The 139,298-nt window shown below is 57.0% G+C and overlaps 6 protein-coding genes and 1 long non-coding RNA gene across 10 annotated transcripts; 3 read left to right on the forward strand and 4 right to left on the reverse strand.

Annotated features, from left to right (window-relative positions):
- Positions 1-3,967: 3,967 nt before the first annotated feature.
- MTMR4 (myotubularin related protein 4) lies at positions 3,968-47,314 on the reverse strand. Of its 3 annotated transcripts, none has more exons than XM_039563086.1 (8): positions 47,240-47,314; positions 26,322-26,395; positions 15,971-16,060; positions 13,061-13,177; positions 12,329-12,411; positions 11,990-12,156; positions 10,109-10,205; positions 3,970-4,598 (listed from the first exon to the last, which is right to left on the reverse strand). In XM_039563086.1, the coding sequence occupies exons 2-8, from the start codon at positions 26,322-26,324 to the stop codon at positions 4,481-4,483; spliced, it is 675 nt and encodes a 224-aa protein (XP_039419020.1). In that variant the 5' UTR covers positions 26,325-26,395; positions 47,240-47,314; the 3' UTR covers positions 3,970-4,480. The 3 variants fall into 3 exon arrangements, with proteins under 3 accessions (XP_039419019.1, XP_039419020.1, XP_039419021.1); XM_039563087.1 differs by lacking the exon at positions 47,240-47,314 and adding an exon at positions 46,663-46,827; XM_039563085.1 differs by lacking the exons at positions 26,322-26,395; positions 47,240-47,314 and adding an exon at positions 18,368-18,769 and having other exon boundaries at positions 3,968-4,598.
- Positions 47,315-47,669: 355 nt separating this feature from the next.
- On the forward strand, positions 47,670-50,785 carry LOC109146007. The gene is made up of 3 exons (XR_002047760.3): positions 47,670-48,941; positions 49,208-49,305; positions 50,437-50,785. It is a non-coding gene; the product is annotated as an uncharacterized LOC109146007 (long non-coding RNA).
- A 1,131-nt stretch (positions 50,786-51,916) lies between these two features.
- ABHD11 (abhydrolase domain containing 11) lies at positions 51,917-54,169 on the reverse strand. Its single transcript, XM_039563118.1, is given in 7 exon segments — positions 51,917-52,419; positions 52,701-52,882; positions 52,988-53,158; positions 53,585-53,758; positions 53,857-54,003; positions 54,006-54,034; positions 54,037-54,169. Coding segments are annotated over 7 exon segments (885 nt in total). The 5' UTR covers positions 54,080-54,169; the 3' UTR covers positions 51,917-52,280.
- A 1,850-nt stretch (positions 54,170-56,019) lies between these two features.
- CLDN3 (claudin 3) lies at positions 56,020-57,141 on the reverse strand. Its single transcript, XM_039563119.1, is given in 2 exon segments — positions 56,020-56,179; positions 56,182-57,141. Coding segments are annotated over 2 exon segments (642 nt in total). The 5' UTR covers positions 56,753-57,141; the 3' UTR covers positions 56,020-56,108.
- A 5,167-nt stretch (positions 57,142-62,308) lies between these two features.
- LOC104695780 (claudin-3-like) lies at positions 62,309-70,106 on the forward strand. The gene is made up of 2 exons (XM_039562977.1): positions 62,309-62,414; positions 69,274-70,106. The coding sequence occupies exon 2, from the start codon at positions 69,283-69,285 to the stop codon at positions 69,925-69,927; it is 645 nt and encodes a 214-aa protein (XP_039418911.1). The 5' UTR covers positions 62,309-62,414; positions 69,274-69,282; the 3' UTR covers positions 69,928-70,106.
- On the forward strand, positions 65,126-67,343 carry LOC120411019 (claudin-4-like). The gene has a single exon (XM_039562976.1). The coding sequence runs from the start codon at positions 65,872-65,874 to the stop codon at positions 66,658-66,660; it is 789 nt and encodes a 262-aa protein (XP_039418910.1). The 5' UTR covers positions 65,126-65,871; the 3' UTR covers positions 66,661-67,343.
- A 330-nt stretch (positions 70,107-70,436) lies between the features above and the next one.
- On the reverse strand, positions 70,437-73,156 carry METTL27 (methyltransferase like 27). 2 transcript variants are annotated; one of them, XM_039562975.1, is made up of 6 exons: positions 72,905-73,156; positions 72,704-72,832; positions 72,493-72,628; positions 72,276-72,368; positions 71,536-71,799; positions 70,437-71,312 (listed from the first exon to the last, which is right to left on the reverse strand). In XM_039562975.1, exons 1-5 carry the CDS (start codon positions 73,139-73,141, stop codon positions 71,561-71,563), a joined length of 834 nt encoding a protein of 277 aa, XP_039418909.1. In that variant the 5' UTR covers positions 73,142-73,156; the 3' UTR covers positions 70,437-71,312; positions 71,536-71,560. The 2 variants fall into 2 exon arrangements, with proteins under 2 accessions (XP_039418909.1, XP_039418908.1); XM_039562974.1 differs by having other exon boundaries at positions 70,437-71,799.
- Between the last annotated feature and the right edge of the window lie 66,142 nt (positions 73,157-139,298).

Here is a 139,298-nt window from a genome sequence, read left to right on the forward strand (position 1 = left end):
GTGCATTTCTCACACGAACACACACAGTCATTCCCAATTGGCCTGGAGAGGGAAGGGACTGTGAGGTGACAAAGCTGCTGGTGATAGAGAATGACCCAGAGAGTGTGAAATTTAGTACTAATAAGTGAAGAGTATTTACAGACAATCAGAACATAACCCCAGCTGTGATATGGAGCCGTTTTGGTGCAGATCAGCAGCCACATCCCAAAGGCTCTGAAGTCTCTGGGGAGCTCTCAAAAGCCTCAGCTCTGTGCTCAAGAGAAGCATGAAGGTTAAGGACGTGCTAACAGTTATTGGGAAAGGAGTAAGACAGAAAATATTACGGCTTCACATCTTAGCCACCCTAAAATGACACAAACTCCCCAACAATCCATCTCAAAAAGGATCATGTTGTAGTCAAACCAGGCTTCAGAGATGGGTGGCACAGACACAAGCAAGCACTGGAATGGTTATGCCATATGTTTCAGAAGCACAAGTGTTTCTTCAACAACAAGCAAAACAAAGAGTGGACTCACTGCCACGGTGCAATGTGGAACCACTAACTGGTTCCAAAGCACTCAGTGGCAGGTTCACCAAGTGACCATGAGACACAGTCACCCATTCCCCCAGATGGGTGTAGGAAACCTAAGATAGCAGATGCTCCAAAGATACACCAGGAAAGAGTATCTGCATCCCCATCCCATTTGTCACATTTCCCTGAGGTGCTGCTCCTGGTGCCTGGTCCTTCTTGGAGATGGGAAAAGGAACTGGACAGCCCTGAACCAGACTCACACACCAACCATGCTGAACCAGCCCACCACCCCTCTTGCAGCATTTCTCTGCAGATCACAGAGTTGAGGAATGGTTTGGGTCAGAAGGGACCTTAAAGCCCATCTCGTTCCAGCCCCTGCCATGGGCAGGGACACCTTCCCCTGTCCCAGGCTGCTCCCAGCCCCAATGTCCAACCTGGCCTTGGACACTGCCAGGGATCCAGGGGCAGCCACAGCTGCTCTGGGCACCCTGTGCCAGGGCCTGCCCACCCTCCCAGGGAACAATTCCTTCCCAATATCCCATCCATCCCTGCCCTCTGGCTGTTTATGTAGTGTCCTTAATGACATCTCACAGATAGTAACAACGAAGACTTTAAACTGAAGCCTTCCAAAGAAATAATGTTCATGTTTGGCCAAGTCAAAACACCGTAGGGACCCTTTACTTTCAGTGCTGCTCTGTTTTGCAAGGTGACTTGCAAAGCAGTCACTCCCAGGAGATCCGTTCCTGCCTTCAGGATCACTCAAGGATGGATAACAGAGAGCAGCAAAGGCTTTGTTTATAGTAGTAAATGAAACAGAGCCAAGGTGTGGACTTAAGCACCAGCCTGTGATCATCCAAGCCTGTTTGTGAGCCACCCACAGCTCCTGGCCTGTGCCAAGCAGCACTTTCCCAGACAGCGCCTGAGCACGTTTTTGGGAAAGGCAGGTGCTGTGCCAGGGACTGCTCCCAGCAGGCAGCTTGGGGGGCACGGCAGCTGCTCCCTGCAAAGCCGCCCGCGTCGCCAGGGTCATGCTGAACTCACAAAACTCTTGGTAACACAAACCTCTGAGCACTGAACAACTGCCGGGAACCTTCAAGGGACACGCTGACCTGCCAGTGAACGAGGAAATGTGGCAGCACCAATGAGTGTGAAGCCACCAGCAAGTAGAAAGTACAGCAGGTGCCAGCAGAGGAACCAAAACCACAGCTGAGCTTGCCAGGAGCTTCCCAGGGCAGGGGAGCACCAGAGCCTCACTTTGCCTTCCCTGCACATCCCCAGCACGAGCACAGGAACTATTTAAGGCCTTTTCCTACCTGGAAGTTTTGGGGAGGTTTTCCTCAAAGGAAAAAGTTGCATTCTTGAGACTGGAATGGCAGAAAGTGCCGGAGTGTTTTAATTTACGTGGAGCAAATTATTCTTTAGGGATCCTCAGTTTAGTTTCAATCACTCAAGACCCTTTCATGATCCAAAGCTGCAATATGAGGTGCCTCTGTAGTTCATCAGTTGAGTTTTTCCTCACAGATTCCTTCTGAGCACAAGGCTAGAGCACATCTGATACTGTCAGCACATGCCATTTAACCCCCAACAATCCTCCACAATGGATTCATTAATATCTGGTTTAGTGGAAGGTAGCAGGGGGGTTGGAAGTAGATGATTCTCAAGGTCCCTTCCAACCCAAACCATTCCGTGACTCTGTGATCTCCCAGGTCTCCTCTCTGTTATTTCCTGGACATGGATGAGCACTTGGAAGTCAAGGAGCTTGGCTTAAAGCACAAGAAAGAGCTTGGAGAGGGTTTACTGAGCAGAGCCCAAAGGTTCCCAACTGAGATGTGTGAGTGTATAAGTGCCTCCATTTCCCAAATGTTTGGGATAAACTCCCGTCTCACTGCGGCACGACGTGAGAGCCCCAGAGCGAGCGCTCAGCCGTGGGGCTGGAGCAGTGCCCGCTGTCCCCCGCTGCTCCCCTGGCAGGTGATGGAGGAGCATTCCTGCTGCCACAGCCCCAAGGTCTCCTCAAGGTGGCTGAGCAGACAGAGCCAGAACTGCCAGGCCCTGCCCATCTGCCTCTGTACTCAGCTAAATAATTGATTGCATCCTTTGCCTTGTTTTAGAAGTGCCTGGATTGTGCTGGAGGCTCCTGCATCTCTCCCATGCATCTCCACCGAGAACTGAGATGGAGACCTGAATTTCTGCTTTGCTTAATAGCTAAATTATACTTTTTTAAAGAAATCTGATAACGTGGTACCTTTGGTGTCATGTTTTACAGCTCTGACTGTGACCCGGTGAGATGAGCCTTATCCAAAAGCTCTGAGGTCTATCAAACAGAGTCCCTGGGATGCAGGCACCCATCCACTCTCTCCTGAACTCTGAGTGGGGAGGAGGAGCTGAGTGTGAGGTTTTTCAGTTCCACACAGCACGAGGCACTGCACAAGCAGCCACGACCCTCAAGGACCCTCTTGCCCCAAAGACTTCAGTCTTGAGGACAAAGGCTAAAAAAAGTGCATGAAAATCAGAGACACACGGGCAAGCACTTGCCCCACCCTGTAACATCACTTGTCAGCGTCTTCTAATCTGATCCCAGGCTGCAAAGGGTTGCACTCAGCTTGTAAATTACTGGGTACCATTACAGAGATATAAAGCAAGGAACAAAATAATTGCTGGAGTAGGAAAGACATGGCTTTGCCCTCAGGTGGGGAGGCACAGTGGGACAGGCTCCAGCACCAGGCCATTTTTAGCAAAAGGAATCACAAATACAATTAACTTCTTAGCTGAGCTGGCTACAAGGAGGGAAAGGCTCCATCCGATAAGCTGTGCTCATTCCCACTCTGCTGCAGAACTGAGTTCTAGCAGGAACAGTGTTTTGCCACACCCAACAGCAAGCTGTGAAATGTGAAGATGCAGAGTAAGGTACCTGTAAATTCACTGGTGTTGCTTCCTGACTTTTGTATTTTCCAATACAGCTCTGAAATTTTAAGGTTTTTTATATTTGGATTTGGTAACTGCTAACACAGAGTCTAAGGCTACAAACCATGATGTACATTTTACAACAGCACAGCTGCCTGGGTGCCCCTTTCCATCAGCCTCCTGTTGGTTTCAAACACGTCACTCTCCCGGGAGACACATTTAATGAGGAACCAGCCCCTACCCTGCAGAGCCCTGCTCCACTGGCTGCCTGGCCTCCTACATCCCCCTCTAGATTATTTCTGGAAGGCTGGTCAGGGAATATTTCATAGAATTACAGATTATCCTAAATTGGAAGGGACCCCCAGGGATCAGCCAGTGCAGCCCCTGGCCCTGCACAGACACCCCAACAACCCCACCCTGGGCATCCCTGGCAGCGCTGTCCCAACGCTCCTGGAGCTCTGGCAGCCTCGGGGCCGTGCCCATTCCCTGGGGAGCCTGGGCAGTGCCCAGCACCCTCTGGGGGAAGAACCTTTTCCTAAAATCCAACCTAAACCTCCCTGACACAGCTGCAGCAGTTCCCTCGGGTCCTGTCCCTGGTCACAGAGAGCAGAGATCAGAGCTGCCCCTCCACTGCCCCTCATGAGAAGCTGCAGGTTTGGGCATTCCCAGGTCTGTCCAGGCCTGCACACCCTGCTGAGCACAGGGCACCCAGCAGGCTCCTCTTGGCTCAGATTTCTTTTCAAAGTAGCAGCCAGACAAGGACCAATGTGTGGAAAGATTTTGAAACTCTGAGAGAACTTTAATTTGACCTTATTTTGCAACATCTCCCATAGGAAGAAAGTCACCCACACCTTCCAATCTAACTGGAAGCAGGAAAGGACAGTTCTGGAGCACTGCTTCTCTCTTCTGGAAAACACCCTGCTGCAGACAGTGCTGGGAGAAGGAGCCCTGGGAGCACCACGTTTACAGGCAGGAGGCAAAAGGATGAACAGCTCTCCTGCCATCCCTGTCCCACAGCCCCTGCAGGACTGTCATGGGTTTGGGGGAGGGAATTTGGGTTTACATTTACCTGTACACCACCACAGGGATCCTTTTCCATGACCTGAACGAAGCCACATTCTCCAGCTCCTTGTCAGTGATCCAGACAGGGACCAGCAGCTTCTGGGGATAACTGGAACAAAGCCTGGCGAAGAGAAAGTACGAAAGGCAAGATGAGGACTGAGCAATCAAAAATCTGCCTCAGAGCAGCTCACATTTCCCCAAACTCAACATGCAGGACTTTGGCTCTTCCTCCTCATATCTGTCTCAGTGCAGCCTCAACAAGTGACCCAAAAAGTGCTGTCAGGAACGAGCTGAGAGAAGACAACCTCCTTTCACCTCAGGCCTCACCTCTGGGCTCATACTAAGTATCCTAGTACCTCCCAGGATGCCTTCGGAACAGCCTCTGGATTTAAGAATTCATGAGGGTTTAGGGGAACAGTCAATAATTTACGTGGAGTTTTTGTTTTCTTGTAGCAGGACACAGAGCTTCTGGTAAAGAATGGCCTGCCCCTGTCTGCGCTGCAGAACACGGGTACCACTGCTCAACTCCACACATTGTTCGGTAAGGAAGACACAAATCTGCCCAGAAATTTAGCAGTGGGGATTTGGGGTATGCAAATAAAGTGACAGGAGTGAGATCTAAATCATATCTTGCTTGGTGGGGTGTTGGAAATCAAATTCTTATAGATACCTCAACATGTACCAGCAGTGAGAAGAGAACACTGAGAGCAGAGAGCACTGCCAGAGGGCAGCGTTAGACGGGATATGGGGAAGGAATCCTTCCCTGTGACGGTGGGGAGGCCCTGGCCCAGAGCAGCTGAGGGTGCCCCATCCCTGGCAGTGCCCAAGGCCAGGCTGGATGGGGCTTGGAGCAGCCTGGGACAGTGGGAGGTGTCCCTGCCCATGGCAGGGGCTGGAATGGGATGGGCTTTAAGGTCCCTTCGACCCAAACCATTTTGGGATGGCATGAAGCACACACAAAATTCCAGGAGTGCAGGGTGGGTTTCTGACTCCTGCAGCTCTTCCCCTGCCCCTGCTGCTCCCAGCACACGCCGAGGGCAGGCTCAGGCACAGCAGTGCTGGGAGCTGGACCAGCTGAGCCCCCACAGCCCGGGCAGGCACAGGTGGGTACGTGGCAGGGAACATCAAAGAGCAGCTCTGGCCCAAGGCTATCCCACATCATTTAGCAGGAATGTTTCAGGGCAGATAGGGAGCAAAGTGAGGGGGGTGAAAGGATGCAGACAGTACGCTCCAGAGGGTGGTCTGGTGTTCCTGAGCCCAGGCTATTCCAGCTGATGGCAACAGGCACAATCCAGTATTAGTTTATGGTGCTAGTGAGGAACTTCCAGCCACGTTGGAAAAGGGCACTTCAGTGTCTAGACAGCTCCACGGAGAGCCCCAGGCAGCAAGCAAGGGTGGCTAAGGGATAAAAACAACTGGGTGAGGATGAGGAATTCAGGAAGCAAAATTAAAGCTGTCAGTTAAGAAGGTGAAGACCAGGTTGTCTGTGGGAGGATGTCTGGGCTTGGACACCTCTGAAATGCCTCAGATTCCATGAGTAAAGGTGGTCAGGAAATTAGAGAAGCAGCGAAGTGTGACTGAGGATGCAGGAATGTGGGAGAGGGTTAGCACCTGTTCAGGTCTGGAGGAACTTCTGGAATAGCTGAGTCTATACATGAACAGGCTTCCCTGAAGTGCAAAGAGTTCCCTGGCACCTCAGCTGAAACATGGGTGATGTCTTAAAGTACAAACTGGGGAGAGGTAGTCCAGGAGAGGCTCAGGATTGTATCTTCCAAGAGTTAAATCACTAAAACTCTGTAGACTTAGGAAAACAGTAAGATAGAAATCAATGAAATTCAGGTAGGAAATGGGACATCTTTAAGAAGCTAAGCCAAATTCAAGCAGGGTGCATAGACACAGGCAATGAGGTCAAGACAAAGAGACATGTCTTTCTATGCTAGAATTCCAGAGGAATACAGTAGAGGAAATGAAAACCCAGGATGAGGAACTCTGTTGGCCTAACAGTATCTTATAAACTGATACAAGGAAAAATATTTGTGGCACCCTAAATTTCAGAGCACAAGCTTTCTAAGAAGGCTGAAATAGGCCAAGCTTGTGAACTAAGTGTGGGCAACTTCCAGGGGAAGGTGGAGGTAAAAGTGTGATGCTCAGAGTGACCAGCATCCACCAGAATGAGCAGGGATCAAATCCCAGGCCTAAAGAGAAACAGGACAGCGTTGAGGCTACACTACCAAGCCCTGGAGTGACAGGAATGACATCCACAGCCACTGGAAGAGATGCAGAAAGGCTGCGAGGGCAGAAACTCCCATGGGAGACTTGTGTTGCTTCCACACAGAACGCACCGGTGTCTGAACCAAAGGTGACATTTTCAGACACATCCAGGTGTTTCTTGGTGCTACCAGCAAAACTATACAGAAGTCCCTGACTCTTCCTTTGGGCCTAAGCTGCTCCAAAGTAGAATAACTGAAAAATCCCTTTCTTACAGCATTTATCACTCAGCAGATTCAACAATGTTTCCAGAGGGGATAAGGCTCCCACAACAGCAACAACAAAAAAAGTCTACGTTCAGTGCACTTGGGAAGAGTGAACGTGGCTTTTGGGAGGGAGGTCACCCTCATGTGTGAGAGCTACCTGAAACATCAGTGAACGAGCAGATAGGGCAGACTCCAATTTTCAGAAGGGGGTTAAATTTTTGAAATTTTTTGTGTGCCTGTGTTTTTTAGCAGGTGTCTCCCCACAGAGCTGAAGGATGCTTCTCTTAGGAAACAGCTGCTCTTGAGAAGACAAGAAATAGTTCAGAACCTCAACGATCATTTTTCACCACAACGGGAGCTCTAAAGGGAACCACCTGCAGTGGGGTGGCCTGGAAAGCCCTGGGACCAGGCTGAGCCAGACCACCAAGGGAAACAGCCTTGAACTGTGAGGGCTGATGGCAGGAAAGGGTGGCTGGAACACAGACACAGGAATGAGCACCTGTGAACAAGGATCGATGGACAACCTTCTTCCCACAAAGCTAACAGTGAGAGAGATTGTGGAATCAGGGAATATCCTGATTTGGAAGGGACCCAAGAGGATCGAGTCCACCTCCTGGCCCCGCACAGGACACCCCAACAATCCCATCCTGTCCCCAGGAGCCTTGTCCAAGCTCCTCCTGCACAGAAGGCAAACACATGTACCACTAACAGTCCTCACAGACTTATTGTCCACATGTTCCTGTGGCAAATCCGAGCAAGGACACTAATTATCACTTCCCAAGGGTATGGATAGTATTAAAATGTATAGAGAAGCGTAAAAAAGACAAAATGTGAATTAAGAGCAGTCCCAGAAACCAGTAGGAAACACCATCTGGCTAAAGCAGTAACAGAACTCCAAGCAACTTCTTCCTCATAAACTCAAAGTTAAATAAAACCACAACCATAAAAAGATGAAACCTGAAAATGAGCATCAACACTGGAGGAAAAGTGGGTTTTTTTTCCTTTATCTGAAGGAACTACACGTGTACCAAACCCACCAGCACCAAGGCTGATATGAAACAACTCCCACCTCGGATGGCCTGTGTGCACCAGATGGGAAATGCTGGAGTGATCCCATTTCCCTGGGTATAAGATCCCTGAAGATGTGAGAGCCAGGGAGAGACTGTGTAATAATTTTATTATCACTGTATACTTTTATCAAGACTCAAGGAGTGGTTATTATAAGCTTGTATTGCTCTCATTTTATGATGGCTGTCGCCAGAAAGAAGATAATAGTTCCCAGATAAGGACATCTCGGAACAGACTTGAAAGACAAGCAACAAAGCCATTACCTTGGAGTATCCTGTCTTTAACAACACTGTTTTGCAAATGCAGGGAAATAAAAGATAAAAGGACTATAAACAGTTAAAAAGTAACCTGATCCCTGTGAATAGAGGCAGGTGGTTATGATCAAAAGCCAAAGCAGGATTTAAAGCCACACTCCCCCAGCAGCAAGAGAGAACTGGTTTGAGTTGCACAAGGCAATTACACCACCCCTGAGATCCCGGGATGTCTGCAGGAAGCTGGGACCTGCGAGGAACCCCAGGGAGGAACTCGGCAGGTGGAGGGAAGCAAAGCCAGGCCCACACCCAGCTGGCTGAGGTTTGTTTTAAGTCCTTTCTTCCCTGGTTTGCTTGGAAATCAAACTCCTGTCTTCAGAGAAGGTGGGTAATGGCTGTGGATTACTGGCCAGGAAGCAAAGCACAGATGGTCAATGGAAGCTGAACTTCCTGAAATAGTCAGAGGGAACCACACCCCAAGATCCAGCAGGGAAGAAAGCCTGACATGCTGAGGGCAGGGACCTCAGGCTGTGCACTCCAAAACTGAGCAGTTCAGAACAACTTTTACTTGGCATCCTTGGAGAAACTGTGAAAATGCCAGAAAAGTCACGTGAACAGTCCCAAAGCAACAACATGGTCAGTAGGGCAGAGGGAAAATGGAAACCACCCCCCAAATTTAGTGCTTGTGGCCTGGATTCTTCAGGTAGAGAAAACAGGCAGCAAGCTCCCAAACTGGGATTTCCCCAGTCCAGTGTGTCCGAGGTTTCTCATAGTCTCCACAGGAAACCAGTGACCTGGAACTGTCCAATCCATAGGTGATGGGGATGCCTGGACTGGCTGGGACAGAGAGGAAAGGCTGAGGGATACCAGTAGTTTCAAGAACAGGATTATAGGGAATGCACAAATGAGTATGTCCATCAAACCCCAGTGACTTAATGCCACCTACTGCAACACAGTGCAGCTGCCCTTCTCCGAGAGTCCTGTGCTCCTGCAGGAATAGAGGACAGGCTGGAAACACTGACTGGTGCAAAAAGGTCTCTTCCACTGTGATAGTGGCAAAACCTTGTGGAGATCTCCACTCCAATGCCCTGCTCACAGGGACCACCTCCAACACTGGCTCACCTGAAATGTGACACCACAAAGATGGAGAACCCCCCCGCTCTGCTGGGGATGTGCCCAGCACACCACCACGTTCCCAGGGAATGCTCTTTTCCCTTCCATATTGTGAACCTCCCAAGCTGCACTTTGGGGCCGTCACCTCTTGTTCTCTCACGTGCCACTGCCAGGAGTTTTACTCCATCCCTTTGTGAATGCCCTGCCAGCAGCTGGAGGCAGATCACCCTTTAGCTTCTCCTGCTCTGACTGAATGAGCCTCACGCATTCCCAGGCTCCTGAGCATCCTCACAGCTCTCCACTGGCTCACCCCCAGCTCATCACAGAGCTGAACAGCTGCCTGAGTGTATGAAAACTGTGGTTGTTATGTCAAACGGAGCATTCTACGGAGAAGGACTGACCAGAAAGACAAACCCACAATGGGTGGACCTCCAGACTTCCAAATGTCTTCCATGAGGAATTAGAGCCACCACATTATAAACTACCTGAGTCAGCATTTACAATTCCTGCTAGCTCTGATGTTTGGGCTGTATTCCCTCTCCAATTCCACGATGTGAAAGGCAGAAAGAAAAGGGATCTGGCTCGTCTTCTGATCTGCCTGGGGGCTGTCAAGGCCAGGAAGGGGGATTAGCTGGAGTCTGACTCACCCACTGCTCTGCATGGGGATCACCAAGGGAAAGGCAAGGCAAGAGGAGAGTGGGAAGAGCCCGGCCATGAACACTCACTTGTAGTTGTTGTTGATGTCAGAGACGCGCCAGACGTTCTGCAGGTCGAAGCCCATCCTCACCAGCTCCATCTCAAACCGGAACCTCACGTGGTCCCCTGAGGAGCAGAGCACAGGAGTTACTGACAGCACTGAGGAAACCCGAACATGTTTGTGGAGCTCCACAGCAACTGACACAGGCTGGAGAGAGTCACAAAACCACAGAAACCTTTGGGTCAGAAGGGGCCTTAGAGGTCATCCCGTTCCACCCCCTGCCATGGGCAGGGACACCTCCCACTGTCCCAGGCTGCTCCCAGCCCCAATGTCCAACCTGGCCTTGGCCACTGCCAGGGATCCAGGGGCAGCCCCAGCTGCTCTGGGCACCCTGTGCCAGGGCCTCTCCATCCTCATTAAAGAAACATCCCATCAAACCCTGCCCTCTGTCACTTTAGCACTGTTCCCCCTTGTCCTGTCACTATCCACCCATACAAAAAATCTCTCCCTCTTTTTAATAAGCTCCTTTAGGCACTGGAAGGGGCTCTAAGGTCTCTCCCTGGAGCCTTCTCTTCTCCAGGAGAACACCCCCAGCTCTCTCAGCCTGGCTCCAGAGCAGAGGGGCTCCAGCCCTCAGAGCATCTTTTTGGCAAAGGAGAAACTCCTGGGCAGCTGGGTGGCACCAGGGATTGTGCTTCAGGAGCCAGAAAGATTGTCCCTCACAGGGGTTCCTCTGCTTGTTTTATCAAGTCAGAACTCATCTCAGGGCACAGAAACAGCCTCTCCATGTCAAGGGGGGTGTGGGGGTTAATTTAACCCACTTCTGCCCTTCTGGCAGAGACAGCTTCCAAAGTGGATGTCAGGAACCCCATGGCAAGGAGCACTGAGCACCCACCCCAGGCAGTTCCTTCCTCCAGACTGCTCTCAGATGCTGACTCAGGGTTTCCTCTCTCATGGTTTAAGCCTTGCCTCACAAATTCCGGAGGCCTTTGTTGCTCCAGTGTCAAATCTTGTTAATAAATAAATACTGCAAAGCTCTTCGCCTCAGTCCTATCCTGCAGCAACAACTTGCACAGGTGAGTTTATTTATACTAGAGAATAATACTTTCCCTAAAGGAAACACAGCAAATATCTCTGACTGCTGGGGTTTGGGGCGTGGTAAGGACACAGAGCTTACCTTTCCCCTATCAGCTTCTCCTGGGATAGCTGTACTGTTGAACCCCATCCCTCCACCCAGCCTGTCTTTGGACATTCCATTCAGGCTACTGCTGCTCTCCTCTAGGCTCAGCACATTTTTCAGTCCAAAGCCAGGTTTCTCACTCATTTTAATTCCTTTTTTAAACAGCTTCATCATGGATAAGACAAAGCAACTGGAAGCAAACTTTGTGCTCCCAGGGAAGGGAAACTCCCAGTCCACACGAGGGCACCAGCACAGCTCTGGTTTTCTCTTCATGGATGATTTGTGCCTGTGTAAGGATGAGCCAGAGCTCTCCACAGACCTGATCCTGGGAGTGTCACAGCATTTTTGGGTGTTGGAGAAGAGATGCAGATGGGCTCATATTAATTAGGCTGCCTCAAAACTGATGCTGTTTGCCACTCCAGGACAGGACTGCCTGGGGTCTCCATCACCTTGATGAGGGAACTTAAGTATGGGATGTTTTCTCATGAGGAGAAAGGGAAAAGCTGCTTCTGTGCTGCTGGCTCTGAAAGTTTCTTGTTGTGTTTATAACTAAATCCTTTCACTGTGCTTCTTATCCAGCACCATCTGGCCATCAGCTGGATCTCTAGGCCAGGCTCAGGATGACCTAGCCAGGCGAATTTGAAATCAGACAGGGTTTATGAACAAGAGCTCAATTGCACTGCAGTGCTGCTGGCCAGAGGAGCAGGAGGAGCCAGGCCAGGAGCTCACCGGGACGGCAGAGATGTGCATGTTGATCCTCCTCATCCACACACACCCCCAGGCACCAGGCGTGGTAGGCGAACGCAAAGAGGTCCTCGGGCTTGGCGGGGCGGGCGATGGCTCGAGTCAGCCTCTTCAGCCACTCCTGGCACTGCTTGAAGGTGGAGAAATGGCACCTGCAAACCCAAAGGCAAGCCACCCTCAGTGGGGACACTCATCCAGCCAGGACTGAGCCAGGAAAAGGAACACGGCCCCAGACCTTAGAACCCTGACCACGGACAGCATACAGGGAGCCACCAGAGCTGGTCACAGCCTGCAGCAGCTGCAGCACAGCAATAAACCAGATACCTGATCACTTTGGAGTCCTTGCAGACAATGTGAAGCTGGAACATATCCCGACACTCCACACTTTCCATCATCCTCAAAGGCACCTGCGAGGGAGGGACAGATGTAGGGCATGACAAGGCACACCACAGGCCAGAGCAGCCCCAGCAGCCATGCCCGCAGGCTCCTCACGCTCCAGCACAGCTCCACCAGGCATGAGCTGCTTCTGTGAACTACAAACCCACTCCCAGGGTTAGGGAGCTCCGTGAGTCAGCACAGAGCTCCTTCCATGATTACTATTCTGATTTCTGTCCTCTCCCTCGGTAATCTCCCACTTGGGGCCAGTTCCTGACTCAATCACATCCAGCCAAGCACAGGTAACTGAGCCAAGCAACAGCTGCAGGAAGAGATGGCAAGTTAAGGCAGTGAGGGAAAGCCTCAGGCTCCCACTGCCTGACTCTGTGTTGGTGAGAAATCTCACTAAAACTGGTCTGCAAGAGACCTCAACAGCCTTAAAACCACCCAAGGGTAATGGCTGAATTTAAAGAAAACAGCAAAGGAAAAACCTAATTACTGTCCAAAGGAAAACGCCATCCTCACACCTAAATGCAGCAGCAAAACAGCAACCGCACGCCCAGGCCTGGCATCCTCCAAGAGGCACCTTCCTGTGCCACAGCCCCCAGGAACGGGGTATTCCCACCCCTCCCTGCTCCGAGACCCTGCGAGAGCTGATGGGGCAGGCAGGGCCAGACTCACATTGATCACAGAGTCCTTGAATTTGATGTGCAGGCGGTAGTTAGAGATGGCGATCACGGCGTCGTTGGCATGGCCCAGGTACTCCACCCCCTCGCCCTGCAACACAGTGAATGGCACCTGGAAGGGAGACAGCACCAGGTCAGGTCACACAGCCACTTTGTGCACTGCAACTCCCAGAGCCACTCTCCCATTGCCTCCTCCTCTCCCAAGGAACCGTTCCCAGCAACGTGCTCCTCGTGCCCGTGCCCCGAGAGCAGCACAGACAGCAGCCACTGCCCAGCCCCACACACTGAGCTCTTCCCAAGGACACCTCCGGAGCCAGCGAGCAGCTCCTGCAGGATCACGTGTGTGCCATGCACACCTGGCAGCGAGGGCTGGCCTGGGGACAGAGGGGCTGACGGGCCCTGCTCTTCAGACAGGGGAAACCAGCCCTGGCACAAGAGGCATGGAGAGGGACGTGACTGCAGGACAGCTCAGAGAGAGGATGGGGAGCGCTCAGCACAGCTCCTGAAAGAGCCCAACACCATGGGGAAGCACTGGAAGGGGCTGCCCAGGGAGGTGGTGGTGTCACCATCCCTGGAGGTGTCCAAGGAACAACTGGATGGAGCACTCAGTGCTCTGGGCTGGGTGACAAGGTGGGGATCAGGCACAGGTTGGGCTCAATGGTCTCGGGGGTCTTTTTCAACCTCAGTGATTCTGGGATTCTGGGACTGATCAGAAGCCTCTGCCCCAGGGCAGTGTCACCTACGTGATCCTGCTGTGCTATTTAAACATGGGGGGCCCTCAGCAGCACTGTGAGACTCAGCAGTACCATCCAGGTAAGCAAATGAACCAAAGATGTGCCCAGTTTCTGCTAACAAAGCTCTCAGGGATTCTCTCTGTACAGTGATTTATATGACTGAGGAAGCTTGTCCTGATTAAACTGCAAGAAAGCTTCATTAAAGTTACCTGTATTCCATTTTTTAAAATATCTAGATAATCAAGTGTCTGTTTTTCCCCATCAGTCTGGACATGCCATAGTTATTTTTGGAACAGGGGATCCTGGCAGACAGTCAAGTTTGACTTTTCTTATATTAAAAAAAAGAAGGCAGAACAGCCTAAAATTCACCAGGCCCCTTTGTCCTTAGCTAATCAGGCTCCTCCTGTTCTCTGAATGCCACCTACACCAGGTGATGTCGGTAACCCATTATGTAAAAAGTGTCACGACACAGCTGAAACCTGCCAGACAGGGCAGCTGATGACACAATTCATTACACTGTAATTAGTACAAGTCAGACCACCTTCTCTTTATTTCGAAGTTGTCTCTATGGGTTGGGTATAAAAACCTGAATTTCCTGGATTTCAAGTGACAACTGTACTAACAACTTCTCCTTTCTTTGTACAAAAATAACCAGCTTAGACTGGCATATGTCTGAACACTCTTGAAAAATATTAATTATTTGCCTAAGAGAATATCCTCTTTTTATTTCTGCAGTTGATTTCTGCACGCTTGCCAGAGCTGTTTTTATCTGGCATGTGTTTCTCCTGCTTACGTGGCTCTTTCACACAGCAACAGAAGGGAGACAGAACAGAAAGGGGCTGGTAAGGCTGCAAGAACGGACACAGGGAAATCCTGGAATAAACCAGCAGGTGCCTGAATACAGCTTGTTATCAACTGATGGCAGCCTTCTAGAGTCACAGGATCCTGGAATGGTTTGGGCTGGGAGTGATATCCCAACCCAAGCTCATCCAGTTCCACCCCTGCCATTGGCAGACACCTTCCACTAGGCCAGGCTGCTCCAAGCCCCATCCAACCTGGCCTTGAACACTCCGCTTTACAATGAATTAACGATTTACTGAAGGCAAATTACGCTTGGGAGGGTTGAACTTTACTTCTCCACGCAGCAAACTAAGGCAGAGTCTGCTCTTCTCCAGGAGCCTCGGCTCAGAGTCACCTCAGCAGCTTCACCCCCCAAAGCCACAGCCCTGCAGCCCTGACCCTGCACAAGTCCCCAGCCTGTGGCTGTTCCTTCAAGCCAACAGCTCCCAGCCCTTGCTTTCCCCAGCACCATTTGCCAAGGCAGTGACAGCCCCAGAACAAACTCAGACACTGCAGCAGCAGCAAGAACAAGGTGAGCCTGGCTCCAGCCCCAGAGGAGGATGATGAGCACTGGATGATGTTAAAGGAAGCACCAATCCCCAGGAGGGAATGCTGCCCTTGCTGCACAGCAGCAACAGCACGCGGGGCTCTTCCCAGGGCTTTCTGCAGCAGGAGGCTGGCACCATATGGAGGCTCCTTCTTCCAGCCACCGTGCAGCAGGAAACGGCAGGAGCAACATGTCCAGGGGGAGAGCAGGCAGAGCAGCCGCACGCTGTGGCTGCAGAGCACAGCCCCGCGCTCCCGTCCCGGGGAGGCTCCCTGCTGCAGGCTGCCGGGCTGGGCAGGCAGCGGCACATTCCCACAGGGAATGTCCGGGCTGGCCAAGCACTGCACCAGCTCCGGCTGCACTGGCAGTGGCACATTCCAACAGGGAATGTCCGGGCTGGCCAAGCACTGCACCAGCTCCGGCTGCACTGGCAGTGGCACATTCCGACAGGGAATGTCCGGGCTGGCCGAGCACTGCACCAGCTCCGGCTGCACTGGCAGTGGCACATTCCGACAGGGAATGCCCGGGCTGGCTGAGCACTGCACCAGCTCCGGCCGTGCTGGCAGCAGCTGGTGATGCCGGACACATCCTGCCAGGGCTGGGCAGGCGGGGACAGGGCTGTGGGAACAGCCGGCCTGGCCCCCACGCACAAGGACCTGCTGCTCTGACTGTGCCCCTGGCACCGGCCAGCCCATGGCCTCCAGGACGTGCTGGCCTGGAGAGCTGCTCTGCAGAGCCCAGCCTGACACATCCCAGAGCTGTTTGGGTGTTTTTACTTCCTTACCTGCAGTGACTCCTCCTCCTTTATGAGCTCCTTCGGGGGGAACAAGTCCTTGGCCTGGATGTACTCCAAACTGGGAGGGCCTTCCTCACCCTGCATTGCAAACAGAGCACACAGTCAGACAGCCTCAGCCAGCACGTGCTGTGAAAGCCAAAAATTGAAGCTGATGGATACTCTTGGCACCCCAGGAGCTTGGGGGTACCTGTGCATGGAAATGCCTGTTCTGCCTGCAGACCCCAGCAGTTCCTCTGGCTGTTGCAGAATGCCCCCAGCACCGTGAAATGCTGAAGCCTCCAAGTCCCACCTCTTCCAGCTGAGTGGTGTTTGGAAAGCCCAGCAGAAACACCTTGGCCACAGGGGACTGATGTGACAGTAACTTGTCACGTCAGCTGTTCCCGTTACCTGCTCCATGGCACCAGGGCAGACACCCTGTGACACAGAGGGTTTCCATCTACAGTCCAACGTCAGCCTACTCTTCCTCCTCTTAAGGACCGCTTTTTTTTGGGAGTTTTTGTTTTCACTCTCAGACCAAAGAAATCTGGGAAGATCCTGAATCTTTTGGAGGAGAAGATACAACTGTGAAACATAACCCTACAACAACTGCACCCCAGTGCACCCAACTCACAATAGGCACTACTGACTGGTGCCAGCACCGAGCCCAGGGCAGCTGGACATGTCCAGCCTGCTCAGGTGGACTTCCCAGAAAACCCAGAGGCCTCAGAATGGTCTGAGAGGTCACATGGAACCTGCACATGCCATCCTTGACAAGTGGAGTGTATGCCTCAGTTTGGAACACGGGAATCTTCATTCACTCATACAATCAGAGTATCCTGAGCTGGAAGGGATAAGGATCATAAAGTCCCACTCCTGGCCCTGCACAGAACACCCCAAATCCCATCATGTGTCTCAGTGCATTGTCCCAATGGTCCTTGAGCTCTGGCACGAACTCTTGGTGCCAATTTTCACCAGCCTTCACCCAGGCCCTGTCACATCACTGAGCTGCTGACCGAAGGAGTGGCACCCGGACACTCAGCTGCAGATGCTCACTGCTGGGAGTCCAGGATGGTGCTAATTCCACATATATTTGGTGTGGGAATGTTTTCTTCAGAATGCTGCTTGCTCTCTAACTCTAGCACTAGGCTCTAGCATTTACCAGGAAACACCGTGTTCTGTAAGCACTGAGTAATATTTTAAAATGACATATCTTTCTGGATATGTCACCCAAGCCAGAATCCCAATTTCAACCTGAAGAAAGGAGATCCCAATCCTTCTGGCTCAGGAATATTTAAAATGCTGCTGAATCCTCTTGTGTTACTGACGGGAGCTGAAGCCTCAGCGCCCACGGGAACAGGCTGGCCTGAGGTGATCCCTGGACCTCAGACAGGGGCAGCCAGACCCCTCCCACCCCATATCCAAGGAACCTGCACGCATGTAACATGCTGTTAGAGCCTTCATAAAACTCAGCATCAGCTCCAGCTGGAGGCAAAGGCACTGGCCCTGTCATCATGCTGTGAGGGACACAGGGCACAGCACCTGCTCCAGCAGCAGCCGATGCTGACTGCAGACCACGGGGGGCCTGGGGCCCCTCCTGCCAGTGGCTCACTCCGAGTGAGGCACCAGCCCAGGGGAGCACAAAGGGAAGGTGTGTGCCCGCGTGCCGGTGTAGCAGCTAGGGAACAGAGATCCTCTCCCATCGTCACTTTGCAGTTCACAGAGAAATCCCAGGGAGCAGCAGGAACTGGAACAAGGCAGCCTAAGCTCTCCATCAGCCTGGGTGTCCTTGAGTCCCTCCTCGCCTGCAGCACAGGGCGGGCAGAGGCTGAGCATCCCCTCCTGCCACAGCCCCATCCTGGGTACCGGCAGGGCGGGGGTCAGCACCCTGCTCTCTTCACAAGTCTCCTGAAGCCCTCGGAGCCCATTCGGCCAGGAGTGCCCTGGGGGGCCGAGGGTGGGTCTGCAGGAAACCCCCTCTCCCGGAAGGTATGAAAGGCGAGGAGCGCAGGACCCCCTCTCAGCAGCAGCAGCAGCAGCAGCAGCAGCGGAGGGTCCTGCCCAGCCCCAGGCAGGGAGGGGTGTGCAGCTCCCCGGGGGTCGGCTGCTCTCGCACGGTAATTTTCCAGCTCCGGGCAAGGCGCGGAGCCTGCGGGGCCCAGCTCAGTGACCGGGGCCTGCCGGGCTCGGCCCGCGGCGCCGGGCACTGCTGTGCCCTTGGGCCCGGCCCGGGCAGCAGGGACGGGCCGCGGTGTCCTCCGGCGGCATGTGGGAGCGAGGAGAAGGAGATCCCCCTTCTCCCTGGGCAGATCCAGAGGATGCCTCCACCGGCATGTGAGCTGGAGAGCGCAGCTGGCGTACGGCCCCGCTTCCATGGAGGAGAGAAGGGGAATAAAAAGCAGCACTTACAAAGCAGTTGAGCATGGAGCAGGAGACGCGGCCTGGCAGACTCATGTTCATTTCCCGAGGCGGCAGCAGGGCCGGGCAGGCACAAGCAGCATTTCCTCCCTCCGGCTGCGAGCTGCGGCCGCGGCCCCGGCACTGCGGCAGCGTCCCCGCTCCGCCGGGAAGGGCAGGAGCATCCCGGCCGCCGGCGGCCCGAGCAGGTGCCGCCGCCGCCGCCGCTGACAATGGAGGGAGGGCGGGCGGAGGACGGGCAGACTCCACCTCCCTCCCAGGGCCGCCGAGCGCGGCTCTGCCATCTGAGCGTCTCCGTGACGGGCGAGACAGAAAATGGAGCGGGCGGCGGGACCGCGGGGCCGCGGCCACGGCCCCTTCCTCGCCCGGGAGCGGCATTCCCGGCCCATGGCGCTGCTGGCACCGGCCTCGTGCCGCAGGATGGCGGCAGTGGGAGCGCCGGGAACAATAGCGGGAAGGCGGCTTCGTGCCCCGGCACCGAGCCCTCTGCCCCGAGTCCTGCGCTCCGGCACCGAGTCCTCTGCTCCGAGCCCCTCACCGACCCCTCCACCCCGGCACGGAGCCTTCTGCCACGAGCCCATTGACCCTACACCAACACCTCCGCACCAGCAGCGAGCCCTCTGCTCCAAGACCCCTGCCCCAGCTCCACGCCCTCTGCTCCAAGCCCTCCACCCTGGCATTGAGCCCTGTCCCTGAGCTCTTCCACCCTGTGCCGACCCCTCCACCCCAGCATCAAGCCGTTTGCCCCGAGGCCTCTGCACCAGCACTGGCCCCTCTGTCCCCAGCCCTCCACTCCCATGCCGAGCCCCCAGCCCTGCTCCCAGCAGCTCAGCCAGGATCTGCCACTGCACCCCTGAGGCCGCTATCCTCCCGCAGTCCTCTGTGCCTGGCCAGGGAGATGAGGATAAAGGGACTGCCCTGCTGCATCTCTCCACTCAACACTCCCGAGACTTCAAGCCCTCCTTCCCAGGAGCTTCATGTGTGCAGGGAGTAGCTGGATGTCCCTGGCTCCCACCAGCACCTGTGTGCTGGAGCCTGGGTCCTGGAGAGGACAAGGCTCCTCTCGCTGACTGCTTGGACACTTAGCTCCCGTGGGAAGTTTCCCCAGCTCCTGTTGGCAATGCTCGCAGACACAGGGTAAGGCCACGGGTGCAGGAAATGCTGTGGTTGAGCACCCACCTCCCCACCCCAGCCCCCTATGAGCTCACCTTTACAACCTGCTGTTCATCAAGCCCAGGAGCAAACAGCTCCCAGGTCACAGCCTATCCCGGGAACCACAGGAGCAGCAGCAAAGCCATCCCCATTTCCACCATCAGCAGATGCTCTGCCCCCACCACTGAGCCAGAGGGAGAATCTCTTTGTTACAATGCAAAATTAAAACCTGACCCTTCATCAATCCTCAAAGGCCCCACTACTTTGCTCAAACCACACCAGTTTTTTGCTCCCGAAACACAAACCCAAACAGAGCACAGCCTGTAGCCATTGAGTTCCTCTTAGATGTGGCTGCCCCGAAGACACCACAGACAGCTCTCCCCAGCAATACCAACAGGATCTCAAAGGGTTTTTCTTGAGTCAGATAAAATACTTTGGCATTTCTCTGCAAAATTGTTCAGGGTTAGATTATTCAGAGCTGCCTCAGCTAAAGGGACAGCTTTGTGACACCCAGACATGCTGCCCACTGTCACTGCAGGGCAAAATTCAGTTCCATGAACTCCCCTGCTGACAAAACAATCCCACAGACTCCCATAGTTACACCAGCTTCACCACTTAGGAAAGAAGACTTAGAAGAACACACAGCCACACCTGGAGATAAGCCATGAAATCCCATTTCAGCCCCGCTCTGTCCCACTCCACCATTTACATGGAGCACAGTGGGTGAATGTCAGGCATTGCCCATCCTTGGGGCAACTGACTCCAGCTGGCACCCAAAAACCAAAACACAAGGAGAACAGAGGGTTATGGACACGAACAGAGGGTTACAGATAAGGACAGGGTTATGGATGAGGTGACTGATTTGTCTTGGCCAAAAGTGAGTGGCAGGAGAGGTGCTCTGCTCGCTGCAGGTTCCCCTCTGGAGGGAATGCTGAGAAACCAGAGCAGCTAAAGCTGAAGGAACCTTTTATACTGGAGAGAGAGTGTGGCCATAAACACTGTAAAGCCAATATTTATTCTTTTTCCTGACATGTGTCAGGGGAAAAGCAACACAGCACGTCTGGGGAACAGCTGAAGGCTGGGAGTCTCTTGGGCAGGGTGTGAGCACACACTGCTGTTAAGTGCACACAGCGCAAGACCGGAGTTTATAACACACAAAACCACAGACAAGGTAGGTAAGAGGTTTGCTCCAACCCACAGTGAGGTTTTTAGGGCCAAGGCTCAGTTCAGGGCCTGGCACAGGGATTGTTTGCAGAAGGACCTTTGTAACCCCCCTAAGCTGCAGCTGTGCAGAGTTAAAGGGCTGCTCGTCAGATCAGTACTTTGAATTTCCAACCTAAGCTGACCTGAACAGCCACAAATAGAACTTCTTCTGCTTTCACTGAAATATTCTTGCACTTTTGGTATCATAAAAAGACTCATACATGACTTAGAAACTTCTGCCCAAACACTGAGCCTGGTGCAGAGCAGAAACCTTGCTCGGAAGTTCAGTGGCTTCACGGACTTTCAAGAGGAACTTGATTCAGACTCTGCTTTCACTTCCTTCAAGAGTTCCCAAAATACCTGCCCTCCTTTCCCTCCAGTGACCCAGGCAAGGGCAGGAGTGGTCCAGCATAGGACTGCAGAGTGCTCCACACTCCTTAGCTGGCTTAGCCAGAGGGATCTCCCAACTGCCACCTCAGGCGCCTCCCCAGCTGGGGTCTGCTCCACTGTCACAGACCACTGAGGAAGAGAAGGTTATTTCACAGAACTGGGCTTCTGAGTGTTCTCAGTGTGTGTGTTCATGTGGGCAGAGAGAGAAATCTCCCTCATCATCTCCCAACCAAAATCCAAAGTGTTTCCCAATTCTGAGGAAGAGGAGCTGAATACAACACGGGCAGCATGTTCTTAAGGGCAGCCCCTTTTCCCTCCCACTAGCACTGCCCACTGTTCTGTGCTGCTCCTCCCACCCCTCCAGACATCCCTGGGTCCACACTGCAGGCAAACACCTTGCAGCCTTCTCCTGAAGGTCCCAAAAGGGATTTGGAGGCTTGGCAAAGATAGGACTGGCACTCAAGGGGCCATCCTGCAGCCTCCAAAGGAGATGATGTTCCCTGTGGAGACACACCTGCATGCACCAGGAGCCCAGCCTGCAGCACAGGCTTCCCAGGGAACATTTGGTCCCACTTGCCCAATGAATCTGCATTGGGAGCACGGGACAGGCATCAGGATGCTGAAAGCTCTCTCACAGTCTGGAGCCAGTCAGCATCCTGAAATGAACCATTTTGCCAGTGGCTGGTCCAGCATTCTGCAAGTTTGGGAAAGTGCGGGCCAGGGAGCAGCTAATTCCCACCTGGCTGGGTCCCTTCCAACCCAAACCATTCCATGATTCCAGGAGAAAAACTGGTCCCATTCACTGCAGGGAGCTGCCAGCACACCTGACTCAGCCGTCCACAGACACGTTCACCCTTCCCAACCCTGACATAGCTTTATCCTCTATTTCTCTTTGGCACCACAAATAAAATTACGCTCTCCTGAGGCAGAAGGCACCGCACCCATCCCTTCTATAGATTAAGGGTGAGCTTTTCATCACCCCAGCACAGGGCATCACCCCACAGATGGAGGGGAGGGAAGGCAGAAATCCGAATGTGCAGCCCTGTCCCTGGTAGCACATCCACTGCACAGACTGCCCTGATCCGCCTCCAGCTGGAGAAAACCAACAGAAAAATTGGCAGGAGGAGGTGATTGCCCTGGGAAGGGAATTCCAGGACATGAGAAGCAAGTCAGCAGGAGCCAGGGCAGCTCTGTCTGACAGCCAGGGGCTCCAGCAGCAGAGGGGCCATCAGGATACTCTACTTTAGATCCTTCCAGGTCTGAATATTTCTTTTCAGTGAATATCAAGCTAGGAACTGGTTATCTAGATTTTTTTTTTCCAGGTAAGGAGGGGAAGGGAGAGACTTGTATCATTTATCTCATTCTAAAAGTTAAAATTTATTCTCCTTCTGCCTGGCAGATGCCTACAATGGGTGAGATGAGCTGCACTCAGACACGTATTTCTCTCTCTCTCTCCATAAGCTGATGCTGGGACTGACGAGCTGTGGCCAAAGGCACTTCTTGTTCTGCCTCCCCTACTTCTGTTGCACAAAGGGCGTCTTTGTTTCAGGTCCCCCTACATAAATAGTTCATTTCCTCAAAGCCTAGGGATGTTTGTGGGTGAACCGGCAGGCTGCTGAGCCTGAGGTGGAAATAAAACCCTAAACCTGTGCGAAGAGAAGTTACTGCTTATATACCCTGTAAGTCAGGACTGGGATGGTGAGTGTCATCTTTTAATCGGGATAGGACGATAGAAGAGCTTACAGATCTGTAATAGTGCATTCGGTGTTTGTTCAGAAAGGTGCCCAGAGGTGAGCATGGAACTGAATATGCAGCAAGAAACCTTTGAGGACAGGGACAAAAGGGCCCAAGTCACGGGCTGTCAACTCCATGCCCCAACAGGAGGGGACGAGGGCTGGCTGCAAATCCCCACCTGGGATAAATCATGGCCTCCCCGGGGTAAGAACCAGATGCCTACAGAGCCAGCATCCCAGCAGTCAGGAGAGGGAAGGCTGCTGTGGGAGCTGAGCACTGAGCTGCCAGCACAGCACCTGCACCACCCCACCTGCCAGTTTTAAGTAATGTATTAAGGTACCAAGGTGCTCGTTAGGGCTCCATTAGTTAAGGATTAAACCAGCACTAGTGCTGTCTTCAAGGTCATTCCCATCAGTGGCTGTTTTGGGGAAAAATGGGAAGAGTAGTGCAATCCAAGCTGCTGACACTTGACCAAGCACCTGGAGCAGCAGGAAGGGGAGAGCAGCTGGTGAGGCACATCTGGGGTGCTGCTGAGTAGAGGCAAAGCTTTCGGGGGTGCCCTTGCTAACCAGAGGGCATGGGGGCTGTGGCCTCAGCCTGCAGGGAACGCAGGGTGTTAAGGAAGCACTGAGCATGCCTGCAGGGAACAGGGATTCCAGCCAGCCCCGAAGCAGCCCTTAACCCACAGCCCACCTCCAGCCCTCCCTGTGTCTAACTCGGGAGCCACAGCCCTCCAGAGAGGTCACAGAAGGACTCCAAGGAGGCTGCAGGAGCTTCCAGCAGCTCTCTGCCTTCAGCTGCTGACAGAAGCTCAGGTAAGGAGGTGGAGGTAAGTGCTTATTTCTACAGCTTGCAATTACAAGTCACTTTCTCTCCCTTGTCATGGGAGACAAAAAGCCCAGTGTCTCTTCCCAAAATAGTGGGTGAAATTGGGGACGGGGCACTTTTGTTGGTTGCTTTATTTTTTCCAAAATGAAAAAATAATTTTCAAAAAATCACAGGAGCATTTTAATAAAATATAAAACAACCTTTTCAGAAGGTCCTGTGAAACAGTAAAAGTAATCTTTGGGTACTCATAAGGAGCAGGAAACCCTCTCATGTAGAAGAATCCGAACAATGATTACACGTAAGGGTGGGCAGGGCCATGGCAGGGTAAGGTCTGTCCAGACACAGGAAAGGAGTACAGGGAAAAGCTTCTATGTTTTAGTAAATCCAAAATTCCAGTCTGTGCACTCAAACAAAACCCAAAACAGGTCCAGGGAGGGGTGATGAGAACTAAAGGTGGCTTCGCTGCAGAGAATTTAAAAGACTAGTGCTCTTCAGATGTCCAAGGGGAATGTGTGGAGATTTACAAAGTCCTGAAGGGCAGGAGATGCTCACAGGCAGCACCACACCTTACTGTTATTCCCAATACAAGAACCACCCAAAACAACATTGGGCTGGTTCCAAAACAAAGCAAGAGGTGCTCGGCAGCACAGCTCTGACACAACTGCAAATCTTCACCTGGTTTTTGAAAGCCTGAGGAATTCATGGAAGGAAAACCTACCAAAGACTCATAAAACATCAGTAAATAGTTTCGCAATACCAAGTCCCTGAGCTGTAGGTCCTGCCAGGTGAGGGCACACACTTGAGCCACGCTCCCCTGCAGCATTCACTGGGCCCTGTCATTTCAATGTCTGACCAGCCGTGTCCTCAGGGGGCCCAGCCTGGCCTTCTCTGTGTTTCCTGCAGGGATTTTTGATGCATTTTCCATGAGTTTGCTCCCTTTTTTTCATTCATATCTGGGTACATCTGCATCCCTCTCAACTCAGTCCCACCCAGAGAAGCTGTTGGGTTTTACACCTCCAATGGGGCACCAGGGCAGCTCCAAGCTGAAGTGTGAGATCCTTTATCAGGTTATGACAGGCAAGGACGTTCACCTCTCCACCCCAGAGCAAGTTCTTCACCCTTCACGTGGAGATCAGCTCTTCCAGTGGGAAGCACAGGAGATCTTGAGGCAGCACCAGGAGCACAAGGACAGGGACTACAGCAAAAATGCTGTGTGTGTAACTACTCGAGCTGAGAGTTCAGCTAATGCAGAGAGCACGTTTCCTTTCCTATTCCAGTTGTTAACAAAACACATCGGGGACAATCCCTCAGGGGACGTCACCATTTCCTCGAGCACTCTGCCAGATTTTTATCTTTTACTTTTTCTAACATGGTTAACCTAAATTTTCATGTCCTCGATCTGAATTTCCAGCCCTTTGTGTGTCTCTGCTGTTCTCCTCAGCACTCTGTCCCCCACAACAACATGGAGCTGGTGCTGATCCATGTCACTGCAGCAAGTTCAGGCTCTGCCCACCCACAGCCCACATGCAGATCACCCCTCTTCAAACTACCCCCCTCAGGACACTCTCAGCATATCTTTCAACATTCCCAGTCTCCAGCTTTTTTCCTCCCAGCAGATCCCTTGTATTTTGGGTTATTTCTTGCCGGAGGCATTAGAGGCCCTTTATCCGAGTTTATCAGCAATCTGGCTGCTTTGGCTGTGGTTCAGATTCTTTTCTACCACATTTTTCTGTGACTAATTCTTGTGAAATTTCTGCTCCTTTGGTGGCACCAGAGCTGTTATTAACATGGTGTGAAATCCTTCACTGAGAGGCGACAGAGGAACACAATGAGAAACCCCAGCAGTAAGATTTAAAGAAAAAATAAATCAGTAAGCTACAAAAACTGGATGACTATGTCAGTAGTCCAGGGAGACAGAAGGGGGTTCCAGTCTTATTAACTTTTTTTCCCCATATATTCCAATAAGAGGTTTAGGGGTAAATGTATCCTATTAACAGCATCTCGATGACAGTGATAAATCCTCTCTGTTACATTATTGCATATAATACACAATACTGTTCCACCCTTCTTGCTCATTCTTGTATTTCTTCTACGTTTAGCTGCAGTACAAGATTTGGACACACAAAGAACAAGACCACCCACAGAGGACAGAGGCAGACCAGAATCATGGAATCATTTGGGTTGGAAAAGCCCTCTGAGATCATTGAGTCCAACCATCCCCAAAGCACTGCCAAGGCCACCACTGTCCCCAAATGCCACATCCACAGGGCTGTTAAACCCCTGCAGGGACGGGGACTTCACCCCTGCCCTGGGCAGCAGTGCCAGGGCTGGGCACCCTTTCAGTGAAGAAATTCCTGCTGCTGTCCACCCTGAGCCTCCCCTGGCCCAGCCTGAGGCCGTTCCCTCTCCTCCTGGCCCTGTTCCCTGGCAGCAGAGCCCGACCCCCCCGGCTGCCCCCTCCTGTCAGGGACTTGTGCAGAGCCACAAGGTCCCCCCTGAGCCTCCTTTGCTCCAGCCTGAGCCCCTTTCCAGCTCCCTCAGCCGCTCCTGGGACTCCAGCCCCTTCCCAGCTCCATTCCCTGCCCTGGACACGCTCCAGCCCCTCAGGGTCCATCCTGTAGAGAGGACATGGACTCACCATCCTCAGGCACCGTCCAAAGCCTTCTGGTTCAATCACAGCTCAGTCTCTTCTTGTTCCTCCACAAGTCTCACCTGCAGCAAAGAGGAGACAACCCAGAGCAGAAGTTTAACCTACAGGAATTTAGTTTAGAAGTTTAATTTACAGGAATGGTACTCCAGTGTGAACATAGAGGGGAAAAAATCAAAAGCCCTGAGGCCAGTGCCCTGTCTGTACCTATCCCTGCCAACCTCTGCTTCGTGCCCTTTCCAGGAGCTGCTGGAAATCAGATTCAGCATCATGGGGAGACACCAAATCCTTTCAGTCACTCACTAACACAGCACCCAGGACTTGTCACATAAGCACACAGCATCCACTGCCCCACAGGTACAAAGCCCACAGGAGGGAGCTGAAGGAAGACAGACTTGGTCATTGTGGTTCAAGGACCTGTGGAAGATGCTTCACAGGGAACTTGAGCGTTTGGAGAAAATTGCTGTGGTGGTGGGAGGAAAACACCTCTAAAATCCAATCTGGTCATGCCTGGGAGGTGGGGCAGGATGCAAACACTCCAAGTACCAGGAAAAACCAGCAGTTCCCCGCTCGAGGGAGGTCACAGGAGGTATTTGTAGGAAGGGAAAAGCCAAGCAGCAAGACTTGAACAAGGTCCTGCTCCAAGAAGATCTTTCCCAACAGGACCAGATGGTCCCACAGGTGATCCTGGGAGCTCCATGGAGGAAGAGACCCTTCCTCAAGGTTTTCAGGTGTCTCCAATACAAAATCAGTTGATCACCAACATCTCTCTCATCTGCCCACATTTTGCCTCTGCTTTGCTCTTCCAGCCCCACATAGGGGATGGAATTATCCACAATTAAACACTGGGACCAGGGATGGGCTGAGCCCTGGGCACTCCTGTCCTGGTACCACTGACCTGCCTGAACAGCCTCTCACTGGCCTGGCAGTGCCCAAGGCCAGGCTGGACACTGGGGCTTGGAGCAGCCTGGGACAGTGGGAGGTGTCCCTGCCCATGGCAGGGTGGCACTGGATGGCCTTTAAGGGCCCTTCTGACCCAAACCATTCTGGAATTCTGTGAAGCAGCACAGAAATCTGCACATGTGTGTCCCAATGTTTTTTAAATACAATATTTTAAGCAGGGATCTTCAGTATTTTGGTGTAGCTCAAGGATGGCTCAGAGCTCACCAACCAAGCCTGATTTCTGCCAGTCCCCTGTAGCACATCAGAGCTCTGGGAATGCTCAAGGTCTTCCATAAATTTTGCCACCATTAATTTTAACCTTTTTCCTCCTCAGATGAAATACAAATGCCAACAAATGTGCAACTGAAGATTATCTAAACATCTCACACAACGCAACCCAGCTGGGAATCCCCCTCCTTCCGCCACTCAGGAATTTTGTTGGCTACAGAGGAGCTTTGAATACCTGCCCAAGGCTTTCCTTCGCTCAGGGATTTCCTTCCCAGCCCAGAATTAAGTCAGGTTTGACACCCACATGTCAGAAGGCCAAGCTGAATGCCAGCACTGAGGAGTCATTGTTGAGATGTGATTCCCACCGTGACACAGCTGCTCCCACCCTGCTGCTGCCGTGCCCAGGTTGGAATCCTTATCCTTGGCCTTTCAGTTCATCTCTCACATCCCACCATGCACTCAACAGGAAAGGACAGGAGAAAGGAATGGGAAGCCAGAAAGGACTCCAGACTTGTGCAATATATCTTTGTATTTAATTCTTATCTTTATGGGGCCATGGAGATGCTCCCAGGGCTGGAGCGCCTCTTCTCTGGAGCCAGACTGGGAGAGCTGGGGGTGCTCACCTGGAGAGGAGAAGGCTCCAGGGAGAGCTCAGAGCCCCTTGCAGGGCCTGAAGGGGCTCCAGGAGAGCTGGAGAGGGACTGGGGACAAGGCATGGAGGGACAGGACCCAGGGAATGGCTTCCCAGTGCCAGAGGGCAGGGCTGGATGGGATATTGGGAAGGAATTGTTCCCTGGGAGGGTGGGCAGGCCCTGGCACAGGGTGCCCAGAGCAGCTGGGGCTGCCCCTGGATCCCTGGAAGTGTTCCAGGCCAGGCTGGACATTGGGGCTTGGAGCAGCCTGGGACAGTGGGAGGTGTCCCTGCCCATGGCAGGGGGGTGGAATGAGATGGTCTGGAAGGTCCCTTCCAACCCAAACCATTCTGTCATATTTAAAAGCAGACCACCAAGTTCCAGGAAACTATGAAAAAAACCCCCACACTGGGAATCAAATTTTCTATGAAAACAGAAAAAGCCAAATACTGCACTATCACCCTTCAAACCCAGATCAGTCTGGCCCTTTTGAACTGTAAAAGCCTTTTTCCCACTACTTAGCAAAAGATCTCACATATCAGCCTTCACAGAGGAGAGCCTCCAGCAGGAGCCACCAGGAGAGTCACTGCTAACCAGTGACTTGCAAGTGACATGAGAAGCACAATTAGTTTGTGGGGAAGAAAAATGTTAAATATGCTTTTGTCACTGAATCTGAAGATACTTGAGTTATTGACAACTCTCAACAACAGGAGTACAGTTCCTGCAGTGTGCTTTGTGCCAATGCATCCAATCACTGCTACTGGCCAGTGCAGCTCCTCAGTTCCTTCCTTGTACAAGTCAGTAATGACCAGAAACTGAAACTCTGCGGCTTCATCATGGGTGAGGAGGTTCTTCCTCGCTCCCATCCCCCAGCTCCTCTGGACAGCCAGTTGCCCGAGAGGAAGGCAAGGGGCTCCGGCCCCATGAGCTCAGCCTGCTGGAATGCTGCTGCTCCTGTGTCCCCAGGGCCGCCTTCCTCCTGTGGGAGCAGGGGCAAAGCTGAAGGGGTTCCTGAGGATTTATGGGGTGAGAAAAAGCCAGGAGATACCACAAACCCCCAAGTGTTGCTTGTACCTCTGAGGACCTGCAGCCTTACCCCAAGGAGGCAGCCTTGCTCGAGCACTAGTGCAGTTCCATGTGCTCCTGTGCTGGCACCTCAGATGCACCCCCCTGTTCCAGGGCTGGCCATGGCCCTCCTCTTTGCAAAGGCTGCCATGTCCCACTGGCTGCTGGCTCTGCCCCTGTGGCTTCCAGCCCAGGGTCTCTAGCCCTTGGGAAAGAGGTGGCAGCTGCCCACAGCAATGCTGTCCAGCACCTCTCTGGGCTGGAACCAACAACTTCTCCTGTGGAAGTCAGGTTTGGCAGCTGCTCAAAGAGCTGCTTCCCATGCAGGAGGCTGGATTACCCCAAAATCCAGGTCAGAAGCTCCCCTTAAAATCTTGGTCACAGGGGATGGGCTGGGGCTGGCCACCTGCTATGCCAAGGTGGAGGCTGATGCTACAGAATTAAATGAAGAGGGGACCAGGGACAGAGAATGCGAAGACAAAAAGGATGGCACTGGAAAGAAGATAAAAGAGAACAATTGCCTTTCACACACAGATGGAATCACTGAATCACAAAATGCTTTGGGTTACAAGGGACTTTAAAGCTCATCTTGTTCCAGCCCCTACCATGGGCAAGACCAGGTTGCTCCAAGTCCAGCCTGGCCCTGGACACTTGCAGGGATCCACGGGCAGGCACAGCTTCTCTGGGCACCCTGTGCCAGGGCCTCCCCACCCTCACAGAGAAGAATTCCTTCCCAATATATCCAACCTAAATTTCCTCTCTCGGTTTGACCCCATTCCCCCTTGTCCCGTCACTGGTTTCTGGGTGCCAGTGCACACTGACAGCTCATGTTGAGTTTTCTCAGCCCCAAGTCACCCCAAAGCCCAGAGCTTCAGGCTGTTCTGCTGCTGCACAGTCATGGGCAGAGCGTGGGGCCAGCAGCTGCCTGCCCTCCCCATCGCTCGCTGGAGGGAGACACAGGACAGCACTGGTGCTGCTGGTGGGGCTGGTGAGGTGGTGCCACCTGACACACCTGGGCTGGGGGAAGTACAGAAAATAACTCACTCCTCTTGAGCATTTTTATAGCTTGTAGCCTCCTCTGGAACTCTCGGTCTGGGAGCCAAGCCCTCAGATAATAAAGCTGTGTCAGAGTTGAGAACACTCGTAAAACCCTTCATTTGCTCTCCCATAGCCTCCTGCTCATGTGACTCACACCACACTTCCTTATGCAACCACGATACTGCCTGCAGGGATCTTTGCCCCTCCTGGTGTGGAACAGTGGCAGGGACTGGAGCAGTGTCTGCAAACCCCTGTCCCCATTTCCTGCAGATGGCAGAAGAGGCTGCTGGAACAACCTGGCCAGGACCAAGCTCTGCCTGCATCCTCCAGGATGCTCAGCCTTGGCCCCAGCCAGACTGTCACAAACACCACGAAAGGACTGCTCCTCTTCCGAACTGCAGCTCTGGACTGCAACACCCAGGTCCCCTCTCAGCTGCAACTGCAGCCAGGATGCAACAGGAACCGGGAATCCCAGCAATCCACACAAACAACCGGGCTCTCAAAACCCAGGAGAATCACTTCCTCCACCTCCCCAGCTCTCATGGAGGTGCCATGAAAGCACAGGGCTGCGGATTTACGGGAACCTCTGAAAAAAGCTGGGAGTCCTGCCTCCAGCACAGTGGGATTAACAACGGTGAGCTGGGCACAGGGAACACAGAATAACGAGGAATGGTGAGCCGGGAGCAGGGAACACGGAATAATGAGGAACAGCACCCGCTCCTGCCAGCACAACACGGAGCAGAGATCCTGTGGGAAGGAGGGAGGATGCCCATCGGGGCACATTCACACATGGAGCTTTGGAAAGCTGGGAAAGGGAGCAAGAGCTGGCTGAGGCTTCCCGGCTGCAGGGGTGTCGTGGGTGCCCCAGGCGAGGTGGGTGGCCCCTGGCACCTCCTCGCTCCCTGCTAGGAGACTCGATTTTAATTGCTCATAAAACTCCAGCAATTGTTTGCAGTTGGAGCGGAGCTCTCTGCGCTCAGCATCTGCCCCAGGCAGAGATTTTTGCTTTAACTTCAGCTAAAATTGTGGAGTTGGTCCTGATGCACTTAAAGGGGAAGAACAAGTCCAATATTATACAGGGGATGTTAGAAGGAAAAAAACAGGAAACCTATTAGCCTTACTGTGATCCCAAACGAAACAGAAACAGCCATCTCAAGCCTCCCGACTAATTAGAGGCTAAAAATATAATTGTCAGACCCCACAGTTACATGCAAAGCAAATTGTATGGGCCGGTCTTTGTTATTTTAAACAAAATTACAGCTCAGAGGGCTGTTTCTAATGAAGGCCACGACCAGCTGCTCTTCAACAACAAAACTCCTTTGCTGCTGAATAACCATTAAAAAGAAAAGATCGGGCTACCAGAGCCCAGGAATGTCACAGCAATACCAGATGATGGTGACGAGTTGCCAAAGTATTCAGATTGCTCTGCAGCATGAAGGGATCATAATTTATGGTCTAACCAGGGGGAAGGGCTGAATTCCAAGATGCAGAATTACCCACGGATGAAGGGCTGCTGAAAGTGCAGCTTAGAGGATCTCACAGGCACCTCCACATGAGCTGCTCAACAGAGACTGGCAAAAGTCTACTGCAAAAATATATCAGCAGTGATGGCAGAGGCGACAGATTGGTGGCACTTCTGTCCCCAGCACTGCTGGGACCATGGCTACAACTGCCAGAGCTCAGCCAGCACATTTGGAGCAGGAAGACCAATCCCATGTACTGATCCAAAGCAAAACCAGCTCACCTATGTAGCTTAAAAACCCGAAGATAATAAAAGAATTCTTCAATATACTGCACTATTTATGCAAAGTATCAGTCCCTGAAAAGGACAGATCTCAAACCAATTACTGGTAGATGAAGTTTCAGAATGGAATAAATTCCATCAAGCTTATGGGAAAAGTTGTCCTTTTTGTTGCTTGGAGTATTTAAAACTTCATTAAATGGTTGTTTTTAGTCCAGGTCTGAATACATGAATCTCCACAGGCTCTGGGTGAGCAGAGCTGCCCTCGGTGCCCTCGGCACACCCCAACCTCCAGCTGCTCTTCCCAGGACCAGGGGCTCAGGGTCACAGACTGAGTCTCATGTTCAAAGTTATCCTACCTGGGAGATGTGGGGAGGGCAAGAGGAGTTACCCCAGGGGAGGGGGCCACCTGCCATCGCACTGCATGGCCCGTCCTGAGTCCCAGGGGATGGTCCCAGGCCAACACAGAGCAAGGCACGGCCATGGCCTCGCTCAGCCCTGGCACAGAACCACATCCCACCCCGCCTCACCCACAGCCACCAGGAGAAGGTCACAGCTTGCAAACCCTTCCTGGTCATCCAACTGAAGAGTCAGGTCATGATTAAAGTATCTTGAAAGCATTTCATATTTAAAAGCAATCGTGACCTCTTTGAAGGCTGATGAGGCTCCAGTTGCATTCCAGGTGGGAACAGCTAGGTTTCAAATGTGGGATTGTTCCCAAGAGCTCAGGCCAGGACACATCAATCAGCTCTCTGCAGGACTGCAGGGTTCAGGGAAAGCTGCCATAGCCAGGAATGCTCCTGACTGCACCATTCTACAGGAGAAAAGCCCTCAAAAACACACCCACATGCGGCCAGTGCTGGGCTGGTCCTCATGCCCATTCCCAGGGCAAGCCCATACAGCTGTACAGGGAGGATGCTGGAGGCTGGGATCAGCCACGGAGGGACACAGGGAACACAGGGACAGATTATCCAGGCCTGTGACTGACAGCCAGGCACAGGGGGAGAGGGACAGAATATGCCTGTGCCAGCTGCAAAGGAGAGCTGGGGATGCATGTGAGGATAAGGTTACACAGAGCAACAGGACAGAAACCAGAGCCCTGCTGGGACAGCAAATGCCCAAGGAAATGCAGGAGGAGCAGCAGAGCAAAGGAGAGAATGGGCAGAGTGAGTTCAGGGTTTCAGGAGCACAACTGCCACGGAGTCAAACCTTCCAAATGGTGAAGGAGGGGAGAATAACATGGAGATTTTGCCAAGCTCAGGGTTTTTGCAGCAGCAGTTCCAGGCTGAGGAGATGAGGGACTTCACTTTGACTGGGCTGTGTCCAAGGGACTTATCCTGGAAGTGGGGAAAAAAAATTAGGCACAGGAGGTGAGTAGGAGCAGAGGTGAGCTTTGCTTTTAACAGGGCGGAAAGTACATGGCACGGGGAAAGACTGAGAGGCAGGTGAGAAACTGAGCAAGGGGGGAAGAGGAATAGTGCAACAGGGAGGAACAGACAGCACAGAGGCAGAGAGGAGAGGACAAACCAGAGGAGAACTTGTGCCTGGTACAGGGAAAGGAGCAGAGTGCCAGAAGGAATGCAGAGAGGCAGGAGGGGATGCTGACACTGTATTTTGTCCTTTCCCCTCTAAAGAAACAAGGTCCTCTGCAGTAAAAAAAGAAGAGGAAAGAAGGCTGGAGAAATCAGAGGTGTGCCTGGAGCAGCCACAGGCTTAATACCCAATACAAGCAAAGCTCTGGTTTGGCAAAGTCCAGAGTAGCTCTGCCACAAGCCCTGAGCCCGCACGGCTGTGGGCAGGCCCAGACCCCAGAGCTGCCCTGGATGCACCACTGCCAAAAGGGAGAGCAAACAGGAGAAATTTTGGAAAAGGAAATATGTGAGAGGAGAGACGGGCTGGGGATCACAGAGCTTGGGAAGAGCAGTACAGACCTGGGGCAGAGCTGCTGGTGGGAACAGGGGCCACTGAGCTGAGCAGGGGTCACCGGGGCAGGAGTAGCACTGGGGTACAGGCAGCTTGGGGGTTCGTGCTGCTGAACAGTGTAGAAATGAGGCCTGCTGCGGGTGGAAGGAACAGTGGAAGCCACGGACGGAAGGATGCAGGAATGTAGAATAGGGTGTGGAGAGAGCTGGGGGTGGGGGGAAACAGGCAAACAAGACCTGAGCCTGGGGGAGGAAAACACCACCAGAATTCAAAAAATGCTGAACTCGATAGGCTGGGCCAGGGATGCACCTGGAGCCAAGACCTGCCAGCCACCTCTGTGTCGGGCTCAGGGGACAGCTTAGCCTGGGGACTAAAAAAGCAGTCTAATGACAACTTGTTTTGCAGAAGAGTGAAGAAACAGGGGAGGGGGAGATCCTTATGGTGCATCCAAGCTGCAGGACCATGTCCCCAACAGCATTTTGTCTGTCCCATCCTTTCCTCTGCCACATCTTGCTCAGCCAGGAGTCAGGAGAGATGGATCCACAGAGGAGCCAGAAAACAGCTTATATCACTTGCAAGATGGAACAAAATGATCTTTAAGGTCTCTTTCAACTCAGGCATTCTGTGATTCTGTGAGATGGGGGTACACAGGCAGATTCTGACAGACCCCAGCTGGAGGGTCCAGCAGTGTCACCCAGATGCCATCAAGGTGTACGGGATAATGAGGGAAGAGAGCAGAGCTCCGCCCTTTGCCAGACCCCTAACGAGCACTGCTATCCATCTCTGCAATGATTTTAAGCATAATTAATTTCAGCTGCCTGCCTGCCTGCCAGCTGACTCTGCTCTTTCCATTAATGACAGTGAAATCGGAGTTTCAAGGGGAACACAGTGACGGTGAAGGAAGCAGAGCTCAGACCAGGCGGGAGTTTCCCAGCTCATCTCCCCTCTCCTCCCAGGGCTGTGGCTCTGGTGGCACGGGGCTGGGGCAGCCGGTGGAACCAGGTGGCAGCAGCACCCCGGGGATGGTCCCCTGCCAGGTCAGCGTCTGCCTCCTCTCCTCCTCCATGTTCCGAAACCGACAACAGGAGCGGGGACAGGAGCGGGGCCTGGCGGAGGCGCTGCCATCGTTCCCCATCCCTGCCAGCCCGAGGCAGCCGCAGAGAGGGACATGGAGGATCCACGGACCGAGAGAGCCCTGCTGCCCCCGTGCCATGCCCACCCTCCAGGTCTTTCATCCCAAGCTGGCAGAGAAGGAATTCAAAGCAAGGCTCCAAGCTGAACTCCATAACCATCGGACTGACACAGACAGGAAGCACAGCTTTGGCAAACATTTCCAAAGTTCCCTGTAACTCCAGCCTGTTGTTCTCCAGCTTTGTTTGCTTTTCTTTAAAAAGGCAGTTGGGACATTTCAAGTCACAATTAAGCCTTTATTCAAGTACACACAATTGCCTGGTCCCTACCCAAAGCAGTGCAGATGGACCCATCCCAGCTGCAGTCCAGGCTCCTGCCGGTTCCTGGGGGCCCTGCAGCTCCGGAGGGAGGGATGTGTGGGCGCTGGGCTCCCTCTCATGCTGCCCTGGCAGCCCTGGTGCCTCCCTCTGCACCGTGCACTGACTTCAACTCAGTCTCAGGAAGGCAGCAGCTTCAAGGAAACAGTGCTTGCACTGCTGAGGTCACATCCCAAGTCTCCAGGCCGGAGAAGTGCTGTCTAAACTGGTCTCTGTGCAAACACTCCATTCTCGTTATGCACCAGGAGAACTCACCTTTAACTCCCATCAACTCGGGGAGTCTCTGACGCCAGTTTTTTCTGAAAGGCAATCTTTGTGACTGCAGAAAAAACCTGAGAGATGTGACCTAAATGCACCAGAAGGCCCTGAAATCCAAAGATAAAGTCCTGAAGTGTGCCACTTCCCCTCTCCACCCCACTACAGCTTTTCCCAGCCAAGCTCAGGGCTTTCCCAAGCACCCATGTCCTGGCACTCAACATGTGGGTATTTTAAAATAATTTCAACCAAACAGCAGCAACACAACTTCAGCCCTGTTGTTATTACAAATATAACTATTATTCTTTTACACAGGTGCATAAACATACCCATGTGGTATTACTTTAGGAGTCCTAAGGTTTCTGAGGCATGTTCCTGTAGCCAGAGGACAGGGTGGATGGGGGGAACTATAGCCCTTGGTAAAGGGCAGCCAGGACACCTTGGGCATCTAAAGTGGTGCCTGCCTGCAAGGATCTGGAATCTCTCCTGGGGCAGACAGTCAATAGAAACAGTGTCTGAAAGCAAAAAATACTGCTGTTATTCCAGGTGATCACATGCCCTGTAACTGTCCTGTAACACTACTGGGGTTCACAGCCCTGCGACAGCGACAGTTCCAGCTCCGGCTGAGGCTCCTCACCTCTGGAACCACGTGCTGCTGGCTGGAGGCAGACCCCAGGCCAGAGCTCAAGTGCCACTATATTCACCACTGGCAAAATTTCTAGGAGAGCCTGTTTTCTCCAAGGGTAGTTTTCTTCCATGGGAATAAAATGAAGCGTCTTTTAGTAACCCACATAAAAGCATGCACGTGAGAAAGCTACGACCGAAACCACCAGCAGGTTTGAGAGGACAAGGAAGCACCAGGATTTATTCTCTTGACTCACCCAAACCAAGCCCAGTTTCCCCAGCAGCCTCCTCACAAGCGATGAGAAGGATCTCGTGCCAGGCCCTGCAGCACTGACCCTTCAAACGTGTCTGGGAACACACGGCTCTGCTGAACGCTCCTCCCCGCTCCTGGGGGAAAGCCAGGTCCTCTCCAAAACTTGCAATAATTGTGCCATCATCACATTAAGTTCCCAGCTCCCCCCTTCACAGGAAGAACCCCTAAAACAGAGCAATGAACATTTGCTCAGGGTTTTTACCATCAAGCTACAGAAGACCACAAGAGCAGATGAAAACCCTTGAGAGCTGTAATTAATAAGTTAAGAGCTCCCTTTCGATTGCATGTCCAACCTGAGCGTGGTCAGAGCTGTTGGCTCCCATGGAAACCCTGGGTTTGCAGGCACTGTCCTGGAGGTTTGTTATGTTGACTGCCTCGACATCCTCCTTCCCAAGGAACCCTCTCAGGGCTTTGTGTTGCCACTGCTGTTCTTCACAGCCAGGCAGCGAACGTGGAAACTTGCCCTTCATGAAACTTTTCTGGAGGTGGTATCCCTCCTAAAACCAAGCAATACCTCACCTAGTGTTTAACAAACCCCTTTTCCCACCCCAAGCCCCCAAAGCTTAAGGGGGTTAAACCAGAGCCTTTGGTCGTTTATTTCCAGATATCTGGAGCCTTCAAAACTGGTTTGCACTTCAGCAATGGAAAATCCCATGAAGGTACTGCCTCGCACACTGACCTGCTTTCATTAGTAACCTCACCTCAAAGGATGTGGGCAGGTCAGCAAGTTCAGCTGAGCTTAAGTGCTCCCATCTCGTGCTCTCCCTAAGCATGAGCTTAACTGCTTCTAAAAACAGCGCTGGCCATGCTGGCTGCTCCAAAGGCACTCTTAGAAAGGGAAATCCCCAGCCAATCGATACAAGGGAAGAGAAGGCAACTTGATATATATAGCAAGTCCCCAGCTTATCTAGCAGCAAGAGCTGCTCAAATTCACACACACTGTCCCTTCCCTGCTGGCAGCTTCCAACAGGATGAGGGATGAAGGTGGCCACATGCTGAGCTCGGTACCAAGAGGAGCCAGAGGATTTATTCTCATCTGCTGCAATTCGCACAGGGAACACAGCCTAGGATTTCTTCCGCTTAGTAACTGACCATAATAAAACTCATTAAGGATCAAATTCCTACCTCTATAAGTTTTAGGACAAGACTGCAATGCATCAGACTTACTCTAACACAAAGACAAATCTCAGGAAGCACTGGGATTTTTATCATCTTTGCCCAAACACGAGGCAGTTCCCTTCCTCCTGACAGTGCATCACTGACACACACAGATGGAACCCCAGGGTCACCGAAACCAGTGGCAGCTCTATCAGCAATTCCAGCTGACTCCAGGTTTTCCCCAGCACTGTGTTTTCACTCCAGCCCACGCTGCCATGCAGGCCAGCATCCTGGGCTCCAGCCCCCCAGCTCCGGAACAGGCAGAATGGAAAGCTGGAGTCGCAGCACTCAGTGAGACATCCCACTTCCCAGCTTCTATCACTCCAGTATCAGCCCTTTTCTGTGGGATTTTGGGGGGTGGGAGGAAGCAGGAGCGGCAGCACAAGGGCAGTGGGATCCCACCTGCTGGGCTGCTGCTCCCCAGGGAATTCCAACAGAGGAACCGGCTGCTCATTCCGGCTTCAGTTTTGAGTACTTCATCATTAGTAAAACATGCTGAAAATGTGACTTCCTGTGCCACGAGACCTATTGAACCTTTTCACAGAACTCTAAGGAACTTCCTCTTATGTTTCAATAAAAGACAAACTTACAGGAAGAACAGTTCCTCTCATACTTCTGGGAATTCCTCTAGTAAAAACAACTATTGAGGAAAGAACGATGCAGTGGAACAAAGAGAGGGAGGTGGGAGATTCGCTTGTCACTAAGTCTGTGGTTTATTATAAAACAAAACTATGAATCCACTTTACAGAACAGAACCACTTTTACTTCCTCTTTTGCCTCATTTAGCAATGGCAACAAAAGCTCTGCAGAGTTTCCTAATGAGCCAGATCTGCACAGAACCTCTGCACTCAAGAGTCTCACATTAAAAAATAATCTCAATTTGGTCTCCTTGCTGAACAAAACAGGCTCTGTCTAGGATCATCTTATCCAGCATCCAAAGGTGCTTAGCTACCCACTTTCATTTGGAAATGCAGACAAGAGGCAGCAGAGAGGGATCCATCTGCTCACTGGCATACTGGGAAGAGTGGCACTCCCTGGAGAGTCCCCATAGATTAACTTTCCAATTCCAGAAAGGGGAAAGAGCAAAGAACAGGGTAAGGAAGACAAGACCTCGTGCCAGCCCAAGGAAGTGCAAAGGACAGCAGGGAGGGGTATGAGTTGCTCGCTGGCACATCCCAGCCCTGGCAGGCACTCCCCATGGATCTGCATCCAGCCTGTGCTGGCTGCCTGCCGGTAACATGGCATTCCCTCGGGCAGCTGCCTGCAATATGTCTCCAGGCTGCCCTATAACGAGCACAGTACCTTGGATGCTGGGAGCTACCGGCTCCCTGAGGAACGCTCAGTGGTATGAGTCAGCCACAGGCAGCAGAAAGGAGGTGACCAATTCTTCAGGCCAAAGCAGGCCCGTTCATTCAGTTCTTCTGATCACATATTATCTCAAAGTCCTGCAGAGGTTTCTCTGCAGGCCCTGCTCCTCCCTACATCCATCAAACCTCAGCCTGAGGCAGCTCCACTAATTACCCCTTCCTGCACCTTCAGCAAGCAGCAAAGCTCCTCTCCAACACGGTTCTTCGGTTCTTTGTGCTCCCAGCCAGCTGTGGGACACAAACAAAGCATCTGCTCTCCAGGGCGATAATCCCCAGTATCACCACATCACAGAGAAACAGCCAGCATCCCTGTGAGTGTTTATGGCAAAGACAAACTGTGCCCAGGTCACCCCTCCAAAAGATGCTGCCCCCGAACTCCCCCCCACTGTTCTCACCAGGCACGGCGAACACCCACTCCAAGGATCCCAAGCGTCAGGAGAAGCAGAAGTGGAGCTGTCACAAAGCAAAGCTGCTGCAGCAACAGCTCTGCTCAAGGGACTGTTTCCCCTGCGGGCAGGAGCCGTTGACACGGCCCTGAGGGATGGTGCAATCCAGCAAAGCTGCAGGGAACGTCTGGGACTTGCTCTTGCGTCCGCTCGGGGATTTCTGCACTCACCTCCAGTACCGGGGAATCTCCCATCACGGCCCCTTCCCTCACCACAGCACTTCTAAAGAAAAGATCCTCTATTCTTGCCATTATGTGCCCTTTAGGATGCACCACAGCTTCAATGCCCCCCAGAAAACAGGGACTTCACAGCACAAACAAGCAGTTCTCCTTGGAAATCAAGGGACTTTCTCTTCCCGTAGGCAGCTATATCCAAACATGAAAGCTCAGGGCACAGCGATAACAAACATTCAGAGGCCAGTGCAATTTCACCTGAGATTCGCCTGAGTTAAGAGGCAGCAAGGCCCTGAGCAGGGCAGCAGTGTGGGAGCTGGAGTGGGAGCAGGAAGGATGTGGTTATCCTGGGTATGATAAAACTCCCCCAATGTAGTAACAAAATTACTTTATAAAGGCACTGCACCCTTTGAGCTGTAGCATCAACCAAGGCTGGCAGTGTCAGAGCTGGCATCAGTAGTACCAAAATTCCCAATCAGCTGGTTACCAATCAGCTCAGCTAGGCTACGACTTCTTTGGGAAGAGCCACTGCTGACCTCAGCTCTTGTCCCTCTCCCTGGACAGGGTGTTATCCCTCTTTCTGCAGAAGGGAAAGGGGCAGCAGGCAGAGCCCCTGGCACTTCATGGAAACCAGGTCTAGAAGAGACGTTTCCTTGCTGCAAGCAAGATGAGAATTCTCGTTGCCCAGACTCCCTCTCACTGTATCCACTTCCCCTGGCTAGGTTTGCACACACATCCATGGTCTTGAGATATCACCTGGCTGTCAGAGGAGGTGTGTAGACACAGGGAACTTTCTTTTCCTAGAAAAATTACCTCTTGTGAAGGGGTGGATGTGAAAAGCACAAGCCAGGATTTCCTGACAGCGAAATATTAAGCACTGGCACTTTCCAGGAGCAGCAGATCTCCCCTCCACAGCAGGCAGGCAATGAAGAGCCCTGTGCAGGTGAGACAGACATTTGCAGAGGGCTGGAAACGAGAGAACCAGGCACATTGTTTAGGAGCACAAAGGATCCAAATACACAGAAGGAAAAACTGATACCCCAGAAAGAGGTGCCAGAGTTAATCCCTCTGCAGGGCTCCCAGCCATCCCGCTATCCACTGGGACTGGAGGGAAGTGGCTGCCCCAGAGCACAGCAGACAGACACTCCTCACACCAGAAGTTAGCAGCAGATCCCCAAGTCACAAGGGCCACATCTTTTAAAAACTAAAGCAGCACTGAACTACAGCATCAAAGGAAATAAATCCCACATACAGAAGACATAAATGTCTCAGGCTGTGACAAACCCTGGAGTCATCCTGGAGGAGCACTGGAGAGGGAATGTGTGGCTGACAAGGGTCCAGACCTACCCAAGGGCACAGGAAAGCTGACAAGAGGACGCAAACCATGAACTGTACTTCATCACAGCCAGAGGAAAGTTTAACACCTGGGTCACTGGGAATGTACTGCAGACACAGCCTCCTCAGTGGTACGTAAAGGAGCTTGAAAAAAATCTCTGGTGTTTCCAGAGGAGCTCACTGACTCCCACTTTGCTGTGTTTCTTCCCACCAACCCCCCAAATACCTCACAGCTGTTCTTTCCCCATCCAAACACAGGCTCTGTCCTGGCACACACAGGCTGCTCTGTCCCACATCCAACTTCAGCCTCCCCAGGCCTCGTGCCTGAAGAGACTCATTTCCACTGCCCCAAGCTTGACCTCCAGGGCAGCACAGGCTTTTTGGCCTGTGCCCAGATGCCATGGGCTTGCTCTCAAGTTTTCAGCAAGAACAGAACATTTTAGCCTTTGGGAAGTTCAGTCTGCTATTTGGGAAGGAAGGCAGAAGTGCCTCTGACACGGGGGCAGCTGCAGCCCTGACCTGGGGGAGGTAGGAAGGGGGTGCTGTCTGGCTGGAAAGCAGAAGTGAGTATAAGCCCAAACGATGCTGACTGGGATGAGAAGCAACAACTCCAGGGCTCCTCACATCCTCTTAAAACTCCTTCTGAGCACCCTGGGTCACAAGGAGCCCGCAGGGTGATGAAGCTGCCAGGTGGTGCTGGCAGCCAAGCTGAGCTGCAGGAAGCATGGGCATGACCCAGGCTCTGGGCTGGCAGCCAGCCAGGCTCTCCCAGGGTACCCTCGGTGAGACCTTCTCCAAACTGGGTGCAGGTGCCTCATAAACGAGTTACTAAACAGGACAACGGCTGCTCTCATTCCCATTAGAACAGTGAAACAGATCCCACCTGGCTCTGTCACACTGGTGGCCCTGAGTGCTACATGCCAGTCATGCTCCTGCAATAAGGAGACTTCCGCCGAGTCCTTTGAAAGATTAAAAAAAAAAAATTTATTATGAATCCAGGCAGCACAGTTGAAACAACAGAGACAACTGAATAGATTCATGCTGGATTGCCACAAGGCACTCATCCACTCAGGGGAAGCTGTCTACTTCAACAAGTTTCTACAATAAAACAAACCAACAAAACCCTCTGAAGCTTCCAGAAGGAACAATGGAAACTGCAGCCCTCGCTCGCTCGGAGCAGTCCTCGGCTTCAGCAGGGACCATCAGAGAAAGGCTGGCAGAGCCTAAGCAACTGAACTGACTGTAGAGCAGAAATGCTTTGAGGGTCCTTACCATAAAGCTGTCACTCACAGGCAGTGCCATGTCCAAGCACGTTCTGAGAACAATTCCACAATTTCATTTTTCAGCGAAGAACTGGTCAGGTTGGAAAAGGAACAAGGACTCTGCTTCCCAGCCAGTGCTGTTCAGACAGCATGAAACGGCAGAAAGCTGAGCTCCAGAGAATACCCCACTGCAATTCTGGGCTTAAGTTCAGCTACAAGACTTTGCCCCTGAGCAGATAAATTGTGAGCCGTGTCTACCTCTGTCCCTGCTGCCAGCACAGGCTCCTCCAAAGCGGGGAGGAGCTGACAGTGGTCAGCAACCTCAGCAAGAGTCACCATACAGACTGAGGAACCCAATATGTCACCTGTACTTTGCTATCAGAACATTCCCACCGATCTTATTTTTAGCAAACCCTGTTCCAAAGGCTTAGGAAAACCTCAGTCCTAACTACCATCCTTCCTGTGAGCACTGTGCGCATCTCTGCGGTGCGATCACACCCGCACCCTTGCAAGAGACACCGCAGTGTTTCTGTCCCCCCGGAAAATAATTGTTGGCAAAAGCAAAACTCCGACCTTCCCGGGTGTGCAGGGCCTGAGATCAGCTGTAGCACACACGCTGCTGAGCAAACACTCCACCTAGAAGTTAAGCAATAGGATCCACGAGGGAAGGCAGATCAGGAATGCTCTCCATCAGAGACTGAAGGGAATAAAGCGCCTACAAATGCTCACAACATAAAAGGAAACCTCTGAGGCCAGAAACCTGATACATGCTGAAACAGAATATACTGACACATAACTCTCCTCTCTTGGGATAGGCCCTGGGCAGGCTTCTCCCTCTTGAAGAAGAAATTTGAGGGTATCTCTCAACTGAGAAAGAGCAACACAGACAAAGTAGTAAGTAACAACAAAGGCCTTACCACTGTTACGAGTGGGAACTGTCAGTTTAGTTCTGCTGATGCTCTGTCCCACTAAAGTTACCTCTGTCTGGAAAGGCCAAGGCTGCTCCCAGACCCACCACACACAAATCACTGCACAACGACGTTGCAAAACAAATCCCATGAAAACTACCCCCACAATTCGATTCCCACCCTGCTGGGAAGGGGCTCCTCCAGCTCCGAGGCAAACCCAGGTATGTCAGAGCGACCTGAGGCTGCACTTCAAACCTCAGCACGAGGAAGGCCAAGCACGAACGAAGCTCTCTTGAGAGAGCTGTGGGGAAGCTGTGTTGGAAGGAGTCCTGACAGACCCTAAACCTTGATGTGTGTCAGACTCTCTCAGCAGCCCAGGACTGACCAAAATAGAGAGAAAGGAAGGAAGGTTGGAAGGAAATAGGTAAGGGTATATTTATATATATAAAGGTATATATAAAGGTATATATAAAGGTATAGTTGCATAATAGTGCAACTCAAAGAGGACTCCAAGAGCTCAGGCTTTGAGACAAGGGTGCCCCACTATCAGCACAGGCTTCCTGGCAGGAACACAGGCTCATCTCAAACACGATTCAGCCACTGAACATGTTTCAGTTCCATTTCAGCTCACATTCCCAGAGAAAAGAGCCGGTTTCCCTGTGCCGTGCCAGCACATCTAGCAGCACAGTGCGCTGCTGCTGCCGGAGCCTCCCAGTCAATCCCCCCCTCTGAGGCTCTGGCTGCAAAGCCAAAGCACCTCGCACCAGGGCAGTTTCCTTCCGCGCAGAAATTCGCCATCTCAAGGGAAAGCATCCCCCTTTCCTTGGATTCAGCTCCGGGCCACAAGGTGCAGATGCAGTCGTACTCATTGCTTCAAACAGGACAGGGACCAAACCACCCTGGAAAGTAGGCCTGAGCAGGCATTTGCTATTTATAAGCTAATCATCTGATCCCTCTGGAGGGAAATCCTATCCTTTGGGGCTGTTGGGAGTGCCTGGAACTGCGGGAGCACCGGGGAGGAACAGACGGGAAGCGATTACATCGGCCGGGAGCATGCTCTAAGTGACCAGACAAAATTCCTCCCTGCTCCATCACAGCCCCAGCATCCTCCTGGAGAACAGTCCAGGGATTACGAGCAGGGATTAATCTGTTATGCTAATTTGCTAAGAGCAAAGTAATTTTTTAAATAGCTCTTATCTCCATTCATCATTATCTAAAAAGGGCCCTGATCTAGTTCAGCACAGAGCGACAAGTCTCATGGTAAGAGCCCACTTGATATCCAAAACCACATGGGAAATTGGTTGGCTGGAGCTGCCTCGGAAGGGGGAAGAGAAAGGTATGAGCTTTCATAACTGTTTGATAATTATTAATTCCTTGGGGGAGCATACCTGTCCTGGGAAGCTGAATGTGATGTGCAAGTATGCAACACTGATTTTTTCCCTTCTGTTCACATTTCTCTCTGATAAAAATAACCTGGGTTAGATGACACTGCTGGATTTTCCTGTGAAACAATGCTCAGTCATTTCCAAAGCCACTGCACACACTCAGTGCAACCTCACACCCCCCAAAACAATCTCAGTTCTCTCTACCCTCCTTTTTCTTCACTTACCAAAGTATTACTGAGAACAACCCTCTCCCTCCACTGACAGCAGCCTCTAAAACAGAGGACAGAGAAGAAGAATGGAAGTAGCTCTGACTCAAACAGCACAGACTAAAACTATGTCTCTTGGAGGAGAAGGCTCAATTCCCAGAGCAATCCTCACAAACAGAGCAGACTAGAGTCATCCAGGCCTGGCACCTGCCTCCAGGTGAGCAAAGCCCAGCCAGACACAGGCACCAGGCCGAGGAAAGGCTGCTCACATCATCCCTGCACTCCCCCAGCACTGGGACAAGGGAGACTTTGAGAAGCCCCACGTAAACAAAAAACAAAAGCAGGCCAGTGCATATTTGGCAGATTGAGATCACAATAAAAGCTGGCACAGCAGCATTCTCCAAAGCCTCTGTGGCAAGATCTGCCCCTAAAGCTTCCCTTGATTTGGGTTTTGGGTTTGGATTTTTTTTTCTTTCAGCTTGTTACAACTAAATCTGACAGGTAAGTGACACTGTTGTTGAGACACATGGGCTGGAAGGATCCTGCCACAAAACCCACAGCAATGACACCTCTGAGGAAATGTCCCACTAAAGGCTCTCTCAGAAAAATTAAATAACCATCACAGCCAGATAAAAAGATTCCTGAGAACACAGCAAAGGAAAGGGGAACCCAGATGTTCCAAGAAATTTATAAGCGAAACTTTTACATTTATTTCCCAGTTTACTTAGATGTCCATCTTCCAGCAAACTCCCTGAAAGTCATCACAGCCACCTCACAGACCCCCAAGCAGAGCAGACCCCCAAACTCCTGGGGCTGTGAGCCCAGCTGCTTTTATTAAAAAAAGAAAAATATGGAGCCTCCATGTAAAAGCTGGCAACCAATACAAAGTCATCACTGACTGAGGGAAGTTTCTTCTCATGCTCGCATCTCTATCACCTAAAGATACAGGTTTTGGTTTCCATGTACACATACTCTCACCAGCTAGACTGAATTCCCAGTGTCCAACCTCTGTTCTCCACAAGCAGACGCAGACTGGCCAGATCTTCTCTCAAGTTCTTGCTGGAGGAAGCAGATGGAGTTCTCTCGGCACCACATGGCAGCTTTTTTCACCTTTAATCCCACCTCATACATCTCCAAACTCTGCCCAGCTTTCCACCAGCTTTGAACCACACACAGGCACCAAACCTGGGCACAGCAGCTTTTGCACCAGTGTGGGAGCTGAGTTAACACTCCCTCTCCTCCTCCTCCTCAGTGAGGCACCAAAGACCACCTCCAGCCTGCCTGTGTTCAACATATTCATGAACCCAGGCAAAAATTCCTGGTTCCCAGGACAGAACCCACTTCTCCCTCCCCTGTTTCTCTGTTCCCATTATGGACTCTTCCTGCAGTTTGTTTTCTCTGGTAAAACATGCGTGGTCTCCCCAAAGTCCAGCACCAAACTAGCCAGGCCACAGTGTCAGATTCTCATTTCCCATTTTCTAATCAGCACTCTTGAGTTGCCCATGCAGTTCCTCAGCTTTTAGCTGTCATCTTCCTTCAAGTCATTGCCAAAATCACCATCAGGATCCTTACAAGACGGTTAACATAACGTGGCCAATAATGTTCTAGGGACCCACAATTTAACATGGATTATTTGGAGTTCATCCCGCTTCAGTTAATTCAGCAGGAGAACCAAAGGCATCAGAGCAACTGCTTTAGGGAAGCCAGTGTTTACAACAGTTAGCTGAGGGGGTTCTAAATAAATGTCAAACCTGCAACAACACCATCTCCACACCAAACTTCAGCCACCCGCCGTTGCAAACCAGCACAGAACCAGCTCCTACCCAACACGGAGGGGAGGCACCTGCTCCAAACACAGCCGTGTGTGGCCTTCGCGGGGCACCGGACAAACCCCACCGAGTGCGAAGAAGAACCAGCTCCGTGCCGCTACCCCGGCTCTCTGCGGCACAAGAATCTCCCACCCGCCAGGCGCTTCTAGGCGAGATCTGCACGGCCCCAGCGCGGGGGGACGGCAGAGGGAGGGAGGCGAGCCGCGCCCGCAGCCTCGGCCGGGGAAGGGCTCAGGCCCCGCGGCAGGGCCGGAGCGGGCAGGGCCGGCCCCAGCAGGAGCCCCGCGCTCCCCTCCTCGGTCTGACTGCGACCCCGCCTCCGCCCGCCGGTGACACCGCGGAACCTCCGGTGCAGCCCGGCCCGGGCCCGGCCCGCAGGGCCCCCTCCGCCTCAGCGCTGCCGCCACCGGGCGGTGCCGCCCCTCACGGACAGGCCCCGGGGAGGCCGCGCTCTTCGGGTGGCGGAAGAAGGAGCGGGGCCGCGGCGGGCGGCGGCCCGAGGAGCAGCGCTGGGTGCCGGGGCGGCGGGAGGGCAGCGGGGGCGGGGGGTCCCGGGCAGCCCCGGTCTCACCTGTCCCGGCGGGTCCCGCCCGGCTCCGGCCGCGCCACTCCCGCCTCTGCCGCGTGCGGCTCCCGCCCGGCCCCCCCCCGCCGGCCCGCGCGCCCCGGCCAATCAGCGCCCGGCACCGCCGGCGCCACCGACCAATCAGCGGAAGGAACGCGTCCCCGCCCAGCGCCACCGGCCGCCGGGCCACGCCCACCCGCGCTCCCGCCAGGCCTATCCCGTGACACGGGAGGGGGCGGTGCCCGGCGCCCGGCGGCCAATGAGAAATCACAGCGCGTCCCGCCGCAGCCAATCGGCGCCCGCGCAGCGCCTCCCCGCAGGAAAGGGCGGCGGGAATGGGGCGGAGGGGCACGGTGGGCTGTCCCGTCACGTGACCGCCCGGTGACGGGGACCCCTCAGCGCCGCGGGGCCGGCAGCGCCCGGCGGGTCCCGGAGCTGAGGGACGGCCGTCCCAGGCAGCGCCCAGGGACCAGCCCGCGGCCATCGGGGGGGTGGGGTCGCCTCCGGTGCCCCAGCCGGGGCAGGATGGCGCGGGGTCGCCGCTTCCGCGGCCTGCGGGGCCACCGGAATGGTAGAGAGATCGTGAGGCCTCCCCGTTCCACCGCCCCTCTCAGCCTCGGACCGCTGCTGCTTCTCACTGCCTGGATGTGTCTCCCCTGGGGCTGGATGGCCTCTGCCCCCCGCCTCGTGCCTGCGTTTCCCGGTCCGTGGCGTTACTCCTACCCCTGCCATCCTCAGCCTGCCCTGCGGCACAGCCCCGCTAGTGGAGTGAGTTAGGGGGCAATCCCAGGCTTTCTCACAGCCCGAGTTTTACATTCTGCATCACAGAATAGTTGAAGCTGGAAGGGACCTGTGGGGATCACCCAGTCCAACTCCCCTGCCAAGACAGGGTGACCCAGAGCAGGGGACAGAAACGCGTCCAGGTGGGTTTGGAATGTGCCCGGAGCGGGAGACTCCACGCCTCCCTGGGCAGCTGCTCCCGTGCTCCCAGCTGCCAGGATGAGATGCTGCTGCCCGAGGCGGTGTCTCCCTGCATCCCCTGGAAAGGATGAGCTGAGCCCAGCCCCAGACAGGTCTGGAGGGTTTGGGGGTGTGGACAAAGGGATGTTGGTCCTCGACAGAGGACAACCATCCCTGCCTGGTGCCAGCTGCGAGTGGAGCTGTCCCGGGCCTGGCTCTCAGAGGTGCAGGAGGGAGCTTCCTCCTCGTCCCGTGGATGCTGAATCTTTGCAATTGCATTGCTTCGGGCGATTTCTCTGGGAAAAATGTGTGGGAAATGGGGAGGTGGGTGATGGAAAGCCGCTGGGCTGGAAAATTAAGGAGGGGGCAACACCCTGCGTTGGCAGTAGGGCAGGGGGAGCAGGTAGAGAGGTGATGGGGAGGAGGGAGCACCTGGAGGGAGTGGTGGGGCAGCTGGAGCTATGGCATGGGGCAGATGGTGCCATCCTGAAGAGGAGCTCCTCCAGAATGTGCAGGAAGAGTTTGTGGAGCATGTGAGCAACCCTCTGATCTCTGGGATGCTGGACAGCCTGCTGACCCACTGGATTCTAAGACTCAGTGAGGTGGAAGAGGTGCAGGATCAATGCAGGATGCACGTGGATAAGCCTTGACTCCTCATAAACATTGTGCTCCAGAAGGGCACCAAGGCCAGCCAGATCTTCACTGACAGCCTCAGGATGGTGGAGCAGCTGGGTCTGAGCTGACTCAGGTGAGAGATGAAGGGCCGTGGTCTGCTCCTGGCCAGAGCCTCCACAGGGATGCTGGAGCAGGGTCCAGCCCTGGGGAGCGTCCAGGGCTCAAAGGCAAGGAGCAGTTGGGTATCACTGCTCTGAGACCCCCTTGCCACCCTGTGATGACAGAGCTTTTGGGGGTGACTGTCCCCTGTGGGGCTGAACAGGGGCCCTCAAGGGCCCTGCAACAGCTCCTCTTGCTGCAGGTGCTTCCCAGTGTAACTGAGGAGCTTTCTGCTTGCAGGGTCGTCTGCTGTGCCACTGGCCCTTCCTGACGCTGAGGTACCCCCGTTGCCCTCGTTGGTATCCAGGGCCAGCAGCGGATCCGGCAGTGCTCCCTGAGTGAGTACTGCGGCATCAGGGACAGAGAGGGAGCCCACGTGCTGTGGCAGAGTAGACGAGAGGAGGGCAGGAGCATAGCCCAGCCACCCTGATGGAGCAGGCAGGGGCGTGCTGAAGGGAGCCAGGGGCTTGCCGACCAAGGAGCAGGGCAGGAGGCCACAGAATCACAGAACCAATTAGATTGGAACAGACCTTTGAGATCATTGAGTCCAACCTTAACTGCAGGGAACCCCACCGCCGGGGTACACGGCTGTTCAGGACACCTGCAGATCCCTCTAAGCAGCACCAGGGCCAGAGCTTTGTCACCTCCTTCCCTGGAGCCTCTCTGGAGGCGGGGCTCTGCCTGCACTCCTCCTGCCAATTCTACTTCCCCCTCTAACTACCGCGGTGGAAATTGCCTTCTCCTGCTGGGTCTCAGATGGCTCCAGGCCATGCCAGCGTGGCAGCTGGGAGGAGAGCAGAGCCTTGAAGAAAATATTCGTATCACTTGTGTCTTCCCTGGGATGCCCTGTCCTTTTTCCACGCTGTTGGTCAGATGGGCCAAACAGAATGATCTTGGAGAAGGTGCCCCAGTCTCCAGGCCTGGCACCCAGCATTAATCACTGCTGCAGTGAGGGACACCAGTGAAGTCACACTTGACGTCTTCTGTCTCCCCAGATACCACATCCTGCAGGTCATCAACAGGCTCCATTTCTACCCAATGCCTGACAGAGCAGTTTTGAAACCATGCCTGCAACAGCCACATAGAGGTCTTCCTAAAGGCGGGGTTTGTGGTTAACTGCAGCTGTGCCAAGGGTCAGAAATCCTGCTTGGAGCAGAGCTCAGGCTGGGAGAGGTCATTTTTTGGCAGGCCCCTTGGGAGGGAGCAGGTTGTCAGAAAGGGGTCTGGTTTTGCCTGGGGTGTCAGCTGGATCTCTGGAGGCATCAGCACCCTGACACCACGGGCACAGAGCCCAGCGTGTTGGTGCAGCCCATGGCATCCCTCATGCCACCAGACACATGCCTGGATGTGCCCCTGGGATGTTTCTTGATTCCCTGCACCCTTCCCGTGCAGGAAACAGAGCTGCACTCATTTCTCCCTGCTGTCTCTCACCCTAGGTCTGACAGTGCTTCCCTATGTTCCCTCAGCAGATGCCATCACAAGAATGGACTACAACGTTCTGGAAGCTCTGCCTCTTCTCAGGCCACTGATGCCCTGCCATGGTGACACTCTTGACCTTGCATCTCGTGGCAGCCTTTTGTCTGTGCCCCAAACCTGGTACCTGGCCAGCAGGAAGGAGTGGGGAGAAATCCCCCGCTGATCCTGGGCTCCAGAGCTCGTGGCTCGGTCCAAAGGTCTTGTGTGCTGATAGCTGGGGCCAGACCCCACCCCCAGCTGGCTGGTGGCACCCAAGGAACTCATTTCAGTAGCCAGTGACTCTGGAGCTTATTGGTCTGATGTTCTTCACATGAAACAAATAATACACAGAGAGCAAAAGTGTGTGAATTTGAGGGTGATATAGCAGAAAGCTCAAGGCCAGTGCAGCCCAGCTCCTGAGAGATGCACTGTATCAGGAAAGGAAAGGAAAGGAAAGGAAAGGAAAGGAAAGGAAAGGAAAGGAAAGGAAAGGAAAGGAAAGGAAAGGAAAGGAAAGGAAAGGAAGGAAAGGAAAGGAAAGGAAAGGAAAGGAAAGGAAAGGAAAGGAAAGGAAAGGAAAGGAAAGGAGAAAGGAAAGGAGAGGAAAGGAAAGGAAAAAGGAAAGGAAAAAGGAAAGGAAAAAGGAAAGGAAAGGAAAGGAAAAAGGAAAGGAAAAAGGAAAGGAAAGGAAAGGAAAAAGGAAAGGAAAAAGGAAAGGAAAGGAAAGGAAAAAGGAAAGGAAAAAGGAAAGGAAAGGAAAAAGGAAAGGAAAGGACAAGGGGAAGAGACAAGAACAGCTCTGCAGAAACACAACAAATCTCCAAAGCAGTCCCTGGTGCCCACTCTGCCAGGCAACTACAGCCAGACCTAGAATAAAATATCCTGAGTCTCCTGCCCTCCCTCCCTTTTGGGGCCTCTAAATAACCCCAAATTAAGCAAACTCATCCCAGGGAGCAGCAGAAGCAGAGATGGTTAGTGTCTCTATTGTCCTCACACAAAGCGTATCCCCAGCTGTGACAGAGATGATCTGTCACCCCCCTAGTCACTTCTGCCCTGTCCCCGGATTTCCCAGTTGTCCAATAAAGGGATTTTTGCAGCAGACACCCTGCTCCTCTGCCTCCAACCCGTGGTGTGTGGGCATTATGCTGCCGCGGGAGGATGCAAAGCAGGTGGGAGGGGAGAAATTGTCAGGAGCTCAGGGACAAAGGGACACCTGTCTTTGGGACAGGCTGGGCAGACACACGCCTTGCTCAGGAGGCAGATTCCCCCACACCTCAATCCTTACACTGCCCCAGGCATAGAGCAAGGATGCAAGTCCCCCTGGGAGCCAAGAAAGATCCTCAAACCTGTGTCTCACGTGCACTGCTTCCACAGCTTGTCACCTTAGGGCCCAGTCCAGCTGTCACCTCCCACCAGCAGCCCTGCTGGCAAGTGAGAACCCCTTCCTGTGCCCCCCGCACATGCCCTGCCCTCCATGGCCACGTCCAGTTCCTGTTATGCCTTTGCATGGATTCAGCTTTATTGCACATTCTGCAGATCCATGGAAGGCTCTGGCAGCAGGAAAACGAGAGGGCTCTCCTGCCCCCTCCATGTGCCTGACTCTCCTGTGCAGGTAGGACAGTGTCCTGAGCCAGTGCCACCCCGTGTCCCTGCGAGGTGGCAGGTCCCAGCAGGATGCAGGTGCGTCTCTGCTCTGGCTGCAGGAGAACCAGGATGGGAGAAGGTCTTGCAGGCAGAATCAGACTGCAGTGAGGGCAACCAGGCCCAGCTGAGCCCATCCTCAGAACCTCAGCCCTGCGTCACTGCCCAGAGCTCCTCAGGACCCACACGGTCCTTGCTGAAACCCTGGTCCTCAGTGCTACAGCTGTGGCAGGAAATTGAGGACAGCAGTGATGAATTCTTCAAATTTATCCTGATGGACTATGTGGCCTGCACCTTTAATGTACTGGATCTCTGCCTTGGGGAAGAGGCGTTGGATCTCTGGGTAGTCTCTGGAGCTGCAGGACAAGGGAACATACCATGATCAGAGGTCCCTCCTGGTGTCTTCCCTCACCTCCCCAAGCAGAGGGTGATCCCGGGTATGGCTCCTTCCCTGCTAGGAAAGCCCAGGGGGGCCCCCAGGTTCCCCCTTGCTCCAGTGTGTGGGTGTCACTGGCGGCTGGAGGCACAGCCCTTGCTCAGGACCCTCCGCATCCCAGGGGGGGAATTCCCCTCCCACCCTTGGCAGCTGCAAAGAGCACAAGAGGTCAGACCTGGAACCACTTCTCTCCAGTCTCACCTGATATAGGGTGAGTCGGACCCTCCCAAGAAGAGTGCAGGACCAGGATATGGCTTGTGGAAGACAGGGAAGTTCATGATGTCTGCCAGGTGCCGCGAAATAGCCTCCAGGTTCACCCGCCACACGTAGCGGCCCTCCACCTCCACCAGGTTGGTGAGGAGGAACTGTCTCAGCTGTGGGATCTGTCACGGAAGGGGATCGTGCGCTCTTCAGTAAGAGCAACAAAGCAGGATGCCCTGGCACCCTCCCTCCTCCCCTCTACCCCCATCTCCCACAGGATTTCCTACCTTGACCACGGGCTGCAGCTGGTCGTCAGCCAGCTGGCGTGCTGCCGAGCGGGACAGCCCCACCGGGACCTTCACTTCCTTCATGGCCGAGATGTAGGCGGAGAATTCGGACACGGGGGCGGTTGAGCCAGGACTGATGTCTACGGAGATGAGGCGCTCCACCAGGTCTGGCTGGAGACACAAGCAGGGCAGATCAGATGCCAGGATCTCCCAAGATCTCCCCAGAGGGAGTGGGGACAGGGCTCTGCTCCCAGTCTGATTCTCTGGAGGCTCTTAGCTCCATCCTGCCTCAGCAGAGACCTCCACATGCCCTTCCCAGAGTCCTTGTGCTTGGCAGAGATCTCCAAGCTCCCCTGCAATCGGTGCTGGAGGGACAGGGCAGAGCATGGGCTGGTGGACACAGATTTACTCCTGCTCCCACAGCCTGGCTTACAGCTCTGTGTGGGACAGCACCCACCCTGATACAGACAAGTCCCTCTGGAGCTGGGGGCAAGGCTGGCACCGGTGAACAGCCTCCGAAGGTGCCACCCCCTCCCTAAAGCCCCCCCTGGAACTTCCTGAGCCTGTGACCCCACTCCCATCCCCGTGCCTGCCGACCCGCTGCAAGGCCAGCGTCATGGCCGTCTTGCCCCCCATGCTGTGTCCCACGAGGATGCACTTGTTGATTCCCAGGCGGCTCAGGAGGTGCTGCACGTCCAGGCTCATTGCTTCATATGTCATCACAGGGCTGTGGGGGCTGCTGCCATGGTTCCGGGCATCCACTGTCAGCACCTGCCTGGGCAGGGGCACCGTGTCACCCCAGGCACTGCCCACCATGACCCTGCACTGCTCCCTGGGTGCTGCTCCTCCCCACACCCCCTGGGTCTCACCTTGCCGCTACCACGGCGTACCAGTGTCTTGGCCACCGTCTGGAAGTTGCCATGGCTGCCAAAGAGCCCGTGGAGCAGGACAAGGGGTGGCCGGTCCCTGCGACCCTCCACCTCCACATGGGCCAGGGGCACTGCACTGCAGGGAGAGAGGGGCACGGGGTATGGCCAGAGGGGTGGGGGGGAAGTGAGCCCTGCCCCTCTGCCCAGCCCTGGTGAGGCACATTTGGAGTGTTGTGTGCAGTCCTGGGCTCCTCAGGAAAAGGGAGACATAGAGCTCCTGGAGCGGGCCGGGGCCGGTGCCGGCTGTGAGGATGAGGAGGGCCTGAAGCATCTCCGTGCCCAGGACAGGCTGAGGGAGCCGGGGCTGCTCAGCCTCGAGAGGAGCCCCAGCTGAGAGGGGCCCTCAGCCCTGGCTGTCCCTGGCTGCAGGGAGGGCCCAGGGCAGGGCCCAGGCTCTGCTCCGGGGCCCGGCAGTGGCACCAGAGCACCGGGCAGGGCCTGAGCCCAGCAATTGCCCTGCACAGGAGGCAGAACTGCTGCCCTGGGCAGGGCCCAGCCCTGAACAGGCTGCCCAGGGAGGGGCTGGAGTCTCCCTCAGCGGGGATATTGCAGAGCCCTCTGGGCACAATCCTGTGCCCTGTGCTCTGGGATGGCCCTGCCTGAGCAGGGAGGTGGCACCAGGGACCCTCTGGGGTCCCCTCCAGCCTGGCCCATTCCGAGGGAGCGCGGCCACGGCCGGGCCAAGGGCACGGTGGGGAACGGGGGGGGCGTGGCCACAGCCGGAGAAGGGCGTGGTCACTGGGGGCGTGGTCACAACCGCCCCGCCGCCCGCACGGGGCAGCGCGACCGGGAGGCGCGGCTTGCGGGAGGCGTGGCCAGCCTCGTGGGACGGGACACGCCCCTTCTCGCGCTATCCCCCCCGGGACCCTTCCCGGTTCCGGTACCGCTCCCGCCGCGCCCGCCCCCGCCCCGCGCAAGGCCGGGCCCTTACGTGCCCACGGAGCGGGCGGCGGCGGCGGCGGGCGGCGGGCGGGAGCGCGGGCGGGGCGGTGGGGCGGGGGCGCGGGGCAGCCGGCGGAGCATCATGGCGGCGGCGGCGGCGGCGCGCGGGCCGTGACGCGACGTGCGCGGGGGCCCCGCCCCTGCCCCGCCCCGCCCCGCCGGGCGCCCCCCCGCGGCAGCAGGGCGGCAGCGCGCGCTCCGGGAAGGTCACGGCGGGGCCGGTGCCGGCGCTTCCCCCGCGGGCAGCGGAGCGGGCGGCGGGACACGGGGGTGGGGGCCCGGCGAACGTGAGCCGGGCGGGGCGGCTGCCTGCGGGCGGGGGTTCCGCAGGGCCCTGCCGCCCGCTGCCGCCCGCAGGCACAACGGGACCGGGCGGCGCAGTCCCGCACTCGCCGCCCCCGGCCGCGCTTCCCCCAGGACCGGCCCCGCGCTCCTGCGGCCGCTCCTGCCCCTTTGTCCCTGCCCGCTGGAGCGTGGCGGCGGGCGGGAGGGAGCGGCCGAGCAGGGCGGCCTCGCCCCAGCGCGGCTCCCGGGCGGGGGAAGCGCCCCGCGGCCCCCCCGGCGGCCCCAGACTTTGGACTGCGGGCAGGGAGTGTCCCTGCGGCATCCAGCGGCTCCTCCGCTGCTTCCCGCCCCGACCGATCCCGGAGAGCTGCCCCTGGAATGCAGGGGGACAACGGGTCCGCGCCCCGAGCAGGGCCTCCCGGGGCGGGAGGGAGAGGGGCTGCGGCTGAGCCCTCTGCTGTCCTCGGCCCGGTGCCACTCGGGGGCTGCCGTAGCAGGGTGTGTAGGGTGACTTGGGGGGCTGTATCCCAGTGTCCCCCCTCCCGTGCCCACCTGGATCGTGCCCCACATCCCAACGACACTCGGGTACCAAAACAGGACACGTTTATTGACAAATGTAACCGGTACAGACCACGCGTAACAGGGACAGACGGTGCCGGGCCAGCAGCGATGGGGGGCTACAGCAGGGAGGCACCGTCCCCATCCCGTCCTCATCCTGCCCCGTCGGCGTGGCAGGCCCTCGCCGGGCGCCGCTTCTCCCGCCGACCCGAAACTGCCTCGTGTTTAACCGAAACTGTCTCTATTTACACAGCCCGGCCCTGACCCCGCGGCCGTCCCCAACCCTTCCTTCGCGCCCCCCCCCCGCCCCGGCGCTGCCGTCCCCGGGCCCCACGGAGGGCGATGAGAGTCCCAGGGTGGGTCGGTGGGGTGGGGGATGTCGGGGGTTCCGGGGGACCCTGGGGGGCTCAGACATAGTTCCTCTTGTCGTAGCTGGTGACGGCGGAGCGTGGGGCAGAGTAGGCCACCTTTCCCGTGGGTACCTGTCGTCTTTGGGGGGGCAGGAACAGCAAAGCAGGGCCCCCCCCAGCATCAGGAGTGCGGAAGCCGCCCAGCCCACGTAGAGCGAGGTGCCCAGCTCCCGCTTCTGCGCTTCGATCACCAGCGGGTTGTAGAAATCCCGGATGATGGTGTTGGCTGACCAGCAGACAGGGATGAGGGTCATGACACCAGACAGGAGGAAAATGACGCCGGAGACGATGGTGATCTTGGCTTTGGTGCTCTCGTCCTCCACGCAGCGGGTGCACTGGGCTCCCATGATGGCCACCATTAAGCCTATGACGGCCAAGATGATGGCCACCACCAGCAGGGCACGGGCGGCTTGCAGGTCCTGCGGCAACGCCAACATGGAGTCGTAGACCTTGCACTGCATCTGCCCCGTGCTCTGCACCACGCAGTTCATCCACAGCCCTTCCCAGATGATCTGGGCCGTCACGATGTTGTTCCCGATGAAGGCCGACACCCTCCACATGGGCAACGCGCAGCAGATGATGCTGCACAACCAACCCAGCACGGACAAGGCCACGCCGCCGATCTCCAGCCCCATCGACATGGTGGTGGACGGTTCAGTGACGTGCTCCAGGCGATGGCGGAGAAGAACCCACGGACCGAGACCGTCGCCGTCACCTGCCGCCGCTCGCAGCCGGGGGATCGGCTTACACCTGTGCGCAGCGCTATTTATGCAGGCTGGCCCCGGGGTGGGGTTTCAGTGCTGGCTGCTGGACGCTCCTCTCCGCTCCTCCGTCACCATCACCTGCGTCCCACACCCTCCCCTTTGTTTGCAGAGATGGAGCCAGGTAACCAGAGAAGGGCGGGAGGAGGAGAAACGCCACCTGCCACAGCCGTTCCCTGGTTTCGGCCGATGGGTATCGGGAAGCACTACCACCATGCTCGTTCCCACCAAACCCCTTCTGTGGACCTGGAAATGGCAAGGGTTCACCTTTCCCCCACAGAGGTGCTAGCAGGTCAGGGTTTGGTTGATTTCTGGAGCGTGGTATCGGTGCTCACGTTTAACTGGGGTTCAGTGACCGTTGGGCACCTTTGCATTGCCGTGCAAAGTGCAACGCCTTCACCGTGCCATGAGGTTTGTGTCACCATTCCAGGGGACCTGTGGGTGCTCCCGGCCCAGCAGGAACCCCTCCAGCCTGGCCCCTCCTGTTCCCACCCTGCTGGGCCGGGAGCACTATCAGAGATCCTCTGACTGACTGATAAATATCTTTACTCATCCTGCACAAGTCTTGTGGCCTTGAAGGAAGCAGATAATGCACGTAACCACCCCGGCAGTGTCACCCCGACAACCTGAGCTGGCACCTGGCAAAGGGAAAAATATCCCAAGGCATGAGCAATCCCTTCAGGCCGGGCAGCAAGAGTCCCATGGCTGTGGGGTGCATGTTTCCCCCCCTACCCTTGCATGCCGGGGGTAATGCCAGTGCTTTCAGTCCCCCTCCCCCAGGAATGTGGTTGCTGGACACAGGCTTGCTGCTACCTGTTCCCTGCCTGCTCCAAAAATCTCCTCTACAACTTATTAACTACTCAAGAGCGCGGTGGGATGCTGGCAGCTGGTGCCGTGCAGCTAGGATGGGGGGGAGCCCTGCAACTGCCTGGCTGTGCCCCATGCTACCCTGACACCCCACAGCCAGAGGGGTTGGAGTTGGGTGCTCCCATATTATCCCGACAGCCAACAGCCAGCGGGGTTGGATTTGGGTGCCCCAGAGTATCCCAACACCCCATAGCCAGGAGGGTTGTATTTGGGTGCCCCACAGTGCCCTGATACACGGTGTCTGGTGAGCCACCTTCTATTGCCCAGCAGCACTCTGAACCCCCATAGCCAGTGGGGTCACCCCACAGCACCTGATACCCCATGTATGGCTGGGTCAGCTGTTGTCACCCCATGTCACCGCAGCACCCCATATCCACCCAGCCTGACCTCCAGCCCCTGCAGCACCTCATGTCTGACCTGCACCATGCGGTGGCGCCCCGATAACCCCATATCCATCCTCTCTGCCAATCCACAGCATCCCCAAAATACCCTGTACTTGGCTGGGTGAGCTTCTGCCACCCCACTGTAACATGATCACCCCCCGAGGGCACCCAAAATCCCCACAGCCAGCCGGGGGGGTTGCGAGGCTGACCCTGTCTGTGCTGCTGGGGGGACCCCGTGCAAGCAGCCCCCAGGGTCCTGTGCCCTTGTTGCTGGGGGTGCTGGGGGTCCCGGCCCTCGGGGGCACCTGGGGGTGGGTGTCCATGGTCCAGTGCTGTCACAGTGATGGTGGGCACAGGGCCAGGCTCGCAGGGCTGCCAGCAGCAAACAGGGGGGTTGGGCTGCCAAGGGCCCCCACGTGTGCAGGGAGGGGAGTTCCCGCAGGCCCAGAGTGCAGAGTGCACAGGCACACAGGTGAACACGCACACCATACAGACACACACACACACACCATACAGACACACACCACACACACACACACCATACAGACACACACACACACACCATACAGACACACACCACACACACACACACCATACAGACACACACACACACACCATACAGACACACACACACACCATACAGACGCACACACACACACACCATACAGACACACACACACACACACCATACAGACACACATACACACCATACAGACGCACACACACACACACACCATACAGACGCACACACACACACACACCATACAGACACACACACACGCACACCATACAGACACACACACACACACCATACAGACACACACACACACACGCACACCATACAGACACACACACACACACCATACAGACACACACCACACACACACCCACCATACAGACACACACCACACACACACACCATACAGACACACACCACACACACACACCATACAGACACACACCACACACACACACACCATACAGACACACACACACACACCATACAGACACACACACACACACACCATACAGACACACACACACACACACACACCATACAGACACACACACACACACCATACAGACACACACCACACACACACACACCATACAGACACACACACACACACCATACAGACACACACCACACAAACACACACCATACAGACACACACCACACAAACACACACCATACAGACACACACACACACACACCATACAGACACACACCACACACACACACACCATACAGACACACACACACACACACACACACACCATACAGACACACACACACACACACCATACAGACACACAGCACAAACACCATACAGACACACACCACACACGCACACCATACAGACACACACACACACACCATACAGACACACACACACACACACCCACACCATACAGACACACACACACACACACCATCCAGACACACACCACACACACACACACCATACAGGCACACACACACACACACCATACAGGCACACACACACGCACACCATACAGGCACACACACACACACACCATACAGGCACACACACACACACACCATCCAGACACACACCACAAACACACACACCATACAGACACACACACACACACCATACAGACACACACACACACACACCATACAGACACACACACACACACACACCATACAGACACACACACACACACACCATACGGACACACACACACACACACCATACAGACACACACACACACACCATACAGACACACAGCACAAACACCATACAGACACACACCACACACACACACCATACAGACACACACACACACACACCATACAGACACACACACACACACACCATACGGACACACACACACACACCATACAGACACACAGCACAAACACCATACAGACACACACCACACACACACACCATACAGACACACACACACACACACACCATACAGACACACACACACACACACACCATACAGACACACACACACACACCATACAGACACACAGCACAAACACCATACAGACACACACCACACACACACACACCATACAGACACACACACACATACCATACAGACACACACCACAAACACCATACAGACACACACCACACACACACACCATACAGACACACACACACACACACACCATACAGACACACACACACACACACACCATCCAGACACACACCACACACACACCATACAGGCACACACACACACATACCATACAGACACACACACACCCCATACAGACACACACCACAAACACACACATACACACCACAAACACACACACACCATACAGACACACACACACCACAAACACATGCACACAAACACCACAAACACACACACACCACAAACACACACACAGAAACACACACAGGCACACACACACACAGACTCAAAGTCATACACACAGACACACACAGACACACCCACACACAGATGCACATACACAGACACACGGACACACAGCTGCACACAGACACACAGATACACACACCCCCTCTGCCGGCAGTGACGCCCTGGCATGCAGCCTCACACACAGACACACAGACTCATAGTCACATGGACAGACACACAGACACCGACAGACTCATGGACACACAGACACATGGACAGACACAGACAGACACACAGATAGTAATGCAGCCAGACGCACAGACACACAAAGACACAGGGACAGACACAGGGACAGACACAGAGACAGACACACGGACACACAGCTGCACACACAGACACACGGATGGACAGACATGCAGCCAGACACACAGACACACAGACAGACATGTGGACTGACGGACACACAGACACACACAGCCATACAGACAGTCAGACACACAGACAGATTCCCAGACACACAGACACACAGAGACTCATGGACACAGACAGACAGAGTGACAGACTTACGGACGCACACACAGACTCAGACACACACACAGTGGCAGAGGTGAGCAGGCACGCTCTGCTGGTGCAGGTGCACACCCACACCCGCACCCAGTGCACGCGTGGCTGCGGGGCTGCGGGCAGGGGTTACCCTGGCAGGGCTCTGGGGCAGGGGGGACCCCAGGCAGGGCTGTGGAGTGTGAGGATGCGCCAAGCAGGGCTTTGGGGTAGGGTTATACCCCAAACAGGGCTCTGGGGAAGAGGGGGTGGCACCCCAGACAGGGCTGTGGGGCACAGGGGTAGGGGCAGGGTTATACCCCAGGTCTGTGGGACAATGGGAATACTCAATACCAGGGCACCGGTAGGAGTGGGGGGTAGAAGGGAGGGATACCTCTGGGTAGGAATATGGGACAGGGGGGATACCCCAAGTAGGGCTGTGGGGCAGGGGAAGAGAGAGATACTCGAGGCAGGTGTATGGGGTAGGAGCTACTGGGGCAGAGCTGGGGTGGGACGGGGCAGCGAAACACCACAGCCCCCGACCCTGCAATCAGAGCTCTGCACGCGGCGTCCCCACTTCATCATCCCAAATTGCCCAAAGTACAGGCTGTGTCCAGTGTCGTGCCGGCCTGGGGCAGCTGCTGCTGCCTGACTCACGATGGAGGAAGGGGCAAATCACCGGGGTTTCGGGGTGCCAGCCACCCCCGGCAGGACACATTCTTGTGGTGAGCAAACCAGTCACTGGTGTTTACGGAGGAGTTGAGCAGGGCCGGCGTCCCTGGGGGGTTCCTGGGAGCACCCCCATCCCAGCTGCTGCATCTCCCTCCCTGGTGCGGTCCCTCTGCACTCCCTCACAGCTGGGGAGGGATGAGGAGTATCCGAGTCCCTCGGGATGGGGACAAAGTGTGGTGGCTGCAGGAACTCAGTGGTGACACGGGGACAGGTTTGCTCCACTGTGATGCAGAGACCCCAAACAAATGTCAGACCCAAAGGTCACAGGAGCATCCCCGGTTTGGAGGCCCCAAAGGAAGGATCCCTGCGCTGACACGGGGGACACCCACTGCAGCATCCCCCATCCTTGCATCCAGCACCCGGCAGCACCCCGGGGGTGAGCAGGAGGTGACGGCAGAAACCGCCCCGGGCGCCGCGGGGCCGCGTCCCACTCGCGTGTGCGGCGGGGCCGGGGTGTTCCCCGCCGGGGCTGGGTGTTCCCCGCCGGGGCTGGGGTGTTCCCCGCCGCTGCGGTCGGGAGTTCCGGCGCGTTCCCCCCCGGGGAGCGGGGCCGGGCCGGTAAATGCCGCCTCGGCTGCTTATATTTCAGGCGCGGGGCTGCTGGCTCTGCCCCGGCCAGGGCACACAGGCAGCCCATTGTTGGAGCCCCTTCGGCGCGGCGGGAGCAGGTGAGGCGGCTTCGAGCATCAATGGCAGCTCTGTCTGCCGGCGGGGCGGGGAGGGAGCTGCGGCACGCGGGGGCTGGGGGCGGCGGGGGACATGGACTAGCGGGATGTGGCAAGGGGCTGGTGGCTCGCTGGGGGATGCTGGGCCATTGCCTGGGGCATCCCCACCCCGACAGCTCTGATCGGCTTCCCCACGGCTTTGCCGTGGCATCCCGCTTCCTCCGAGCATCGCCCCTGGGAGACCCCCATTGCACCGCCCGTGACCCCCTCCCTGATCCATCATCTCCCCCATCCCTTCGCCAACCACCTTGGCAGCGCTTGGGGCTGTTGTCCCTGTTGGGAGCCACTTGTTGCTCAGAAATTGGACAGAGTTTTGACTTTCAGAGCGACTTCAGGCCGAAGGTCCCGTCTCTCCCAGCGGGGACCCCGCAGGTCCCGGCGCTCGGCTCCCCTCCCGATAAGACTTTGCTTTCCCATAGTGAGAAACAACCTGACTGTGCATATTTGAGTCGGTCGGAGGGGTTTATGTTGGTCAAGGATGTTTTTTGGGAACATTCAGTCTCTGGGCTGCCGGTAACTAATCCTCGGCCCTGGTGGGGAGAGGCTGCCCCTCTCCTCACGGGCTGAGTGGGAGGGTTGTTGGCCGTGCCTTGCTTGGCAGATGTGAAGCCAGAGATCCCAGTGGAACATCGTTTGCTGGCAAGTCTCACCTGCCTTTTTGGGACCTTGAGGTAGCCGGGTTGGTGGGTCCATGCGTGGGTCCTGGGGGATGAGGGACTCTCGGCTCAGTGACACGGGGTGTGTGAGGTGGGACTGTCACCTGTGTCCGGGGTGGGGATGTCCCCAAACCCTTTTTGGCAGGAGGTTCATGCCCCAAGCCCTCTCTCTCTGCAGGGTGTCCTCTACCCTGAGCAAGGTCAGGGTGACACAGCCTCTGCTGTGCACCCAGCAGTGCCTGGCATTGTGGTGACACTGGGTTTAATGTCACCTCCCTGCCTGGGAATGGCCTCACTGCCCAGCTGAGGGGCTGCAATGTGTCCCCATGCTGGTGAACATGGGGACACACAAGTGTCTGAAGGTGTTTCCTGATGGATATGCCAGGATGGGAGCTCTGCCCTCATCAGTCCTCGTAGTGCAGTGGAACAGGGATGGGACCCCAGGCTCCCACATGTCCTTCAAATCCCACTGGATTTGGGGGTGGGAATCCACACCTGTCTGGGTGCTGGGGCAGGTGGTGGGGGGTGAAGGCTTGGGATGGGTTGAGTGTGTTGAGTACCCCATTTTGGGGTGGAGGAGCTCCCTGCTGAGCAAGTGGGCTGTGGTCCCACCAGGACATGTGCCTGTGCCATGGCTCCTTGCAGGTGACACTGGGGCAAAGCTGGGACTGGGGTCCTGCAGGATGGACTGGGAATGAGCACTGGGATGGGGCTGTGGGGCTGGTGTCCATGAGTGGTTGGCCTGGATGGCATGTCCTGAGGTGCTCGGTGGTCCCACCCGTGCTGCAGCACCATCCTCGGGCTCCAAGGGCACTGGGGTTGGCTGATGCTCCTCTGCTCCGTGCTGAGCCGGTGCCTGTTGGCCTTGCTGGCCGGCAGTGCTGGGCACATGGGGCTGGCGGTGCTGTCCAGGCAGGTGTGGCACTGGGGAAGGGCACAGGGGCTGCCCCTGTGTGGCAGCTGCCAGTTGGAATATCTGTCACGTTCCAGCATTAATTACAGTAATTGGCTGTCAGAGGCTGTGCTGGTGCCTGCTCTGCCTCCGAGGGGGAGTATGAGCAGCTCAAGCTTTGATGCTCTGTGCGCGGGGGAGTCCCTGTCCCCACCTTGCCATTTGTCCCCAGCCCAGAGACATGTCCCCACGTGTCTGCAGGGACACGGTCCATGCGAGCCACACACACATGTGGGTGTGTGCTTCTCTCCAACCCCAAATAATGTGGTGGTTACAGCAGCTGGCTGGGAGGTGAAAGCCTCAGGCAGAGTCTGGCCCCGGCAGGGATGCTCTGGAGCCTTGTAGATTAAAGGGAGCCCTTGACCACAAGGCTCTGGCTGCAGGGTGGACACTCTGGTATGTGAGCAATGCGGGCGTTCCAGCAGGACAGAGCACAAGTCAGGCAGGCAGGACCCTGACCATCCCCTTAGGCTGGGGTCTGCTGTGAGACAGGGGTGTCCCCAGGCGTCCTCCTGGCACTGCAGTGCACGGGCCACCAGGCTTGTCCCAGCACACTGGGACGTGATGCCCAGGGACATCCTGGCACCAGCACCAGCAGCTCCAGAGTCTGTCATACCAAGCAGACCACAAGTGGTTGGATCGTGATGGTAACGCCAGTGTTTGGGAAAACTAAGATTATCTCAGTGCCTCTTATCTTTTCAGAGGCCCAGGATTAAGCTGGGGTGATGAAACAGTGCAATGTCCATCTGTCCGTCTGTGCCGTCTGTCTGGTGTTGTGCTGCACCTGTGCAGGTGCTGCAGGGGCTCGGAAGGAGCGGGGAGGGGACCTGTGTGGGAGTCATGGATTAAAGGAGGACAGGTCAGCTGCAGTATGGCATCAGTGCTGGCACTGGACTGGCCTCGGCACTGGGATCAGTGGGTACGGCACTGGGGCACTGCGAGGCCGGATCTGCCCCTCACAGCCCCAACCCACCCAACCCCACCAGGCAGGCAGTGGGACATGGGCAGAGCTGGGGCTGAGGGTGGCTGTGTGAACCCTGGCTCAGCACTGGAGCACCGGTGGGCTGGGTTTGGGGTCTGCACCCCCCATTGCCCCAGGCAGTGCTGTCTCTCCTTCATGGGCAACCGGCAGCTGCTCCAACCGGTTTGTGGGTCTGGGCGGTGACACCTCCTGCCCCAGGCCTAATGGAGGGCAGGGAAGTGCTGGTACGGACGCCAAGGAGCAAACAAGGGCTGCTTGTGTCCTGCCGGGCACAGAGCCCAGCAGCCAGGGAGGACAACGTGCTGCTCCCCCAGCACAGGGCCATGGCGGGGCCAGAGGCTGGGCTGATGTTGGAGCAGTCATCATGAGCTGGAGGGAAACTGAGGCATGAAGGCGTGAAGGAACCCCATGCAAGTGATGGAGCAGAAGGTGCTGGCAGTGATGGCAGATATATCCCGGTGCCTGGACACCGGCTCTTCCCCTCTGGCATCACGGGCTGAGCCCCAGCGCTGCCCTGGGCATGTCCTGCCTGCCCACAGCAATGGGATGCACTCCTGCACCTGGGTGGCCTGATCCCGGTCCCCTGCATCCTCCTCCGTGGGAGCAACCGGGATATTAAGTGTCATCGCTGCAGGGAGAAATACAAGTGGAAGAATCCCGGGAAACTGGTTCTACCCCTCCGTCCGGTGCCGGCGGCAGGCCGGCGGCTGCGGCGGCGCTCCTCCCTCGGCAAAGGCATATAATGCCTGCCATGGTCCCGGCAGCCGGCACTGCACGGCGGGAGGCGGGCAGGGGAGCGGGCAGCGAGCGATGGCCTCCATGGGGATGCAGGTGCTGGGCATCGCCCTCTCCGTCATCGGCTGGTTGGCCTCCATTCTCTGCTGCGCGCTGCCCATGTGGCGGGAGACGGCCTTCGTCGGGAACAACATCGTGGTGGCCCAGATCATCTGGGAAGGGCTGTGGATGAGCTGCGTGGTGCAGAGCACGGGGCAGATGCAGTGCAAGGTGTACGACTCGCTGCTGGCCCTGCCGCAGGACCTGCAAGCTGCTCGTGCCATGGTGGTGGTGGCCATCGTCCTGGCCATCCTGGGCACCCTGCTGGCCGTTGCCGGCGGCAAGTGCACCAACTGCGTGGAGGACGACACCGCCAAAGCCAAGGTCATGATCCTCTCCGGCATCATCTTCATCGTCGCCGGTATCCTCATCCTCATCCCCATCTCTTGGTCGGCCAACAGCATCGTCCAGGACTTCTACAACCCGCTGGTCTCCGACTCGCAGAAGCGGGACCTGGGCTCGTCCCTCTACGTGGGCTGGGCGGCCTCGGCGCTGCTGCTGCTGGGGGGGGGGATCCTGTGCTGCACCTGCCCCCCCCGCGGAGAGAAGCCCTACTCCGCCAAGTTCACGGCTGCTCGCTCGCTGCCAGCCAGCACTACGTGTAGGAGCCGCCGCGCCTGCCTGGACGCCCCGGCCGCTCCGGGGAGCGGGGGACCTCCCGGGACACTCAACCTCCCCGGCTGGGACTGGCCGGGCGCCGGCGCGGTGCGAGGGAGGGCAGACAGAGCCGCCTTTGTTTCACCGGGATTCAAGCCGGTTCTTTAGTCTCGGCTGAGACAGGGAACAAGGAGATCCTGTCCTGGCTGCCCGCGGTGGGAGTCCTGCTCCCCCCGGAGCATCCAGCTGAGGCATCTTCTCCGAGACATCGCCTGATCCCCTCCTCGAGCATTTCCTGGCTCCCGGTATCGGGGTGCGCCATGTGGTGACACAGCTCGCAGGAGCCCGTCCCGCGGGTGGCACAGGGCTCTGTCACCCCGCGTGGAGCTCCCCGGGACGTGTCTGTCCCTCGGGGTGGGTGGCGGTGTCGGTGCTGGCAGGGACAGCGAACCTGTCCCACGTGGTCACGGGGACGTGGTGGCTCTGCAGACCCCGGCAGGGTGTTGAGGGGTGACAGGGGCTCTCACCTGCCTGTTCCCTAAATTTTGACTATGACCTACTTTCGGGGCTCGGAGCGGCCGTACCGAGTGTGATTTCTCGCGGCAGCTCCCCAGGGCGGGGGCATCATTATCCTGGGAGTGGGAAGGCAGCGGCCGGGCTGGGAGAACCGGTCGGGGAGGCAGGACCGGAGCGGGGCTGTGCCCCCGCATGGAGGGGGCGACTCCCGGACCCGACTCTATCGCCCCAGAGTGGGGTGCCTGGGGCCGGGAGTGGGGTCTCACAGTATCCCTGGCTGTGCTGCCGTCCGTCCGCGTGTCCAGCCTTCCCGCATTAAACGGCAGCTGCTCAGACCCTGCTGTGCCTCGTGTTCTTTACCCTCTCCAACACCCGCCTGGGTGGTGGGACAGCCCGGTGCTCTATGCCCTGGGCTCCCGCCCCCCTAAGAGATCACCCAAATCTGCTCCTCGGAGCCTCGTGAGATCCCCGCCGCCTGTTCCAGCCCTGGCATCACTCGCCGCTCCCCTCCCGAGCGGCCCCGGAGGTGACAGCGGCTGCTTGCACGGCACAAAGCCTGTCCCACGCCTGACCCGCCGCGATCTTCCCACCCGAGCAGGAAGAAGGTGGCGGGCGCCCACCGGGGCGGGTCGGGGCGCGCTGGCCCCGGGGCCACCCCACAACCCCGGCTGGGAGCGCCCCGGGGCCGGCGTGGGCAGCGCCGGGTGTTTTGCCTAACTCGCTTCGGGCACGGCAAGTGCTCCTCTGGCTTGGGAGCATCCTTCCTTCCCACCTCGGGGCTCGTGGGGACGAGGGGCGACTCCGCCTGGCTCTGGGTGTCTCATCTGGATCTGAGGGCTTGAGGGCTCCCAGCTCCCCAATCCCTTCGTGGGGCACGGGAATGGTGGAAAATGTGCCTGTAGCCCTATGGTGCCGGCGGCCAGGTGGGAATGTGAGCACAATGCTCTCTCGAGGACCCCTGGGGAACCATGGAGCCACCACCTGTCCCCCTGCAGGCGGTCACACACCCTGGTTTGGGTGTCTCCTGTGGCCCAGGTCCCGCTGGCTGGGGAAGGGTGCCCGGGATGGGTCCCATCATCCCGGCCCCTGCCTGCCTGGAGCACGGGGAGAGGGACTGTGATTTTAGCCCAAAGGGTCTTTCACGGCCCAGGGGATGCAAAGTGCCAGTGCTGGGTGTCCATCAGGCTGCTGAGGGATGAAAGGTGCTGGGGAAGGAGTGGGGATACAACGGGAGAGGAGAGGCTGAAGTAACCGAAACCGGGACAGGGGAAATGATGGTGAAACCTCTGGCAAGAGCCGCAGGGTGTGCCAGGCACAACCGATACCCGCTGAACTCAGGGCCATAAAAACCCGTCTGGTCCCAGCCACCAAGCGCAGCGCAGGCACCCACGGGTGAACTCTGCTCCGTGAGGGGCTGAGCTGGGTTTGGGCTGAGCCAGGGCCACAGCGGTCACATGTGACCATGATGGAGCTTCTGGTGTGTCCAGCATGTGTCCCTGTACCAGCCACCCCTCTCCCAGGGACACCACCTGTGTGACCCCATAGCCCCTCACCAGGGTTTGCCCTCTCGGGGCTGCTCTGGGGTGGTATCGCAGAAGGTGCTGAGACCCAGAGCCGGGATCAGAGCAGACCTGAGCTCTGACTGATTTCCATTTCCTCCTGGAGAGGAGATCCCGGATCCAAAGGTCGCTGCAGCATGGCTGTGAGGGCAAAGCCAAACTGGGAGCAGGCACTGCTGAGGGGGTGGGGGGCTGCCTTCCCTGCCCGTGTCCCTGGCATGAGGCTCGGGGCCGGGGAGGCTGAGCACCAGTGGTGGAGTGGGACACGGGGTGGGCACTGGGGGTTGGCCAGTGACATGGGGTGAGTGTGGGGCGGGGATTTTGCCCTCTGGAGCACTGGGGGATGGGCACAGCGAGCCCCCTATCCTACTCCCCAAAACCCATCCCTTCCCTGACACTTGCCATGCCCTGGGAAGGGGCGATGGCAGAGGCTGTGCTGTGCTGTGGGGCCAGTGTGACACACAGGGGCTCCTGCACCTTGGCCTGCTCGGGGCCTGGGTCCTCAGAGCCACACGTGTCCCCATCCTGTCCTGCAGCACCGCCCCATGGCATTCATGCCCCCATGTCCCTTGAGTCCCCGTGTCACTCATGTCCCCATGCTGTCCTGCAGCCATTCCCACCCCGGTGGGGAGCAGGACATACAAACAAAGCCCATGCTGTCCCTGGCTGGGGGCTGTGCCTGTGACACCTGTGCCCTGTCCCGCAGGAGCTGCCGATGGCGATGATGACCATGCAGATGGGAGGGCTGATGATGGCCGCACTGGGCTGGCTGGGCTCCATCCTCACCTGTGCCCTGCCCATGTGGAAGGTGACTGCCTTCATTGGCTCCAACATCGTGGTGGCCCAGGTGTTCTGGGAGGGGCTGTGGATGAACTGCGTCTACGAGAGCACAGGGCAGATGCAGTGCAAGGCCTACGACTCCCTGCTGGAGCTCACCTCCGACCTGCAGGCTGCTCGTGCCCTGGTGGTCACCTCCATCTTCGTGGCCTTCCTTGCCTTCCTGATGGCCCTCTCGGGAGCTGACTGCACCCGCTGCGTGGACGACAACGGCACCAAGACCAGGATCTCTGCGGTGTCAGGTGTCATCTTCATCATGGCCAGCATCATGCTGCTCATCCCCGTCTCCTGGTCTGCCAACAGCATCGTCAGCAACTTCTACAACCCCATGGTGCCTGAGGCCCTCAAGAGAGAGCTGGGGGCTGCCCTCTACATTGGCTGGGCCTCCAGTGCCCTGCAGCTCTTCGGTGGCGGTGTCCTGTGCTGCTCGGGATCCCAGTCCCAGCAGGACCACTACCCCAAGAAGTACCGGGCAGTGAAAACCTGCGGCCCGATGGGCTATGCCATGAAGGACTATGTGTGAGCCACTGTGCCCAGGTGCCAGCCCAAGGCAGAGCACCACTGTCCCTGTCCCATGTCCCCATGCCACCCCTGCCCATGCACTGCCTCCTCCTGCCCATCCCCACGCTGGCTGACCCCCAGCACGGTCCCCATGTGTGCCCTTCCCCAGGGCAGGGACTATAAACATCCTGGTGCCACCAAGGCTGCCTGGGCTCATTTTGAACAGCGCGGTGTGGGGAGGATGGTGATGCGTCCTGGGGGTGCTGTGCCCTGCCAGCTGCTGTGTTCCAGCGCCTGGAACATCCCATGTTCCCGTGGGGATCAGCTCCTGGTGTTCCCTGCAGCAGGAAACTGAGGCAGGGAGAAGATGCTGAGAGCTGAGAGAGGCACAGGGGGACACCAGGGGCTCTCAGCCCCCGTGGACTGGGAGGGGACCCCAGACAAAGGCTTGAACCCCCCCTCCCGGGCTCCTGGCCACCCACCCTGGAGGGTCCACATTCCCCCTGCTCTGGGAACAGCACACAGCAGGCAGACAGCAGGGACAGGGTTTATTGAACAGGCAAGTGCAGGGCTGGGGACAGCCACAACCCCTGGCTGCTCAGGGGACAATGGGGAGGGAGAAGTAGGGCAGCTACGGATGGGCACAGGGACACGGGGGACAAAGCACAAGGGTGACAAGAGCCATGGGGAGGGTGAGTGTGGAAGATGTGGGATGCCCTGGGTGAGGGACAGGGACAGACACAGCCATTGCCTCACATTGGGGAAGAGCTCCTGAGGGGAAGGATGCAACCTGTTCCCAGGACCATGGGAACAGGATGAGCAGGAACAGGTCTGAGGGAAGGGAAAAATGAAAAAAGCCCAAATATTCTAGCAAGAAATTTGGGTAAAATACTTCCCAAGGGAGCAGTGGAGGAGGAATTGTGGAGGCAGCCCAGCAAGGGGCTGGGGGAACAGGCTGGGCAGGCAGTGCTGGGTGGGGAGCAGCCACCAGCTCCCCAAATCCCTTCCAAACTCATTTTCCACCCAGACCATTAACTACAAAGCTGTGGGAAAATGAGAGATTCCAGCAGCTGTTGTGGGATGAAAGGCGGATGTGGCACTTGGAAAGCCTCTCCAGCTGGGAGCCACCTCGGCATTGCTGCTCCGGCTCTGGATGTGGAGGCTCCTGCACCTCAGGGCTGGGTTCAGCCCTGGGAAGGATGAGGATGGGAAGACACAGCACACAGTGATGGGGACCCACCCCTAACAGTCCCCAGGTAAAGACTCTGGGGGTGGGAGATGAAGGAGGATCCAGATTTTGACCATGAGTGCTGAGGTGGGTGAGGTGGGGAGAAGACATCCTGGACTGGACATGCCTTGGAAAGCAGCCATGTGGGTCTGTGAGATGTCATGGTGAGCGCTGAGGTGCTGGGGACAATGCCTGAATGTCAGAGCTAAAGGTGGTGCCCAGGTGACCCTGGCAAATCCAGGAGACCCTCCCCATGCCGAGGAGAAGACAATGGCCCCAAGCCCAGACTTGGGGGAGAAGGAACCAAGAAAGGGAATGGGGAAACTCCCCCAAAAAAACTCCCCCTGCCCTGCTCCAGGAGGGGGTCACTGGGCTCAGTTTTATAAGGGGCCCAGTGCTCACCCCCCCTCCAGAGCCATGCTGGCTCTCAGCCTTCCTCCAGGTGCGGCACAGGGCACTTCTGGTAGATGTAGACCACCCCGGAGATGTAGCCGGTGCCCTGGGTGCTCTCCTCCTCGGTGGTGGCCCTCTCCCAGTATTCCACCTCCTGGGCCAGCAGCTTCTGCCAGGCTCCGCTCCGCTCCAGCTGCCCCATCGCAGCCTCCAGCTCCGCCTTGTACCGCAGGTTCGAGGGGTTGCTCCTCGTCGTCAGGCACAGGAAACCGCCTGCAGGACAGGAGACAGGTAACGCTGACACAGCGTGTCCCTCTCTGGGGATGGCACCCCCTGGCAAGGGTGGGGACACGGAGAGGCACTGAGAGCCTGCCAGGAGTCAGCGCGCAGGGAACAGGCAGGGCAGGGGCACAGACAGGGCATGGACAAGGCAGTGGGCAGGGCACAGACAGGACAGCAGGCAGAGATGGGCAGGACAGGGGGCCAGTGGGCAGCGGATGGGCGGGATGTCACGCCTGAGCACGGGCTGTCACACACCAGCACTGCTACTGCCACCTCCTACCTTGTCCCGCTGCCCGGACCTGGCAGTGGGCAAGGTCAGGGACCCGTGCCATCGCCCGTCCTTTGGCAGCAGGGACAAGGCCACGGGTCCAGCGTCCAGCGGGATGGGGACCCACATCCACCGGAGCCCGGTGTCCTCATCCCACCACCCCGGGGGTCGCGGCGGGGAGGGGACACGGGCCCGTTACCCGGCTTGGTGACCCGCAGCAGCTCCGGCAGCACCGTGCTCGACACCTGCCCCTCGCCCAGGGCCCCCACCACCGTCACGGCGTCGTAGTGCTCTGCGAGGACACGGGGCGTCACCGGGGGCCCTCCGGGGCTCCCCCCGCCCGGTGCCGGCCCGTCACCTGCGGGACACGCGGGTGTCACCGAGAGGTCCCTCCGGGGTCCGGCCCCTCCCGTTACCTGCGGGCGCGGGCAGCGGCTCCGTGCCCAGGACGCAGAGCCGCAGCTCCTGGTAGAGCCCGGTGCTCCGCGCCTGCTCCAGCATCCCCGCGCTGCCGTCCACGCCGTGCAGGCAGCGGAACCCGCGCCGGTGAAGCTGCGGGGACAGAGGCACCGTCACCCCCGCCCCGTCCCGTTATCTCCAGCCCGCCCCGTCCCGTCCCGCCGGTACCTCCCGCGCTACGAGCCCGGTGCCGCAGCCCACGTCCAGCAGCCGCGCCTCGGCGCGCGGCGCGGGAAAAGCGAAGGAGAGGGAGGCGGCGGCGAGATGCGGTGCCCGGTACTCCAGAGCCGCCACATCCTGCGGGGACACGGCGGTCAGCGGGGACGGCCGCGGCCCCCCGGCGCTCCCGTCCCCGCGGGGTCCCGGTACCTGCTCGTAGCGGGCGGCCCAGCCGTCGTAGAGCCGCAGCCGCTCGGGCAGCGCCGAGCCCCGGTGAACCGCGGCCACCTGGTCCCGGAGCGCCGCCGGCAGCCCCATCCCGGTACCGGCCGGGCCCCCGCGCCCACCGGCGGGGCTCCGCTCGGGACACGCCCCCCGCAGCCCATTGGCTCCGCCCCCGCTCGGGACACGCCCCAGCGCCTCATTGGCTCCGCCCCCGCAGCCCATTGGCTCCGCCCCGCTCGGGACACGCCCCCAGCGCCTCATTGGCTTCTCCGCCCGCCCAGGGCACGCCCCCAAGCGCGTTTTGTCAATGACCCCGCCCAGGACTCGCCCCCACAGAACACGTGATCCCCGTCTAGGCCACGCCCCCCGCGCTCCATTGGGCGCCGGAGCCGCCCCCAGAGCGGGATCGGGGCGTTGGGAGCGACCAAGTGCGCAGGGCAAAGGGGGGGGACGGGCCGGGTGTCCTGGGATTCGGCCAAGTGTCTGAGTGGTGACCAAGGGCCCCAGGACGGTGTCGGGTGCCCTGGGGGATGACCAACTCCAGGGATGATGACATCAAATGCCCTGGGGGCGTGGCACCGAATTCCCACGGCGGGTGGCCCCAGGAGCCCCAGGGCTACCACTTTCTCCCAGCAGTATCCACTGTTTCTGCTGCTCTGTCACTTAGAGGGGTCAGTTCCCATTGCGTCACTCATGCCCCAGGCGCGGGGACAGTGCCCTGGACAGCTGGACAGGTCACCTTCACCCAGCCCCACACGGCCCCATCCTGCATCCGCATCTTCTTCCCCCACTCCGACCGTCACCCAGCTCGGCCAGCACCCGAGCCCGCCGTGTCCCACCGTGTGCGGCAGGGAGAGCCCGGGACTGCCCCGGGGAGGGGCCACCCACCGCCGGGACAGGTCCTCCTTGTCCTGACCTGCCCATCCCGCTCCCGCGGGGCGGGGGTCATTCTGCGCTGCCCCTCGGCGACAGGGGACAGGAGCGGGCAGTGGCTGGGAAGGAGGAGGCACATTCTGGCTCCTGCGAGGAGCGGGGAGTTGGAACTGATGATCCCTGCTGGGTCCCTTCCAGCCCGAGGTGTGCCATGATGTATAATCTACGTGGAGTTTGGGTTTTGCTCAGAGTAAGAAACACCCCCGAGAAGCAGCACGATGCACAGGGCGGGTGGGATGTCCCCTCCGGATCACAATTCTCTGGAATGCCCGATGCACGTTCCGCATCCAGCTGCGTTATCTCCCGAAGGGCTGGCCCTGGCAGGTCACTGCCGGAGTCCCCTGTCAAACCAACCTTTGGTGTCGCAGCGAGGACGAGGGACAAGCTCTGGGACAAGCCACAGCTGTGCCCATCGCCTCTGGCTGTTTCCAGCAGCGAAACAGACGGATCCAGCCGCTAGTTAGTGACGGATTCAGCTGCTAATTAATGACGGGAAGAAAATGCGGTTCCCTGATGGAGCCGGTGGCTGCCCCGAGGCCGCGTTGGTGGCTTCGTCACCTCCTCTGCGGTCCCCGTGTCCTCCTGCTCCTCTGCCCTTCCGTGGCTGGGGACCTGCCCGCGGTCGCACGGGGGGCCAGCCCAGCCCGCGGCGGGCAGTGCTGGCCGGAGCCCTCGAGAGGGAGCCCTGCGCCCGCGGGACCGACCCCGCGCCCCGCCGGGCTCCGGTGTCACGCCCGGGGACGGCCTCGGAGAATTCCTGGCGGAGCGACAGAGGACAGTGCGGGGCTGGGGGGAGGCAAGGCCTCGGCCCCGGGACAGCGGGGACCGTCCCCCCACACCTGAGGACACCGGGATGGCTCCCAGGCGGCGTCCCGGGGGCTGCAGCCCTGTGGCAGCTCCTGCCACTGTTCATGAGCATTTTGTCCCCTCTGCTGCCACCAGCGTGGGCCCAATCCTGTCCCTCGTGCCTGGCGTCCCCGGGAGAGCTGTGGCCTCCAACAACGGCCCTCACAGCTCATCGTGGTTCCCACCACTAATTGAACCTTCCTTTACAAACGCTGCCCCTGTCTCTGCTGGCCCCAGGGGCCACTGGGCCTTGCCTTCCACAGCCTTGACCCGCACGGACCCAGCCCCGAATTAGCCGGTGCTTTCCCAGGCATCCCCTTCCGGGGCTGGCTGGCCCTGTCACAGCACAGCTGTGCACACATCTGCACCCTGTGTCACCACCACCACGGCTCTGGGCTGGCTGCCACCCAGCTGGAGCCAGCCGGGGTCTGCACCGGACCTGCTGCCAGCGCTGGATACCCTGGGCTGTCCCCGCTGACCGCAGGGGACAGAGGTGGCAGCAGGCTGTGGCGGGTTGGAGTGTCCCACGGCCAGTGCCGGTGCGAGGCTGGACTTTGTCCTGACACGTGGCCTGGTGCTGGCGGGCTCCCTTTGGGTCCCAGAACGTCCTGTTCCTGTGGTGCAGCTCCCTGGGGTGCTGTCCTTGTCCCCTGCCTGGGGACAGGGCTCTGTCTGTGCCCTGATGGGATGCTGGGACCCTGGAGCCCAGTTCAGCTGCCCTGCTGGAGTGTCCCCACCACCCCTCAAAGGGAGCTGGGGGACATGTGTCCCCCAGGCAGGGGCTGAGCCCCCCGAGCCCACAGACCTCTGGTGGGACCTCGCCTGCCTTCCCTCCCCAAGGAGCTGGTGCAGGGGTGGAAGGGTAGCTTAGGTGGGTCCCTTGCCTTCAAATCTGCCACTAAACTGGGACAGGAGATGGGGGAGCCCAGGTCTGTGCTGGGTTTGGGCCAGGCATCTCCAGGGTGGGCGATCTCCCCTGGCAGCAAACCTGCCTACAGTTCCCCCCTCTGAGCCTTCCTGGACCCCTGGGTGAAGAGTGTGGTGGCACTGGTACCCTGGGCAGGTGGGCTTGCATGGCTCAGGGCCTGTGCAGGGCATCCCTGGCATGTCCTTGGCCCTTGGGGTGGGACTGATGCTGTCCCCCTGGACATCCCAATGATGTTGGAATGTCCCTAAGCTTCTTCATCAGGCTGGAGTGACAGAATGCTTGGTCTCATGGCCCTGTGTGCCTCAGAGACTTTCTGGGTGGCCCACACAGCCCCTGGGTCCAGCTGTGGGGTGGATGTGTTCCCTGGGGAAAGGGGACAGATGCTTAGAGGGGGACAACTGCCGACTTGGCAGCTTCTGGCTCAGAGGACTTTGGGGACAGTCATGGTGCTGTCACTGCAGGCTGTCAGGGTCATGGGCTGCATCTCTGTGTCCCTGCTGCAGCTTCTTGGTGGTGCAGGAGCACACCAGCACCAGGGAATGTCCTCAGGGCATCCCAAGACATTCACAGCTCTGGGAAAGGGCCCTTCATGGTCCCCTGAGCTCTCTGCTGCATTTCCTGAGCTGGGAGAGCACAGACAACCATCCCATGGGGCACAGTGCTCTGCTGGGTGCAGACCTGGGCAGAGCAAGGAAGGAAAACCCTGTGGGGTGACAGCCAGGTGGGATCTGGAGAGCCCCCGTGGGGAGACAGAGGCAGGAGGGAGGTTCAGGTTGGACATTAGGAAAAATTTCTTCACAGAAAGGGTGGTCAGGCCCTGGCACAGCTGCCCAGGGCAGGGGTGGAGTCCCCATCCCTGGAGGGGTTTCACAGCCCTGTGGCAGTGGCACTTGGGGACGTGGGGCAGTGGTGGCCGTGGCAGTGCTGGGGGAGTGGTTGGATTCAATGATCTTGAAGGGCTTTTCCAACCTTAACGATTCTGTGATCTTTCCATGGCTGAGGAGGTGACAGATGGCAGGACAAGGGTGGCTGGTGGGGTTTCACACACCCTGGCTGGGATTGCTCTGCACTCACATCCTTAGAGGACAGAGCATTTTCCTTTCCCAGCATCCAAACGTGACTGGAATTTGTCCACTTCTCCCCCAACCCCCATTTCTCTGGTGTCCAAGGACTGTGGATTTTGCCCCCTGAACCCCGCTCAGCCGCAGGAGCTCGCCTGGGTCGCTGGGCTCCTGCCCTACTTCTGAGTCTGTCAATCTCGGTGTTTCTGTCGCTGATGGTGCCCGGGGCTGCTGTCACCAAACCTCCTGCGCGGGTCCCCACCGCCCGCAGGGCCCGGACCGGGTGACAAGGAGGGGCTGAGCTGTGAATCAGCGCTGCAGGCGCGGAGCTGGGCGGAGATCGGGGCGGCGGGAGCAGCTCACGGGGCTGACTCAGGAGCCTCACACGGCCGGGAAGGGCTGTGCTGCCTCCAGCGGGCCACGCTGCCCGTGTTCCACGGGCCCCCCGGCACCTGGGCTGCTCCCTGACTGTGACTGTCACCCCGCAGGGCACCGGCCATGGCTGGTGCCCGGGCCAGGAGCAGCGAGGCGTCCCTGCCATGCTGAGAACACTCCCTGGCCTCCGTGCTCCTGCATCAGTCCCAGCCTGTGTACGTGTCACCCGCATCCCACCTTACCTGCAGCCCCGGTGTGCGGTGCTCCCCTCCCTCCCGCACCCCCAGGGCGTGCTGCTTCCATCCCTCTTGCATCCCCAACCCTCGGTGCTCCTTTTCCCTGAAGCTCCCGTGCATGGGCTCCAACTCCCCTTTGTGCTCCTGGAGCACAGAGCCCCCGCACCCCCCCTGCCCCCCAGGACACAGCAGTCCCACACCAGCACATCACAGGGGCTCCCACCCTGGTGACATTCCCATTTCTCCCTATCCCCATCCCAGATGCCAGTGGCTCCATTCACAGGGTGTGCTCTGGCTGCAGTTCTCGTCTGAGCTCAGCCTCTTCCTCACCTCTGAGCAGCCCCACAAACCATCCACACCCCCAGCTCATGGATCTCACTCCTTGTCCCCATTCCCCCTTGTTCCCTCTAGTCCCCATTGTCACCTGCTCCTTTCCCCTGTCTGCGGACTTCCCACCCTGACCATGTCTAACACACTTCCCAGTGTGGGAGCTCAGGTCCCACCCACAGCCACACGTCCCCCGTTGCTCGGTCACACCCCATCACCTCCCGGACCCATTCCCTGTCCCTCACAGCCCTTCCCACAGCGAGGTGAGTTCCCCCGGTGCTGTGCCCCGTTCCCATTCCCACAGGCAGTGCCATGACATCACTGACACCTTGGCACACCTTGGCACACCTCAGCCCTGTGATTCAGCGTCCCTCCTGGGACAGCACCTCTGAACTCATCATCCTTCATGGAACAGCACCCTCGGGACTCAGTGTCCTCAGGTCCACCCTAGGAGCTCCCTGTTCCCTCCCTGGGACACAATGTTACTCCCTGGCCACATCCCTGCCACTCCTGGCATTCCAGGTGTGGCTGCACCACAACCCCTCGGCTCCGTGCAAATCCACCTGCCCACGGCCCCAAATCCCCCCGAGCACCTGCCCTGCCACCAGCCTGGCTGCCCAGATCACTCTTGTGAGACTCAGCCCAGCTCCAGATCGCCTCCCTGGGATTCTCCTGTTCCGTCCCTGCATCTTGGGAAGTGACTGCCACCTCCTGGGAAGAGCAAGGCACAGGCTGGGTGAGATTCAGGAGGTGGAAGTTGAAGTCAATAAAGCCCAGCTCAGTAATAAGGTGCAAACTTTCACTGGAGCAGGAATAAATGAGTAGATTAGTGGCTGTAAATAAACAGAGGATTTCTTGTGACTTGTAAAAGATGACTCAGTGCTTCTGGGAAGGCTGGCTGCTCTCCAAGTGATCCTGGTGATGCCAGGGCAGTCTGGACTTTACCTGTTGAGGTTCATCCTGATGATCCTAAAGCACTTCTGGACACGTGGTGAGGTCAAGCCACCTCAACGCTGTCTGCACAAGGGCTGAGGTGGTATTTGGGTATCTGAATCCTAAAAAGCAGTTTGTAACTTCCTCCACCAACTCCCAACTCTATGGATATTCAAGGAGGAGGATGGGCTGCTGTGTCCAATTGCTGTTATTTATTTTATCCTCAGGCTCTTGCAGTATTTCCTGGAGCCCAGTCCTTCCTTTCTGCGGGGCATCCCTGAATCCCAGCTCCGCTGTGAGCCCAACAGATTGCCATTGGCAGGAGGGATGGAGAATCCCTGTGCTGCTTCATCCCCTACTCGTCCTGCCCAAATGAGGATTTGGGAGGGTCCCTGTGGGAGTGGAGGCAAAAAAGGTCAAACCATTATCACTTTCTTGAACTGAGCTGAACCTGAGCTGAGCTTTGCCAATTCCAACTGGAACCGAATCACCAGACTTAGACCATGTCACACATCCAGGGAAAGCAAGCAGAGAAGTTGCACAAGTGGTTTGGAGTGAGAGCAGTGGAGTGGGAAGGTGTCAGCGGGTTGGGTGACGATGACCATGGGCTGAGAGTTCCTAGAATCCTAGAAAAGTTTGGGTTGGAAGGGACCTTAAAGACCAACTCGTTCCACACCCCTGAGTTCATCCATCCTAGAGCTCGATGACATCTTCGCTTGTTGTTGAAATGATGTCAACCCATCGCTCCTGGCTGTTGAGTCTTGCCCTCCCTTTGCCGAGGATTGCATCTTTGGATTTCCTGGCGGAGCCGCTCCTCTGAATGCTCTCCAGCCTGCGCTGATCCAGATGACCTGGTTAGGCAGGCAGTGGTGGGTCTCTCCGAACTCACAGTCGCAGCTGGAAGAGGGTGTGCAGTCAGTCTTGGAAAAGGGAGGGAGAGCAGCAAAGCGAAGGCTGCAGGCTGGGAGCTGCTCCGTCACAGCTCCCGGGAAGCACGTGTGAGGGAGGATCCCGCGGGGAGCCGCCCGCTCCTCCAGAAACAGATCTAAGGGAGTAAGTTCAGGGAGAGGCCAGGAATCTGGCAAAATGGAAATCTTGGGAATTATCTCAAGAACAAGGAGGAGGAGTCCAGACAGCGGAAACAACTTTAAATCATTCGAGACAGGGTAACAGGAGTGCGGGGGCAGAGGCAGCGCGGCCTGCTGGGGGTGGCTGATGGATTTCCCAGGGTCCAAAGGGAAGGTGAAGGTGACCCCTGGTGGTCCTGGTGACCCGTGGTGGCCCCTGTGGTTCTGGGGAGGTGTGACCATGGCTGGGTCTGGCGTGCCTGCTTGGTTACCTTCCTTTTCTGCATGGGGTGGGGAATGCAGGTAAAGTTCTCCCACAGGGCTGAGCTCAGCCTAGGCTGGGCTGGAGGCACAGGGAGCTTGGATAAATCCCGTATTCCCAAAAGCCTGATGATGGGCTTTTGTCTTACAGCACTTTGAACACTGGCTGAAGAAATCTCATCTGTGGATTATCTCAAGTAACAATTAAACTGGGAGCTCACGTGTGTTCAAAGGGTGGGTTCAGCTCGAGTTCATGGAAGAAAAATCCACCAGGGATTATCACAGCCAAAGGCTCAGCTCTGGCTCAGGAGGTCCATGAAAAGTGCTGTAAACTGGGAAGGAATTTGAGGCTGTGTCACCCTGTGTGGGTGCTGTGTTTCTGCTGTTGGGGTGAGGTGCAGGGGAGCCTTGGGCACTGCCCCCCCCAGCGCAGGGCAAGGCAGGGAACCTCCTCCTCCAGCCCTGGGAAAGGCAGCTGGGAAGGACGTGTCTCCGAGCCGTGACTGCAGGAGGGGGTTTGAGGCTGTTTCACAGGACCACGACTTTCCTGGACTGTTATAATGTGTGTGCAGGTGTGGTTCCCAAAACCCTCAACACCCTGGAATCCACAGACTCCACAGCCACTCCACGGCCACCTGAGAAGCCTTGAGGGACCAGCTCAAAGTGAGCCTGACTTGTTGAAGAAATGATCTTCTAAAAAAGACACCCCACAACCCACCTCAGTAAGGGAGATGCCATAAGAGGAAACTTTAAGGCTGACCCTGGTGGAGAGCAGGGGCTGGAGGAGCCCTACAGAGGCTGGAGAGCAGGATCAGGATCAAGATGAGGATCAGGATGAGGAGGAACTGGGTCTGATCAGCCTCAGCAAGGGAAGGACAATTGCTCTGCTGGTAGGACAAGGATTTGGGATCAAGGTGGCACAAAGTACCAGTGTCAGAGAAGATTTCTATGCCAGGACAAGGGGAATGGCTTCCCATGGCCAGAAGGCAGGGCTGGATGGGATATTGGGAAGGAATTGTTCCCTGGGAGGGTGGGCAGGCCCTGGCACAGGGTGCCCAGAGCAGCTGGAGCTGCCCCTGGATCCCTGGCAGTGGCCAAGGCCAGGCTGGACATTGGGGCTGGGAGCAGCCTGGGACAGTGGGAGGTGTCCCTGCCCATGGCTCATGGATGAGCTCTGAGGTCTCTTCCAACCCAGCCCATTCCATGATTCTGTGCTTCTAAGCCACCCAGGTCATGCTGGTCACTCTCCACCAGTTCCTGAAGACTTGGCCAGTGTGGGGGCCCTTGCTGTGACCTCCCACTCCCTGGTCAGGTGTGCAGCCCCCAGCCCCGGGTGCCTGCAGGCTCTGTGTGCAGCACAGATGCTCCGGGCCGTGCCAGACCCGCTGTGTTTCTTGGCCCCCGGCTCCTTGGCCATCTCGCCAGGTATGTAACTATCCCAGCTATTTCCTGCTGTACTGCAAGAAAAAATGAAAAAATTAAATCATCCAACCTTTGGCCCTGTTTGATACAAATCCAGGCTGCAGCATTGCAGACGGATTGCGTGTGATGGCAGCGCCGCCAGCACCCCGTGCCCTGCCTGTTCCCTTTGGCAAGGGGAGCACGAGGGGCTGCCATGGACGTGGCCTGGAGCCAGCTCCCATCGCAGCCCGAATGATTTCTGGCCTGTGTTCTGCTCCTGACAGGCACATCCTGGGATGCTGTGCTCCTGCACCGCCTGCAGAGAGGGACTGGGGTGTCTGGGGCTGCCGCTGTCCCCCGGAGCTGCCCTGACCCTGGCAGAGAGGGGCAGCTCCCACCAGTGCTGCCGGTGGAGTCCGGGGCGAGGAGGGACCCCCCTCATTTCCCAGGGACTCCTTCATGTTTTCAGTCTCGTGATGAGTGCCGGGGGTCCAACATCCCAGGATTACATTCCATAATCCCAAACTGGCAGCCCTTGCTGCCCTGTTCCCAGGCGGGTGTGAGGGGTACTGCCTCGTGCAGGGGATGCCAGGCTGTGCCAGGCTGGCCATTGCTCAGCACCTTTGCTGCCTGGGGCCAGGCTGGGGCTGCTGGACTTGGCTGCAGGGCCCAGAGCGTGTCCTGAGAGCCTAAACCCTGCCTAAACCCCCGGGATGTGCAGCTCGGGGCAGCGCAGCCCAGCAGGCGCTCTGCTCCTCCGCTGGGACCAGGGTCACTGAGGGGATTTGCCATCCCTGGGCTTGTCCCCAGCTGCTCTCAGCGAACGTGGCTGATATTGGTGGGGAATGGACACGGCAGTGGGGGCAAGGGCAAGCACTGGGGACTTGATGGCCACTGGCATTGCTGTATTTTGAGCTGGTGGGAGCAGTGGTTTCCTCGTGCCCAGCCAGACATCCCACGGGAAGGCCAGGACAGGCTGGAGGCAGGACTGTGTGTCTGAGTGCTCCGAGGCTGAGGCTGGGATGTGGGACAGGGTGTTTCTCCACGTGCCTCCAGATCCCATCCCGCTAGCCCCTGGCGACAGGGCTTGGTGTCCTGTTCCCTCCTGGCTGGGCCTTCAGCCTCCTGCTCATCCAGGGATTTCTGCACTTATGGGATGCACCCCAAGAGAGGGAATTGCCTCAGGTCCAATCTTGTGACCAGGGATGCATCTTGCCAGGGCTCCATGACTGCAATAAAATCCCATCCCAAGCTGTTGTGGGACATGCTGGGATGTGTGGGATCCCAGACCCCTGTTTCCCCAGTCTGTGGGATCCCCCCCAGGCTGGCAGTGCTCTGCAGAGGTTGGGTGCCATAAGGACCCTACAAAAGCACCCTGAGTGCCAGCAGCCCCATCCAATTGTAGGCATGACCCTGTGTCCCTGGATCCTGCCACAGCCCAGCTCTCCAGGGCTGTGTCCAGAAGGCAGGAGCCGGTGCCTGTGGAGGTATTTTGTTATTTTTTCAGCTTTTTTCCCCAGCAGAGCAGGCAAGCCACAGTCTGGATTCCAGTTTGGCTGTAATTGTGCTGTTATCTCTTCCCCCAAGGTCTGTTTTCACTCATGCCTGGGGTCTCTGTGAGTGAATGGATGGCTCCCTTAGGGCTGTTCCAAAGCTTTCCCTGCCTCTGCCCTCTCCCCCTTCCTGTGCTGCCCTCGCTGCCCTCTGCACTTCCCTCTGCCCCAAGCCCCAGGCCCTGCAGGGCGAAGGCTCCTGGGAAGCACCTGCAGCCCTGAGCCTGAGCACCCCAGCAGCCCCTGTCCCTCAGCAGGCACAGGGACGATGGAGCAGGACAGGGGCTGAGGGGGAGCCCAGCAGGGAAGGGCCCCTGGAGGCTGCTCCGATTCACCGGTGCTTGCCAGGGTGCCACAGGCCCCGAGGTGACAGCTGTGGCCTGCAACACGGGGAATGCCCCAGTTTGTCCTGATGGAACTTCTTCCCCTGGGGTGGTCACAAAACATGGGAGCGGAGCAGTGGGTGGGGCTTTGCTCTTGGACATCTTCAGACCTTGACTGGTCCCAAGGAGCATCACCACCTCGGACCTGCTGCGCTGGGGGAAGGGGGCTGGGCCGGACATCTCCACAAGGCCTCTCCCAGCTCAGGTACTCTGGAATGTTCTGGTTGTGCACAGCAATGCCTGTGACAGTCCCTGAGGGGCTGAAGGCTCCGAGAGATGGCACCAAGCAGGGCTGTAGAAGAAGGTCCAAATCATGAAGGAGGTTTGCAGAAAAGGAGGGGAGAAGATGCAGAATGGGTCTGCCCTGGGACCTTGACCTCCCTGCTGAGCTCTGAGCTTTTCACTGCAGGCTCTGGTCAAAGCTTGGACATTTCCCTGGCGTGTGACCCTTGTCTGGCTCCAGCACCTGACCTGGCACCAGGCTGGTCCTGGCTCCCGGAGCTGATGGAGCTGCACAGCCTCTCCCACGTGCCAGAGCAAGCTGTGACCGGCTGATCCCAGACATGGTGCCTGCTGCCCCATCGTGGTGAAGGCTCCTCTTCCCTCGCTGTTCTCTCCTGATCTCAGGGTCAATTCCCTCAGTTTGGTTTCTCAGACCCTTCAGAGGATGTTCCCCAGGGACCACCCTTGGGATCCCAGAATTCAAGGGCTTCACTTTGCTGCCCTCACATCTCCCTATTCAACAGCAGCCCAGCCCCTCTGGTTCCAGCATCCCCAGGGCTTGGGAATGGCCCCTGACCCCCTCCTAGGATGGCTGGTGGTCACACAAAGCAGGACACATCGCTGTGTCCCCGGCAGTTCCCAGGCACTGCTCCACACACTGGGCCAGGGCTGGTGTGACGCTGCTCGGGACACTGAGATGCGTGTGGGTGCTAATCTTTGGGGCCATCAGGCCAGGCGCTGAACCAAAATCCAGCTCTAATTGGCCTCTTCCAGTAATTCTTCCTGACAAAACAATTAAGCTTCTCAGGCAAGAGATGTTCTTTGCAAATGGTCTGTGCCAGATGCATTTGCTTTTTTTATCTGTGGTATTTAAGGATCTTTTCCTAATACTCACTCATTATTTTATGAGGCATAGACTGGTTCTTCCTGCCCTTTTGAAGCTCTGTATCACACTCATGTTTGTTTGTTGTCTCAGGGCTTCCCTAACTGTATGTGAGGGGGTTTTTTGTTTCATTAAAAAAAAAAAAATTCAAATAAACATTCTTGATTTGCAAAGCGCTGGGCCCTGTGAGACAGGGCAGGGAACGGGATGGGCTCCAGCCCTCCCAAGCCTGCAGAGGCTGCGTGTTCTGCAGTGGGACTGAGGTCAAAGCTGGAAAAACTTGCAAGGCAGGATCACAGAGCAGGGCCCCTGCCAGACGTGGAAAACATGGGCTGGGGGTGGCTGCAGTGGGGGCATGGGCTGGCACTGCCCACAGTGCCCCCTTCATCCCTGCCCACCCATGAAATCCTAAGGCTGCTGGGGGGCTCACAGTCCTTTGTCCCATCACCTGGGAGCTTTGTGACTCCACCTTGCTGCCACCCACTTTTAGTGGCTCCAATTCCTCCTTTGGGGGAGCCCAGCCCTTGCTTCCCCAGCCTGGGCCCGCTGAGGCTGCACGAGCTGTGCTGGGATTCTGAGGAGCTGCTCATCCAAAATGTGCTGGGATTCTGAGGAGCTGCTCACCCGTGTGCTGCCCACACCTGCCCTTCCCAGGGCCCTGCTCCCAGCGGTGTTTGCCCCATCCCCACACCCCTGCCACCTGCACCAGTCTCAGGGCAGATGTTCCTGCTCCCAGGAAAGGCAGCGGCCCTGGGGAATGGTTCAGCACTGGTTCTGTTGGGAGCAGCACCCCCGGGGAGGCTGGCAGCTCTTGGTAGTGGAGTATTGGAGGAACAGGAGAGCATCTGGATGGGGTGTGGTGTAGGGTGACACCAGCTGGGTTTTGGGGTGCCTCTGTGCTCTCTGTGGGGCGACTGGGCACGGTGCTGGGTATGTCCTAGTCCTCATGGTCTCTGACATCTCGCCTAGTGACTCCAGCACTGCTGGCTGCTCTTACAGAGGATCTGGGCTGGGTGTTTGATCAGTGAGACCCCAAGTGCCACCTTGTCCAGCCTTTCTGGAGCCGGGAGGGTGTTTGGGGATGCTGGAGAGGGCAGGTTGGGGTTCTGGGCGAGAATGTCAAGGGGGCGCACAGCTGGGGTGCAAAGTGCGGACTCGACATGAGTGGCCCCACAGCAGGTCCCAGCCCTCCTGTGCCACCAGTGCGTCCCCACGGGAAGGGGACAAACAGCTCTGGAGAGGGGCTGGTGACTCCCTCCTTGTGTGTGTCCATCAGTCAGCCCGGGGGCTGTGCTGGACGGAAGGAAAGCCCAGGTGTCCGAGGCTGTGGCAGGTGCTCCCGCGGCTCGGTGTGACCTCTCCCAGTGGGCTCCGGCCCAGCGATTCGGTCACTCCATAAATCTCCCTTCCTCTGCTGTGCTCACCACGGCGAGGCAGCCCTGACTCAGGGCTGGGAGTGTCCAGCTGCGGCCGCTATCTCCGCGGAGGAGCTGTGTGTGGGGGTGCCAGCATTTCCAGGCGAGAGACAATCAGGCTTTATTTCCCTGCCACATAGGAAAAATAATAAACATTCCTCGGGTTTGTTTTCAGGCTGCTTTGCGGAATAAATCTCAGACTGTTGTTGTCTCCCCGGGCTCCCTGGTCCTGCAGAACTGCCTGTTCTCACTCCGTGAGTCACCGACTGGCGGCACCTCCGAAATCCCGTGCGGTGCCCGGAGCTGCTCCGTGCCGGCTGTGCCGTGGACACCTGGAGCAGAGCTGCTCCACATCCATGGGGAGCTCAGCTTGGCACTGGTGTCTGTCGGGATCCACAAGGCCCCCGGACACCTCTGCAGCCTGGACAGCCCTGGTCACCCTGTCCTCTGGACCTGGGTCTTCCTCCAAGGGTCTGAATTGGACAGCATCTCCAAGGGGAAGCGGCTGTCCCATGGGACAAGGGCTCTCCAGGAGGAGGCCATCTGGAGCCAGTGGCCATTCCCATCCCCCCTGCCTTGGTGGGAAGGAGATCCAAGGGATGCTATGGCCTCTGTCCTTCCACCTGTGGGAACATCTCTCAGCAACGCCCATTTGGAGTGGTGGGATCTGGCCCCTCCTACACGGTGCAGGAAGCTTGGCCTGATGTAGACCCTCATTCTGGAGATGTGGCTCCACAGGGAGGAGGTGCCCACACCCCTGCCCTGGCTGATCCCCATGGAGTCATCCCATTGCTGTGGGAGCTGTGTTGAGAGGGAATGGTCTGTGGAACCTGCTGGGAGCCAGGTTCACACCACTGCTGATGCACCAGCTGGGTACCTGGGGTGGGAGAGAGCCAGAGCTGGACTGGCACCTCCTGGAGCAGCAGATCTTGGTGTGACCAACAAGCAGGGATGATCCACATCACCTCCAAAGTGTGCCCAGTGCCAGTGTGGCACCCAAACCTTGTCGAGGTTCCTCCTGCAAATGATCCCAGCATGGGAGACCACGGAGGCCCTGGAGCATGGTGTGGGCAGAGGGCTGACCCCGGGCTGGGTGGTGCCTGCTGTGAGTGACCTCTGCTGATGAGCTGAGCCCCTTGGCACAGCTCAGGTTTGGGGCACCTGAGTGTCCGAGCATCCCACGAGGCAGGATGGAGCAGGGGAGTGTCCAGGGTGTGCACGTGGTGGGATGGTGACCTCAGCCACAGCAGTGCCACGCACGAGTCCCAAAAATAGCTGGGTTTAGAAACACAAAGTCTGCTTGTCCTGCTGCCCAACACTCCTTGCAAACGTAGTGGCAGCTCAGTCCAGTGAAACTATGGCCAGAAACAGCACGAGTTTCGGCAAACAAACCGGCTCCAGGAATGAAGGTGGCGGGGAGGGATTCAAGGCTGCCAAAAATGTGGCGAAGGATTCCGAGGTGAACAATGAATTAAAAAACCCCAGCCTCAAAGGTAAAGCTTTTAAGTGCTTCACAAGGAGGGAAAATGGGATGAGGAATGAATGAAATGCTGCTGCCAGGAGGGGCTGTTCAAACCCTGCAACAGCTGGATGAGCACTGTGACCCCGGGCAGCAGCGGCTCGGGGAGATGTGCTGGCTCAGCCCAGGGGCAGGACAGGAGCTGACACCTCGCTGATGGCCCTGGATTCCAAAGGCAGCCCTGCAGGCAGCTGGGCTTCTCTCATTAGACAGGGTCGTTCAGGTGAAAGGTGACTGCATCTTTCGGGAAGGGCTCTGGGAGGGAAAGTCTGGGCAGAGGCTTAAGGGCTCTGCTGTGCAGTCAGCAGCACAACTTCTCCAGAGTTTCTAAAAATCAGACAAGAACTGGTCTGTGCACAGAGCTCTGGAGACTGTCAGGGTAAGGAGTGAGGGGGCTCTGTGGTGACAGGTGAATTCCTGGGTTTGGGACGGGGGATCCGTAGGCACCGGAGAGCAGCATGGCTGTGCTCGCCTTGGCCATCAATGAACAGAGTGTTTATTTGGACATCTGAAAGGTCAGTTTGCTAAAATTCGAAACAATTGCTGGCGTGGCCGACTGGGACTGTAAATTTAGAGTGGGAGGTGTTAGCAAAAACTGGGACTCGTTCAAGGACATCTCAACAGTGCCCCAAAAGCCATGATTTCATAGCCCAAAATAATTCTCCCAGGGAAGAAGCTGTCAGAGGCGGTTTGGACGTGTAAGTGTGGTGGCCTGCAGCTGCAGGGGGAGGACCACACTGCCCGAGTGCTGCAGCAGGTGGGAACCAGGCGGGGGCCTGGCCGGCATCTGGGGCAGAGGCAAGGAACTGAACGAAGGCCAAGGTGTTGACTTTGTTTTGCTGCCTTGGAGAGGGCAGCGTGCCTTCCCCTCTTCCTCATCCTTCTGCCTCAGCCATGGTTTCTGGAGGGGTGACTCACGCTGCCAGGCCGTGTCACATGGTGGGGAGGCTGGTGGTGTGGAGCTGAATGGCCATCGGATGGGAAAAGAGACCTTGGTGGCACGTCCTGGGACAGAGGGATGATGGCAGCTGGTGAAGACCTTGGGAGGGATCTGCCTTAGACCCAGCAGAGCACCCAGGTCCTGGCTGGGCTGCTCCATCCACCTGGGAGCAGCTCCAGACAGAGACAGGAGAAGGCTGTAGGAGTGGTGATGGAACACCCAGGGTTGGCAATTCAAGCAGAGTCCATCTGGCCCATGGGACACTCCCATCTGTCCTGGGAGAGACAACTCCAACACAGAGAAGGTTTCTGCTGAGAGCCTGGTATGTGTCAAAACCCAGGGTCCAACGCTTGGGCTGGAGAAGGAGGAGCATCCCAGGGAGGATGAGGAACAGGGAGGCCTCCAGCGATGTACAGAACTGTTGGTGGTAGGAGGGGGAGCCAAAGAAATCAGTGAGCTGTCACTGGCTGATGGCAGTGAGAAGCCTTGGAGAACATACATTTAGGACAACCAAGGGAAGCCAACCCCAAATCCCAGCCCTACGTAAAACAAATGGGGCCTAATCCTAACAAGAAAATCCATCAGTGTTCAACAAACAACTCCACCCTGTGCTGGGTCAAAGCAGAGAGACACGTTCGATCCTGGCAGGGTAAAGTAATTAAATCTGCAATGAGGGAGACTGGGGTAAAGAATTACATCTGTAACGAGGGAGGCTGTGCAACTGCAGACCAGGCCCGGCTCACTGATACCCTGGAGCTGGGAATGAGCTGCTGGAAGAGTCCCTGAAATGCTGACACTGACATTGAACAAGCCTTGGAAAGACCGGACAATGCCGAGGTCTTGGATACCTGCCATGAGCCAGGGCTTGATGGCCCAGGAGGGGCCGTGCAGCCGGATGCGGTTGTCCACTCGTCATGGACCCTGGTCCCAGAGGCTGGGAATGAACTGCAGCATGCAGGGCGTGGTTTGTCCCACTTGCTCGGAGGAGCCTGGGCGGTGATGTCACCATTTTTATAGGTACTTGCACATGAAGATATTTCCTGATGGGGGACGCTTTGGCCAGTGTTGACAAATGCACGCCACGGTCCACTGGCTGCAAATCTAATTTAGACAAGCTCAGCCTTGAAACAAGCTGCAGTTTCCCACTCTTCGGGGGTCACCAGGCACTGGAGGAGATCATGGATCCTGGGAGGATTCACCATTGCCTGGAGCTCTGCTGCACAAAGTTTTTCTGTGAGTCAGGCTCCGGGCCAGGGTGCAGGGGAAATTCTTCAGGTAAGCTTTGCTGGCAAGGACCAAATCAAGGTGTTCATCCCATTCCTTTGTGGCCCTTGTGGGAACCAGCTGGTGTGTGTATGGCTCCTTAGAATCTCAGAATCACTGAATCCTTGAGGTTGGGAAAGCCCTCTGAGATCATCGAGTCCAGCTGTTCCCCAAGCACTGCCAAGGCCACCATAACCCATGTCCCCAAGTGCCACATCCACACATCTGTCAAATCCCCTCAGGAGTGGTGACTCCACCACTGCCCTGGGCAGTTCCAGTGCCTGATCACCGTTTCTGTGAAAAAGTTTTCCCCAATATCCAGCCTGACCCTCCCCTGGCACAGCTTGAGTCCATTTCCTCTTGTCCTGTCCCTGTTCCCTGGGAGCAGAACCCGACCCTCACCCACCGACTGCCCCCTCCTGTCGGGGCTTTGCCCTTTAGTAGAGGGCACCCAGCAAAGAAAGGAGCAGAATGCTCACAGGAAAGTGGGTCCAGTTCCATGTGCAGCACCAAAGAGCTGCGCAGACCACAGGCCACCCATGGAGGACGATGAAACCAGGATGGTGGTGGACATTGGATATGATACAGGAGATGGACAAGACAGTGCAGAGGGATGGAGGCTGTTTGGGATAGAGGTCTCAGCCACCAAGGGTGGCGATGCACAGGCGGCAGACGATGCCGGGGACGAGGGTACAGCTGGTGGCACTGACACCACCCGTGTGTCTGCAGAAGGAGCTCACTTTGTGTGTGAGATGTTCTCCCACCTGCCCAGAACCACCCAGGAGATGGCACGGGCAGGATCAGGATCTTTTCCCAGGACACCCAGGATAAAGTTGGATGCTTGCTGCCCTTCTGCCTGGGAACACCCTTGTGGTCACCCCACTGCCCACTCCCTCCTCCTCTGCTCCATCCTCCCCGAACCCAAGGGAGAATGTGCTGATTCTGTACAGCCCTGTGGCTGGGGCACGTTCCTCCTCCACCTTGTGAGTGCCCCTTCCCTGGGGAAGAGGAGGGCTCTGAAGAGGCCATTTCCATGCCAGAATAATGCCGGGCATTTTGCCTGGTGCCATTTGCACAGCTTGTGCTTTGGCCGGTCCCCAGAGCCATCCAGAGCTTTGTTTCCGTGGCACTCGTTCAACGGGCGGGACGGAGGGAGGGATGAAAATAGACCCTGAGAGGAGAGCAGATGAGAAACCACGTCCTGGAGGGGATGTGTCAGAGCAGCACACCTGAGCCCCAGGGCACACTTCGTGGGAAGCATTGGATCACGGGCATTGGATCCACAGCGCTGGATCGTGGGCTGGCACTGAATCACCCCAGCAGTGGGGTCATGGACGCACTCCCTTTTCCCTATTCCCTACTCCCTACTCCCTATATCCCTTGCGGATGGGACCAGACTGCCAGGAGATGATACCAGCTGCTTTGAAGCTCTGCCCAGCTCCTGGGAAGATGTCCTGGCGGCATGGGAAGGGACTGTGTGTCTGGAGAGTTCCATACTAGGTGGTGGCCCCAGGGGACAAGTGCTGGGGAAGATTCCTTTCCTCCCAGCACTTGCCAGGTTTGTGAAAGGGTTCCTGGGGTGCTGGGCTGGTGGTGGCATCTGTGCCGGCTCACTCGTGCAGAGGCAGCGCACCCACCATGCCTGCGTCCCTGGATGAGGGAGCTGTGCTTGGGACAGGACCCGGGGTGGACTCGCTGCCACCCGCTGAGGCTGAACTCCCCAGGGTTTGGGCTGCAGCACTGGGCCCCTGCCCAGCTGGGGCTCTCACCTCCATGCCCTGCACCTCCCCGGGGAGCTGCTCCACAGCTCCCATCCATCCCCTTCCAGCCTCCGGAGAGGTGTCCACTGCCCGCTCTATCTCACTGTCTGGGAATTTCTCCTGAGACTTTGTCTGCATTTTGCTGTCCTTATTTGTACCTCTTTAGGCTCATTTATACCCTTACATCGTCTCCTCTTCCGCTTGGTGCATCCCCTTCCCTCTGCCAGCTGTACTCAAGGCCCTTCCTGGACCTCTCTTGGTGGCCCTGGGGCCATTATCCGGCACAGGTGAGAAGGGCCATCCACCACCTGGCCCCTCTCCTTGCTGATCCCCATCCCCAGAGCTGATCTCTGACCCCACCTCCACCCCCAGCCAGTTCCTCCCTGCCCTGCTCCATGCTGGCCACCAGGTCCCCCACCCTGCGGGCTTGTCCCTGACCTGTCCCCAGCTGCAGCCCTTGGTTTTGAGCTTGTTTTTGTCTTTTCATCTGTTCCTGGGCCAGGGCCAGGACCAGCTGGGTACCCGCACTCCCAAAGTAGGTGCAGCCTCTGTGTGGCTGCCTGTTTCTCACCCCTCCCTGCAGCTCTGGGGTAACATCTGGATTCCTTGCATCCAGTCCCCATCTGATGTGCCACATCTGGATTCCTTGCATACAATCGCTGTCTAACAGGCTGTGTCTGGCTTCCCAGCATGTGATTCCTAGATAACAAGTCACTCCTGGATTTCCTACATGTGATTCTTGGATAACATGGCATATCTGGATTCCTTACATTCAATTCCTGGACAATATGGCACATATGCTCTCTGGCCAAGGCTGGGGCTGGAACAAGACTTTCTCTTTACAGTTTAAAGGATTTTTTTTTTTTTTTGGAGAAAATGAAGCTTTGACCTGAATTCCTGGCTGCCTCACAAAATCTCTCTTCTACCTCGGCTTTGGCTGCTCTTGGCTGGGAGCCTGACTGGAAAACAAAGATCCTATCTCCCCCCCACCCCCTGGGCTTTGGGACTGCTGGCGGTGGACACGCCGCCCCTCGCCAATCAGTGCTTACAATAATATTTTTCTCTAGGATTGAGCTTGGAATAACTTTGTTTTGACATAATCTGAACTAATGTCTCCCCGGCAATGACAGTAAACACTCGACAATAAGTGTCAGCGCAGCCCTGGAGCTCTGCACAAGGGGCTCCAGCAGCTGGACATGAGGGAGAGGGGACAGGGCACAGCCTCAGGGAAGGGTCTGGTCATGGCAGGGTGGACCGAAGCCCCAGAGGTCCACTTCTCACCCTTCTGCCCCCCGGCCAAATCCCTCACTCACTCTGCAGAGGGTGATGGAAAATGCAGCCCGGGGCCGTTGCTAATCAGTTCCTCGGGCACCAGGAGTTATTGTGTCTGCACTGGTGGCAGCTCCAATTTAAACACTGTCACTGCACTATTAATGGTCCTGGCACTCGCTGACTCCAGAGCTCAGCCTGGGACCCAGCAGCAAGAATGTCTGTGGAGCCCAGCAAGAGCCACTGAGCTTCGGTCCCTGTCTGGGCTGGCCGTGCCCTGATTCCTGCCGGGGCTGGTGTGCTCGGGGTGCCCTGTGCTGGCACAGCCCACCCAGGCATGATTCCTCCCCATGCCCTCCCTCCCAGGAGAGAGCTCTGGCTGGTCTCACCTTCGTGAGGTCAAAGTAGGTGGACATGGGAATGGACCTGGACATGAGGAACTGGGCATGGACCTGGACATGAGCCTAGATCTGGACCAGGACCTGGCATTAGCCCTGCGGTGGTACGTGGGCATCTGAGGTCTCCACATGTCCCAGAGCCTCTGGTGCTGCTCCCTTCCTGTTTTAATTCCTGTACTGTGCTGGTGCTGTGATCCCATCTGCCACAGGATCCCTGATCCCAAACAGACACTTCTCAGGCCCGTTGTGATTTGTTTCACGAGCCATCAAAGTCTGTCCAAAGGCTGAAGCCACTGGCAGGGTCTGTCTCTCTCCCTTGCCTGGAGAGCTCTGTTTCCCTGCTGGTTCCCATCCGCCCCAATTGCACCTCCTTGTCTCATCACACCCAGTTCTGGGAGCTTCCTGCTGGTTCAGTCTTGGGGACCAAGGAGATGGTCCTCCCTCATCCCTCCCTCCTGTGAGCCAGACATCCCTCTCTGCTGGCCTGATCCTCACAGCAGCAAACAGCAGGGACTTCAAACCCCAGGGACAGGGACACCCAAGGGCAGGTGACACCAATCCCTCCCTCAGCAGGGATTGTGCTCCCTGGAAAGGCAGAGCTGCAGCAGGAGATCCACCAGGGCAAGCAGGACTTCAGGCTGCCAAACATGGCTTTCCTGGGGACCTGCAGGCCCATCTCTGCTTCTTCCTGGGGACCATGGGGGTTCCCACAGCTCAGGAACTGGGTGTCCTCCCTGCCCGGCCACTCAGCACTACAGCGTGGAGTGTGTACGCCAGTTCTGAACATCTCCAAGGGATCTGAGCTGGTCTCAGCATCCTCTCCTTGGATAGAGTGAGAGCTGCAGCTCCTCTGGCTATTCTGGAAGGTCACAGGTTGCCCACATTGTTTTTTTGATGGATGAAACCATGTTCTGGATATTGAGGCAGGGAAAAGGAGCTGAGGAACAGTATGTGGAAGACTTCTGAATGTCAGTGGAGTGAGCCCCGAAGGACTGGAAAATGGATGGATGTGCCTGACGTGATTGGTGCCAAGGACAGCAGGAAAAGCCTGCCCTGGGCTGTGTTTCATGCAAAGAAAGCAAAGGGGAATTGCTCAGGGTGGATGCCAAAGGGGCACATTTTATAACTGCAGATCCATGAGCTGCTCCAAGTGGTCAGGGCACAGGCTGGGAGTTAAGGAGACATGTCCATGATTTGCAGAAAGGAGCTCTTCACCGGGGATGCCCCTGGATCCCTGGCAGTGTCCAAGGCCAGGTTGGACAGGGCTTGGAGCAACCTGGGATAGTGGTAGGTCTCCCTGCCTGTGGCAGGGGGTGGGATGGGATGACCTTTGTGGTCCTTCCACCAAAACCATTCCATGATTCTGTGAAGCTGCACCATGTGTCCTCCGAGTGCGTGTTCCCAGCAGGAGGAACAAGGGGGACAGGCAGGCAGGGACAGTTTGAGCTGAGGTCCCTCTCATCAAGGAATGGTGGGCTCCCAGAAAAGCCTGGGACCTGTCTGGGTGGCCTTATTCATCCCTGTCTCCTTTTCTTTCCTCTTTGTCATGTTCTAGGAATCCTTTTATCCGTGTGTTTGTTTTTCTTTCCCTCTCCTTGCAGATGCTCAGTAATTCTTTGAACATATCAGATGGGTTTGTGTATCCCTGTTCTGTGGATTCCCCACAGAGGAAAACAGGCACCTCTGGAGCAAGTTGCACATTGGCCTGAGGTCATGTCTAAGGCAGCCTGGCAAAGTCCCTCTGGAATGCTTGCTCTGAGCGTGGGGCAGGCGAGGGAGGGTGATGCTGCACATGGGAGCAGTTTCCAAAGCCAGGAGGGACAGTGGGTGCTGACAGGAATAAACATCGCGGCACAGAAAGGATGAGGCAGCGGTGGCTTGGGAGTGCAAAAGCCTGGGGCCATGGTGGAGCCATGGACAAGTCTGGCAGCTCCTTTGGAAAAGTGGATTTGGAGACCTTCCTCCTCTGGATGCTTCATGGAGCATCAGACGGTGACTGCGGGGTGCGGGTTTTGCTGCAGGCCATCTCCCCTCGGAGGCCAGCCTGGCCCAGCAGTGTCAGAGCGTTCTCTGCCAGGGTGAATGTCACACACAAGGTCCTGAGGGTGCCTCCCACTTGGTGCCTTGCTCATCCAATGCTGCCCTTAAATGTCTGAATGAAGATGTGCCCCAAAGCCAGACTGATCCCTCAGAAAGCCACGGGCACACAGGCTCTCCAAACATTGTCCCACCTTGTGGGTGCTGTGTCATGTCCCAAACCTGAGGGACAAGTTTGTGATGGATCAGGGAAGGATCCTTTCCAAGTGCCCAATCCTGGCCTGCTGGGGCAGAGGGAATCTTCTCTGGGACGCGGGCAGCCTCGCCGTGCTGCTCTGCAACCCAGTCCATCTCTCACACCCTGACCCTTCCTCCCTCCTTCCCAACATCCAATTTGTCTCCCTCCCAGGAGTTCCTTCCAGGGAGTTCCCTTCCAGGCTGGTCCTGCATCGCCCATCACCTGCTCAGGGCAGGGACCACCTGCCCTCTGTGGGTGGGGGACGTGGACATAGGACAGTAACTCTGAGGTCCCTCCCAGGAGATTTTGGTGAAGCAGGGAGGACTCGGGGCTGTGCTGGGGCTGGGGGGGATGTGAGAGCATCACTGTGTGTGGAGAGCCAGGAGGGTGAGTGTGGTCCTGGGAGACAACAGCAGCTGTGGTCACAGGATTCCTGAGGTGGCTTCAGGAGGGACCTGCAGATGGACCTGGAGAGACAAGTCTAGAGCTACAGTGGGGAAGCAAAGGGAACCTCACTGCAATCCTGGCACATGCTGGTGCAAGAGATGCTTTTGGATAAATATTTACTCTGAAGATTTCCATCTGTTCAAGGACTTCCATATTTTTGGTGGCAAAATACAGAGGTTCTCCTGCCGGCCATGCTGAGCACACTTTGCTGTGTGACAGGTGACCACGAGGAGGAAAAGGACAGAGCTGCCATCCCTGCCACCTCACCCAGGAATGGGACAGGCTTGGGGCTGGCCAGAGGCTTCCAGGAGCAGCTCTGTGGCCCCCTCCTTGCCACAGCCACGTGCCAGCACAGGCAGAGTCCCCAGCACGCCGGTGGCCCTGCTGCAGGGCCCTTCCCCTCCTGCCTCCCCGAGGGAACAGCGAGAGCAGCATCCAGGAGCTGCCTCTGCCCGAGTGCAAAGGAGGCCTGAGGACATGGATGGAGGGGGGGAGCAGAGGGAGGCAGCACAGAGGAACAATTGAAAAGAGGAAAAAGGAAATCCTCCTGGAGCTGTGGAAGTGTTTTCCCAGACTGTCTGGCCACTCCAATGACCTCATTCTCCGAGGTGCTGTTAATTGGGCTGGAGAATAGGACGTCCAGCCCTGCCAGCCCCTCTGCCCGGTCACCTGCGCAGCCCCTGTGCCCAGCAGCCCTCCGAACCCCACCCTGTCCCTGAGGGGGTTCCCAGTGCCCGGGCTCGTGCCAGGGCTCGTTAACCAGCGCTGACAAGCCCCAGATTTCCATGAGTTCATCTCAACTGTTTATCCTGGAAACCCCCTCTGCAAAAGCAGTGATGCATGCAGAGATCTGGAGTGGGGACTGGCACCAGCGTCCCGGGAAGGGAGAGAGCCTGGCCCTGAGTTCTGGGATCATCCCTGGGGTACAAGTGACTCCTGTGACGGAAAAGGCACGAGGGGCAGCGCACAGAGGAGCAGGAGCCAGCAGCTGCTGCTCGGGTGGCTGGGCTGGGTGGGAGAATTAGGATGGGGCATCCATCCATGGCGATAAGGAACTGACAGGGCTGTCCTGTTCCATGCACAAAGTTCCAAGGGGATGTCTCCTGCTGGGTCAGTATTTTAACTGAGATAATGGAGGTCTGAGTAATGGATCCCCTCCAGGATCATCTCTTCTATAAACCTGTGGGCAGCAATGAAAGCTTTGTTCACATCCTTCCCTGGAGAAATGGTATGGGTAGGAAGAGGAAACAGTAGGGTCCTTCCTGCCACACATTTGCCCAATTAAAAAAAAAATTTAAAAACTACAGAATCACAGAATGGTTTGGGTTGGAAGGGACCTTAAAGATGAACTTGCTACAACCCCCTGCCATGGGCAGGGACACCTTCCACTAGCCCAGGTTGCTCCAAGCCCTGTCTGACCTGGCCCAAATCCTTAAAAGCTCCCTCATAAAGCCACTAGCTGTTGTTCAAATTCGCCTGCTTCATGCACCAGGAAGGGATGAGGTACAGACACAAGATTGCATCAGCCTTGCAAAATTCAAACACCAAGTAAGTACTTGGGAGCCCTTTTATTTAGCAGAGAAATTAAAATAACGAGACCCAAAGGCTGGGAGTTAAAGCTAGACCTGCTCAAGTGTGGATTAGCACATATTTCAACACTGACCGTGACTGGAACTAATTGCAGAGAGCAGAGGTTGAATTCTGCTCTGTAGGAAGCCTGGCTGCCTTTCTTGCAGAGGGGCTTAAGCCAAGAGATCATTCCTGGTCTCGATGGTCACAGGACAATGCTCTCAGGCCCCTCCTGTCCAAGCCATGTTTAGGTCTCATGGCCTTGAATTTGGGGCATCTGAAAGATGCCAAGCACAGGTCAGTGCCCTGGAGCTGCCTGGTGCCTCCTGACCAGTGGTCACCTCCCATCTTCTGGGCTCTCCTTTCCTCCCCAGGCAAAGTGGGTTTTTTTAAAGTGGGAAAAGGTTTCTCTGGGTTTTATGCTCCTCTTAGAGAGGGCATTGTCAGAGCCAGGCCCCGGGACAGGGGCTGGAGTGGGAGAACTGAAATGCAAAACATGACTGGAAGTACAAAGTGTCTGAAACAGGGGTTTTTTCACTTTTGTCTTTCAATAGCTAAAGGAGCTTCAATTTGCCATCAGCATCGCTGATAAACGCTCTCCAAAATGCCAAATGCCATGTACTTGTAGCTTTCTTTAAAGATAAGAGAGGGTTTCCCATGGCATTGGATACTCTGTTCCCACTCCCACTGGGAGCCTTTATCACGGTTTTAGCGCCGTATTTGTCTGTTCCAAACTCCAGAAGCTCTCGGTATCTTGGTACTTGGCGTGTTGCTCTGGGATCTCAAATGCCAAGGACTGATAATGGCATTTTTCTGTGGTGGAGTCTCATCACATTTTCCTTCAGGACAGACAACAGCACACAAAGCCAAGGAGGCCTCCTGGGAGATGTTCTGTCAGCCGTGAGCCGTGTCCTGACCGCAGTTTTGGGTTAGAATTGCAGTTTTGGGCTAAAGCAAAGTGCAGCACCGCTGACAGCGCTCGCAGGCTGCTCGCATCCGTCGGGATAACCATGGAGTCATCCCTGCCACACCCGTGCAGAGCCATGCTCTCGATGGACACACAGCCTCCTTTCCCTGTCTCCATTTTTATTTCTGGGTGTCACTTTGCAATCCCCTTGTACGACTTCCTGGAATGTTTTGCAATTAAATGCAAAACACTTGGGGTTTGCACACAAACGAGGGCAATGAGGACAAGATTTTCAGACAACAGATGCCAGCTGGTGCCAGTGCCCCCGTACTTGGGTGTTTTTTGCAGGATTTCTTAACCTTTTCTGTGACAGTCTTTGTCCTTTATTTTTTGAGTATCTTCTTTTAATCATAAAATCGTAGAGTTGTTAAGGTTGGAAAAGCCCTCTGAGATCACTGGGTCCAACATTTCCTCGAGCACTGCCAAGGCCACCACTAACCACGTCCCCAGGGCCACACCCACGTGTTTTTGGAACATTTCCAGGGATGTAACTCCACCGCTTCCCCAGGGCTTTGTTGGTTGCTGTTCCCACTACACCGTTGTCATGCCCACATTATTCTCTGGAGCTGGGTAATCTCTTCCAAACCTGGAAAGTTGAGCTCTGCTCCTGCTGACCTTCTGGATATCTTTTCCTTGGTTGGTAGTGAGAGTGGTTGCTCCACAGGACTTGATTTTGCTGCAAGAGTTTTATTTTTTTGACATTTATCTTGTCTCTACCTACTTTATTTCCTTCTAGTTTTGCTATTACTCCCCTTGGAAATGGCTTTAGGTTCTTTTTTTCAGAGTACTGCTGGTTTTTCTTCTGCGATGGCTTTAGCTGATGAGTTACAACTTCATCTCCATTTTTCAAACTACTTGGGAAGCAGCTGATGTTAATTGTTGAGTCTTCGTGATGTCATGGGATTGTATTTGGAACAGAGCTTCCATTATGCTCTGTTCTAAGAGTGAAATCTTGTTGTTTTGCTCTCCAAATTTGTTTTAAAAGTCTCTTGCAATGCTGATGAGCCCATCTCTTCCTTAAGGATGTCACTGAAAGCATTGTTATTAGGAGAGTATTGACCTCTGCATCTGGTTTTGTGTTGTTTTGAGACATAACTTGAGATCCAGATTCTTTGCTAATAAAATCATCATCTCAGGCAGAATTTAGAGCTGGCATATTTTGTCCTAGTACTTATGTTTTAATTTTCTCTATTTCTGAATAAACAAACCAGACCCGAATATGGTATTTCTTCTCTTTCCTTTTTTTTTTTTTTTCCCTTTTCCCAGTTTATTTTTTGGTTTAGTTGAGCCAACAACTTTACATGGGTCCAGCCCACACTGTTACTCACCTCTCTTGCCTAATCTAGATCTGCACTAATTGGGAACAGCCTTGTTTTCCCCTGATGAGCTACTGATGCTTCATTAGTGATGTTTTAGACTCCAGCCCCGGGACACCACTCCCCCTCTCCCCTTCCCTCAGCAGAGTGTTGGTGGGCAGTGGTGGTCACCCCTGGCTGGGGAGGGGCTGGTGCTCAGCAGATGCCCTGGAGATGCTCCAGCTGTGAGCAGCACAAACTCCAACATGTGCTCAGGCAGGAGCCTCCCTGGGCTGGAGCTGGATGGAAATTGCCCAAAGTGGCTTGGGGAAAGCACCTGGATGGAGAACCTCTGCTTGAAAGCAGACAGACATTCCTTGGAGAGAGAAATGCAGGGGCAGGGGAGGCGCTGGGTGTCACCTCGGGGTCTGTGCCCCGTTTCTGGTGCTCTAGCCCCTCTGACACAGAAGTGCTGCTTGTGGCACTGGCAGCAGCTGCTGACAGGCCCTCCAGGCTCCAGGAGAGCATCCAGGTGTCACCTGCTCCATCCCCTGATGGAGGCTGGTGTGGGAAGACCCTGCCTGGCCGGGGGTCTTGGCTAGGGGAAGGGGCAGGGTGCCTAAAGAGGAGTGGTGGAGAGAAGGGCTGTGCTGGGACTCTCTACCGGGCTGCTGGTGGATTTGCTGGGCATGAGTGGGGCTGGGTTTTCCTTCTGCTGGTGGCCCCACTCACCCACGTGCCACTCATCCTATGGTCACCATCTCCAGGAGATGCTCCAAAGCCTGCCTGGGATCTTCCTGGCTTCTCGCTTGGGACTGCACAGGAATCCCATGAGAAGTGCACCGGCTGCAGGGGAGGAGGATGCTGAGGTCCAGAGGGATGGCTGATACAAACATCCAGCTCCAGCAAGGGCTGGGCTGCTCAGGCTGACCCTTCCCGGCCAGCTGTGCCCATGCCTTGCTTCCTCCCTGCTCAGTCTGCTTGTGTCCCTTGTTCCTGCCCACCGCTCCCATGTGCCCCTCCAGGAGACACCTGTGGGCAGTGAGAGGGTGCTGGCAGGCTGTTCCCCCTGTCCTGGGTGGCTGCTGTGGCATCCCTGTGGCACCCTGCCCTGGCTCTGCTGCTCAGACAGTCTCTGCAGCCCTGGGGAAAAGGGACGACATCCTGGGGGTCTGGAGCAAGAGTCACAGAACCAAAGATTCACAGAATCCTGGAATATCTCGAGTGGGAAGGGACCCCCAGGGATCACCCAGCGCAGCCCCTGGCCCTGCACAGACACCCCAACAACCCCACCCTGGGCATCCCTGGCAGCGCTGTCCAAACACTCCTGGAGCTCTGGCAGCCTCGGGGCCGTGCCCATTCCCTGGGAGCCTGGGCAGTGCCCAGCACCCTCTGGGGGAAGAGCCTTTCCCTGATCTCCAGCCTGAGCCTCCCTGACACAGCTCCAGCCGTTCCCTGGGCCCTGTCCCTGTCACAGGGAGCAGAGATCCGAGCTGCACCTTGGGAGGTGCTGCAGCACCCGGTGAGGTCTGACCTCAATCTCCTCTTCTCCAGCTGAACATTCCAAGCGACCTCAGCCACTCCTCGTGTGGCTCCTCTCTGAGGGAGCGGGTGGGCACAGCAGCGTGTCCTGGGGTGGCTCTAGTGGGGTGCAGGGACACCCCCAGTGCCCCCAGCCTGCCCTGCCCTGGCAGAGTGACAGCCCTGCCTCTGCTGCCCTGCGCTCCGTGGGCAGCTCCCGGACCCGCCTGAGCGCTTCCAGATGTGGCCGGTGAACGGCTGTGCGCCGCTGCCGGGACTCCTCGCACGGCTCAGCGTGGGGCTGGGGCACGGCCCTGGCACCCTGACTCCCAAGCGCTGCCTGGCCGGGGGGCGAGCCCCTCGGGTGCGGGATGGGCTGCGCCTCCCTCCAGATGTTCCCGTGGCCCCTGACCCCCTGTTCCCTCGCAGCAGGGCCTGTCTGGGTCACAGGAGGGGGTGGGCAGGCTCCGAAGCTGCGGCTGTGGCTGCTGCCGGAGCGGGTCGGAGGTGGTGCCGTGCAGCCACGGGCACGGCCCGGCGGGCAGCGGGGTCCAGGCAGCCGCTGTCCGGCACCGCGGCAGGGCATCCCTCCGGGATGTGCTGTGGGGAAACACGAGCTGCTGGGACACACCAGCCCATGGTCCGAGCAGGGATGGAGTGTGGAGAGCACAAGAGAGGGAGAGGGACTTCAACACAGGCAGAGAGAAACAGGACAAGGGGGACAAAGAGGAGATATTTGGATTGGATGTTAGGAAGAAATCCTTCCCTGGGAGGGTGGGCAGGCCCTGGCACAGGGTGCCCAGAGCAGCTGGGGCTGCCCCTGGATCCCTGGCAGTGGCCAAGGCCAGGCTGGACATTGGGGCTGGGAGCAGCCTGGGACAGTGGGAGGTGTCCCTGCCATGGCAGGGGTAGAACTGGATGAGCTTCTATTTTAACCCAAACCATTCCATGATTCCACGGTTCTCTGGTGCTAGTCCACTCGCTTGCCCATGAAGGGCTAAGCACTCCCAGCTGCTGCTGGGCTGCTTGGCCAACTATTGCCCATGGGCAGTGTGGCACCAGGGTGGGGACAATCTTGGGGGCACGCTCAGAGGGGCTCAGGAGGAAGCTCTGGCGTCTGAGACAGCTCAGGGACCATCAGACTCCAGTGAAAGCCCCTTGTAGCTCCAAACCGTGGGGCCCTGTGAGCAGGAGGGCACAGAAACGTGCAGGTGGTGCCTGGGCAGAGCACGACCCCTCTGCTCTGGCTCTTTCACATCTCTTGGGCACAGGCTGCTCGCTGGGCACTGGTGCAGGTGCACCTGAGCTGGCCCAGGCTGCAGGGACCCTTTCTCTGCTTGACCAGGGCACCGTGGTTCCTCCCTGCCGCAGCCAGGCTTGTGCCTGTTCCCAACCTTCACCCCCCAGCCCAGCACCCCTCGGCTGCTGCCAGCCTGGGACCCTGATGTGAGCAGGGCTGTCCTCAGGCAGCCCGGAGCCAGCCCCGTGTCCCCACCCTCCACACCCTTATCGAGTTCCTGCAGCCTTCCCCCCCTGCCCGCCCGGGCCCGCTGCCAGCTGGGGCCGGGATGGAGGCGCTGGCAGGTTCCACACTGGGGGCACCATTGCACCAGGGCTGGTCCTGCAGACCTCTGACAAGCAGGACTGGGACCTCGAGCCCCCAGCAAGCTTCTGGTACTTTTGGGGCAGCAGGGTTGGGACACAGGATGAGGAGGCTGCTACCTGCATGAGGGGACCTTGGGGCCCAGCAGCCTTGGAAACACAACTGCCTGGAAGAGGACAGGTCTTTCCAGACTTTCCGCCTTCCCACAGCCCCTGGCTGGCTCTGCAGGAAGCTCTCCCTGCCCAGGAGTCACCCCGACTATCAGGAGCTGTTTGTGGATGAGAAACTGTCCAGCAGTGGATGGGACAGGATGGGCATTGTTCAGAGGAAGTGAAGATGGGATGGGATGGGATGGGATGGGATGCCCAAATTGTGCCAGAAGGACCAAGCACTGCTGGGCCACCTCCAGCCCCCTAAGAAGCTTCTGGCAGCATGGAGTGGTTGGGCTGAGACAAGAGCAGGTGCTAAAGGACACATTGCTGATGAAGAGGGAGGCGGCAAGGAGTAGATGGGAATGCCAGAAAATACTTGGTGAAGGCACTGTGGGGTGTGTCTGGTCCCAGCTCTCTGGGGATGGGGCAGCACTGGGTTTGGATCCCAGAGTTTGGTTCCCTCAAAACCAGTCACAGAACCACTTAGTTTGGAAAAGCCCTCTGAGCCCATGGAGTCCAACCATCCCCCGCACTGCCAAGGCCACCATTGACCCACGTCCCCAAGTGCCACATCCACAGGGCTGTTAATCCCCTCCAGGGGTGGTGACTCCACCCCTGCCCTGGGCAGCTGTGCCAGGGCTGGGCAGCCCTTTGGGAAGCTGGAGAGTTGCTTCTGCCCTTCACAGAAAATCCCAGTGGGAGACCCAGAGTGACTTCTACCAAAACCTTGTCCCGTGGAGCGAGTCACAGGCTGAGGACACAGGTGCTCGGCCGTAACGAGTTATGCAAAACAAGCAGTTTTCAATGAAATAGTTTTCAGTAACTTTCTTTTCCCAACTGCTGATCAAAATCCAAAGTAACCTCAGAACATGCACAAGACGTGGTGAGAAAACAAAAACCTGGAGCCCACAGGTCACTTTTTCCATGAGTTGTGCCTCTGAACACGAGGGATGTGGTCTCTGCTGGCTGGACTCCTGCACCTGGGCTGAGCGTGTGCCTCCCATCCTCCCATGGCTGGAGAGGACTCAGCCCGTTCAGTGTCTTCTCCCTCCTCCAAACCCCCTTGGTGCTGGGGGCTGCCCTACAGCCTTGCACCCGGTGTCCTTGCTCCCTCTGGGATGGGGTGGTGGCTCCTGCCGGGGACTGAGGTCCAGGCAGCCTCATGGCACAAGATCCTCCCATCCAGCTGCCCAAATACCAGACTTGTCCAGGTCACTTCTACGAGGAGGTGGGACAGGTGCCTGACCCCTGGGCTCTGTGCCACAGGCTGGGAAGCAGAGACCAGCAGGACCAGGGCAGTGGCTGTCCCTCTGTGCTGGCACTGCTGGGGCACCTTCAGTCCTGGGGACAGTTTTGGGTCCCCCACTAAAGAAAGGACACTGAGGGGCTGGAGCATGTCCAGGGCAGGGAACGGAGCTGGGAAGGGGCTGGAGCCCCAGGAGCGGCTGAGGGAGCTGGGAAAGGGGCTCAGGCTGGAGCAAAGGAGGCTCAGGGGGGACCTTGTGGCTCTGCACAAGTCCCTGACAGGAGGGGGCAGCCGGGGGGGTCGGGCTTGGAACAAGAAATAAGAGGAAAAAACCTCAAGTTGTGCTAGGGGAAGTTTAGGGTGGATATTAGAGAAAATTTCTTCCTGGAAAGGGTGGTCAGGCCCTGGCACAGCTGCCCAGGACAGCGGTGCAGTCACCATCCCTGGAGTGATTTAACAGCCATGTGGAGGTGGCACCAGGGCCTTGGTGTAGTGGTGGGCTTGGCAGGGCCGGATAATGGTTGGATTTAACGATCCTAAAGGGCTTTTCCAACCTCAGTGATTCTGTGATTCCATGAATGGCTTCTCCCTGCTTCTCAGCTCCACCATCTTGTGCCACCCTAACCCTGCTGTGCAGCCCTATAGGCCACTGTCCCTTTGTGTTCAACAGCGCCAGGCCACAGCCAGGATCTTCTGTGGCCTCGACCTCCCTGTAAGGACAAGGTGTTCCTTTGGAAGGTGCAGGTCTTGAACTCTCCCGTGTGCCCTGGCAGCCTTGGCTTTGCTATTTTTTGTGTCTGGGCCCCTTATCTCTCTGCCCCACCTCGCTCGGTGCTGGCTCTGGTGTCCCCAGTGCCAAGGCTGCCCCGTGCCCAGCCCAGCGGCTCGGGAACAATTGGAGGAAGCCATGTCCCACAGCAAACCCTGAGATTTCTGCTGGAAGTGGCAGCTGCTGGGAGGGCTGGCAGGGGATGAGGCCACGCGTGGGGACTGGCAGGTCTGTGCCCTCCCTGCCCCAAACCCAGCCCCGCAGCTGCTGGAGGGCTCAGGTGTGGTGGGGAGCTGGCTGTGCACACTGCAGGGTGCAGGTGACCCTGGCCAGCGTCCCACACGAGAGTGACCAGCTTCCTGTGGCCATGGCAGAGCCCCATGAGGGAGGGGGACAGCACGTCCCTGCTCACACACCTGCCCAGCATCGGCCACCACTGCAGCACACGCAGACAGAGGCACACAGAGCTGTGTTAGTGCAGCCACGAGTGCTGCCCTGCCTCAGGACACACACCCACCCTGGGGCTGGGCACGGCAGCACCCAGACACGCACCAGAGGCACCATGTCCACCCACGTGGGCAGAGGAGAAGGTGGTCACACACACCCATGGGTGCCCTCCTGCTCTGAGCCCCAGCCCAGCGGTCCTGAGGCTCCATGGTGCCACCTCGATGCACCTCGACTCCTCTCCGTGTGCAGGACTGGAAACCCTCAAATCCCTGCCCGAACTCTTCGCCTCTGCTCCCTCTGATGCCCAGGTGCTGGAGGCTCACCCTGCCTGTGCCAGCAGTGCCAGCGGTGCCAGCAGAGCAGGCAGCCCATGCCCGTGCTCTGCCGGAGCGCTGCCGGCCATGCCCGCGCCGCCCAGGGTGCTCGGGGAAGGCAGAGGGAGTTCAGCTGGGGAGGACAAACTCCTTAAAAGGCTGGACATGCAGGCAGCCGAGGCTTTCCCAGGCAGCCAGGAGTTCCTGGAAGTTGGCTCCTGGTGCCAGAGAACAAGTCCTGGAGAGCTGCACGGGTGAACCTTCCTGAAAGGAGCTGCCCCGTGCCAGCTCTTGCCCTGCCATGGGCTGTCCTGGGGTGGCTGCTGTCCCTGCATGTCCTCTGCTTGCTCCCACGATCCCTGCCACGAGCTCAGCTCCCAGAGGAGACCCAGCTCTCGCCCAGGCTTTGCTATTGCAGATGTGGGGCCCAGAGCTCCGTTATCACTGTCCCAGTGCCTCTCTGGCCCTGTTCCCTGCCTGGGAGCCTGTCCCAGGCACAGGCTCGGGTACCTGCCAGCCAGGATGTCCTGTGGCTGATAATGTCACATAGCTTGGAGCCCTGTAGCTCCTTCTCGTGCCTCTGGGGCTCCCAGCAGCAAGGTGGGATCACACGCCCTTCCTTCCCAGTGGGATAAAAGAAGGTGTCTCCTGTTTCAGCCTCCCCATGACCAGGTAGCAGTTCAGCTTGTCTCAGCCCTGCAACGTGCTTGGGATGCCCAGTGTGAATCCTCCAGGAACCCATCCCATGGGCCAGAGACACCTGAAGTCCCGCAGGGGCACTTAAAAGGCACCTACTCCCCACCTGAGACCTCCCATGGCAGTAGCCAAGGTCTTGTTCCTTTGGAAGCTGTGATGACTCCCCAACCACCAGCTCCCTCCAGTGACCTGAGGCCATGTAGAACTTCGGTCCCCTCCTCTGAGTGCTCCAGATCTCCCACCCAACATCAGCTGCCACTCCAGCACACAGCTGGACAGAAGATGAGACAGTGGGCAGCCTCCAGGACCTCCAGGGCCTGTGGACTGTGCTTCCCAGGAGAGGGAGAGGACAAAGGCACGTGGTGGACCGGCAGCAGCACAGAGGCGGCGAATCCCATCCCTCAGGATCCCAGGAGCCCAGCCTCGGTCCCTCCAGCGTCCTCTTGACCCTTTGACACAGCCGTGTCTCATTGCTGGCTTGGGGGTGACCCCTGCAGCCTGCCTTTGCCTTGGGGGCTTCCACCAGACAAAATCCCCTCCTCCTGCACAGCCCCATGGACCTCTTGAGTGCAAAACCTTCTTGCAGCATCGCACTGTGCCCGATTCCTGACTCCAGCTCTCCGTGTCACCCATGCCTGGCTCTCCTGAAGCCTCTTGACCACTGTATTCCTCGTTGTGCCTCTTGTTGTTCAGGGATGCCGATGACCTGGCTGCACGAGCGTACTGCAGGGAGCTCTGCTGGCTGCTCTGCTGGCCCTCTAGCACCCCTGTCCTGTCCCTTACAGCCCAAATGGTCCCACGTCACCTCCTTCTCCTTCAGCCTTCCTCGCAGTTGCCTTGTCCAAAAAAACCCCACCTGCCCCCAAAAATGAGCTTTGTTTTTTTTTTTAGAGATGCCAAGTCCATCTGGTACAGTCTATCCCTTATAAACAGCCCTCCCTCGGGGCCTCTTGGGACCAGAAATAGCGCCGGGGCTGGACCTGCCCGAGCAAACATTCCTCCCTGCACACGCACATCTGCTTCCCGCTGGCAGCCCGGCCGTCCCCGGGGAGCCGGGGCCTCGGGGACGGTGCCACGACTGCTCCCTGCACGTCCCGGGGCGGGGGACCCTTCCCCTCCCAGGTAGCCGCGCATCCCTCCGGACGCTGCCCCCCACCAGCCTTCCCCGGGGCGCGGCTCGGCCGAGCTCGCTGCTCCTGCAGGGAGGAATCCTGATTTCTGACAGCGTGTCCCTGAGCCCCGATAATCCCCGAGGGCAGCAAAGCCTCGCTGATGCACGCCGGGCTGACCCGGCCGTCGCTCCGGGCTGGAATGTGCTGCTAATCCCCCCGGCCACCTCCCGGACCGGGCACCGCTGCCCTGGGCGGACCCGCCTTGGCCCCGCTCGCTCCCCGGGGAGGCGACGCCGGCGCTCGGATGTGTCCGTGCCGCGGGTGGCCGCCGCTCGCAGGGCTCTGTGCTCCGAGGGCAGCCTCAGGGCCCCTCCTGGAGCTCAGGGCCAGCCCAGCTGCCCTGGCACTGGCACCTCGGGGGATCGACCAGCGCGCCAGAGAGGAGCCCTTTGTTTCCAGCCCTTGCACCACTGCTGGGAGAAAAGCTGCTGCAACGGCAGATGTTGCTCTCTGAATCCTTGTCCTGCTGGTCCTTCAAAGGATTTTCCATGGCTTCTTAACCCCTTTATCTCGTGGGGGGTTCCAGCACTGACATCTCACCACGGTGGGCTGTCTCTTCCCGTATTCCTGCTGGGACACAGGTTCCTGTCCACCCTGCTGTACCCGTGACCTGCCCTGCCTGTCACTCCCCAGGGACTGAGTTTTTCCTCTGCTTCAAGAGGGGCTGCCCGGTCCCTTAAAGGATTGCAAACACCGCTCTGCAAATAAAGGCATGGAACCCTCATGTACTGCCCATTAAAACACCTTTGTGGACACCACAAAGTGTGCCCCGTAGCTCCGTGGCTTCTGATGCTCTCTGCTTCCCTCTATAATCAGTTCTGCAGCTCTTCCCAGACCTTCCATCCAGCCCTCCCCCGTGATGGGTGGGAGCTGAGCCCGGCCCCCTGTGGGGGCACACCAGGACACTCACAGCCCTCCTGCTTCTGCCCCAGCTCCTCTGTGTCACTGTTTTGGGGGCTGTGATCACCTGCCAGACCCTCAAGCTGCCTCCTGGCATGGAGTCCCAGCCTGTGGAAAAGGGAATCTTGACCCTCAGTCTGGGAATACTGGGCCAGAGCCCCTGGTCCGTACCCTCCTCCTGCCAAAGTGGCTTCACACATGGCTAGAAAAATGCTGCTGCTCCCAGGGCACAGTGGCTGCTCTCTCCCACTGCAGCCTGTGCCATCTGCAGCCAACATTAATCATATTTTTCAGCCATTAATCATTTCTAACATTAATCATGTTGTCTTCGTGTTGAACAGCGGAGGACTGGGACTGCGGGAACTCTCTCGCAAGTGATGGGCCTCAGCTCAGCTGCTTCTGAGAGCTGTCAGCCGGCCAGAGCTCCATTCCTCTCCGCGTGTGCCATGTGGCTTTTGCATTGTTTAGTCTCTGATCGAAATCTGGGGTCAGATTGAATTACCTGTCCCACAACAGCCCCGTGCACTGACACAGCCACTGCCTCTCCGGTGACATCACGGAGCCCTCGTGTTCGCTGGAGCCCATCCCGCGCCGGCATCGCACTCGGCGCTCAGACATCCACCCCTGTGCCACGGAACACTGTCCCTCTGGAAGGGAACACCGCTCCTTTGCCTGCTCTGGGGCTGCCCGTGACTGAAGTCAAGCTGGCAGGACTGCGCCTGTGGAGAAGCAGATGCCTGAGACATGATCCTCATCCTGTGTGCAGAGCACCTGCATCTCCTGGCAGGAAAGGTCCAGCTTCGAAGGCATCCCCTTGGATCTCCACAAGCCCCCAAGATTTGGCAGGAGGGGGCCCCTGGAGGGCTCCAGACCAGTCTGATTCCCAGCAGGGCTGTTGCCAGCACTCTGTCAGGGTGGATGTGGCTTTATCTACCTGAGGTTTGAAAGCCTCCAAAACCGGAGCTGCCCCACCTCCCGTGCTTGCCCCCACGCTGGGGCCCTTCCAGAGTCAACAGCTTGCCTTGGAACAAACACCCCAAATCCTGGCCACAAGCTGCAGTCTCTGTTTTCCTACCAAGGGCAGGGGAAGCTTTCTCCTGTGCTGTGAAGCACTTTCAGAGGGGGATCCAATCCCTGTTTCACTGCCACAGCCACATATGGACCTCTCCTTTCATGTCAGAAGGAAGAATTTCTGCACATAGTGATGCTTAGTGCAGCTTTTCCATGCCTTTTACCCAAAGCTTGTCTGGGGAAGACTGTCATTCCTTTGGCAGGGGGACAGGGGGACAGCTTTTTCCTGTCAGGTCCCTCCAGTTCTCCCTGAGGATGGAGCTGCTGGAGCTGCTGGAGTGGCTGGAGCCTGGTACCAACACAGCACTCACAGCAGCTGGGTCAAGGCAGACCCTCTCAGGGTCTGGTGCACAAACCAAGTCTGTTTTCCCCCAAAAATCTGACCTTTGGAGCTTTGGTTTTGTTGGGACATAGAATGAACCCAATACACAGTTTGTCCTGTCCACAGATTTTTCTGGGAGGGTGGGAGCGCCTGGATCCGAAGCCGGCTGCCCTGACGCCCAGGTCCAGGGAATTCCTGGGAGCGCTGACTTCACGCTACTCCTCTTGCTTCTCTGTCCTCCAGCCAAAAGCCAGGCCAGCCATGGGAGCCGAGCTTCTCCTGGAGCAGTGAGCGGAGACCTGGGGCTCGCAGACTCCGCAGGCGCTTGGGCGGCTGCCCGTGCCCCAGGCAGCTGCTCCGGAGGCGGAGCATTGCCAGGCAGCAGGTCTGGCAGTTTCTTGGCAGTGTTTGACGGCAATCAAACCGTCTCCACAAAACATCTCGATGAGCCAGCACATTCCGATGGAGAAATGTCTTGTCTAAATGTTTCTGACCAACTCTCGTGCGGCGGCTTTCTCACTTTTCCTCCTGGCTGAGTTTCTGAAGGAAAAAACACTTCAAAGGCACAGCCTTGGCTTGGGATGCTGTAGGTGTGACTGTGCTGTCTCAGCCCAGGTCCAGACTCTTCCCCTGGGGTCTGAGGAGACAGAAGAACCCTTACCAGTGCTGGGCACCCCGAGGAGCCCTAACTGGACACGAGAGGAGCATGGGGTGGGTGTCTGAGGAGTCGAACAGCCCCACCAGTCCTTCCCGCAGTGGGGTGAATCCTGAGGAGCCCTGAGGTTGGGCTCAGTGTGTGCACAAGGCCCAAGAGCTGAGGTAATGCTCAGCTGCAGGTGAGAGCCAGCCTTGAGGTGTGCTGGACGTGCGGAGGACAAGATGCCCTGTCCACAGCAGGACAAGTCCCAGCTCTTGGTGCCAGGGTCTGCTCTGGTGAGGGGTGTTTGTTCCCAGCCTCGCACTGCAGCGATAGCTCCTCTGCATCCACATCAGAGGGACTTCCTCTGCTGAGAGCTCCTAATGGTCTTCAAACTCCTGCTGCTTCATCAGAGATGTCCCTCAGCCCTGTTGTCACTCCTGGCATGAGCAGCAGAGCAGGACAGGGTGTCTGGATGCCTGGGAACTGTTGGAACAGGTGTCCCTCACCTCAGGGAGGGGTCATCCTGCCCACACCAACCACACCAGGGAGCAGGGGACAGCCAGGACCCTCCAAGGGCATGTCCCGGCCCTTTGGCATTGCCAGTGGGGGGTACCTGGACAGGAGGGGAGATGTCCCCACGTGGAGGGCAGGTCCCCCATCATCATGGGTCTGATCAGAGGGTCACGTGGTCCTGTGTGGTGGCGAGGCTCACTGGGAACACGAGGCTCACTGGGAACACGAGGCTCACTGGGAACATGGCAAGGCTCATCAGGAACATGGTGAGGCTCACTGGGAGCTTGGTGAGGCTCACTGGGGGCTCGGTGAGGCTCACCAAGAGCATGAGTCTCACAGGGAGCACAGCAAGGCTCACTGGGCACATGAGGCTCACTGGGCACATGAGGCTCACAGGGAACATGTCCAGGCTCACTGGGAACACGGAGAGGCTCACTGGGAGCTCAGTGAGGCTCCCCAGGCACTCGAGGCTCCCGGGAACACGGTGTGTGCTCTCCCGGCGCGTGGGGCCGCACGTGGCTGGCGGGGCGCAGGCGCAGGCCGTGCGCCGGCCAACATGTGGTTTGTGTTTAGAGTGTGTGTCTGCTGGTGCTTTGTAAATGAGGTGCACTCGGCGCTGTGTGTGTTCACTCTGGCACGCCAGGGCCGGTGCTGCTGCGCTCCTTGGCCGGCCGTGGCTTTGTGTAACGGGGCCGTGTTCAGCTCCACGGGAGGCTCGTGCTCACGTGCTCACGTGCGTGTGCACTCCGTCGTGTGGCCAGCCTGGAGCCCTGCTCCTTCTGGAGACTCGCTTGAGGCTGAGCACCCTCTTCCCCATGTGACTGCTGCTCCTAGGACAGTGGTCCGTGCTCCCTCTCTCCACGAGCTGACCCCGACTGGGATGTGTGAAGGGGGAGGCAGTCCCCCAGTGCTCCCCACCGTGCCGCACTCCCTGGGGAGCTGATGAAGTGTGAGGGTTTGGGTGCTGGTGAGCAGCTGAGCCCAGCAGACAGTCCGGCCCTCCCCAGCACGAGACCTGAGCAAAAACACCTGGAGCCAATTCCCAACCTGGCAGAGCCTGCGGAAAAACAAGGCATCTAAGGCCTCGTGTGGTGGCTGAGATGGTCACTTTCCCTGGAAGGAAGGGTGGTCCCGTGGGTTGGCTGGCTGGTCCAGGGATGCTTGGAGCTGGATGAAGTGCAGGGAGGTTGCACTGGGGCATCTCAGCACCACACCTGGGTCTTGGACAGAAAGGGCCAGGCTGGGAACTGAGCATCCAGCTCATGGCTTTATAGCTCTCTGCGGAGGCGGAAACGCCGTCTCCGTGGCGGTGAAGCCGCTTTCCAGCACTGGCGAAAGTTCAGCCATCCTGAGCCCAGGCTGAGGGATGAGAGGGGAGAGAGCGGGAGAGGAGGCGGAGATGCACCGCAGTAACCCTGGAGAAAGGCCCCCAGCTCTGCTGCAGCTGCACAGAGAGGGCAGCTGGGCCAAACCTTCCCAGCTCCCTGGGCTTGGGGCATGGTAAGGCAGCCCCGAGGTATCAGCCAGTGATGTGGCACAGGGACTGCTGCTGCTCCAGGGCCAGGACAGGTGGACAGTGCGAGGACACAGCAGGTGCTGGCTCCTGGTGTACATCAGCAGGGGTGACCTGTCCGGAGAAGCAAACCCTGCTCTGGCAGGAGCAGTCAGGGCACCCACCAGCTCCTCATGCCTGGCTCAGGAGGGCAAATAGGGCTTTTGCACAGTGTGACATCTTCTGGGCTTCCCGGCCATGTGCGGGTGGCATGGAGGTGCTCTCGCCGTGACCCAGACAGCAGGCAGGCTGCCAGGGAGCAAACCTGGCAGAGCGTGCACGACCCATCCCAGCACAGCGCAGTGAGACCAGGGACAGGCTCTGGAGGAGCACAGAGCGTGCCCGAGGAGCCGACTGCTGCACTTGTGTAAAAACATGAGCAATGGTGAAAGCAGCAGGACGTGGGAGGGATGGTGGTGCAGAGCACTTCAGAAAGAGAAGGATGGAGAGAGTCTGGCAGTCAACGTCCGACTTTTATTCCTAGTTAAACAACAGAGCACGTCGGATGAGAGAAAGTCATTAAGTGTCAAGAGTCAGATTTCGAGGAGCTCAGTGCCAGGTTTCCCAGCACTCAGCACCACAGCCAGGGCCAGGCTTTGCAAAAAGCCAGATCCCATCCGGAGCTTGCAGCAGGGCTGGCTGGGGCTCCCTGGGGACGTGTCTGGACGCATTCGTGAAGGAGATGAGTGCCCGACCTCCGTGGCTCTTGTCTGGAGTGCCTGGTGGTGCCGGTCACCCAGGGAATGGTCCCTGCACTGACCCTGCAAGGTGCATGGTGTGGTCCTGCTGGGTGTCAGCAGTCCTGTCACCTGGAGGGCTGCAGTGGGTTCAGCCCCTCATCTGACAGGCTTTTCAAGCAGGAGACTGACAGATTGTGGATTTTCAGCTTCCTGTGGGAATTTCTAAGTGCATAATCATTGTGAACATCATGAAAAGCATTTTAATAGTCAGAGAATACCATCTGGATGTTCACAAACAAAGGCGATATAAATCCACGACTGACAGCACTGAACTCAGTGCTTTTATAAGTATTTCCAAATTGTTTCCCAAATTATTTAAGCAAGTCTTTCCTCTAATGAAACTCAGAAAAGATCCTAACACAGGCAAACAGTACAGACTGAGCACAACAGAGACTTTATACAGAGGGATTAGAGCTTGGGTCAGATGTAATCAAATGACATCCCCTGCATATGAATGCAGTCCGTGTTCAGAGATAGGAGGAATCCCAAACACTTCTGCAATGGGAAGAATAAATCTGGAAGTGCCGAAAGGGGATTGGGGGAGAGGAGGGAGTAACTCAAACCAGTTTTTGTGGATGTGGAGGCCTTGCATGATGGCGCTGAGCACTGTGGGGATTATTTGGGAGCGTACAAGAGGGATGTGCTGGGTCTGATGGCAGCTGCCGCTGATGTCCTTGCAGTGGGGGACACTGGTGGGGGCCATGGGAGGGATGCTGGAAGGGAAGATAGGAAGAGCAGAAGCCAGCCAGGCACAGGGCTGCTTTGCAGGGAGGAGAGAGGTGCTAACAGCCTGGCTGGCTGCTGGCTCCGGGACGATGTGCCAGGAGGAGAAGCTGGCAGGGCTGGGCATGGGGTTGTCTCCAACAGCAGGGATGGACCTCCCTTTCCACGGGCTCTGGGTCAGAGGTGCATAGAGTTGGGCTGAATGGGGACTCCCAGGTTTTCCTGATGGGGACATTCACAGGGCTGCTGCTTTCCTGGACAAAACCCCTGGAAATCAGGCAGCAGTGCAGATCCTGACCTCGCAGGCCTGACGTCCTGGAGTGCACCTCTTGACAGCCCAAGGCAGTCACGGAGCCAAGGGCTTTGTTCAGCACGGGCCTCTGTGGAGAGGAACTGGGAATGGAAGCAGTGATCCAGAGCCAGTGGAGGCCACACTGACAGCAGAGCAACCCCAGACATGTTGGGGACAATCCAAAGCAGATTGTGAGGTGGCCACCAGTGGGCAAGAGTGGCCACCAGAGAGGAGATTTCAACAGCAACACCTGGACAGCTGCAGCTGGCATGTGGCTGCACCCTGAGGACAACGGTGCCTCTGTCACTCTCAGGCCCCTGGCCAGACTTCAGGTCCTGGCAGATGATCCAGAAACATCTGCTTTTGCTGGCTTTTCCTGATCCAGCTCTTGCAGCAATGGTTGAGGGGCCTCCAGCCAACTGAAATCTTTGGGGTGAGGGGTCCAAAACCAGACCATGGTATGTGCCTGGAGATGTGCTCTTGTAAACATGGCAAAAATCTGTCTTGCCCTCCATGCAGGAGGATCACCTCTCTGCTTGGAAAGTGGGCAGACCCCAACTCCACCTCCTCCACATGACCTCGGAGCAGAGGACACCCTGCTGTCCCCGTTCCTGGATTTCATCTGAATTCACCTTGCCCCGTGGTGCTGGGCAGTCTTCTGAGTGAAAAATGTCATGTTTATCTGTCACTGTGTCAGGCCAAGTTCTCAATGGAAATGGGTTTGGAAGCAAAGTAGTCATTCTCAGAAGGAAACAGGAAACAAAATCTGATCTCTCCTCCGTGATGGGATGCCTGGTTGTGACAGGACACCTGCTGACAGCTGGATGCCTCTTCCACCAGGCCCTCTCTGCTAGGATGAGCCTTTCCTCCTTGTCCCCATTGCTCTGCCAGGACAGCACGGCTCAGGACAGGAGCACAGGGGGAGGACATGGCCTGGGGTCACTTGGTTGCGTGGCCTCTTGGCTCCTGTTCCTCCCCACCTCCCCACCTTGTGCCAGGGTTTGCTGCCTCCATGGGGCTTGGAGGCAGCTCCAGGAGCTTTGCAGTTTTCCAGTGCTGTGCCTCAAGTTTCTCCTTGGAATCACGAATAGGACGTGCCTTGTGCTCAGCCCGTGGCTCCAGCGCCATCTCAGCATTGGACTGAGACCACGTTTGGTTTCTTTGGATGTATCAGAGAGATCCCAGACAAGGAACAAAGTGTTTGCCCAGACGTGCTGCTGAGGGCAGGCTGCCCCACACAGAACAGGCTGCCAGCCTGGGGGTGCCATGTCCTCGTGTGGCCCCTAAAGCATCACTTCTGTGGGTCCAGCAACGAGCCCAACAGCCGGAGCTCTCCTGCCTGGATAAACGGGACGAGTGGTGGTGCTGCCAGCCATGGGGTATGGGAGAAGCTGCCCGTTTCCTTCCAGTCACTTTGTTAACATGCCCCTAAACCCTCTCACAGCCAGAAAAAGCATTAGTCACCCTTACAAAGTCAGGATGAGCCGACAGGAATAACAAGCGCCTTCGTCTAGAGCACATCCATGCCAGGCAAAATATTGTGGCCGGGACTGCTCTGTGCTTGTTCTGGGGAAGGCACAGAGGAACCTGCTCAGCCTGTGCGGAGGGCAGCGGTTGTGTCTAACACCCCAACACCTGGCCAGCTGTGGGAGCTGCTGGTGGTCACTGGAGCTGGCCCTGCCCAGGGCCTTCATGGGGCTGTAGACAGGGACTGACCTGGCAGAGGGGCTGGTGAAGGCATTCGGCTCCTGGGGTGCAGCGAGATGAAGGAGGACTTGAGGAGGCAGTGGTGTGACCTCCCTGCTCGTCAGGGGCTCTCTGGCTCAGATTATGGCCAACCATTTGGACATTTCAGAGGGGACCACAGCTTGGGACCTCCTCCATCCCACCTCAGCCCCGTCCATGATGCCAACAGCCTCTCCCAGGAGACAGAAGAGGCACCAGGCTGGCTACAGGGAACCAGGCAGCCCATGCCTCTGGGAGACTCCTGCCCCTTAACATGGCCCATCCGCCCGCTTCAGCATCACCTCCAAGAACCAGAGAAGCAGGGCAAGCCAGGACCTGGATCCCGGCCGATGAGGGGACAGATGAAGGGAGATGTGAAGCCGATGAGTGGAAAAGGAGAGCTGCGAGGATGTGGCCGGGCGCGGCTGACGGGGGTGGCTGCAGACGGTATCGCAGCAACGTGCTGGCACGGAGCGGGGGCCAGGCCGGAGTCAAACATTGGGAACATTTCTACCAGACGGGACAATTACACACTGGAGCTGCTTGCCAGTGAGGCCCCATCACGAGTGGAACAGATCCCATAAGATACTTCTAAGTTTAGAGTAAAGGAGCCCTCTCCAACAGGGGAGGATGCGAGACTGCGGAACTCAGTCCCGCCCGTCGCCGCCAAACCGCACTCCCCGGAGGAGCACTCACGAACTGCTCTTGCAACACTTGAGCTACGGCTGAGACACACATTCCAGCCGAAACCCCTGTTTGCAGTTGTTTATACATCGCTCAGAAAATATCCTTTTGGATTGAATTTGTTCATGCTTGATCTCAGCCCAAAAAACCGAAGAATTATTTGGGGATGGTTTGAACAAAATCTTTTCGACTGTTTCTGTGTTATGTAAGCATCAGAATAAATATGTTTTCCTATTTTCAAACATTTTTCTCATCCTTACTAGCTGTCAGATAGCTCAAAATCAGCTTCATGATTTGGAGGAGTTGTACTTAGCCCATGCCTGGCTCTCGGTGAGGGACCAGCCTGTTCCTCAGCCAGACAAGCTCTCCTCAGGAGTGAGAAAACGAGGAGGGACTACAGCTCTTACATGTGAGGCTTGACATCCTTAAAGGTGATCTCCAGGGGCATTGGATCACAGCCGGGCATTTTCCAAGAGTGTTTGACAAGAAGAGATTGGCCAGTGCCAAATGAGAGTTAAATAAACAGGTATTGAACGAGGCTGTGGAAAAGAGCCGTAAGTTTTTGCGTGAAGGGGAGGTCAGTGCTGTGCACAGACCATGCAGCAAGAGGAGGGCTCAGCCCGGCCCCCCACCCACCTCCCAGCTCCAGGGGAGCTCACACTGCGCAGGTTGCGCTGGAGCTTCTCCCTGCCTGTTTTTGTGCTGTGCCCGTGCTCGTTGGTTTTGGTGGATCATGTTTTTGGGAGAGGAGAAATGAAGGAGGAGAGCTTGCAGCCTTGGAGACACTCTTTGACTCCGAGATTGTGCCCAGATGCAGAGAGGTGATGGGTGATGGGCACTGCAGAAGGAAGGCCAGGCCCTGGTGAGGTGAATGAGTCAGATGTTGGGAAGACTTTGCGCCAGCATCATTGGGGTGGGGCAGAGCTGTTGGAGGTGAATACAGAAATATCCTTGAAATCCAGCTCCAAGGCTGGAGGAGATCATTGTCCAAGTTTCTGGAGTTCACACTAAGCCAGTGGAGAGGTGACCTTGGCCCAGGCTCTTGGGACTTTGTCTCTGGAGGAAAGGATGAAGAGGGAACCTTCACCCCATGATGTGCCCCAAGGAATGAGGGTTTCCAAGGTGTCTGGGTCTCGCTGCTTCCCAGTGAGAAGAGGAGTTAAATACCTGAATGCCTGGCAGAGGCTGGGATGTCATTCCTTGCCCAGCACCTGCAGAAACCCAGGGAATTCTGTCCAAGTGCTGATTCTTAACTCAGGGCAGTTGTTCAAGGAATGACATTCAAGCAGCTACAGACACAGTGCTGCAGCAATGAGCCCCGAGTGCCAGGAACAGGCACTCCAATGTCCTGTCAGGGTTCTGTGGAGAAACCATGGGAAAAATGAGAGGGATCCTTGTGAGCTGGAGAAGGGAAATTTTAGAGAGGATCAGGAAGCTGATGAAAATGCCTGAAGCACAAAAGGAATTAGATTAGTCCTCCAGCTGAATGTAGATGCTGCTTCAACATCTGTACAAGTCACAAAGGGCTCACAAAATTTGAGTGAAGGAAGAGGGCAGGAACAGGAATCCCTGTCAGCAGGGAAAAGGTTTTGAAACCATGAGCAGGGAAAAAATTATATCAGGGGATTCCAGAAACATCTTGAATTTGACTGAAGTCCTCAACTTGGGTTCTGGAGAAGCAGGGAAAGGCATCCATAGCCAAGGGGAGATCTCACTGCCTCCAAAGGAAGACCACAAGCATCCTGGAGCTACTGTGAGCCCGAGATGGCTCCTTGGAGCAGCGGCACCACTTGGATCCACAAGATCCCCCGAAAACTTCCAGCACCTCTAGTTTGGCTTCCCTGGTGAGAAACCAGCATCTCCAGGGCCCTGGGGTGGGAGGAATGATTTAACTGGAGAGGGAGTGCTGAACACTGGCCTGCGCTGAAATGGAATCATAACCTCTGCCTCCTTCCTTATTCCATTGGAAGATCCTGTCAGCGGCTTCAGGGATAGAAAAGGATGTGTGAGCACCCCCAGATTTGCTTTAGGGCAGCACCTGGAAACCCAGCTGTGTCCTTTTGACAGTTCAGCTTAACCAGGGTGAATTTGTGCTGAAGCAGAGAAGCAGTGCTTCCATGATCCATCCCACGAGCAGGCAGAAATCCGTCCTTAAGCCATCCCAGATGTTTGCAAAGCAGACGTGGGTCTCAGTCCTGAGGTAGCAGAAGGAAAAGCGCTGGAACAAAATGAGACATTAGGAAAGAAACTGCCAGATCCACGTGGTGGAGCTGAGACAGCTTGGGGAGACCAGGAATGCAGCAGCTGCTCTGTCTGCTGGAGCAGACAATTTAACATGGAAGCTACTGCTTTCCAGAAGTCTGGAGTGAAGCAAATGTTGTACTGGTCTGCAAAAACAGCAGCAGCAATGATCCCGGGAATAGTCCAGCAGCGCTGGAAGGAGCAATCGTCCAGGTTCAGATCGAGCCACTCAAAGGGACCTTGAGGTCCCACAGTCTTTGACAAGCTCGATGGGTGGGACAGTGGGAAAGTCATGAGGGCCAACAGAGACAGAAAGGTACCAAGTCCTGAGTCTGGGATGGAGCAATCCACGTGCCAGGAGAGCCTGGAGAACAACCAGCAGAGGTGCATGAGCTCTGCAGCACAGAGCATGGAGACAGGGAAGGGAAGCTGACCATGAATCAGCAGTGAGCTTTTCCAGTGAGGAAAGCCAACTGGTGTGCTGTGGTAGCCAACTGGTGTGCTGTGGTAGCCAAAGCACGGCCAACATCTGCAGGGAAGATGTGTGAGAAGAGACAGAGAGTTGAGGTTGTTCCACCTGGAGGAGAGAGGTGGAAAGGGGGATCTGATTGTGTTTTCCTCTGACTAAAGGGAAGCTACAGAGGAGACAGAGCCAGACTTTCCTCAGGAGTGAAGAATAAGAGGAAAATGGGCAACAAGCAGGAGCTGGAGGTAAGGAAGGACACAACAACTGTCGTGCAGGCCTGGCAGAGAGACCAGTTCAGGTTGCTTGTGGACAAAGCCTTGAGCCAATGGATTCAGCTTTAGAATTAGACCTGATCTGAGCACGGCTGACTGGAGACTTTGGATGTTTCTGCAAAAATCAGTTATCCCAAGAAGGTCAAGGAAAATCACTTTTCTCAGCCTGTAACACAGCCTTGAGCAGGTTGGCAGAGCCACACATGGGGAAACACTGCAGTGAGTTCCCTCTGCTTTAGGCTGGGACTGTGCTGCCGCTGGAGAGCACCCAGAATTTCTCTCCAGCTCTGGAGAAGCATCTCTGTTGGGTGAAGGTGGGACAGCAAATGATCTGCTCCCGTACAGCATGCTGGGCTCCTGATCGTGAGGAACATCAGGGCCCCAGGCTCTGGGATGCCCACGGTGGTGCTGCTGTCTCACTGCTAATTCCCCAAAGCCTGCAGTCGCAGGCAGAGTTTTGGGAGATGCTCCATCCTGGGCAGAAGAAGGAAGGATACGGTCCCCAGGCTTGCTCTGCTCAGTGTGTGCTCAGTGTGCAGGCAGAGGCTCTGGGAGAGCTCTGGCAGAGCCCGAGGAGTGCTTGGCACCTCTGGGCAGCGCAGAACATCCTCTTCACTGAAGGACACCTCCAGCTCTCTTTCCCATGCTCAAATTTCTCACTTATTGGACAAGGTTTCCACCCCATCACCTTTCCCTTGCAATCCTGGACAGCAGCAGATGTGTCCCTGGGTACCCAGCAGAGCACAGCACCCAGCTGCCCTGCACAGGCTGTTGGGGACATCCTCGCTCCCCTTCAGACACCGGGATGGCCCCAAATCCTCACAGACTTCTCACATGTTAACTGTTGCTGGCCTTATCTCCAGGATCAAGACCATATTTTTCTTCTCATTCCAGGAAGGACAAGTTTTAATAGGCCTGGAATTGGAAACAGCTCCCTTTGCTTTCCATGCTTCCCACCCGGTTTTCATGTGGGGAGTTGTTTACCACAGTTATGCAAGCGGAGGCAGAGGGCTGGGGTGACAGTCCTTGCCTGGGGACACAGAGGAGGAGCAGGGCTGGGGTGACAGTCCTGGCCTGGGGACACAGTGGGGCTCCTGCTGCACCCTGGCTGTGCATCCATCCCACACATCCCGATGCTGCCGGGGATGAACAAGTGAGCAGAGGCAGAAGGAAATGTTCTGCTTCCCCGGCCGGAAAGGACAGCCCTTGGGACTGGAAGGGACTGAATCTCAGGGAAAAAGTGTGGGACACATTCTGGTCTCTGTGGAGGGGACACCCAGAGGTGGCTGAGCTCCCCAGTTCCTTGCTGTGGATCTGGTGGCAAGCCAGAGACAGTCACCATGGCAGGTCAGCACAATGTCCCTGTTCCCTGCCAGAGTCCCACAGGGACAGTGGTGATGGAGCAGGGAACGTGGAGGGAGCATGACACCTGTCCTGTGCAGTGGCCGGGTGAGGGACTGGCTGTAGGTGCTGGAAATGGGTCAGGGATGTGGTGGCAGGAGTGGTGGCACTTTGGGGGTGTCCCCCCTTTGCACAGAGTCCCTTGCCCATGCTGGGGTGAAGGTGGGGCAGCAAGAGGCACAGGGAGGACGCTCAGTGCCATGTGGGAACACAGCCTGGTCAAGGATGCCCAAAGCTGATGGTGTTGGGAGAGGCTGCTGGGCCAAGGCACGAAAAAGAGGCGATGGAGACAAACTGTGACAAAACCCAGCTGCTACTGGACTGAAGATGATGGTTCCCACCCTGAGAGTGATACAGGAGGACAGGGACCCTGTGGCATGGCAGCAGGTGGAGGAGACCGTGCAGTTCACGACAGCCACGGAAAACTGTCCTGGCTTTAGAGGGAGAGAAGTGTCCGTGGGTGAGAGAGAGCTGCCTGAGCACATGGGTGGGCTTGGCACAGGAAGCAATCAACGTTACCAGCTCATGGATAATGATGTGGAAAAGCAAGTCCAGAATTCCTTGGTGTCACGGAGCTTTTCTTTAAGGAAATGCCCAGGCAAGAGGAGGTGGCACTTGTGGAAATGACCGAGTGGTGAAGTGGAGGGGGGCTCAGGACCAGCCTGGTCCCACATGCCCATGAACACAGGGCAGAACTGGATGTGATCCCCTGCCCCAACTGTAGAGTGGGCTCTGAAGCACCCACAGGTGACAGGTCCCACTGGTGACAAGGACAGCCTCTGCTGGTGCGGTGCCCAGCCCCTGCTCGTGCAGCCCAGCCTGTCTCACTTGCCAGAGGGGCCCAGTCCTGACCCCTGCTCATGGCACCAGCCTGGCCTGCCTAGTGCCATCTGCTCCATGGCTGTCTCTGCCCAGCCCTGCCCAGAGGATGGCACAGTGTCCCAGCTGTTTTCAGACACGTTTTCCATCCATCTCTGGCCTTGAGGGGCTCCACAGGCAGAGCTCCCCGCGGTTCTCCCCTAATCTCTTCCCTGCGCACCCCCACTCCTGCTGTGCTTTGTGCAGCAGGGTCCAGCTCTCCCACCTACCTCGTTCCCTCCTGCACCTGCCCACCCCGACTTGTTGCTGTGGCCACAGGCTGCATTCAGCCTTCCTGGAGTGGTGGGTCTTCACTTGGATGTGTGCCAAGTCCTGCTTCTGGAGGATCCCCAGTCCCTCCTGCCTTGGGCCAGGTTTCTCCCAAGGACAGTGGCCCTCGTGTTGTGCTGGGGAAGGCCTTATGGCACTATCCCAAGCTCCTGAGCTGGATGCTGCTTGCCTGACACCCACCTGGAGCTGGCAGATGAGCTGGGGTGGACATGCAGGGGAGGGATGGGCCAAGCCTCCCGTGGGCTCTTTGCCTGTGATTTTGGCTTTCTGGGCTGTGTCCACAGTGCTCACAGCAGCCTGGGCCAGGCTGACCCCGTGCTCCGAGTGGGCTGCTGGCCCCCTACGTGTGACAGCCAGCCCCTGTGTGACAGTCAGGGGCTGTGACATGGCTGCTCCCTCCTCCAGGGCACAGAGAGGGGCTGTGTTTGCAGCAGGAGCTGAACCCCGTGAGCACAGCCTGGGATCTGCGAGACTGTGTATGGCTGAGTCAGGATCTTGGAGCAGCCCCCCCATTTCACACACACACACACACACACACAGACATCCTCCTTCCACCTGCAGTACATCCAGGGCTTTGTACTCATCCTGAATTTGTCACAGTGACTCCCTGCCAGCCCCTCCGGCCAGCTCTGCTCCAGTGAGGGCTCCTGCAGAGCCCCTGTGCCTTTGCAGGGGTGGAGAGAGGAGAGAGCAGCCTGTGCCAGGCACAGTCTCGTGGGGACCATCTCGGACCTGCCAAGATCCCCCCTCACTCCTGCCCGGGCAGTGTTCCCAGCTCGGCGCTCAGGGCCACCAGCTCGGGAGGTTTTGGAGGCTCCGGGCTTGCTGAGGATCTGAAGAAGGTTGGTGGAGATGGTGCTGGTGACATGTCCTGCCACAGTAGGGTGGTGCTCATGGATCAGGTGAAGGACAGGGCAGTGGGTTGATGATTCTGGCTGATGCTGGTGCATCCTGAACCCCATGACCTGCAGGGACCAGCAGACAGGGTGACCCCAACCAATGGCCTCATGTCCTCAGTCCTGGCCTGGGGAGGTGAGCACAGCTTGGAGGACACTGAGGAACAGCCAGAGCTCTTGGCAGCCCTTGTGCAGTCAGAACAATGGCTGACGTCATTTTTATTTAAGAGGGAGAAGGGAAGAAAATTGTGACCAGAGGACCGTAGCCCTGGGAGAGACAGAGTTTATTTTTCCTGCCTGCTGCTTTCTCTCGCGCTCCCCCCAGCCCTGGCCGTGGCACAGCACATTCCTTTGCTGTGATCTCCTCCCTCCCATGCAACAGCACATTCCTCCTGCGCTGGCTGCTCCCTTTGCTCCGGCCACCCTGGCCTGGCCGGTGTGGAGGGGACAGTGGCCACCTGTCCCCTGTGCCCGAGCACCGCTGGACGCTCTGCTTTCAGCTTTGCAGGAGCCCTGGCTCAGAGCTGTGTCCGTGTGCTGGCTGCTCATGTCCAGCTCCGCCCCGGGCACAGGTGTCTGTCCAGGTGCTGGCCTCTCCATCCCAGGGCCGTGTCCAGGAGGGATGCTGGAGCCTCACCCTCTGCTGCCTCTGTGGCAGGCGCACTGAACCCGTGGCATGGAACCTTCTGGGGCAGATACCCACACCCTGATGGGCTCGGGGAGCATGGGGTGCCAGGTAGGGCTTGTCTTCCCTCGCTGGGTGGAGAAAGACCAGCCTGGGCTTGGGGTCATCCCTTTGGATCCCAAACAGGGAGGAAGGAAGGTGTCTGCCAAGCCCTGTGAGCAGTGGGGAGATGAGCTGATGCCTCGCAGGGCTGAGTTCGTGGGGCTGGCACCGCTCCCAGTGCCGGGGCCACCCCGGGCAGGGCAGGTCACCCCAGAGGGCTGGGCAGACGTGGGTGCTGCAGCCTTTCACCCCGGGGTCATTGTCCCCTCTGGCCAGCGCTGGTGTGGGGTGAGAAGGTCAGGCTGTGGGTGCTGCTGACCAGCGCATGCAGCACATCGGCACACCCAGCCCTCGTGCTCCTGCTGGTCTCACTGGGTTTTGTTGGAACTGTTGGGAGCCCAGGCACGGGCCTAGTGCCTGTTTTGTAGCATTTTCCCAGTGCAATCAGATAAAATGAGACGTTGCCTTCTCTCAGGACATCCTCCTTCGCTCACCCCAACACCCCTCTCATGACTCTGTCCTATATCCAACCACAGAGGAGACCAGCCGCACCCCTGTGCCCCCACCAGGATATCTGAGAGCTGGGAAAGCTCCTTCCTCCTGCTTTTTTACCCGTGCCAGCACTGCCTTGCTCCTTCTCAAGCTGGGGGCTGCGGAGGAGAGAGCTGGGGGCTCTGGTGAGGGCTCTGGGGGCATTGCAGGGCTCTGGCTCTGGGCAGACCAAAGGGTTGAGTGTGCCCCATCTCCTGCCAGACTGGGCTAAACCAGGGTTAACCAGAGGGGCGGCTGGGAGCTGCCACATGCCAAGAATGTTTCCAGACTGGGGAAGGGCTGGACATGAATCACCCGGTGCCTGTGCCAGACGCTGTGTGCAGGCTGGGCTCCGCACCGTGCTGCCCTGCAGCGAATTTGGGGACCCTGTGCAGACCAGGGCTCTGCCAGCCCCACCACCATCACCTGCTCCGGTGGCTGCAGCCTGGTTTTGTGGCTCCTGGGAGCCCCAGCTGGCTGTGGGACCGGCAGCCCCGTGTGTGTGTCAGGCGCTGCTGGCTTGGGAAGCCCACGTGCAGATGTTGCTGCAGCCATGGACACGCTCCTCCCACGCTGCTCCAGCCCTTTGTCTCGTCAGTTGTGTGAGCCTGAATGTTCACAAGTTGTTACTCAGCCTCTGGAGACCTCCAGGTACCATGCAGACTCAGCAAGGTGCCATGGCTGGCTCCAGGACCCTGCTCAGCCCAGTGCTGGCTCTCTCACTGGGCACCTTGTCTCGCTGCCAGTGCCCATCAGCGTGGGGCACACTCCTCCTCCTCCTCTGATGGGCACCAGCGTGGTCCTGCTGTGATCCCAGGGAAACCCAGCAGCCCAGGAGATGGGGACCTGCAGCCTTCCCACAGCCAGTGCTGGGGAAAGGTGTGGCAGCCTGGGGAGCTCCTGTCCACGCCCAGCATTGCCGGGCTCCTGCTCTGGCTGCCCTGGAATGTGGGTGGATGGTTTCACGCTCAAAGGCACCCACACCCCTTAATGCATCGATATCCACACCAAGGCTGCAGCCTCGAAGACAGGCAGTCCCTGCTGCTGAAATCCAACAACAGCAGTGGGGCAGCCACAGCCCCCCCCCCCCCCCCAACTTCTGGCCCTTGCAGATCCTTCAGAGCAACAGCAGGAGGGGATTAGGGCTAAGAATGAGGTAACCTTGGGCTTCTTGGCGGCCAGAAGTCCCCCAGCACTGTCCCTGCAGCAGCTCCTGGTGCACAGATGTGTCTCATTCACCTGCTCACCATGTGCAGGGAAAGGGTCTGAGCGCCAGACCGGCCACAGGGACATCTGTGAGGCAGTGGCTGAGTGGAGAGAGCAGGAAAAACACAGGGAAGAAGGGCAGCACCCCAAACTGCATAGGGCTAAAACCCTGATCACTCCTTTCATTCAGAACATCTCCATTTCCATCTGGAAATTAAGAGGTTTCCACATTCAGTTCCTCCTTGCTGGAGCTGGAAACACTGTCCCCGTGGATGGTGCTGGGCTGGGGGTCCCTGCCTGGGATGCAGGGATGCTTCCCTTTGGAAGCAGCATCATTCCCTGGCTGCACCACGAGCGAGCAGCACCGTGCTGCTGCAGCAGGCCACGTGTTCCAAGCCTTGTGCAAACACACCAGTCCTGACCTCGCTCCAAGCTTTCTGGTCAAGGATGTAATCTCTAGGGCAGTAATTTTCCCTTGCTTGCCCAACACTTTCCAAACGAGCACATCTGAAAGCCTTGACTCAAGGGTTTCAAGGAGCTGTGCTGAGCATGACACACGGCCAGGGACCGGCTCAGAGGCTCAAGAAATAAACAATAAAAGGAGCAGAACTCAGAACATCTGGCTGAAAGTAGGAGCATGTTCCACAGTCTGTGTGTCTGAAGGATAAATGGGGCTGGACCGAGTCACAGCTCCTTTCTTGTCCACATTGGGAGCGGGGCAAGCGTGATGTTTATGGGCTTCAGTGATGCTGTGACTGCAGCGTCTTGGCACTTCTCCTTCACTGGCTTCGAGGGGAATGGGAACACATGTGTGAAAAACATGTGCTGGGGCACAACAGCCCAGGCCCAAATGGCAGCACACAGGGAGGGAGAAGCGCTGGGGACAAGCTCAGCTCTCACCCACAAATGGGGTGGGGTAGGGCCTTGAGCCGTGAGCCTTGGAGGGCTGCAGCCACCTGGAGAACACAGAAACCAGGCAACAGGAGCCTCGCAAGCAGGGCTTCCCTAGAGGTGGGCATGGAATATGTGGGCCTGCCACGGAAGCTGTACTGAGCTTCTCAGTGCTGTGCCATGGCTGGGTCCTGCACCTTCCTTGTTTTCATGGGTCTGGATGAAGCAAAAATTGGACAAAACCAAATCAAGTCCTCAAGGACCTGTATCCGAGGAGCAGGACATAGGATCTGGCGGGGACATCTGTGAGCCAGTGGCTGTGGTGATCCCCGCCTCGGAATTAAAGGCGTGAGTGGGGCACTGGTTTCACTCAGGGAGGAGTGAGCACTTAAGTGCTTTGCTGGATGAAGGCCTAGGAGAGGGGAGGGCTGGGCTCCAAGTGGAGCTGGGCTGGAAGGAGCCTACGCGCTCTGCTGCAATGGTTGGGATTTCCAGCCTGGAGACAGGGAAGCAGGGCAGGCAGAGTGTGGAAATCCAGCCTGGGAGTCCCAGGCAGGGCAGGGGCTGGAGCAGCATCTTGGACAGCACAGCTGGTGCTCCCAGGGTGCCTGGGACGGGCTGGGCTGGGGAGCTCTGGCTCTGCAGAGCGATGGTCCTGTCATGGGGCCGTGGCAAGGTCCCACCTCTGTGAGTGCCTGCACTGTGCAGAGGGAAAGCTGTGGGTGCCCTTGGCCTTTGGCGGTGGCACTGACCCGTGCCCAGCAGGGGCACTGACCTGTGCCCAGCAGTGTCCATCTCCAGGTGACCCTGGAGATGAGGTCCTGGGCTAAGAGGAAAGGAGAAGGAGGAGGAGGCAGCACAGCCCTGGGGAAGGGACGATGTGGTTTGGGTGAGGGTGAAGGAAGATGATCTGGTGTTTGCTGAGGTGGGGCCAGGCCATGATCAGGTGCTTTGGAAGTGACCCCATCCCTGCAACCAGAGTGCTTCCTGGGGCTTAAGGAGATGCACCCGGAGCAACACCCCTGTCTTACAGTCCCACATCTAGGGCAGGGGTCTCACATCCCTCCCACAACACCAAGGATGCTCTCTGCTGAGCCTGTTCTGGCACAAGCACTGGCCTCTTCCCAGTGGCCCCCACCCAGACCCCACCACACCTCCAGGTGCCCCAAGGCCACGGACATACCCCATGCCAGGCGGGAGATGCCATGGCTGGCTCAGCCCCGTGCCTGCACTCCCTGCCAGCCTGGCACCATGGAACCCTCCTCCTGAACCGCAGCTCTGCTCATGTGGGCCAGGAGAGGCCAAGCCACTGCCACAGCAAGACTGGGGACGGGCAGGAAGCCATGCTTGGTGCTCCGGGGGGGTCACCAGGATTGTCCCTGTGGAAGTGCGGCAAGTGCCCAAAACCATGGAGAGCCCTTCCACAAGAGGTCCATGAGCTCCCGAGTCCTCTTCAAGAGGGATGTTGGCTGTGTCTGGACACTGCCCATGGAGAGCTGGACAAGAGCTCCACTGACACATCCACCTTGGCAGGCACCAGGACGGCCGTTCCCTGGACACCCGCACGGCCAAGGGATGTGCACGGGGAGGAGGGAACGGCTTCCTTGCAGCTGGGACTTGGCAGAGGTGAGGTCTCATGCCTGGTGCTGATCCTCAGATATCATCTCTGGTGATTTACGGCTGGAGAACGCAAGCGCCGCTTTGGGAAGATCCTCATAAATAGCTCCGGCGTGACAGAGGGCCTGCTGGATAATGGAAAATCGTGGGATCAGCCCCTGCCACGGCTCTGTGCAGTGTCTGCTGTTAACCCTGTCGTGACAGCGGGGAGGGGCACACGGCTCCAACTCTTCCCTGTGGAGTCAGGGCCTTTGGCCCCCCATGCCAGGGCTCGCACCCCATCCCACTGAGCTCTGCTGGCCATGCCGTAGGTGCTGCCTTTCTTATCCTGCACTGCCATGTCCCCCTCTTTCCAGCCCCCTCTTGCATCCCATGTGGATTTTGCAGCACTGAAGTGGAACAATTTTTGTCTGGAGGCTCTGCCACTTGTTACCAAGACTTGTTGAAGCCTGGCTTCAGAGGAACTGGCTTTCCCTCGAATGCCAGACACAGAAATCATGGAATGGGATGGGTTGGAAGAGACCATAAAACCCATCCAGTCCCACCCCCTGCCATGGGCAGGGACACCTTCCATTATCCCAGGTTGCTCCAAGCCCCGTCCAACCTGGCCTTGGACACTTCCAGTCATTGTGTTTCCCTGTTATGTCCTTCTTGAAAGCTTTTTGCTCCAAAGGTCACCTCCTGCTCCCTTCTGCCACTGAGAAGGGACCGTCCTTTGCAGGACTTGCACTGGACCTGGGTGTCCCTGCCCAGCTCCTCACTGACCTCCCTGTGCCACCCCCTCAGGCCGATCCTGTCCCTGCACACCCTGGCCAGGCGTTCCCAGCCTTGGCACGGGCATGGACCTTCACCCAAGTTCCTGCTCATGCTGGGGCAGCCCGAGGAGATCCCACCACAGCTGACCCAGAGCAAAGAAGGGAAACTGAGATCTGAGCAGCGGAGAAACCATCAGCCTCCCCTGCAACTCCTCAGAGCAGCCCTGCTGGCCCCTCGCAGACATCCCCCCTCCCAGCACGGCCCCGTGGCCGCTGTCTGGCTGTGCTGGGAGGGAGAGGAAGCCGGGGAGGGGCCCATGGCACATCTCCTCTCTGACAGGGGGTACCCAGTGCCCGCTGGGCAGGTGCCCAGGCAGCCGGGCTGGGCTGTCGGCGCTGGCTCTGGTGCTCGAGGACGAACAGATGGGATCCATTAGGAGAGATTATTTAGATATCTCCAGAGGGCTCCGTCACAACCCATTAAACTTAGACAAGCAGTCATAATGAGGGCTTAACACGCCGTCGGTGACACGCCTGGCGCAGCTCAGCAGCGGAGGAGCACTCGGGGACAGTGGCACGGGCGGAGCGGATCCGATCCGGGGTCCGGGTGTGTCTGGATGCCCCAGCCCCGGGGTGGGGTCTTGTCTGGTCCCCCCGTGCGCACCTCCACTCCTGTGCGGCTCAGGTGCCTCGGGATGAGGGGACGACGACTCTGGACGTGCTTCCCTGCTCCAGCCCCACCCTTGCTCCCTCTGGCATCGCCCAGAGAAAGGGGAGGACAGCGCTGTCCCCGTGCTCCGGCACTGGGCTGGCTCTCGGCTCCACTCTGGGCTGACACATGGGGGTGTGCGTGTCCCCCGTGCTGGTGCTAGGAGCTGCCAGTGGCCCTGGCCGGTTCAGCCCCCGGCTCGCCCGGGATCCCTCCAGCGCTGGGACCCCACTCCTCCATCGGCCCCCGACAGGCCCAGATGGCTCCGAGCGCCGGAGCCAAGGACGGGCGGCTGCTGCCGGCACGGCGCCGCACGGTGCCGTTCGCCGCGCCTCCGTCCCGGCAGGGTGGCTGCAGCCCGCCCGCCGGCATGCCCAGTGGAGCCAGGACGGTGCCGTGGCATGCCAGGAAGCCCTTGAAGCCCCGGTGCTGCTCAGCTGTGTCCCCTCCAGGTCCCCACTGCCACTGTCCCTGCTTAAGGGACTCATTTCTGCTCCTTTGCTTTCTCACGGCGTGTCCTGTGCTCTGGGAATGCTGTGCTCCAGAGGGAGGTCTCCCGTGGCAGAGAGGGCTCTCTGCCCTCTTCCGTGGAGGGTTTGGAGAACGGGCTGTCCCAGGAGATGGAGGGAGGGCAGGACATTCCCTGGGGATTCCCGCAGAGGAGTGGATTTGTCTTCATTAACTCTGGAACTTAGAGCAGCCTTTAATCTAACAGCAATTTGCAAACATCAGAGGAAAGAGGCGGGAGGGGATTGGATGGAGATCCACCACAGCTCCAGGACAATTTCCAGTGGGGATGTATCCCTTGAACCAGGACTCTGCAGGAGCTGGTGCATCCCTGGACGTGTTCAGCTGGAGCACCCTGGGATAGGGGAAGGTGTCCCTGACCATGGCAGGGGTGGAACTGGGTGGGCTTTATGGTCCTTCCAATCCAAACCATTCCATGACTCTGTGATTCCCACTCCCAGCAGAGTCCTGGGCTACCCCAACCCATGAGGGCACAGCTCCTGTCCCCCAGGTGCCATAGGGAGTTACCCCCCAGCATCCTGCCCGGTGCTTCCCATTCCCGGTGTCTGCAAACCCTGGAGAGCTGTTTCCCACCAGCCCGTGCTTTCTGCTGGCCCCCCGTGGGGTTTGTGGGGCTCCCCAGATTTCAGCAGGGAAGGTTTTGGAACCAGCTCAGGTTTCTCAGCCTGTCTAGGTGAGGCCTGCAGTTTCAAGGCAGCTCTCCAGGAATTCAGCAGTGCCAAACAGGATCCGGATGGGATGGCTCAGGTATCCAAAGGTATGTCAAGCCTCCACTCAAGCATTTGACAGTGTTTTCCATGACCTCATTAGGCTGAGGCTCATTAGCCTGCTCTCCACAGAAACTGGAGCTCCTCCCAGGGAGTTCTGGGCCGCTCTCTGTCGCCAGCACAGTAGGTGGGTCATGGCTCGGAGCGCAGCTCTTTATGTGCCATTACATGACTGGGCGCTGCAGTCTCTAATAATGCTATTTCTGGATTGCAGCGATGCTAATTGAGAACTAGTGTGTCATTAATTATACAAATGACTTAATGCCAGCGCTGGACTGTGTCTCTAATTTCTGGAACTACTGTCCTCGTTTATTTGTTTGACAGCTCCGAGCACTCGAGGTCTTGCGTTATTTGACATTTTATTCCACAGCCGCGGTGATTCCGGAGCAGTGGGTGCCTGGATGTGCGTGTCCCTTATCCTGATTCCAAGCAGAGCCAGCCTGGGATGCCTGGAAGGACTCCTGTCCGTGAGCATTCTCCCCCCACGCTGCCAGGACAGGCGGTGTTACCGGCCTGAGGTTCCACCTCGTGCAGGGGCTCTGCTGCGACGGCGCCGTGCCCGTGCCAGGGAGCACATCCTCTGCAGCCCCCTTCTCCCTCGAGGCTCCTGACAGCTCTGAAGGGAGGAGCAGCCAGCACAGAGGCTTTCCCAGGTTTCTTTCGTAGCCTGTGCCCTCTGGCTTGTTCAAGTAGCCCAAATCCCGAGGCTCCCAGTGTGGCTTCCCTGCAGGGCAGCAGCCCCCGCCGGGGGTTATCCCCAGGGAGTGACTTCATCCATCTCCGTGCATTTCCGAGGGGAATGAGCTGAATCTGGCCTGGGATGAGCCGGCTGGTTCAGGGAGCGTTGCTGGCTTGCGCTGCTGTGCGAGTGGACACCAAGCGATGCCACCGGGGCAGCAGGTCTGGGTGGGCAGCTCAGGCAGCTCCCAGGGCGCTGAGGCTCAACCTTCCCTCAACTATTTATTTTATCTCTTTAACCTGCAGAATTTGCCTGTTTTAAGTCCCTCCCAGAGCTTTTCAGGACTTCGGTTCCGTTCTTCTGGCATTTTTCCCTGTAGCACAATATGATCCCTGTGAACTCCACTGCCTTCAGCATCCCAAATATTTGCAGTATCTTTTTGTGCAATATTTTGGATGCACAGCCCAGCCCCAGGGAGTCCCGGGAAGCACCTCCCAGATAAGGCATTAGGAGCACTCCTGCAGGAGGGTTGGGCTCTGTGCAGCGGAACCAGTGAGGATCCAGATGAAAACATGGGAACATCCGACCTCTGCCACTTGCTCCAACCCCTCTCCCCTGGCAGGCAGAGCAGAACAAGCCATTTTCACACCAAACTCAATCCCAGACTGACGAGTTCCCTTCTGCAGGGCTTTGCTATCTCCGTCTCCCTGTTGCCAGCTGGTTCCTCTGTTGGAACCGCTGCACTGCCAGAGGGACATTTTTAGCTGCTCTTATGAAAGGACAACGTGATTTTCTAAAATTACACGTTACCCTTTATTTCCTAAGCTTCCCCAGCCCTGTCCCTCTCCTCCCCAGGAGGGCACTGGAGCCTGGTCCAGGCATGGAGCGGGCAGCAGGGGTGGGTTCCCCCCGTGGGTTCCCCCCAGATCTCTGTACCCATCTGAAGGTCAGCGCGGTCCCACGCTGCCATCTGGCATATTCTCCCCCCGAAATGTTTCCCAAAACAGCCTCCAGCAGGATCTTTTCCATGCTGCCTCTGTGTCCCATGCTGCAGGATCACCCCACATCCAGCTCTGACGTGGTTGTGCTCAACGCAAGGAGTTTTTTCCAAAAGCTCCTTTCAGCAGCTTTTCCAAGCCTGCACCAGTGGTCACCAAGGGGATTTTCCAGTCCCGACATGAGCCATTGCTTGGTGCCCACAGGGAATCCTGCACTGAGAGATTTTCCTCTCTCTGAGGAGTCCTTCTTTGGGTTTTCCTCTTTCTTTTCTTTTCTTTTCTTTTCTTTTCTTTTCTTTTCTTTTCTTTTCTTTTCTTTTCTTTTCTTTTCTTTTCTTTTCTTTTCTTTTCTTTTCTTTTCTTTTCTTTTCTTTTCTTTTCTTTTCTTTTCTTTTCTTTTCTTTTCTTTTCTTTTCTTTTCTTTTTTCTTTTTTCTCTTCTCTTCTCTTCTCTTCTCTTCTCTTCTCTTCTCTTCTCTTCTCTTCTCTTCTCTTCTCTTCTCTTCTCTTCTCTTCTCTTCTCTTCTCTTCTCTTCTCTTCTCTTCTCTTCTCTTTCCCCTTCCCCTCCCCCTCCCCCTTCCCCTTTCCCTTTCCCTTCCCCTTCCCCTTTCCCTTTCCCTTTCCCTTTCCCTTTCCCTTTCCCTTTCCCTTTCCCTTTCCCTTTCCCTTTCCCTTTCCCTTGGCAGTGTTTCCCCCCAGGTGTGATCCCCAGGCTGGCAGAACCAGACTGGCTCTGTGGGTGTTAAATGAGGATTCCCCAGCCAGTTCCCTCAGCTTTGATTTTGGGATCCTCATTAATTCCTGGGCCCAGTTAGAGCCCTGAGTACCCCCTGGTGCTGCCTTTGATCACTCAACTGCCTCCAGTTTGCTGCACATCTCCAAAGTTTCCTTCTCTCCAGGCTGCTCCTCCCTTTTCCCCCGGCACCTTGGTGCTCTCTGGATTCCCATGGCGCTGTCTCAGCTTCTTCCCTCTTTTCCATCCAGAGCAGCTGTGGCTGCCCCTGGATCCCTGGCAGTGTCCAAGGCCAGGCTGGACATTGGGGCTGGGAGCAGCCTGGGATGGTGGGAGGTGTCCCTGCCCATGGCAGGGGTGGCACAAGATGAGCTTTCAGGGCCCTTCCAACCCAATCCTTTCTATGATTCCTTGATTCCATGATTCCCCCACAGCTCTGTGCCTCCCCCTCCACACAGTTATCCTGGCAAAGAGACCAGGGAGGGGTCCCAGGAGAATCCTCTGCCCAGAGCTGATCTCAAACCACTGACCCAGATCTCATTCACGGACTGCCCCAGGAGGTCTGTAGGGACACCCTCCGGGAAGGGACAGTCCTTCTGTTGGGAAGGGAAGCGACTGCAGAGCCCAGAGGGAAGATGAGGAGCTGCAGCCCCTCCTGGAAACAACAGCAGGATTCTTGCAGGATCTGGAGGGAAATTTCTCAGCTCTCACTTGCAGGTGATCAAGTTCCTAAAAGGTCCAATTTAAAGGTCAGCATGATGCCAGGATGTCCAGTGACAACTCTGCGGCCACCCAGGAAAATATAAGGTTGGAGAAACCAATGGTTTCCAGTGTGTTCTCTTGGGGTGTGGACTATGAACAACAGCTGTGCTCATCCTCAGTGGCTGCATTACTGAGAGACGAGTGTTTGGTGGCTGATGGTGTCCTCAGAGGCTGCTGCAGTGTCCCCACTACAAATGGATGATCCCAGAGCTCTCACCCACCTCTCCAACCCCTCGAGCTCTACATAACCCAGCCAGGGCTCCCATTTTCCCTGTGAGGTGCTTTCCCTTGCTGTATTGACTCAAGTACACAGCCTTATCAGCACTGCCTTCATGGATTTGGTGCAGTAGAAGTCAAAATCCTCAGTTTGCTGTCCCAGTAGGATCCCAGAATCCAACAGTATTAAACTCTGGGCTGTTGTGGTCAGGACCACCACTGTTTTGAAACCAGTTTGTGCAACATCTGTCCAGAATAGTTTGTGATTGCATTGAAATACTCTCAAGAGCCCTTCAGCTGCAGCTTAAGCAGGAATAAAAAGTGCACACCCTGATGTCAGATGAAAGAAAGAGCCCTTTGCCTGTGGAAGGGAGGTGTGTAATTGCAGAGACGTGAACTGGATCTGGTTTTAATCCCACTGGACAGATTGAGCACTGTCAAGTGCAGTTTCTAATCTCGGTCCCGCTCGGCTGCGTCGGAGTATGGCTGAAGGTGTTTTTCAAGTGTTTAGGAGGCTTTCCAAAGACAACAGTGTCATCTGGAGAACATCAGCCTGCAGGCTGGTTGCTGTGAACGGGACGCTCTTTGAAAAGCCCTCGGTGCTGATGCAAGTCCAGATGGCTCGTGTTGAACCTGGGGCTGGGCCATGTGCAGAACATGCCATGAGGTTCCTGTGGCTCCACCACGCTCAGCCTGTGAGCACAGCACAGGAGTGCCGGCCCCTCTCCCCGGTCCCACAGGACTTCCCCGGTCCCACAGATGTGCCCAGATGTGTCTCTAGGTGCAGCCTGCAGCCCTCCAGGTGTCCCAGGTCTGTGTGCAGTGCACCTGCCCCGTGTGCAGCACTGAGCCGATCCCCATCCTGCAGCACCAGCACTCCAGGAGAGCAGGAGCACCGTGGGGATGGCTCAGCATGGGAGTGGGATCCTCCAGGGACACCCTTGGGCATGAGGATCAGGGGGTGCAGAGGTGGTGCTCAGTGTCAGCTCAGATCCAGGAAAGAAGGGCAGTGTTGTCTGTCCACTCCTCTTTTCCAGTGTCTGCTTCCAGGCACGCGGAGCTCCCCCTGCCTTTCCCTCCACCTTCATGCCCACAGTGCCAGCCTGGGGGATCCCATCCACCCACAGCTCCTTCTCCACAGGCAGTGCTACTTCTGCCCACACCCATCCTGCTGGACACACAGCTGGGAGCGGGGTCAGCAGCCACCCCTACGTCCTCTAAAACCCAGGGGCTGAGACCCCTGAGGGGGTTCCACAGCTCCCACTGCCCCAGGGGAAGGGACAGGGGATCAGCATCCTCGGGCTGTGGGGCCAAGGGCTCGCTCTGGCTGCACAGCAGCATCACACAGCTGGTCCTTGTGGGGAAGAGGATCTGTTTCTCTCCAAACAACTCTGAAGAGGCTTTTTCCTCTGTCCTGCTGATCCTCTCAAAGTCCTTATGCTTGGCACAGCCCGGCTGTGGTGCGTTCCTGGGTTTCAGTTTTCCTTTTGCTGCTTCTGTAGCTCTTCCAGAGGTGAAGAGGTTTGGAAAACCTGCGGGTGGAAATGGAAAAGTGCAATGAATACATATCCTAGACACACTGGATTTTTATGGCCCTGAAAAGTGAAGGGGAAGAAAAGAAAAATGGGTGGATATTCCTGTCTGGAAACTTCTGAGCTGCAAGTAACAGGGAGGTGTTTGAGGAGACCAGGAAAACCACGGTGGAGAGGAGTTGTTTCTGACTGCAGTGCACAGCCTGTCCCTTCAGAGAGCTCAGGCCCCTGGTCTGGCCAAGAGCAGAGAGGATCAGCTCCGCACACCTGGCATTCCCCGGAGGAGCAGAGCTTTCCAGCCAGGACCAGCATCCACAGCATGGCAGGTGGAGCGACGCACAGAGGGGTCAGGTCAGACCTGCTGACCTCCCTGGGCTGGGCTGGGCTGGACATTGGCCCACGAGCATTGATCTGCTGGGACACAGCAGCACTCAGCACCAGCACAGGGAGCAGCCAGCTGGGATTAACCTCATGTCATCGGAATGTCGACCTGCATTTGGGTACCTGAAATAAATCGCTCGCTGGGGAGCAGCTGAGTGAGAGACAGATCTTTGCAGCTTCCCTTCCTGTTTACATCTGTTCTGGTGCCTCTCCCTGCGAGCGTCTGGTCCACGTTTGCAGAGGACGAGGCTCGGAGGAGCACACATGGGCACCAAATGCTGCAGCTGCACAACTTGTGGTCAAGCCCCTGGGGAAAGGCTCCCAAGTGCAAGTGCTGTCCCCACGGAAAGGTGGAGAGAGGGTGCTCTGGAGCCTCTGACCCCTCTGCTGTAGCCAGGCTGAGGGTACAGAGCTACACCTGTACCTGGATCCCACCAGCCTTTGAGCTGCTTGAGCTTCCCTGAAGCCTCCTGGGAGCAGCACTGGGAAGTGCTGATGGACGGTCAGGAAGCACCCCCTGCCCCAGAGCTGCTCCTGCACCCGGATAATGGACAAGTGACAATGTTGCAGTGCTGGCAGCCACCATCCACTTCCTTGGAGCGGCACCTGGAGCTCCTTGCGTGCGTCCTGGTGCCACGGCACCGTCACTGGGAGGGAAATGTTTGGCCATCACCACTGCACCTGGGGGTCCTCCAGCTCCCTCTTCCAACAGAGGGGATCTGGCTGTATCCAAATCCAGCAGCAGTGATGGGTGGAAGAGCTGGGTCGGAGGATGTGGCTGCTGCCATGGAGAGCAGCAGAGGCAGGGTTTCCTAAGAGAAATTAATTCAATTTTATGAGCAAAACTCTTATATTGAATTAGTGAAGTTAAGACATTCTGTCTCTTTCCTAACAAAATAAACACTTTTGTCAGAGCAAATAAGTGTTTCCTGTCTGAGCTCTGCCTGGCACAGCCCCTGTCCCCAGGAACTACAGCTGGATGCCCACTGGCACCATGCTGCCCCTGCTTCTCCCAGGCAGGGGATAACGCAGACACAGCTTAGCAGGGGTAGAAATGAAGTGCAGAGAGCTTTCATCTTTGCCAGAGCCCACCATGGGCTCTCCGTGGTGCCAGTCCCATGGCCCACCTGAGTCTGCCTGAGCTGACTCCTCACCATCCTCCACATGGGTGGTGTCTCTCCTTGTTTCCTTGCAGCATAAGGTGCTGACAGCCCACAATGTCTCTTTTCCATCTGTCACGGGACCTGTGTTTGCTGCATTTGTGTCTTCAGCTCAGAGAGGAGCCTGTTCCCGTTGCGTGGGCGATGTCCATCCCACGAGTGTCCAGGATGGTCCTGCAGCGGTGGGGCCGGGCTGTCTGAACACAGAGGTGACACCAAGTGGCTTCCAGGTGTCCCCGGGGACTGATTAGCTCTGCTGGGAGCCACTGGGCCAGGCGGGACACCCTGGGCAGCCCCGGCTCGCTGTCCTGCTGTCCCAGACTGGGGCTGTGTCTCAGGACTCCTGAGGAGGTGGAGGGCTCTGGGACGGGAGCACAGACAGGCCCCGGGGCTGAGAAAAAGGAGGGCAAAACACGAGAAAACAAATCCCCTGCTGCGGCTGCTTCTCCTAACGAGGAGCAGGACTTTGCCCGAGCCCGAAGGCACGGAGGGAGGGCTGGGCAGAGCTCCACTGTCTCCCCTCGGAGCTGGGGGGGTCCCGGGCACACAGCTGAGGGAGCCCCGCGGCAGAGCCCTGCTGGCGGCTGCTGCTCGGAGCCGCTTTTCCTAGAAAGCAGAGCTGCGGGCGGGCACCGCGAGCAGCGCTGCCGAGGCCTCAGGCCGGGGGGACAGCGATGAGCTGCCAGCCCAGGGAGGTCTGACGGGTCTCGCAATCGTCCAGGCTCCGCTGCCTCCGGCCAACACTCGGGCTCTTTGGAAAGTATTTCTGACTGATTCCCAGCCATGGTTCCCATTTTGTTCTGTTTAAATTTTTCCTCCAAGACAATCTCGGTCGTAATTGTTCTCAGATTTAGGAAACTGGCTCTTCCTGAGACCAGAAAGCACCGTTACTGGTTGGGACAGTATCCCGCATCCCTCTCGCCCTCAGTGAACTCCCGTGAACTGCATTTGTGCCTCTGGCTGCTGCAGCCTCCCAGGCAGAGCTGGGACCTCCTTTGTGCTGTCCCTGTGAAGTTCAACAGCCACCACCTCGTGCTGGGCAGAAACCTTTTGGCTTCAGACATCAACCGGCTTTTGGGGAGCCCCCGGGGGCAGGGAGACCCTCTGGTGGCCTTCTGAGGAGTCGTGGTGTGGAGGTTCTCCTGCGGTGCTCTGTGGGTGCCTGTCTCTCTCGCCAGGAGTGACAGGACCTCTGCAATGTGACTTCCCTGGCAGGAGGGGAGGGAGCAGAGATCATCGTGTGCAGATCTGCAGGGAGGGCTCAGGGCAGGGCCCAGGCTCTGCTCCGGGGCCCGGCAGTGGCACCAGAGCACCGGGCAGGGCCTGAGCCCAGCAATTGCCCTGCCCAGGAGGCAGAACTGCTGCCCTGGGCAGGGCCCAGCCCTGAACAGGCTGCCCAGGGAGGGGCTGGAGTCTCCCTCAGCGGGGATATTGCAGAGCCCTCTGGGCACAATCCTGTGCCCTGTGCTCTGGGATGGCCCTGCCTGAGCAGGGAGGGTTGGACTGGTGACCTCCGGTGACTCCTTACAAACTCAGCCATTCTGGGATTGTGTGCGATATCCTGAACCTTCAGCAACTCCAACCTGAGCCTCCCAGGCGCTGATTACACCAGGAGCAGATTTCCTTTAAAAATGCATCCTGCCAGGATCTGGCTGCAGGATCTGGGCTAAACCAGCTGATAAATGGACCGAGGGGTATTTTACTGGTGCCCTTGGTCTCCTCACCACCACACCGAACCAGCCCACTGCTCCCTTGGTGGCTTGCCAAGCTCCAGACAGGGACCTTGAGGGTGGTTGGAGCAGAGGCATCAGTGCCAGTGGATATCAGGAATCAGTCCCCAGGGTCTGGAGCCCTGTGTCTGCACCAGTGACCGGGAGCAAGGCCTCCTCCACCAGTCCATGGACACAGAGGTGCCTGGTGTCCCTCGGAGGCTCGGGAACAGCCAACCCAGGAGGCTGCCCACGCTGCCCTGCAGCACCACAGACGTGCTCGGTGCATCCGCTGGGGCTGCTGCCAGGGTTTGTCCATCTGCCCTTCATTTGGCAAAGGGGGTGGGAAAGTGCTGTGTGGAAATAGAGTAGGAAGGTGGGGAAACAGGGACAGAGGCTGGACTGGTGGATGGGGAGGAACTGGGAGGGAGGGCAGTAAGAGAAT

This window comes from Corvus cornix, chromosome 19, assembly GCF_000738735.6.
Source record: "Corvus cornix cornix isolate S_Up_H32 chromosome 19, ASM73873v5, whole genome shotgun sequence".
NCBI classification, from domain to species: domain Eukaryota; kingdom Metazoa; phylum Chordata; class Aves; order Passeriformes; family Corvidae; genus Corvus; species Corvus cornix.

Bases quoted from the DNA above. Each gene is read 5' to 3' on its own strand.
- LOC120411019 (XM_039562976.1), top strand. From the start codon at position 65,872: ATGGCCTCCATGGGGATGCAGGTGCTGGGCATCGCCCTCTCCGTCATC.
- MTMR4 (XM_039563085.1), bottom strand. From the start codon at position 18,754: ATGCCGCTCCCGGGCGAGGAAGGGGCCGTGGCCGCGGCCCCGCGGTCC. The intron at 16,061-18,367 runs GTAAGTGCTGCT...TTTGCAATGCAG, and splicing joins GCTCCATGCTCAACTGCTTT to GGTGAGGAAGGCCCTCCCAG. The intron at 12,412-13,060 runs GTGAGTCTGGCC...CCTCCCTCGCAG, and splicing joins TCAAGGACTCTGTGATCAAT to GTGCCTTTGAGGATGATGGA.
- METTL27 (XM_039562975.1), bottom strand. From the start codon at position 73,141: ATGGGCTGCGGGGGCGGAGCCAATGAGGCGCTGGGGCGTGTCCCGAGC. The intron at 72,833-72,904 runs GTACCGGGACCC...GTGTCCCCGCAG, and splicing joins GGGCCGCCCGCTACGAGCAG to GATGTGGCGGCTCTGGAGTA. The intron at 71,800-72,275 runs GTAACGGGCCCG...CCTGTCCTGCAG, and splicing joins GCTGCGGGTCACCAAGCCGG to GCGGTTTCCTGTGCCTGACG.
- LOC104695780 (XM_039562977.1), top strand. From the start codon at position 69,283: ATGGCGATGATGACCATGCAGATGGGAGGGCTGATGATGGCCGCACTG.